The sequence below is a fragment of the Macaca mulatta genome, chromosome 19 (assembly GCF_049350105.2).
Source record: "Macaca mulatta isolate MMU2019108-1 chromosome 19, T2T-MMU8v2.0, whole genome shotgun sequence".
In the NCBI taxonomy this organism is placed as follows: domain Eukaryota; kingdom Metazoa; phylum Chordata; class Mammalia; order Primates; family Cercopithecidae; genus Macaca; species Macaca mulatta.
In genome coordinates, this window is record NC_133424.1 from 54,004,785 (window position 1) to 54,148,963 (window position 144,179).

At 41.2% G+C, this 144,179-nt stretch overlaps 1 long non-coding RNA gene and 2 pseudogenes across 2 annotated transcripts; 1 reads left to right on the forward strand and 2 right to left on the reverse strand.

Annotated features, from left to right (window-relative positions):
• The first annotated feature begins 6,210 nt into the window (after positions 1 to 6,210).
• On the forward strand, positions 6,211 to 117,584 carry LOC144337536 (uncharacterized). Its single transcript, XR_013410739.1, has 5 exons — positions 6,211 to 6,266; positions 18,778 to 18,913; positions 108,070 to 108,273; positions 110,851 to 111,040; positions 116,949 to 117,584. It is a non-coding gene; the product is annotated as an uncharacterized LOC144337536 (long non-coding RNA).
• On the reverse strand, positions 28,114 to 47,584 carry LOC114674020 (pregnancy-specific beta-1-glycoprotein 7-like; annotated as a pseudogene). Its single transcript, XR_013410718.1, has 6 exons — positions 47,521 to 47,584; positions 45,935 to 46,294; positions 40,017 to 40,295; positions 37,006 to 37,284; positions 36,356 to 36,609; positions 28,114 to 32,973 (listed from the first exon to the last, which is right to left on the reverse strand). The product of XR_013410718.1 is annotated as a pregnancy-specific beta-1-glycoprotein 7-like (transcript).
• Positions 86,684 to 102,900, reverse strand: LOC144337520 (pregnancy-specific beta-1-glycoprotein 3-like; annotated as a pseudogene).
• Positions 117,585 to 144,179: the final 26,595 nt, after the last annotated feature.

Sequence of the window (144,179 nt, forward strand, 5' to 3'; positions counted from 1 at the left end):
AGGTTACCTTATATCTACACAATAGAATATGATGCAGCTGCATTAAAAAGTATAGAAACTTTCAGCTATTCATATGGAAACACCTCCATGTTCTATTTTAATTATAGCATGTAAACATCACAGAATGATATGCAGTTTTTGTACTAGATCTGACCTTAGAACATTATTTTTACTGGTTTTTTGGGTTTAATTTAAAAACAGAGTGTCTCACTCTCATACGCAGGCTGAAGTGCAGTGGCGAAATCATAATTGACTGCAGCCTCAACCTTGTGAGATCCTGCCTCAGTCTCCTGAGTAGCTGGAATCACAGGCAGGTGCCATCATGCCTGGTTAATTTTTTGTGTTTATTTCTGTAGAGATGGAGTTTCACCCAGGCTGGTGAAATCCCAGGCTGGTCTGAAACTTTTGGGCTCAAGTGATCTGCCCACTTTCACTCCCTAAATGGTGGAATTACAAGCAAGTGTCATCACACCTGCCTTTTTTTTTTTTTTTTTAAATTGGACTGTCGTCTACTCACTCATCTCTTTCCCCGTCAGATGATTTCTATTTTTCTTCTATTTCTCTGCCATATGTCCATGCCAAAATCTAGATGTATTTGCTTTTGTTTAGAATTAGATTTTTTTTTTTTTTGAAAGAGAAGCCTTAGGAATGGTCTCCTAGCTGATTTTCAGGATTCTAATCTTCACTGTCTAAGCCATAGGTTTCCAATTCCAGATACTGATTAGAGTCACTTGCAGGGCATTTAAAGCCTAACAATGCCTGTACCATCCCTCAAGCTTATCTGATTTGGCTGATGTGTGATGTGGTCCAGGGATTGGTTGTTTAAAAATGCTTTCAAGGAAAAGGGTTATTTTGCAGTGGAGGAACTTTAGCCCAGTGATCAAAATTGACATCCCCAGTAATCAGAGTTAATGAAATCTTAGGGCATTCTAATATAATGCATGGAGAAGGTGCAGTATCATCCCTGTGGTATTCTTGTACAAAGTGTATAACCTGAGTTTAATCATGAGAAAATAATAGAAAAGTCCAAACTGAAGGTCATTCTACAAAATAAATGACGTATACTCTTCAAAAATGTGAAGGTCTTAAAGGTAAATCCTAACTTTCCCAGATTAAAGGAGACTGAGAGAACAGTACAATGAAGAGCAATATGTAATACTAGATGGGATCCTGGTCTAGATAAAGGACATTAGTCAGAAGATAGAGGGGGTTTGGGTAAGGTCTCTACAGGCATTCATTTTACAGTGTTAACAATCATTTATAGATTTTGATTATTAGGTACATATATATAATGTTAATATTTGGGGAAGTTGAATGAAAAGCATATGAGGACTTTGCCTAATTTTGGAACATTTTTGAGAGTCTGATATTATTTCAAAATTAAAAATAAAGAGCAAGGAAAAGAAATAGAGATCTTTTAGATATTTCTATTAAGTTGCCAAAGTTGAAGGTCATTTCCCAACTTATCTTGCTTGATACTGGTCAGAGTAATCTTCCTGGAAATGCTGTTTGTCATGTTTGTGACCTTCTCGAAGCTTTCCAGTGACCTCTCTTATCTGTAGGATGAAGTTTCCATTACGTAGTCTGCCATTCAGTGTCCTCATAGCATGGCCCTAATCTCCCTTTTTTTTCATCTGTGTTGAAAGACCTGACCAACATTTTACTTTCTTATGGCCAAACTTGTTCTAATTTTTTCTTATATGATGCCCTTCCCTGTCTTCTCAACTGTGGGACTTCAGTCAAGGTGGTGGGAAATATTTTAGAAGAAAAATTATAAAGATAGTTATAGGAAATAGTCACAAACCTTCTTGAAAGTCTGGGGAGTTGCATAGCTTCAGTAAAAGGTTTGGCTGAAGGCAGCTGAATTATCGTAAAAGCTTAAGGCATAGATACACAGCAATGTAGAGGAGTTTATCTAAATAGCTTGTTTACTCAGGCCATCCTAAAACCAACATTTAATTTTATGCTGGGGAAACTACTCTCAGGGAGGTCCGCAATGTCAATTTCCTTCTAGTGGTGTTTACTCAAGGCCTTTGTCTTTTAATCCGTACTAAATAATGCGAACTTCACTGGCTGATCAGGACCTCTGCTGTTAACTCTTTACAGGACCCTTCTTGGTATCAGTGAGTGACAGGGCCACCTAGCCTGCTGTTTCACTGGATATTTGTGTCTGAGTGTATTTGTTGATCCATTGCTGCATCAGGGTCTGCCGGTCGGACCCAGAGAGTTGGTGCCCCATGTGAGGACCTGGCATGTTGGTGCCCAGGTCTGAGGTATAGCTGCAAATAATTGCGACAGAACCCTCAAAAACTAAGGTGAAGACTGTGTGGTTGGTAAGCCAGTAAGTGGATAAGTCAGTAAGTCAGTAGGTCATCGGTACCCGCTTGGGATCTTCAAGTTCCAGGGAGTTGTTCAAGGTAGGGTTTTATCACGGGACAACAGTTATCAGCACAACAGAAACAGTATTTAAAAGTATTCAAACAGCCGCTTAAAGCCACTGGATCCTCAGTTTTGCAGGCTCAATTAAGGGACCTAATGCAAATTGTATCACTTAACCCATAGTTCCTGGAAGAAGGTAAGCTAGACGTAGAGCTTTGGGAACAAGTGGGAATAAATCTTTTTGTTGTTGTTGTTGTTTTCTTTCTTCCTTTCTTTTTTTGAGTCTCACTCTGTCACCCAGGCTGGAGTGCAGTGGCCCGATCTCGGCTCACTGCAAGCTCCGTCTCCTGAGTTCACGCCATTCTCCTGCCTCAGCCTGCTGAGTAGCGGGGACTACGGGCGCCTGCCTCCACGCTTCGCTGATTTTTTTGTATTTTTAGTAGAGACGTGGTTTCACCTTATTAGCCAGGATGATCTCGATCTTCTGACCTTATGCGCAAGAGCAACGGGTCCCAGTATAATCTTTAATGCTATGGGCTTTAGTGAGGGTGAATCTGGTCCCATTATACACAGAAGATACTAAAAAGGGAAAGGAGAAAGAAACGTCACCTACTTTACCACCCCTGAGTCCCCCAGCCCCACTATCACCGGGTCAAAATAACAAAGAGGAAAGGGAGGTTTTGCCTAAGCCCCCTCCTCCAATAAACAAAAGAAAAGACAAGGCATACACTACAGCTATGGGACCCTGTCTTAAGCAAGCGGCATTAGAAGGGGAGCTTTTAGCCTGCCCAGTGATGCAAAATCAATAAGGCAATCAGGTATATGTTTATAAAGAGATAAGAAAAGGTATTAGAAGCCGAAGCTGTGCAGCCAAACGGGCGGCGTGCGTTAGGAAAGGCTCAGCGGGAAAAAAGCCGGCAGTGCCCAAGCTGACAGGGTTCATCCAGGCAGGCAGCCTCAGCCCAGCGGTGGGAAGAGTGCAGACAAAAAATGCCGCCTATGCAAGCCCAGTGGGACTGCTGCCCAGGACTTGAGTCATTGCCCTCAGGCTGCAGGGGCGGCCCACTGTAAAATTTCATGTGTTCCTTGTATACAAGGAACATCCCAAATTATAATTCTCTGTTAAAATTTAAGTTAAATTTAAATTTAAATTAAATTATAATTATGGCCACTATTTTTCCTCCACTACCCCTGATGTGGCTCTCCCAAAATCTTAATTGGGTAGAACAGTGACCTCTGAAGGGAGAGAAATTACAAAAAGCCCATGAATGCGTTGAGGAACAATTAAAGCCGGCCATATAGAACCAGCTAACAGCCCTTGGAATTTGCCCATTTCTTCATTCCCAAAACTGTCAAATGGAAACTTTTGCATGACTTCCATGCTATTAATGCTAATCTACAGCCTATGGGACCCCTTCCCCGTGGCGATTCCTCAAGATTGGCCTATAATTGTGATTGACTTAAAAGACTGTTTTTATACTATTCCTTTCACAGAACAGAATAGAGAAAAATTTGTGTTTACATTATCAGCTATGAATAATGAAAGGCCAACTTGCTGATTTCATTGGAAAGTGCTCCCTCAGGGAATACTGAATAGTCCTACCATGTATTAGTAGCAGGTAGATCAGGCTTTGCTCCCCAGTAGAAAAGAATTTTCTAATTGCAAGATTATTCATTTTATGGGTGATATGTTACTGGCAGCCCCAAGAGAGCCAGCACTTTTAAGTTTGTATGCCTCTATCATAAAGAATACACAGTTGGCCAGGCGCGGTGCCTCACACCTGTAATTCTAACACTTTGGGAGGCGGAGGCGGGTGGATCATGAGGTCAGGAGATGGAGACCATCCTGGCCAACATGGTGAAACCCTGTGTCTACTAAAATACAAAAATTAGCCAGGCATGGTGGCATGTACCTGTAGTACCAGCTACTCAGGAGGCTGAGGCAGGGGAATCACTTGATCTCAGGAGGAGGAGGTTGCAGTGAGCCGAGATCACACCACTGCACTCCAGCCTGGTGAGAGAGCAAGACTCCATCTCAAAAACCAAAACAAAACAAACAAACAATCAAAAAACAGTTAAGAGATTTAATCATAGCACCTGAAAAAGTACAAATGTCCTCTCATTGGAAATATCTGGGGTATATATACTAACTTCCCCTTCAGTAAGACCTCAAAAGGTTAAATTAAATACTAGCAACTTACATACCTCAAATGATTATCAGAAATTTCTGGGTGATGTAAACTAACTTTGCCCTGTCTTGGGCATAACGACTTATCAATTGCAAAACCTGTTTTCTATCTTAAAGGGCAATACAGCCCTAGATTCTCCCAGATATTTAACACCTGCAGCAAAAAGGGAGATTGATGAAATAGAACAAGCCATCTCTCACAGGCAACTAGATCGCATGGCTCTGCTCTATTCTGTTCAGTTGTCTGTTTTTCCCAATAAACACTCCCCTACAAAGTTAAGAGGACTGATGCCCCTGGGACTGTGCTTTCTAGAAATGGATTTTTGCTCACATACCAGGACTAAAACACTATCTCCCTATATCCAGTTAATAAGTAAAGTCATGTATTTTGGCTACAGACGATGCAATGAGTTGCTAGGTTATGATCCTTGTATCATCAGGATTACTTTAAGTAAAAAACAATTCGAAGCAGTTTTGCCTCTAAAAGGGAAAGAATGATTAAGAGAAAGACTAGAAGAGACAGATAAGAAACAGAAACAAAAAGTAAGACAAAGAGAGAAGACACAAGCCCTGGACATTACTTGGGGGATGCTGAAGAAGACAACTCAGGAGGCTAAATGAATCCTGCTCTGGATACAGATACCATTTACTCCAGATAATTTGTTCCTGGCTATGCTCTCTGTTGTACATTGCAACTCATGTAGGGTATTGATCGTTTTTATACTCTCGCTTTGTCTGCAACCTGTACCTGCTACACTCTATTGGGCTCATATCTTAGATCCACCTTTCTTTCGCCCTGTCACCTGGGCAGATACTCCCTTCCCAGCCTCAAAGGATGGGATTGCTTGGCTAGAAATGATTAGCATATCCCCAGGGGGGTTTCTCAGTAATGGCATACGTGAACTGAGGTGTCAAGTAACACTAGGGGTCACTCCTTGATTAGAAAAGAATGTTGCTAATTATGTTTGTCTCATGTGATTTGCTAATTCTAGGATGCATAGCTGGAATAAGAGCAATGACCATCTCAACTGACAAACCTATTGCTGCACACACCTGTGCTCTTCAATCAACAAAGCCTGATACAAGAAACAGAAAAAGGGGAGATGTGGGAGTTCAGTCAGGGTGGTGGGAAAAATTTTAGAGGAAAAATTATAAAGATAGTTATAGCAAATAGTCACAAACCTTGGAAGGTGGGGAGTTTGCATAGCTTCAGTAAAAGATTTGGCTGAAAGCAGGTGAATTCTCTTCACAGGTGTAGCTACATAGGATTGTATAAGAGTTTACTCAGGTGATCTTAAGAACAACCTTTGATTATCTGCAGATGCAGGATAGCTCTCTACTTGGGAGGTCGGTAATATCAATTACCCTCTGGTGGTGTTTACTCAAGACCTTTGTCATTTAATCTGTACTAAATAAATGCAAACTTAGCTGGCTGATTGGGGTCACTGCTGCTAACTATTTTCCTGAACTTTCTTGGTGTTGGTGAGTGGCTTGGCAGCCCAGTCTGCTCTTTCACTGGATATTTGTGTCTGAGTATATTTGTTTTTCTGTCACTGGGTCAGGGTCTGCCGGTCAGACTCAGACAATCAAGCTCCTTAATTGTTTTTGTCCTAAGGCCCATTTCAGACCCTGTCTCTTCATTGATGTCTGTATGGTTATTTCTGTTAGAGGCAGCCAACTTTCCTTTCTTTGGATTCTGGTAGGTACAATTGTGTAGAATGAAATACAAGTTTTAGTTTATTACTCTTTTAGAAAAAAGAAACTAATTCATTCTGCTCATTAAAAGTTTTCTTTCAAAACAAATCTTAAAATCTTGATTGGAGAAGGATTAGAGATTAAACTGTTGATGTTTGAAATTCATCGTGGCTTTAAAAAATGCTTATTTTAGTTTCAGGGGTACACGTGTAGGTCTGTTATATAGGTAAATCCATGTCACGGGGGTTTGATGTACAGATTATATCATCAATTAGGTACTAAGCCTAACACTCAATAGTTATTTCTTTCTTCTGTTGTTTTGCCTCCCACCCTCCACAAGTAGGCCCTGGTGTGTGCTGCTCCCATTGTGTCCATGTGTTCTCATTATTTAGTGCCCACTTATACATGCAATATTTCATTTTCTGGTTCCTGCATTAGTTTGCTAAGGATGTTATCCTCTAGCTTCATTTATGTTCCTGCAGTAGACAAAATCTCATTCTTTTTTTTTATGGATGCATAGTATTCCATGGCATATATGTACCACATTAAAAAAATCCAGGTTCCATTGATTGGCATTTAGGTTGATTCCATGTCTTTTCCATAGCAAATAGTGCTGCAATGAAATTTGTGTGCATGTGTCTTTATGGTAGAATGATTTATATTCCTCTGGGTATATAAGCAGTAATGAGATTGCTGGGTCAAATGGTAGTTCTGTTTTTAGCCCTTTGAGGAATTGTCACACTGCTTTCCACAATGGTTGAACGAATTGACACTGCCACCAACAGTGTGTAAGCATTCCCTTTTCTCTGCAGCTTTGCCAGCATGAGCTCTTTTATTTTCTGATACTAGCCATTCTGATTGGTGTGAGATGGTGTCTTGTTGTGGTTTTGATTTGTATTTCTCTAATGATCAGTGATGCTGAGCTTTTTTATGTGCTCTTGGCCACATGTATTACTTATTTTAAAAAGTGTCTCTCCATATCCTTTGCCCACTTTTTGTTTTTTTTTCTTGTAAATTTATTTAAGTTTCGTATAGATGCTGGATATCAGACCTTTGTGAAATACATAGTTTCTAAATATTTTCTCTCATTTTTTAGCTTGTCTATTCACTCTGTTGATTGTTTCTTTTGCTGGAAGCATGAGTTTTAGATTCAGAAATATGTGAGTCTGCATCCTGATTCCTCCTTTAATGGGCTCTGAGATAAGGGACAAGTTCATTGATGTTTTGGGATAGAGGGGTAATAGTAACTGATTAAAGGGTCATTGTGAACATTAAATGAAGTGCAAACATAAAGGTTCCCAGTGCATAGCAGGTTTTTTCCTCTTCATTTTCATCTTCATCTTAAGATGTATATTGTCTCATAAAACAAAGTCCCAGCAATTGTAACTTTAGGTGTGCAATCTAAGTTTAATTCCTAAAACTGAAGTCTCTTAGATTTTACACTGATGATGCTTTTTCTTTCTATGTACAGAATAAAGACAAGATGAGAACGAATATTCTTCCCCTTACTTGTCTCTTCCAACCTGTCTTCCCTGTTTTAAGAATATGTATAAATGCCAGGCCTCCTGAAAACCTCCTCAAAGATATAAGAAGCCACAGAGTGTTTCTACAATTTGTTTTTTTCCAGGGCATGCCCTCAAGCTCTGGTCCAATAAACCTCAATTGATTCAGAAACTTGAATTGGGCACTCAATTTAGTTTACATTTTGCCAACCATGAAGGGGTCCTGTTAATGGAGTTTAGAACCTTTGACCTGCAGTGCTTCTTCTATTGTTCATGCTCAGTACCAACTATAGAGCTTTAGTTCTGACCAATTGTGTGACTTTCAGGGAATTGGATCCTACTTTCTCTTGAGGTCCCTGCTGTCTTAGATTTTTTTTGTTTGAGATCTGAGTTTTGTTTTTTCATGGAACTCCTCTCCTCATGGAGCCTTGCTCACTTCCTAAAAGGAACATGAGTTTCCTGCTCCTGTGACAATGGAGATCAGATTACAGCTAGCTCCCTGCTCAACTGAGGAGCTGGTTTGGGGTTTTGTTTTAGAATTTGCTAGCTGCAGGATAAGGCTTTTTACTACTTCATTCTATTTGTTTTTTTGTTTTTGTTTTTGTTTTTTTTTTTTTTTTGAGACGGAGTCTCGCTCTGTCGCACAGGCTAGAGTGCAGTGGCGCGATCTCGGCTCACTGCAAGCTCCGCCTCCCGGGTTCACGCCATTCTCCTGCCTCAGCCTCCCGAGTAGCTGGGACTACAGGTGCCCACAACCGCGCCCGGCTAATTTTTTGTATTTTTTTTAGTAGAGACGGGGTTTCACCGTGGTCTCGATCTCCTGACCTTGTGATCCGTCCGCCTCGGCCTCCCAAAGTGCTGGGATTACAGGCGTGAGCCACCGCGCCCGGCCTTACTACTTCATTCTAACCTCTCCTTATGCTTACAGTGTTTAACAGTATGTAAATAGTACAATCAGTATTTGTGGTTTTGGTTTTTATCATTCTTCTTTTGGATTTGACCAACTCTTCACCCTGTCTAATGTCCAAAACCCTTTCACTTGGTCAAATCCAAATCTAACAGGAGCTCTAAATTATGGTGATGCAGGCCTTGAAATTGGCTAAAGTTCTGTAACTGCAGAACATCCAATTCCACCTCTAGAAACACCTGTTGGTTGAAGAAAATAAAAATATTTTTAACCCACGATATATTTCTTTGACAAATTTTGATGTGTCTCTCAGAAGGCCAGCAAATAGAAGTGGCCCTGCACAGTTGCCTTTTGTGGAAAAACATCAACATCATAGAGAATCATTATTAATGCAGGCATGTCTTCCCTTATCTGGATCTGGGAGAAATGGACTGAATCTCACACCTTAAAGATAAAAAAATTTAGCATTGGTTTTCTCTAAGGGCTGCTACCTGCAAGGTTTCACTGACACAAGACCAACTTTGCTGACTGAACTTCCTTTCTTTCTCACATGAGCTGTATTACCATTAAAATCTGTTTTACTGCCATAACATCGTTTTGGACATGCAGAAATGCAGAACAATAATCAGCCAGCTAAAGGGTAAAAATGTATTAGTCTCAAGTTTCCTGGCTTCTCTCTGTGCATTCTTTCCAATTGGATGGTAAAAATCACTGTTTCCTCCACCAAATTTTGATTAATGGGAGAAGATATGTGTTGGACTAGTCTTGGTGTAGTAATTCTGGTGTACTTTTAAGTGATGCTGGGGTATGAATATTTTGATTGCTTAATCCATTTCCTCCCAGAAATAGTCTTTTCCTTTACCTCTTTCCTTCAGTGTTGTTCATAAAGAGAGGTACTGGATAAAATTTTATCTCACCTTGTCATATGTCCTTGAGGGCTTGATTTGTGACCAAGTCAGAGCACTCACTCTTGGTCTCCACCATCAGGGGGAGGAATCATTTTTGAGTCACATTAGTTGACCAGCCTTAACATGGCTGAGTGCCTGAGGTTTTTTATTTTTTCTTTTGTTTTCTAAATGTGTTAAGCTCCCAGGAGGGCTTGTCATTAGAAATCCCATCCATCATGGACTTTTGGCATCCCAAGTCTTGCCTGGATAGGGCTGTAGCAACACGAGTCTTTTGCTTTCCTAAGCCTATTCCTGAGAGTACATAACTTATTTTGTTGCGGTGGGGGAAAAGATCATTGGGATTGGTTTTTCACTGAAGAGGCTGTTGGATTGAGTCACTTAGAATCAATACACCACTGGAAATTCTCATAGTCCATGGCCAGAAGATGGATTCTTTAAATTGGGACTTGTAATTTAAAAAATATTTTAGAGCTCTGTTATTCCAAACGGTTGATCAGAGGATTGAATGTCAAGGAAAGACACCTAATAGTTTTATGGGTAGCCTTAAAATTTCTTTTGACTAAATTACAGAGCAACAATCTGACCTAAAACAAAGTTAAGCTTTTTTTGTAAACTCAAACTGCTTCCCTTAGATCCTCTGAGAAAATAAGAATAAAAGCCACTTTACCTTGTCATCGAATAGTTAAAAATTTTATGCTTTTACTGCTGCATCCTGGATTTAATTTCGGATGAGGGATCCAACCTTATTTGTTTTGATATTTGTGTGATTTTTGAGTTTTTGAGTTGCTCCTTCACCTCTTTGGAGATGTCTCATACATGCTTGGCTAAGCCATAATCTTGGTTAAGACTTATTCGTTTCATTTGGGAGAATACTTTTGGTTAAAAAAAAAAAAAACAAAAACAAAACTCAAAGGCCAGAAACATCAGCTGTTTGTCCTACCTAAAATCTGACAATAAGAAATCTGAGGCTGGGCGCAGTGGCTCATGCCTGTAATCCCAGCACTTTGGGAGGCGTAGGCGTGAGGATCACGAGGTCAGGAGATCCAGACCATCCTGGCTAACGCGGTGAAACCCCGTCTCTAGTAAATATACAAAAAATTAGCCAGGCGTGGTGGCGGGCACCTGTAGTCCCAGCTATTCTGGAGGCTGAGGCAGGAGAATGGTGTGAACTTGGGAGGCGGATGTTGCAGGGAGCTGAGATCGCGCTACTGCACTCCAGCCTGGGTGATAGAGCGAGACTCTGTCTAAAAAAAAAAAAAAAAAAAAAAAAAAAGGACAATCTGACAGTAGGTAGCTGGTCAGATGTAAGCCAGGCAGGAGAGCTCCTTTCACCTCCCCACACTAGAAATGTCAAGTGATCATCACCAGGTGATGGTCAAGTCAGGTGGTTGTTAATATCTCTCTAAAGAAATAACTGGTTGCAGGTAGTGCCAGGGAGATATAGTCTCACAAGAGATAGAAAACACCTGAAACAAGTGATCAGCAGCTTTCTGATAACTTCTGAGAAGTCGAGCAAGTGGGCTCAAAGATACGCATTAAGAGGCAACATAATAGAATTTTCTGGTATATGATGGTCAGGACTTTTTTTTTTTTTTTTTTTTTTTTACATTTTAGAAGAATTTATAACAACTATGTTTTCAAATTTTTACCATTTTATTTTATTTTTAAATCTTTTATTTCCATAGGTTTTTGGGGATTTGGTATTTAATTACATAAGTTCTCCAGTGGTGATTTGTGAGATTTTGGTGCACCCATCACCCCAGCCGTATACACTGAACTCAATTTGTAGTCTTTTGTCCCTCACCCCTTTGCCACCCTTTTCCCTAAGTCTATTGTATCATTGTTATGCCTTTGCATCCTCATAGCTTAGCTCCCACTTATGAGTGAGAACATCCAGTGTTTGGTTTTCATTCCTGAGTTACTTCACTTAGAATAATAGTCTCCAGTTTCTTCCAGGTTGCTGCGAATGCCATTAATTCCTTCCTTTTATGGCTGAGTAGTATTCATTCATATATATATGAATATATATTCATATGTGTGTATATATATATATATATATATATATATATATATACATACACCACAATTTCTTTATCCACTCATTTATAGTTTGCATTCCTACCAACAGGGTAGATGTGTTCCCTTTTCACCGCTTCCACATCAACATCCATTATTTTTATTTATTTATTTTTGAGATCATGGAGTCTTACTCTTTCACCCAAGTTGGAGTGCAGTGGCATAATCTTGGCTCACTGTAACTTTTGCCTCCCAGGTTCCAGCCGTTCTTCTGCCTCAGACTCTGGAGTTGCTGGGATTACAGGCATATGCCACCACACCTAGGTAATTTTTTTGTATTTGTAGTAGAGACAGAGTTTCACCATGTTGTACATGCTGGTGTCAAACCCCTGACCTTAAGTTGTCCACCCATTTCGGCCTCCCAAAGTGTTGGGATTACAGGTGTAAGCCATCGTGCCTGGCCAACAACTATTATTTTTTCATTTTTTGATTATGAACATTCTTGCAGGAGTAAGATGGTATCACATTGTGGTTTTGATTTGCATTTCCCTGATCATTAGTGAAATTGAGCATTTTTTCATATGTTTGTTAGCCATTTGTTTATCTTGTTTGGAGAATTGTTTATTCATGTACTTAGCTCACTTTTTAATGGGATTGTTGTTTGTCAATTTGTTTTGAGTTTCTTGTAGTTTCTGGATATTGGTTATCTTTCAGATGTATAGATTGTGAAGATTTTCTTTCACTCTCTGGGTTATATGTTTAGTCTGCTGACTGTTGCTTCGTTGTTCAGAAGCTCTTCAGTTTAATTAGTCTCACCTACTTATTTTTGCTTTTGTTGCATTTGCTTTTGGGCTCTTGGTCATGAACTTTTCGCTTAAGCGAAAGTCCAGAAGGATTTTTCCAATGTCATCTTCTAGAATTTTTATAGTTTCAGGTCTTAGATTTAAGTCCTTGATTCATCTTGAGTTGATTTTTGTATAAGGTGAGAAATGAAGATCCAGTTTTATTCTCCTCCATTCGACTTGCCAATTATTTCAGCACCATTTGTTGAATAAGGTGTCCTTTACCCAATTTATGTTTTTGTTTGCTTTGTCAAAGATAAGTTGGCTGTAAGTATTTAGGTTTATTTCTGGGATCTTTATTCTGTTCCATTGGTCTATGTGCCTATTTTTATACCAGCACCATGCTGTTTTGGTGACTATGGACTTAGAGCATTGTTTGAAGTCAGGTGATGTGACACCACCAGATTTGTTCTTTTGCTGAGTCTTGCTTTGGGTATGTTGGGTCTTGTTTGGTTCCACACAAATTTTTGAATTGTTTTCTCTAGTTCTGTGAAGAATGATGGTGGCATTTTAATGGGTATTGCATTGAATTTGTAGATTGCTTTTGTCAGTGTGTCCATTTTCACAACAATGATTCTATTCATCCATGAGCAAGGGGTGCATTTTCATATTTTGCGTCATCTACGATTTCTTTCAGCAGTGTTTTGTAGTTTTTCTTGAGGTCTTTCACCTCCTTGTTTAGATATATTCCTAGTTATTATTTCTTCATAACTGCTGTCATAAAAGTTGTTCAATTCTTGATTTGATTCTCTGCTTGGTCACTTGGAGGGGTCTTTAGGGTCTTCTAGGTATAGGATTATATTATCAGCAAGCAGCGACAGTTTTACTTCCTCTCTACCAATTTGGATGCCCTTTATTTATTTCCCTTGTTTGATTGATTTGGCTAGGACTTTCAGTACTCTGTTGAATGAAAGTGGTGAGAGCGGCATCTCCTTGTGTTGTTCCCCTGCTGAGAGTGAATGCTTTCAACTTTTTCTCATTCAGTGTTATGTTGGCTGTGGGTTTGTGTGCCAATTTTGCTGAGAGTTTTAATCATAAAACGATGCTGGATGTTGTCAAATACCTTTTCAGTGTCTATTGAGAGGATCATGTGAGTTTTAAATTCTGTTTATGCGGTGTACTATATTTATTGACTTGTGTATGTGGAACGATTCCTGCTTCCCTATTATGAAACCTACTTGATCATGGTGGATCATGTTTTTGATGTGCTGTTGGATTCAGTTAGCTAGTATTTTGTTAAGAATTTCTGCATCTGTGTGCATCAGGGATATTGATCAGTAGTTTTCTTTGTTATATCCTTTTCTGGGTTTGGTATTAGGGTGATACCGGCTTCATAGAATGATTTAGGGAGAATTCCATCTTTCTCTAGCATGTGGAATAGTCCTGGAATTTGTTTTGTTTTGTTGTTAATTTTTAAATTATCCTTTCAATCTTGCTGCTTTTTGTTGGCCTGTTCAGGGTTTCTAATTCTTTCTAATTTAATCTAGGAGGGTTTTATATTTCTAGGAATTTATTCATCCCCTCTAGGTTTTCTAGTCTATGCACATAAATGTGTTTGTAGCACCTGTGAATGATCTTTTGTATTTCTGTGGCGTTGGTGGTTATAGCTCCCATTTCATTTCTAAATGAGCTTATTTGGCCCTTCTCTCTTCTTTTCTTGGTTGTTCTTGCCTATGGTCTATCAATTTTATTTATTTTTCCAAAAGCCAGCTTTACATTTAATTTATATTTGGTATTATTTTGTTTCAACTTCATTTGATTCTGCTCTGATCTTGGTTAATTTTGTTCTTTTATTGGGTTTGGGTTTGGTGTGTTCTTGTTTCTTGAATTTCTAGAAATGTAACCTTAGATTTTCTATTGGTGCTCTTTCAGTCATTTTGATGTAGACATTTAAGGCTATGAACTTTTAGCACACTCTTTGCATAATTCCAGATGTTTTGATAGGATGCATCATTATTGTTCATTTCAAAGAATTTTTAAATTTCCATCTTGATTTCTTATTTGACCCAATGATCATTCAGGAGCAAGTTATTTAATTTCTGTGTGTTTTCATGGTTTTTAAGGTTCCTTCTGGAGTTGATTTCCAGTTTTATTCTACTGCTGTCTGAGAGAGTACTTCACAGAATTTCAATTTTCTTAAATTTATTGAGACTTGTTTTGTGGCCTATCATATGGTCTATCTTGAAGAAAATTCCATGTGCTGATGAATAGAATGTACATTCTGGGTTATCGGGTTGAACATTCTGTAAATATTTCTTAAGTCGATTTGCTCTAGGGCATAGTTTAAATCCATTGTTTCTGTCTTGACTTTCTGTCTTGATGACCTGTCTAGTGCTGTCAGTGGAGTACTGAAGTCCCTCACTATTATTGTGTTACTGTCTATCTCAATTCTTAGGTCTCGTAGTAATAGTTATATAAATTTGGGAGCTCCAGTGTTAGGTGCATATGTATTTAGGATTGTGATATTTTTCTGTTGGACAAGTCCTTTTATTGTTATATAATGTCCCTCTTTGTCTTTTTTAACTGCTGTTGCTTTAAAGTTAGTTTTTTCTGATAGAAGAATAGTTACTCCTGCTCATGTTTGTGGCCATTTGCATGGGGTATCTTTTCCTATGCTTTTACCTTAAGTTTATACAACGCTTTATGGTTATTGGAGTCTCTTGAGGGCAGCAGATACTTGCTTGGTGCATTATTATCAATTCTGCAATTCTGTATCTTTTAAGTGCTGCTTTTAGACCACTTACATTCAATGTTAATATTGAAACTGAGGTCCTGTTCCATTCATCCTGATATTTGCTGCCTGAATACCTTGGTTTCATTCATTTATTGATTGTATTTTTGTTTTATAGGTCCTGTGAGATTCATGCTTAAAGAGGTTCTGTGTTGATGTGTTTCCAGGATTTGTTTCAATGTTTGGAGCTCCTTTTAGCAGTTATTGTAGTGCTGGCTTGGTAGTGGCAAATTCTCTCAGCATTTGTTTGTCTGAAAATGACTGTTATCATTCCTTTATTTATGAGCTTTAGTTTTGCTGAATATAAAATTCTTGGCTGATAATTTTTTTAAGGAGGCTGCAGATAGGTATGTATGCTCATTTGAGGCATTCTTCTATTATTGAAGATTACTAATATCACATGTGTTGGAAAGCATTTGAGATTATTTTCTTAATTGATGAGTACTCTTATTTTTATATTAATTTGATACCATGTATAAACAATATATAAACATAGGTACTGACATATACATATATGTGATACCACATAGAACATATATATGTGCACATAAAGATAGAGGGAGACAGAAATACTTTAGGTTTTTGATTTTAAAACTTTCTGCATGGAACCCATAAAACTCACTATTAAATAAAACAGTTGGATTTAAATAGTGCTTTTGTAAATAGAAAAAGTTAGCATTTATCTGAGGAAGCCCTGGCTGAGTTTTAGAGAAAGTAGGTAGTAAATTAACATCTCAAAGCAGAGAGAGAGAGAGAGAGAGAGAGAGAGAGAGAGAAGGAATTTGGGTGTGTTCAAGGAAGATTAAAAATAGATGCCAAGGTATCACAAAAATGATAGAAATTTATAACAGGATTTTATAACTAGACCAATTTTATTTACATATATAACTTTTATTTTGGTCTCTGTTTTCCAACTGTACTCCAGGAAACACACTACACAGGGTCCCTTCTTAAGTGTTAGTGGGCCACTTCATATGCAGACAGCCCACTTTAAGGGAAGAATCAGGGGAGAAGAGATGCAGACCCCAGAATTATGCCAATATTCAAAACCCTAAGTCAAAGGTCAAACCACACACGTGAAATCTCATCACCTGTTTGGCCCTGTTTTCAGTGTACTTTACTTTCTTTAATTTCTGCTCTAACGCCATTAAATAAACTTTCAATCTTGGTGTAAAACTTGCCTCAGTCTCTTCTTCTGTCTTATGACACTTAGTTGAATTCTTTCTTTTGAAAATAAAGAATTGAGGCTGCTGCAGACTTGCACAGATTTGTGGCCATTAATATATTTTAGCACCATTCTACATGGTAGAATATATATATATATATATTCATATATATAAAACATATGTATTCATAGAGGCCTTGAATCTATATTCTTGCTGCACTTTATATAAACAATCCAGGTGTAAGACTAAAACTTATTTTGGAAATTCATTTGTCACAAATGATTTCTATTTCATAAAATGGGGAACAGGAGGGGGAAAATTATTTTTCAGAGGAAAACAGCAGAACAACAGTTATTAAATTTTAGATGTGTTCATTTAAAAAAAATTTTTGTTATTTACCTACAATTTGGACTGAATCATACATTTTTTCCTGGCCAGAATTTTCAAAACTAATGGTTTCAGAATTTTCTTCCATTTTTCTTCCATTTTGGCATATTATAAATTTAAGCTGTGCTTTTCAATTTTGTATCATTTTTTTAAAATTACACTTTTAAGTTCTGGGATACATGTGCAGAACCTGCAGGTTTGTTACATAGGTATACACGTGCCATGCTGTTTTGTTGCACCCATTAACCCATCATCTACATTAGATATTTCTCCTAATGCTATTCCTCCCCTAGCCCCCCACACCCCAACAGGCCCCAGTGTATGATGTTCCCTTCCCTTTGTCCATGTGTTCTCATTGTCCAACTCCCACTTATGAATGAGAACATGCAGTGTTTGGTTTTCTATTCCTGTGTTAATTTGCTGAGAATGGTGATTTCCAGCTTCATCCATGTCCCTGAAAAGGACATGAACTCATCGTTTATTATGGCTGCATCGAATTCCATGGTGTAGATGTACCACATTATCTTTATATAGTCTCTCATTGATAGGCATTTGGGTTGGTTCCAAGTCTTTGCTATTGTGAATAGTGCCACAATAAACATATCTGTGCATGTGTCTCTATAGTAGAATGATCTATAATCCTTTGGGTATATACCCAGTAGTGGGATTACTGGGTCAAATGTTATTTCTTATTTTAGATCCTTGAGGAATCGCCACACTGTCTTCCACAAAGGTTGAACTAATTTACACTCCCACCAACAGTGTAAAAGCATTCCTATTACCCCACATTGTCTCCAGTATCTGTTGTTTCCTGAGCTTCCTCCAGCATCTGTTTTTTCCTGACCAACATTCTAACTGGCGTGAGATGGTATCACATTGTGGTTTTGATTTGCATGTCCCTAATGAGCAGTAATAATGAGCTTTTTTTCATATGTTTGTTGGTCACATAAATGTCTTATCTTGAGAAGTGTCTGTTCATGTGCTTTGCCCACTTTTTGGTCGGGTTGTTTGTTTGTTTTTTTCTTGTAAATTTAAGTTTCTTGTAGATTCTGGATATTACCCTTTTGTCAGATGGGCAGATTAAATGTTGCAAGCTGAAACTAGACAACTTATGTAAACTTCTGGAGAAATCATAGCAACTTATATATAAACAACCTTTATGCCTGCTGATGAGTAGACAACACAAAACATACACGTGAACACTGGATTCAGACTGCAATTCAGAGAATTGTGTCAGATTGCCATGGCAATTGGAAGATGCTTCAGAAACTCTAGAAAACCTAGTCTGTAGACTGCTGCAGACATTACAGGTGAACCAACATACAACTGAAAATGTTAGAGCGATGTTTGCCAAACAAATTCCTCTCATTGAAGCAGCATTTGTGTGACTTATTAAGGTTCCAGGATTATACTATCCCTTTGTTGCTGTGATTTCCCTTTGCCCTTTTCTGATTTGTCTTCATACCCTTTTCCGTGGGATGTGACTTCTTAAGAATGAGCCTTCCTAGTCACGTAGGATCAGATGAAATATACAGCCACAGGGGTCTTCTACAATGTTTTCTCTGAGAGCTTTTGAAGAATTGTGGGGCCAGGTGTGCTGGCACAGGCCTGCAATCCCAGCCCTTTGAGAGTCCAAGGCAGGAGGATCACTTGAATCCAGGAGTTTAAGACCAGCCTAAAGAAAAAAGGGAGACCAACAGAAAAGCCAAAGATCTCTGGCATCTCCGGATGATTGCCTGAACAAGTTGTTTTTTTTTGGCTTCAAAACCTTTCAAGATGTATATTTGTTTTTAAAAGACAGACATGTCGATTATAACTTTAGGTGAGCAATCAAAATCTAGCTCCTAAAACTAAAGTACTTTTACTCTCATTCTGATAATATTTATTTTCTGAGGTACAGAAGAAAAACAAGATTAGATCTATTGCTTTTCTGCCCACTGCGTCTCCTCCTACCTGCCTTCTCTCCTTTAATTAAATGTATAAATACTAAGCCTCCAGAAACCTCTTCAGAGAGAACACAAGCCACAGAGGTTTTTTGCAACTCATATTTTTCCAGGTTGCACCGTCAAGCTCTGGCTCAATAAAACTCAATTGGTCAAGACTCTTGCCTCAGTCTTTCATCCTGGAAAACAACCATGAGTCCTGCAAAGCCCTTCAGTAATCTACTGCCTGCCTAGGTGATGTGTACCTCGGTGAGTCATATCTTCATGAGTCAAACACTCTTTTTCCTTTTATGCCTTTCCCAACCCTACCACTCAGTACTATGTGCTCTGATTTGACCCCAGCTCCCAGGTTGTTTGTGTTGGTCTAAGAAAGCAAGACCAGGAAGGGCAGGTTGAGAAGGAATTAAGAGGCCAAGAGCCATGGAACGTGGCAGGTGGGGCTGTCATTGCTCAAAGTCACACTCCCTGGGTGCATTTTATGAATTTTTCTGGATTTGGAATCTTTTCCCTGTGTGTCTTTCTAGAAACTCACCCTCCTACTTTCTTCTCATTACACTTTCTGTTTCTAGTGTACTTGGTTATGTCCAGAGAATGGCCATGCAAACAGTTGACAATAGAATAGAAAAAGACTTTTTGTGAGACTTGGAACCTGGCCTTTCTTTTTTCCAAAAAGATTGAGGGCAGTTGTGAGTGTAGTGTTAGGGAACAGGTGCATAAGTGAAGGATGAGACAGAAAACAAAATGCTGGCTGTCAAATCCTGAAAGTAAATGGGACAAAAATTATTTTTGAAGGTGGATGTCATTCAGGAGACCTTGTAAATCTTAGCATGTCCTCTTACCAGATGAAGTGGAGGATGAGGTTAAGTTATGGAGTTAGGTGACAGTGGGCACATACTTCTCCGCCACAGTTCTTTTTTTCTTAGTCTGTAAAAATGGTGATGGTGACCCTTAGGATTTTTGTCATGACTGTAGCTACATGAAAAGCACTTAGGATGTGCCTGTTGCATAGTTATTATGCTAACTCAGGTAGACTGGAATCGACTTCTTACAGAAAAATATGATCTGTTTTGAGAGCTATCTGCTTCCTTAAAATTTCAGTGATAGTATATAACATTTGTCATGTATGGCTCTATTTTGGAGTGTCTGTACTCTCACTTAGGTGAGAATATGAACAAAACTTAAAGCATTAGCTTTAGTCTCAATAACTGTAATTTTGGGCTTCTAACAATTCCTTCCTTTTCTTTTTTTTTAAATTTTCTTTGTCTTAAAAAAATTTTTTTTTATACTTTATGTTCTAGGGCAGATGTGCACAATGTGAAGATTTGTTACATTTGTATACATGTGCCATACTGGTGTGCTGCACCCATTAACTCATCATTTACATTAAGTGTGTCTCGTCATGCTATCCCTCTCCCCTTCCACCACCCCACAACAACCTTGGTGTGTGATGTTCCCCTTCCTGTGTCCAAGTGTTCTCATTGTTCAATTCCCACCTATGAGTGAGAACATGCTGTTTTTGTTTTTCTTTTCTTGTGATAGTTTGCTGAGAATGATGGTTTCCAGTTGCATCCATGTCCCTACAAAGGACATGCACTCATCCTTTTTTATGACTGCATAGTATTCCATGGTGTATATTTGCCACATTTTCTTAATCCAATCTGTCAATGATGGACATTTGGGTTGATTCCAAGTCTTTGCTATTATGAATAGTGCCGCAATAAATATACGTGTGCATGTGTCTTTATAGCAGCATGATTTAGAATCCTTTTGGTATATACCCAGTAATGGGATGGCTGGGTCAAATGGTATTTCTAGTTCTAGATTCTTGAGGAATCGCCACGCTGTCTTCCACAATGGTTGAACTAGTTTACAGTCCCACCAACAGTGTGAAAGTGTTCCTATTTCTCCACATCCTCTCCAGCACCTGTTGTTTCCTGACTTTTTTATGATCGCCATTATAACTGGCGTGAGATGGTATCTCATTATGGTTTTGATTTGCATTTCTCTGATGGCTAGTGATGAACATTTTTTCATGTGTCTGTTGGCTGTATAAATGTCTTCTTTTGAGAAGTGTCTGTTCATATCCTTGCCCACTTTTCGATGGGGTTTTTTTTTTTCTTGTGAATCTGTGTGAGTTCTTTTCTGGATATTAGCCCTTTGTCAGATGAGTGGTTTGCAAAAATGTTCTCGCATTCTGTAGGTTGCCTATTGACTCTGATGGTAGTTTCTTTAGCTGTGCATAAGCTCTAGTTTAATTAGATCCCATTTGTCCATTTTGGCTTTTGTTCCCTTTGCTTTTGGTGTTTTAGATATGAAATCCTTGCCCATGCCTATGTCCTGAATGGTATTGCCTAGGTTTTCTTCTAGGGTTTTTATGGTTTTATGTCTAACATTTAAGTCTTTAATCCATCTTGCATTAATTTTTGTATAAGCTGTAAGGTAGGGATCCAGTTTCAGCTTTCTACTTATGGCTAGCCAGTTTTCCCAGCACCATTTGTTAAATAGGGAATCCTTTCCCCATTTTTTGCTTTTGTTAGGTTTGTCAAAGATCAGATGGTTATAGATGTGTGGTATTATTTCTGAGGGCTTTGTTCTGTTCCATTGATGTATATCTCTGTTTTGGTACCAGTACCATGCTGTTTTGGTTACAGTAGCCTTGTAGTATAGTTTGAAGTCAAGTAGCGTGATACCTGCTGTTTTCTTCTTTTGGCTAAAGATAGTCTTGGTTTCCTGGGCTCTTTTTTGGTTCCCTATGAACTTTAACGTATTTTTTTCCAATTCAGTGAAGAAAGTCATTAGTAGCTTAATAGGGATGGCATTGAATCTATAAATTACCTTGGGCAGTATGGCCATTTTCATATTATTGATTCTTCCTATTCGTGAGCATGAAATTTTCTTCCGTTTGTTTGTGTCCTCTTTTATTTCATTGAGCAGTGGTTTGTAGTTCTCCTTGAAGGGTTCCTTCACTTCCCTTGTAAGTTCGATTCCTAGGTATTTTGTTCTCTTTGAAGCAATTCTGAATGGGAGTTCATTCATGTTTTGGCTCTCTGTTAGTCTGTTATTGATGTACAGAAATGCTTGTGATTTTGGCATATTAATTTTGTACTGTGCTGAAGTTGCTTATCAGCTTAAGTAGATTTTGTGCTGAGATGATGGAGTTTTCTAAATATACAATCATGTCATCTGCAAACAGGGACAATTTGACTTCTTCTTCTCCTAATTGAATACCCTTTATTTCTTTCTCTTGACTGATTGCCCTGGCCGGATCTTCCAACACTATGTTGAATAGGAGTGGTGAGAGAGGGCATCCCTGTCTTGTTCCAGTTTTCAATGGGAATGCTTCTAGTTTTTGCCCATTCAGTATGATATTATCTGTGGGTTTGTCATAAATAGCTCCTATTATTTTGAGATACATTCCATCAATCCCGAATTTATTGAGAGTTTTTAGCATGAAGGGCTGTTGAATTTTGTCAAAGGCTTTTTCTGTATCTATTGAGATAATCATGTGGTGTTTGTCTTTAGTTCTGTTTATATGCTGGATTACATTTATTAATTTGCGTATGTTGAACCAGCTTGCATCCCAGGGATGAAGCCCACTTGATCATGGTGAATAAGCTTTTTTATGTGCTGCTGGATTTTGTTTGCCAGTATGTTGTTGAGGATTTTTCCATCGATGTTCATCAGTGGTATTGGTCTAAAATTCTCTGTTTTTGTTATGTCTCTGCCAGGCTTTGGTATAAGGATGATGTTGGCCTCATAAAATGAGTTAGGGAGGATTCCTTCTTTTTCTATTGATTGGAATATTTTCAGAAGGAATGGTACCAGCTCCTCCTTGTACCTCCGGTGGAATTCGGCTGTGAATCCGTCTTGTCCTGGACTTTTTTTTTGGTTGGTAAGCTATGAATTACTGCCTCAATTTCAGAGCCTGTTATTAGTCTATTCAGGGATTCAACTTCTTCCTGGTTTAGTCTTGTGAGAGTGTAAGTGTCCAGGAAATTATCCATTTCTTCTAGGTTTTCTGGTTTATTTGCATAGAGGTGTTTATAGTATTCTCTGATGGTAGTTTGTATTTCTGTGGGGTCGTTGTTTATATGTCTTTTATCAATTTTTATTGGTTCTATTTGATTCTTCTCTCTTTTCTTCTTTATTAGTCTTGCTAGCGGTCTATCAATTTTGTTGATCTTTTCAAAAAACCAGCTCCTGGATTCATAGATTTTTTTGGAGGGTTTTTGTGTCTCTATCTCCTTCAGGTCTGCTCTGATCTTTGTTACTGATTGCCTTCTGCTAGCTTTTGAATGTGTTTGCTCTTGTTTCTCTAGTTCTTTTAATTGTGATGTGATGTTAGGGTGTCAATTTTCTATGTTTCCTGCTTTCTCTTGTGGGCATTTAGTGCTATACATTTCTCTTTATACACTGCTTTAAATGTGTCCCAGAGATTCTGGTATAGTGACTTTGTTATCATTGGTTTCTAGGAACATCTTTATTTCTGCCTTCATTTCGTTATGTACCCAGTAGTCATTCAGGAGCAGGTTGTTCAGTTTCCATGTAGTTGTGTGTTTTCATTGAGTTTCTTAATCCTGAGTTCTAGTTTGATTGCACTGTGGTCTGAGAGACAGTTTGTTATAATTTCTGTTCTTTTGTATTTGCTGAGGAGTGCTTTACTTCCAACTCTGTGGTCAATTTTGGAATAAGAGTGATGTGGTGCTGTGAAGACTGTATATTCTGTTGATTTGGGGTGGAGAGTTCTGTAGATGTCTATTAGGTCCGCTTGGTGCAGAGCTGAATTCAATTCCTGAATATCCTTGTTAACTTTCTGTCTAGTTGATCTGTCTAATGTTGACAGTGGAGTGTTAAAGTCTCCCATTATTATTGTGTGGAAGTCTAAGTCTCTTTGTAAGTCTCCAAGGGCTTGCTTTATGAATCTGGGTGCTCCTGTATTGGGTGCATATATATTTAGGATAGCTAGCTCTTCTTCTTTAATTGATCCCTTTACCATTATGTAGTGGCCTTCTTTGTGTCTTTTGATCTTTGGTGGTTTAAAGTCTGTTTTATCAGAGACTAGGACTGCAACCCCTGCCTTTTTTGTTTTCCATTTGCTTGGTACATCTTCCTCCATCCCTTTATTTCGAGCCTATGTGTGTCTTTGCACGTGAGATGGGTCTCCTGAATATAGCGTGCTGATGAGTCTTCACTCTTTATCCAATTTCCCAGTCTGTTTCTTTTAATTGGACCATTTAGTCCACTTACCTTAAGGTTCATATTATAATTTGTGATCTTGATCCTGTCATTATGATCTTAGCTAGTTATTTTGCTCGTTAGTTGATGCAGTTTCTTTCTAGCATCGATGATCTTTACATTTTGGCATGTTTTTGCAGTGGCTGGTACCGGTTGTTCCTTTCCATGTTTAGTGCTTCCTTCAGGAGCTCTTGTAGGGCAGGCCTGGTGGTAACAAAATCTCTCAGCATTTGCTTGTCTGTAAAGGGTTTTATTTCTCCTTCACTTATGAAGCTTAGTTTGGCTGGATATGAAATTCTGGGATGAAAATTCTTTTCTTTAAGAATGTTGAATATTGGCCCATACTCTCTTCTGACTTGTAGTGTTTCTGCTGAGAGATCCACTCTTAGTCTGATGGGCTTCCCTTTGTGAGTAACCCATCCTTTCTCTCTGTCTGCCCTTAATATTTTTTCCTATATTTCAACTTTGGTTAATCTGACAATTATGTGTCTTGGAGTTGCTCTTCTCGAGGAGTATCTTTTCGGCATTCTCTGTATTTCCTGAATTTGAATGTTGGCCTGCCTTGCTAGGTTAGGGATGTTCTCATGGATAATATCCTGCAGAGTGTTTTCCATCTTGGTTCCATCCTCCCCGTCACTTTCACATACACCAATCATACATAGATTTTGTCTTTTCACATAGTCCCATATTTCTTGGAGGCTTTGTTGATTTCTTTTTACTCTTTTTTCTCTAAACTTCTCTTGCTTCATTTCATTTATTTGATCTTCAATGACTGATACCCTTTCTTCCAGTTGATCGAGTCGGTGACTGAAACTTGTGCATTTGTCACGTAGTTCTTGTGTCATGGTTTTCATCTCTATCAGGTCATTTAAGGGCTTGTCTACTTTGGTTATTCTAGTTAGTCATTTGTCAAAGATTTTTTCAAGGTTTTTAGTTTCTTGGCGCTGGATTCCCACTTCCTCCATTAGCTAGGAGAAATTTGATTGTCTGAAGCCTTCTTCTCTCAACTTGTCAAAATCATTCTCCATCCAGCTTTGTTCCGTTGCTGGTGAGGAGCTGCATTCCTTTGGAGGTTGAGAGGTGCTCCGATTTTTAGAATTTTCAGCTTTTCTGCACTGCTTTTTGCCCATCTTTGTGCTTTTATCTACCTTTGGTCTTTGATGATGGTGACCTACAGATGGGATTTTAGTGTGGATGTCCTTTCTGTTTGTTAGTTTTCCTTCTAACAGTCAGGACCCTCAGCTGCAGGTCTGTTGGAGTTTGTTTGAGGTCCACTCCAGACACTGTATGGCTGGGTATCAGCAGTGGAGGCTGCAGAAGAGTGAATATTGCTGAACAGCCAATGCTGTGGGGGATATCTCCAAGTTAGGCTACTCAGGGTCAGGGACCCACTTGAGCAGGCAGTCTGTCCATTCTTTGAAAAAAATTCCACGCTGGGAGAACCACTACTGTCTCCAAATCTGTCAGACAGGGACATTTACATCTGCAGAGGTTTCTGCTGCCTTTTGTTTGGCTATGCCCTGTCCCCAGAGGTGGAGTCTACAGAGGCAGGCAGGCCTCCTTGAGTGGCGGTGGGCTCCACCCACTTCAAGCTTCCTGGCTGCTTTGTTTACCTCCTTAAACCTCAGCAATGGTGGCGCCCCTCCCCCAGCCTTGCTGCTGCCTTGCAGTTAGATATCAGACTGCTGTGCTCACAATGAGCGAGGCTCCCTGGGTGTGGGACCCTCCAAGCCAGGCACGGGATATAATCTCCTGGTGTGCCATTTGTTGAGACTCTTGGTAAAGCACAGTATTGGGTGGGAGTGACCCAATTTTCCAGGTGTTGTGTGTCACGGTTTCCCTTTGCTAGGAAAGGGAATTCCCATCCCCCTTGTGCTTCCTGGGTGAGGTAGTGCCTCACTCTGCTTCGGCTCTCATTCATTGGGCTGCACCCACTGTCTTACACCCACTGTCTGAGACAACCCAGTGAGATGAACCTGGTAGCTCAGTTGAAAATGCAGAAATCACCTATCTTCTGTGCTGCTCATGCTGGGAGCTGGAGGCTGGTGGTGTTCCTATTGACCATCTTGACACCACCCCCTCTTCTTTTTTTTTTTTTGTTTTGTTGGAGTCTCACTCTGTCGCTGAGGCTGAAGTGCAGTGGCACGATCTTAGCTCACTGCAACCTCTGCCTCCCTGGTTCAAGCAATTCTCCTGCCTCAGCATCCCAAGTAGCTGGGATTATATTGTAGGATCTGGCCAGCAGCCCACAATGCAACAGGGCTCTTTCTTTGTTCCCAGGTGGATAGGCAGGTCAAGAAGTAAAAGACACACACAAGATAGTGAAAGCTGAGTCCAGGGGTGGTGATTACGTTTTGGTCCTGTGGTGCCGCCAACGCACTGGATATACCAGCATTTATTATTAAGTTTAGTGAGGGCAGGGGTAGGTTAGTGAGGGAGTTAGGGGGGTTTGATTCTGAAGTGAGATGGTCACATTGCGATGAAGTAATTCTTTAACATAACATCGGCATGCAGAAGTAGAGTATACAGAGATAAGAATTTACAACATGGTGTGTGCATCAGCATTTTCTAACAGAGCCTTAAAACAGAAACACAGTCTATCCATAACCTATGATTAGCAAGATATTAATCAGCAGTGACAGTTGCAGTCAAAGCTGGTTGCAAACAATCAGTAGAAACAGGAAGTGAAGCTAGACAACTGGCGAAACCAAAAAATTATCAGAAGGGAGTATGCCTTAACTCTAAAGAGACCTAGAAGAGCCGTGGCAAGATAAGGGCATTTATAACCCTATCTTATCCATATGAACAGGCGCCCCTCATGTGTCCATTTATAGGCTCTCCACAGGGTTGCATTCCATTCCCAGAGCTATGACCATCTGCTTTTCTGGGATAGGAATCTTGGTGGTGTGAAATCTCCCTGAGTACACATTCATTAATAGGCTCTCTGCATGGGGAAGCCAATCACGCACTGTTGGTTCATTGTGGCAGCACAACCTGGCATTGTCTTTACACAATCCTGCATGCAATTTTGTATTTACAATAATCAGGAGCATTTCATCTTTTATTCCATAGCAATGGTTTCAGGGGGTCTCCCTGCAGGACTACAGGTGTGCAGCACCACACTAGGCTAATTTTTGTAATTTTAGTAGAGACAAGGTTTCACTATATTGACCAGGCTGTTCTCGGACTCCTGACCTTGTGATCTGCCTGCCTTTTCCTCCCAAAGTGCTGGGATTACAGATGTGAGCCACTGCCTCTGGCCCATAAACCACACATTTCTTTGAGTTTTTGAATTCCAGCCCCAGAGAAACAATTTGATATTTGAAGGATGGCTGATCACAAATATTTGCACCGAAGTAAAAATGTTCGTAGATTGCACCACATGAGGGAGACTACCAGTATGACTATCAGGACGAAGATATCAAGAGTTTGGAGTATGCACCTTAAGCAAGATGCAAACCAACTACAACAGAATAAAGAAGAAGCCAGAAGAGTCTAGTCATTTTAACCAGGCAGCACATTTGTTGATTTTTACAACTGAGTCTCTATTAGAACCCGATGTATTTATCCATGTGCAACAAGAAGTTTCAGAAACTGCACAGGCTCCCCCCTGTTAAGCTGGTAGAGAGCAATTCTATTTTCTAGTATTGCATGTCTATGTTAAATTAAAACAGAGAGTGAGAAGAATAGGCAAGTATAGAAGTGGAAGCCTAAAAAAAAACTCGATACATTTGAGAAAAAAGTTGTGTTAAAGATGCTGCTAATGTCAGCTTTGGGGTAGACTAAAGGATCTCTTGTTATGTAAAAATGTGTGGACCAGGTGTAGTGGCTCATGCCTGTAATCCCAGCACCTTAGGAGGCCGAGGCGTGCGGATCACCTGAGGTTGGGCATTCAAAACCAGCCTGACCAACATGGAGAAACCCCGTCTACTAAAATTACAATATTAGCCAAGTGTGGTGGTGCATGCCTGTAATCCCAGCTACTAGGGAGGCTGAAGAAGGAGAATCACTTGAACCCAGGAGGCGGAGGTTGTGGTGAGCCAAGATTGTGCCATTGCGCTCCAGCATGGGCAACAAGAGAGAAACTCCATCTTAGAAATAAAAAAAAAGCTTGGTTGATGTGATATATCTGACACTGTTAAGTTACTCTCAGAAGCTACTTCTTGTGAAATCCTAAGTACAGCATTATTCTGGGAAGCAAAGTAGACAGGCATAAGCAAGGACAAATTAAGAGAGGTAAGAGTCTCATCATGATTGATAATCTTGTTCTGACATCTTGAGAAAAGCTGTCCACAATGTAAAGTCATCAGCTTGTTGTCGTGGTTTGCAGTTTAAGTTTCTCTAAGTTATGGTCTTGAATATTTGGTGAGCTCTGGGTGGCCCACTCCTCAGACATGAGGGTTTTCCCATGAAATTTACATTGAGTTGTCCACCTCCAGATTATATGGCTTCAGAAACAGAGCTGTTCTTGTTCTTAATGATTGAATTGGAAGAACTAAAAGAATTCAGGGTACAGTCCAGTCTACCAGTGGATTAAAAATAGTCAAAGATAATGAACAGTGGTTCAGTCTGGTAACAGGTGTACTACAGTTTTTCTTTCCAACATAATTTTTCTCTATATAGGAGTCTCTATTTTTACCCAAGGTAATTGCAGTAGGATGAATTTATTTGCAAAATAGGTTGAGTCTCACCGAACTTGCCTAGACTTTTTACCTAAGTGCAGCAAGAGTATCAATGGACCATAGAGGATCTTTTTATACTTTGCTTTGCTAGAAGTTTTATAGGACTCTCAGATTAAACTTTCAAAAACCTCTTGAGACTAGGAAGCCAAACCAAGGCCAACTTCAGAATTTGCCTGCATTCCTTATGGGTTTACTCTATGTATATTCTCAAATAGAGCATCCCAGTCAAAACCTTGGTAATATAAGCAATGTTTTCAAATTTGTCCTGTTATAAAGAGAGTAGATTCTTACTGAACTTGTGCAAATAGCTTTATTGCCATAAGCATATGAATACTCATGAGTAGTTTCCCAATTCTGGGGCACTCAGATAGGGAGCCAAAGTAAATATTTCAATTTTTGTTTACAAAAGTGTACTTTACCAAATTGCTGTAAAGTATAAATAGCTTAAAAGAGAAAGTTCATAAATCTGGAGAATAAAACATTCAAAGAATCAGCACATTTTCAAATAAAAAATTATGAAAACATTATCCTTTTAATTATTTATTCCAATGAAATTGAGATTTTTTTTTTCTTCTTTGTCTTGAATTTCATGAAGGTATCAGCCTGTTCATTAAAATTTCAACAGCTCTCAGAGAGTCCAGTGGTATGATCTTGAAATTATCAGAAACTTGCATTCAAGAGTCGTTGTCAGAGTCTTTTCCATATATCTCCTTGAAGAAAAAGCAATTTTGGACTGTAGCTGATTGTAAATACTTCGAGGAAGAGTCAAACCAACTGTCTGGGAGTGACAAATATTTAAAATCACTGTGGTTAAAAATCTAATTTGATTTTCATTAGGTTTATTATGGTAAAGACACAGCTCACATAGAAATCTAGTTACTTCTGTGGCACATGACACTATTACTGATAACATATTCGATTTCCAGAAATTTCATATAGTTTTTAGAATACTCATTTTTTAAAATGTATTTATTTATTTTTTTTGAGACAGAGTCTTGCTTGCTGCCCAGGCTGGAGAGCAGTGGCACGATCTCGGCTCACTGGAAGCTCCACCTACTGGGTTCATGCCATTCTCCTGCCTCAGCCTCCCGAGTAGCTGGGAGTACAGGCACCTGCCACCACGCCCGACTAAGTTTGTTTTTGTATTTTTAGTAGAGATGGGGTTTCACCGTGTTAGCCAGGATGGTCTCGATCTCCTGACCTCATGATCTGCCCGCCTCAGCCTCCCAAAGTGCTGGGATTACAGGTGTGCGCCACCGCGCCCAGCCTAGAATACTCATATTATTAACATTCCCATAAATATTATTTAGAGAAGGTTTAGCATCACTTATCACTCATTTAAAAATGCTTTATATATATATTAACATATCAAATAAGGTGGCTTTTCCATCCAGCTTCTGTTTCCCAACTGGATTACTGAGTTCTTGGTGTAGCCCATTAATAATTAGGGCCAAAAAAGTATAGTCTTATGTATGTTGAAAAAGGTCCTTAGGTAATACCGGTACTTCTAGCTGAAAATCATTGATTTAGTTTTAAGTTCTACCTATTACAACAAGAGTTCTCCATCCTCGTTACATGTTTGTAGTGTCAGGGAAGACTTAAAAATTACCAGTGCCTGGGTCCCTCACCAGACCTTTAAACTGGAACTCATGGGTGGGGCTTGAGCATCCACTTTTAAAAATGTTTTCCAGTGATTCCAATGTGTAGCTATATTTCCCATCAGATTTCTCTGATTTCTTGTGGCCTTCACTTTTTTTCTATTTTGGTATTATGATTATTTTCAGGTTTCATTTCCTGTCTTAGGCTTTATGTCACCTGGGGTAGGGACCTTGCCTACTTCATTTCTGTATCTTTTTGTAACACATGAATTGGTCACCAGGAAAAGGTCTCAACCTCACATAGGTTGTGTCCTGACTCTCAGGTTCACAGACTATTCATAAAGTCTTTGTTCTCCACCAGGTTGGAGATTGTTTGTGATGAAGGGTGTGGTTAAGTCTGTAGTGCAGATGGTGGAGGGGAGTTCACCCTGTTTTTAGGCATTGCATTGGGACTAAGAATTTTATGTATATATGGGTGAAGCGACAGGGATGTGTAGGAGGACAGTTCTAATTAGGATGGAGGAATTATACTAGGAAATAGAGGTAAAGGAAGTGAGAAGGATTAGTAAATAGAGAACTGTGAACTTACCAAATAGGCTAGAGTAAACCCTTGGGGATTCTTGATTAAGTGAATTAACTAGATTTTAGAAAGGTAATGAGGCAGTCATATGCAAGGAAGGTTTCAAAGTCTGGAGACAAGAAGTCAAGCAACACTTTGAGAAGTGGTTGAGCTTTATGGGAATGGATAGAACTACACTATTGAGAGATGTGAAAAATAATGAAGAGGGTTTCACAATGTGAAATTGTGTTTCTCATGTGAATCTGAGAAACAAATGAGCAGAGGCTGGAGATAATTATGTCTAAAAGACATTGGGGTAGAGGGAGCATAAAGGCCAGGGAGAAAGGGAACTGCAGGAATTAGTGCTGAGAAGCAGGAGTTTAGTGGAAGAAGGAGGAGATCCAGCCCCAGATACAGGCCAATAAGTCTTTTCCTGCTCCCAAGCATGGCAGTCAGCCTTGCAGGAAACAGGACAGGAGAAAAGGCCATCATACCTGCCAGTCTTCCCGAAATACAGAAATGACATCACGGCTGATATATGGGATTAAGGCCAGGAATATGTCCTCTTCCTGAAGGAGCTGTCATGGAAAGAAATGAAAAGGAATGGAGATGATGTTATTTTACAGGGAAGAGCCTCAGGAACAAACATGTAACATGAGGTACTCTATAATTGTTTCTTCAAGGAATGCACTATTTCTGTTGGAAAATTGATGGGAGATGGTTATATTCTTGCAGTTTTTTTCCCTCTCACCATGTTTCTAGGTTGGTGATCAGTCCTCTGTCAATTCTCTACTGCACTCAGATATTTCAGAAAGCTTTCAGATGGGAGAAAGGCTGATTGCTATTTTCTATGTCATTAGAACTTTCCACCTTTCCACCTTTTCATGGTTGCATCTTTTTCCCAGTGTCTCTGTGTGGCAGCCATGAATGAGACCCTGCCAGGTCTCCGTGGCAGGGAACTGATTGACAGAAGGCCCAGGTCAGTGTATTTCAAGTTCACCACCTCCCTTGCACAGAAAAATTCCTTCTAACAGGTTCCCAGCAAGGGCGTGAAAGCAAGCCTATTTCTCTGAGGCTCTCTTTAACGTTCATTGGTGACTGATTGGAAGACTCCCTATCAGCCTTGCAAAAAGTCTCTTAGAACTGAATTGATACCTAAAAATTCTTTTTCTTTCTTTTTCATAGGAGTCAGCTTTGCATAGTGGTCTGTGGGTTCTCCCATACTACCTTCATGCCTGCCCCACATTCCCTCAGAGGTGTCTTCCCTGATAAATTATCTTAAATGTCTAATCCCATCCTGGATGCATCTCAGTTGGTAAAAACTAACACACCAGGCTTGATTCTTTGTACTTAGCTTTTTCCCTTTCTCTCCCACAAGCAGTCAGTCACCATGTCCTAGTGTTTTACGTGGTACCTCTTTTTCTATATGTATATGGAAATAGGTACTGTTGAGGGGCACGTCCTATGTGCCAGGACCTGTGCTAAATACTTTACCTGTACCTCATTTAATTCACACAGTAACCCTGTCAGGTAGACATTATTTCCATTTTGCCAATGAAAAGACAGAGGCTTAGAGTAGTGTAAAAACTTTCCTGGTGTCATATGGCTAGTAATAGGTGTATCTGACATTTGATTCTAGGACTATTTGACCTCAAAGCTAATGACGATGGTATTAATATAGCAGGTGACATTGGTTACTCTGTGTGTGGCATCTTGTTTCATTGACTACATTAAACCTTTAAAAGAATGGTATGAAGCAAGCTCTCTCATTGCAATTTTCAGGTGAGGAACCAGAGGTTCAGAGAAGTTAAGAGTCTTGTGCAAGAAATTTATAACTGTAAACTGTTACTTTAAAAAAGGAAGAAAGATCTCAGATCAGCAACCTACTTTAATACTTCGTGATATGAAAGAAGAACAAACTAAACCCAAGCACAGTGAATGAAGGTAACAATAAGGATTAGAGTAGATAAAATAAAATGGAGAATAGAAAAAGAATAGAGTAATTAATGAAATGAAAGTTGATTCTTCAAAATGAAATCAACAAAATTGATGACCATTAACTAGACTGACTAAGAAAAAAAGAGAGAAGATTAAAATTACTAAAATCAGATATGAAAATGGAGTCTGAGCATGGTGGGTCATATTTTAATCCTAGCACTTTGGGAGGTCACAATGGGAGGATTGCTTGAGGCCAGGTGTTTGGACGAGCATAGGTAACCCGGGGAGACCCTCTCTCTACAAAAAAAAGTTAAAAGCCGATTAGCTGGGCATGGTGGCATGTATGTGTAACCCAAGTATCTTGGGGGACTGAAGAAGGAGAATTGCTTAAGCCCAGGAGGTTGAGGCTGCAGTGATCCCTAATCACACCACTGTATTTCAGCCTGGGCTGGCCTACAGAGTGAGAGCCTGTCTCTCTCTCTCCAAAGAAAAAAATAAAAAAATAAAAAACAAGTGAAAAGAAAAAATAAAATGAAGTGATTACTAGCAATTATAATAAAATAATGGTTATGAAAGTACTGTAAATAATTGTATGTTAAAAAATTTGATAACTAGATGAAATAGACAAATTCCTAGAAAAACACAAAAACATGATGCGAACTATAGTCGGTAATAAGAATTAATCAATAAAAGCATTTGATGAAATTCCATATTTTTTCATAATGAAAACATTCTAACTAAGAATGCAAGGAAATGACCTCAACATAAAGTCAATATGTGAAAAACTCAATGCTAACATCATACTCAACAGACAAAGACTGAAACTTTCCCTGTATGGGCAGGAACAAGACAAGAATGCTGCTTTTGACACTTCTATTCAATGTAGTATTGAAAGGTCTAGTCAGAAAAATTAGGCAAGAATTTAAAAAAAGATACTCAAATTGAAAGAAAGGAGTAAAATTATTTCTGTTCACAGATAACTTGAATTCATATGTAGAAAATCCTAAAGATGGAACAAACCTATTAGAATGAATAAATGAATTCGGTAATGTTGCACAATACAAAATCAACAAACATCAATTGTATTTCAATACATTACCCATGAACAATCTAAAGGGAAATTTTAAAAAATTTAATTTGTATTAATATCAAAAAGAATAAAAGAGTTAGGAATAAGTTTATCCAAAGAGGTGAAATGATTTTACCTGAAATCTATAAAATATTGCTTAAAGATGACATCAATAAAATGAAAGACACTTTGTTTCATGAATTAGAAGGCTCAATATTGTAAGGAGGACAATGCTACGCAAAGTGAGCTGCAGATTCAATACAATTCCTATCAGAAACTCAGTGACATTTTTGCAGAAAAAGAAAAATGGGTCCTAAAATTTATATTGAATCTCATGACTCTAAATAGACAAACAACTTTGAAGAGGAAGAATGAAGCTGGAGAACTCACACTTCCTGATTTCAGCATTTACTACAAAGTCCCAGTAATCAATACAGTGTGGTACTGGCATAAAGGAGGACATAGAAATTAATGAAACAGAACAGAGAGCCCAGATAGAAATATTTGCATATATGGCCAAATGATTTTCATCGAGTGTGCCAAGATCATTCAATGTTGAAAGGACAGTGTTCTCAGCAAAAGATATTGGGAAAGCTCAATATCTAGGGTCAAGAATGAGTGGAACCTTTACCTAACATCATATACAAAAATTAACCCACAATAAATCAAAGATCTAAATGTAAGAGCAGAACTACACAACTCTTAGAAGAAAACATAGGAGAAAAGCTTCATGATATTGGATTTCACAATGATTTTTTGGTTGTAACATCAAAAGCACAGGCAACAAATAAAATTTATAAATTGGACTTCATAAAAATCAAAACCTTTCATATATCAAAGAACATTATCAAGAGAGTAAAAAGGCAACCCATGAAATGAGAAAAACATTTGCAAATTAAAAGTGTGATAAGAAATTAATTTCCAGAATACATGAAAAACTACAAGTCAACAACAGCAAACATCCAAAAACCCAATTAAAAAATGAACGAAGGATGAAAATAGAGTTTTCTCCAAGGAAGATATACAAATATCCAATAAGCCCATGCAAAGTTCCTCAATGTCATGAATACTTAGAGATATGCAAATCAAAACCACAATGTGACACCACCTCACACACTTTAGGATGGCTTTGATAAACAACAACAACGACAGCAACACAAAGCATCAAATGTTTTCAAATAGATGGAAAAATTGGAGCTCTAGTGCATTGCTGACGGGAATGGGAACTGTTATAGCCACTGTAAAGGGTGGTATGGCTGTTTCTCAAAAAATTAAACAATAAATTACCATTTGATCCAGCAATTCCACTTCTGGACATACTCCCAATAGAACTGAAAGAAATTTGAAGAAAGATTTGCACATTGATGTTCAGAGAAGCATTACTCACAATAGCCAAAAAAGGAAACAATGGAAAAGTCCATTGAAAGATAAGTGGGTAGGCAAATGAGGTATATCTATACATCAAAATGTTATTCAACCTTAACAAGGAATAAAATTCCAATACATCATGCAAAATGGATGAACCTTGAAGACATTATGCTAACTGAAATAAGCCAGACACGAAAGGATAATTATTATATAATTCTATATATGAAAGATAGAATAGCCAGTTACGTAGAGACAGAAAGTAGAATGATGGGTGCTAGGGGTTAGGGGGAGAAGGAGTGAGAGTTACTGTTTATGGTAATGAAGTTTAATACGGTAAAAGGAAAAAGATTTGGAAATAGTGTGATTATTATACAACACTAAATTACACAATTAGAAATAGTTAATGATATATTAGACATATATAAAGTGTCTGGCAGTCTTACCCTCTCTATAAATACACACTTTTTGGCGTTGCCCCTTTCCTGCCATGCAGAGCCTGAGAGGTGATTCTCACTATTTCTCCAAGTGTGCATCACTCACTGTCCTCTGTGCTGTGTCCCACGTGCTGTGCCCACAGCCTCATACAGCTGGTGACTTCAGAACCAGGACACAGCTCAAGGGTCTGCCCCGAGGCTCCCTCTCTTCTTATTTCCCTGCAGCCTAGGCTTCACTTCAACTGGCAGCTCAATTTAGCCGAATTCAGGACAGGCCACCAGGACTCTTTCTTCACACATGCTGGTCCCACCCCAGGTGGAGTCAGGCAGGGCCAGTCACCGGAGAACCCTGGAGCAGAGCAGGGAGCGGTTGGGGCTGCCCCTCTCTCATCCAAGGGGCTTCCTCCTCTCATTTAGGGGAAAAATGTGAGCTTGTTTCATAGCCTCAGATGTTCATTGTAGCTCATGGAGTAGGTAAAAGAAAACAAAGACGTAGCGGAAAGGGATGTGTTGCTGACAGCAAGAAGCAACTTGATCTTGAGGACTCTCCTTGTCCCTCTGTGAAGCCTCTTCCACCACATAGGGCTCAGGGCTGACAAAGCCCGACACAAGGTCAGCCAAGAAAAACAGAAGAACAAGCAGAAGAGAGTCTGTAGAGACAAATTGGGAGGGTTCAGGAGGAGAAATTAGGATTTGCTTCTGCCCATGGGGCACAGACTGGGAATAAAAATGTTTTCCTGACTCTTCTCTGAAGGCCAGATAGACTCCACCTAAAACCCTATTGCCAATGATGCAGGGATCCACTTACCAGAGACTTTGATCGTCTTGAATGTGGAACGTTCCCTGCCAGTGACTGAGTTACGAACAGGCAACCATAGCGCCCGCTATGCGTTGTAGTAATTTGGGGGATAGAGAGTATTTGTCCTGATTGCAGAAACTTCCCATTAATCGTCCAAGTATACTCTGCCGGTGGGTTAGAGTCCGCGTAGCAGTACAAGTAGAGGTTTTCTCCTGAATGGTAATAGGTGAATGAAGGGAAAATCCTGGGGAAGTCTGGACCATCTGGAGTAAAGACAATAAAGTCACAGGTGATGTCATCCGAGGGAAGGGTATACTCCTGGTCTCTTAAAGGGACACAGTGTCCCTCTGAACCAAGACACACCCTCAGGTCCCAGCCAAACCCCTTCTGTGTTCACTGAGCTGAGGCCTGAGGTATTCACCTGTTTCTGCCATCAGAGACTGTAGATCCCAAGTCTCCCATGACAAGGGCATCCCCTCCCCTTATATCCTTGGTTAAGGCTGTGCCTGCCCAGGTTTTCCCAGGGCAGGGAGTCATGGCCAGCTCGGGTGTCCAGAAATGAAAGTGTCTGTACTTTGACCTGAGAGAGACTGAGATGCCTGGCCTCTGTTTGTTTGAATTTAAGCTGGTGACTTGGCCCACAGAGGAACCAAAGATACAGAGGACATCCAGGGTGATGGGGTCACTGTGCATGCTACCAACTCGGTCCCGTATTTCACATTCATAGGGTCCTGTGTCACTTCTTGAGACATTGGGTAGAATGAGGAACCTGTTTTTACCGGGTTGCTTTAGCCTGGGACTGACCGGGAGGCTCTGACCATTTACTCACCACACGTAGGTGTAGTTCTGAGTCTTAGGTTCACAGGTTAAGGCTACAACATTCTCATTCTCCATGGGGTTGAAGTTGTTGCTGGTGATGTAAGGCTTGGGCAGCTCCGCTGTGTGGATAACAGAGAGAAGTTTGTCCCGTGTGGCAGCTTTGATTCTTCCACAGGCATCCTTCAATCAGAGTTGGCATCTCCCACCTCTCAGCCCACCCGAGTCCTTGAAAACCAATAGCTGGTGCGTGTGTCACAAGATAGATGCATGACGACCTAAGGGCTCAAAGACTGTGAGGCCGCCTGCTCTGTCTTATGGAAGCACAGACTTTCTCAAGTGTGAATTGAGCAGCAGTGCTGGGTCATGGACAGACACGTCAGTGGGAGTGAGAGCACCTGGTACCCCTCCCAGTCCCTCTTTAATCAGCTGTCTGGCTGGCTCACCTTGGGTTCCTTACCTGGAATGTGCAACTGCTAGGCCCCTTCCAAATTCCATCCTACTTTGACCCCTAGATGTGATTTCTCTGCAGCTTCCATTTCCAAAGACATTTTAGAGATGAGTAATAATGGGACTTCCCATTGTCCTGAAACCCTGAAGATACTGAGCAGCATGGCCTGGGACTGGATATTTCAGCAGAAATAAAATAGGGGAGACCAGAGTCAAGCCTGGAGGTCAGTTCAGTCATCAGGCAGTGGAGGCACAAGGTGGAGCAGTTTTCTGCAAGTGTTTCATGATGACTTACTTGTTCCAGTGACCTCCAAAGATAGAGCAGAGTGCAAGGAATGATCTAGAAAGAGTGAAGGGGACAGGCAAGAGCTGGTGGCTTTGGAGCAGAACCATGTTCCCTGTTCTGAGTTCTTTAAGTTTCCTCTCCTTCTGCAAAGGGCAGGTGAGGACTATGTGGATCTTTCCAGAAATACATATGGACATTTGCAAATGCAGAACTGAGTGGTGGAAAGGGTGGGAATGAACTGCTGGAAATCTGGTCCTCATTGGACCATGTGTGTTTGATGGATATGAGACAAATGTGGGGGGAAATTTTGCAAATATTTTCTTTCACTGGACACTCTACTCTCCGATTCTATGGGTTTGACTACTCGAGGGACCTCATGTTAGTGGATTCCAGAGTGAATCTGAGAAGAGACTGCTGGTTTCCAGGAGCTGGGATTGGGGAGGATCAGAAGTTGTTCATGTGTGTGCAGTTTCAGTTATGCAAGATGGGGAGGTCCTAGAGATCTGCTGTACAGCTCGATGCCTATAGTTCACACAGATTGAGTGTTTCTTATGCATAAGACTTAGGAAAAAATGTGTTTTGGGTTTCTGATTTTTTTTTGATTCTTAAATATTTGTCATATACTTACTGGTTTAGCATCCCAAATCTGAAAGATTCAAAATCTAAAATGCTCCAGGTAGCATTCCTTTTCAGCATCAGATTAGTACACCAAAGTGGTAGGTGATTATCCAAATACATTCTTCCACCCCCCTTTTTTTTCTCTCACCACGTTTCTAGCTTGGTGATTAGTTTTTGGTCAGTTCCATACTGGCCATGCTGCACTAGTATATTTTTGAAGGCTTTGGGATGTGAGAAAGGCTGATTGGTATTTTCTACGTCATCAAAAAGTTTCCACCTTTTCATGGTTGCATCTTTTTTTCAGTGTCTCTGTTGTGGCAGTCATCAATAAGAGCCTGTAAGGTCAGATTTAGGACAGATTTTTGTAATTCTGCAAAAAATGTTACTGGGATTCTGGTAGGGGTTGCGTTGAATCTGCAGCTCACTTTGGGTAGTATTGTCTTCCTAACAATATTGATTCTTCCAATCCGTGAAAATGAAATGCTTTTCCACATATTGATGTCATCTTTAATTTCTTTCAGTAATGTTTTGTAGTTTTCAGGATATAACCCTACAACCTTTTGGTTAAACTTATTCCAAAATATTTTATTCCTTTTGCTGTTAATGTGAGTTGAAATTGTTTTCTTAATTTCCTTTCAGATTGTTCATTGTTAGTGTATAGTCTAAAGAATGATCTAGAAAGAGTGAAGGGGACAGGCGAAAGCTGGTGGTTTGGATCAGAAACATATTCCCTGTCCTGTGTTTTTGATTTTCCCTCTCTCTTTGCAGAGGGCAGGTGGTTCTTTCCTGATAGCCAGATAGACTTCACTGGAAAACATATTGCCAATGCTCCAGGGATCCACCTACCAGGGACTATGATCCTCTTGATTATGAGATTTCTTCCACCAGTGACTGAGTTATGGATGAAACAGACATAGACCCCTGTATATGTTTTAGTGACTTGGGAGATAAAGAACACTTGTGCTGATTGCTGGAGCTTCCCATCAATCAGCCAACAATGCTCTGCCAGTAGGTGAGAGTCTGTGAGGCAGGAGAGCTTGGGGACTCCCCTGTATGGTAATAGGTGTATGAAGAAGAAATGGTGGGTGCATCCAGACCATCTGGAACAAAGAGAATAAAGTCACAGGTGATGATGTCAGAGGGAAGGGAAAATCCTGGTCTGTGGAAGGACCAGAGTGACCCTGTGAGCTAAGTCACAACACTGAAGTTCTAGCCAAATCCCTGCTGTGTTCACTGATCTGGACCCTGAGACATTTACCTGTTTCTCCCATCATAATCTGTGGACCCTGAATCTCCCATGACAGGAGTAGCCTTTTCTCTCCAATTTTTGTTCAAGCCTAAGCCTACTCTGTTTTGCCTGGGGCAGAAAATCATGGCCAGCTTTGATGTCCAGAGGTAAAGGTCTCTGTACTTGCACCTGAGAAGGACTGAGAGGCCTGGCCTCTGGGCATGTGTATTTGGGATGGCAGCCTGCCTCACAGAGAATTAGAAGATACTCACGGAGGAGATTCAGGGTGACTGGGTCACTGCGGCTGGAACTCACTGGGTTCTTCATTTCACATTCATAGGGTCCTGCAGTATCCTTTGTGACACCAAATATAACGAGGGTCCTGTTGATTTTGGACAGCTTCAACTTGCGACTGATAGGGAGGCTCTGACCATTTATCCACCACCGGTAGCTTACGTCCTGAGTGTCAGGATCACAGGATAAGATCACAGTCTCCACGGCCTCCCTGGGGTGTAAATTACTGCTGGAGATGGATGGCTTGGGAGTCTCCACTGTGGAGATAACAGAGAGAAGATTGCCTTGTGTGGCACATTTGATTCCTCCTAAGACATTTTTCAATCAGTGTTGGCATTTCCCACCTCTCAGCCCACACAAGTCCTTAAAAGCCCATGGTAGGTGTATGTGTTACAAGAGAGATGCATGGCAATCTGAGGGCTCAGAGATTGTGAGGCTTCCTGCTTTGTGTGGGAGAAGCACAGACTTTTTCAAGTGTGAATTGAGCAGCAGTATTAGGTCATGGAAAGACACAGGACCAGCAGTCACAGCTCCTGGTGCCTCTCTGAGTCCCTCCCTCTCCAACTGCCTGCCTGGCCCACCCCGTGGTCCTCACCTGGAGCATGCAGTACTGGAATCTTCTTAGTTTCAGTCTTACTTTGTCCCCCAAGGTATGTTTTCTCTGCGGCTTCCCTTTCCAAGGACATCCTAGAGATGGATGATGGAACTTCCCATTGTGCTTAAACCCTTTGGGTACTGGGAAGCCTGGCTTGGGACTCAGCACTTCAGCATAAATAGCACAGGGGAGACCAGAGTCAAGCCTGGAGGTCTGTTCAGTGATCAGGCAGTGGAGCCAAAAGGTATTGCAGTTTTCCCAGCTGTCTCATAGTGACTGACTTGAGCCAGTGACCTCTAAAGATAGAGCAGAGTCCAAGGAATGAAGAGTGAAGGCAACAGGCAAGAGCTGATAGCTTTGGACCAAGACCATATTCCCTGCTCCGTGTCCATGATGTTCCCATCCCCCTGTAGAGGGCAGGTGAGGACCATGTGGATGTTTCTAGAAATACATGTGGATATTTGCAAGTGCAGAACTAACTGGTGGAAAGGGCAAACATGAACTGATGATGGAAGTCTGGCCCTCATGGACCCTATGTATTTGGTGGCTATTAGACCAATATTTGGGAAGAAGTGTTGCAGATACTTTCTCTCATTAGACATTCTACTCTCTGATTCTATGAGTTTGTCTACTCTATGTACCTCATCTCAGTGGATTCCAGAGTGAATCAGAGAGTAGAATAGTAGTTTCCAGTAGCTGCGATCGTGGGAATAGGGCATTGTTCCATGTGTGTGCGGTTTCAGTTATGCAGGATGAGGAGATTCTAGAGACCTTCTGTAGAGCTTCATGCTTATAGTTCATACAGATAAAGTGTTCCTTATGCAAAAAGCTTAAAGCGAAGTGTTTTGGAGTTCTAACTTTTTTTATTTTGGAACATTTGCAGTAGATGTACTGGTTTAGCATCCCAAATCTGAAAAATTTAAAATCCAAAATGCTCCTGTGAGCACTTCTTTTTAGCACCACATCAGTGGTCAGAAGTGTTGGATTTTGGAGCATTTCAGATATTGGATTCTGGATTTGGGATATTCAGTTTGTAATACAGCAATTTTCCCATAAAAAGTTGTCAGGAGTTTAGACCTCATGTTATGTTCTAGTAACAAAACAAAAAAATATTTGGGGGAAACATTAAAATGTTGTCATAAGTGGAAATTTTTTACTGATAGTCCAAACATCTAAGATCAATTTCCGGTAGCAGTATTTCTCTTGATACCCAATTCAGGTTTAGATGTGGGGTGAATTCCATCAGGATCACATTAGGCTCAAAGAAAGATGCCAAAGGTGATTTGAAATTAGCAAGTCCTTAAGTAGAGAGAGTCCCGTTAAAAGGACAGAACTGGCCAGTGTGTCTATTACATAAAGGGAGGAATGATGCCGAATTAAAAGAAGGGATGTGTGTTATGTTAGTAAATATAGAAAGAACTCCTTGTTTCTATTTTCTGTGTAGAGTTAGGAAAAATGGGGAGGAGCCCAAAGCAGGTATGTGAAATGCTTTCTTCATTTTCTCTTAACCTCAGGAAATACAACTAGAGTTTCAGTTTGTGTGAATTAGGAAGAGTCTAAGTGAGATGCCAATGGCTCATGTGTCCCCCACACGAAGAACCCCACCTTATGAAAATGGCATCATCATGAGGAAACAATTGTGTGTGGCACAGGCAGTGAAACCATCAGATAACACCCACCTGACCACTTCCAACAACTCCCGGCATCCACCAGTATTTCCATTACATGTATATTACATCCTTGGCGTTGTCCCACAACTACAACATTTAGAAATTGCTATTGTCAATACAAAGTATTCAATATGAAGTTGAATGTGTTGTTCCACATTTCTCCCCCTACTCTTTTTGAACTTTCCTGTTTCAGTTTTGGAAGTTTCTATTCACACATCCTCAAGCCAGGGATTCTTTCCTCAGCGGTGTGCAGTCTACCAGTAAGCATCAAAAACATTTTTCATTTCTCTAACAGCACTTTTTTTTTTTTCCTGAGACAGAGTCTCGCTCTGTTGCCCAGGCTGGAGTGCAGTGGCACGATCTTGGCTCAAGCAAGCTCTGCCTCCCAGTTTCATGCCATTCTCCTGCCTCAGCCTCCCGAGTAGCTGGGACTACGGTTGCCCACCTCCACGCCCGGCTAATTTGTTGTATTTTTAGTAGATATGGGGTTTCATCGTGTTAGCCAGGATGGTCTCTATCTCCTCACCTCATTATCCACCCACCTCAGCCTCCCAAACTGCTGGGATTACAGGTGTGAGCCACTGTGCCTGGCCATCTCTGAGAGATTTTAACAAGTTGTTGACTTTTCAGTTTGTTCAGGTTTTTACTTACTGCTAGAACCAAGTGACAAATTTCAAGATCGTTATATGCCTGACAGGAAACCAGAAATCTCCAGGAAGTGACTGGAGAATGTGAGCTCCACAGTAGGCTGAGGTTGGAGTCACGAGTGAAATGGGTGAAATCAGCCCATGGGCTTTGGAGACTGCAGACCTGTCCAGCCTCTGACACCCTGGTGATTCAGTGCAAAGATTACAACAGTGACAGCAAACTAGCATGGCTGACTCCATCTGGCATCTAGTCTCAGGCTGGCTGTCCTCACTCATTCCTGGACATAGGCCAGGCTAACCATGGGAGGAATTTAATTTGTGGCTTAACTTTGAAGCAAGAATGATAATAGTTCCTCCATAAAACGAATACCCTTACTTTGCCCAGGGATTGCCTTTGTAAAACTGGTGAAAGACCATGAGAGTAAGATTATAGGAGGGAACTGAGTTCTGCTAAAATGTAGGCACAGTTTCTATAATCCCTTACTGCTCAAATGTCATTTGACCAGATTTTACAAAATTTGTAACTGATTGCTTCTATAGGTAACATCACTATTGTAGAACCTGAGATTGGTCTTTTGAGATGTTTCTCATTCCTTGCATTCTGGCAACCGGCTGACCTCATCCATACCCATGACTAATGGCTCAGTCAGTCACCTGGTCCCCGCCTAGAGGCAGATTCAAGCACAAGCAAATCATTTCCCTCTGCCCTCATGATTCCATCCCCAAACAATCAGCAGTAGCCATTTTTCAGTTCTGTGCCCCTGAAACTATCCTTGAAAATCTCTAACCCCTGATCCACTAAGGAGGATGATTTGAGTAGTAATAAACCTCTGTCCTCCTGTTTGGCAGACTTGGAGTCATTAAAATCTTTCTTTACTGCAAATCATCATCAGGATAAATTGGTTTGGTTTGTGCAGGAGGCCAGAAGAACTTGTCTGGGAATTATAAGAGTGGATGGAGGAGCTGCTTATCCCTGTCCCATGGTCTTGTCCACAGAACAGCCTCACAAAGGGACAGAGCCCTGGGTGGGGATACAGTGGAAGCTTATTCTCTTAGTGACCTCAGGTCATTGGCTCGAGATGAAGCCTGGCAGGAGTGACAACTCCAGGTGATTTCTATGCCTTTCCCATTTCCTGGGAGGTGGGCCAGGCAACAGTGTTAGCAGGAAGGGAACAGAACCGTCAGCCTAGTTAGAGGGATTGTCTGGGGAAGGCCTAGGGGTGGAGGAAGAAGCTGTGCAGGACAGGGCTTGCCAGGTAGAATGAAATGGGGCAAGATGAGGGACACAGAGAAGCAGAGAGAGGCAGAGACAGTGTGGCAGTGAACAGCAGGGGCCACAGTGACTTCAGAAACCCCAGGGACCAGGTGCCCCCAGTTCCACCGTCCAAGATCAGGGAGCCCTCAAAAACCCTCCAGACGCCAAGGAGATTCAGAGTTACACACGAGGTGGGGTGGCTTTAGGGGCAAGAGGTAGTGGGGGGGATGAAACATGGGTGTCAGCCTCTGAAGGAGAAGGGACAGGTGTGACTAGAACTTCCTAGGTTTCTGCATCCAAGATCCAGTCTCTAAAGAGGTTATGGGTCATTCCTTTCTTCATTCAATTCCTTCATTTGTTATGTGAGAGCTCCTGAGTGTGTGTCTCTCACTGGGCCTGTGCTGGTGCGGGGTGTGAGTGGGGAATGAAAACAAGGTCCTCTCTTTTATCCTGTCATACCAGTGACATGGGCACTTTGAGAAACACAGGATTTCAGGTTCAGTGATAGGGGTTAAGATATGCGGGGGAGGCCTGGACATTTTTTGCACTGACTCTGACAGTTGAGGCAGGTGATTTAGTTCTGGAGAACAGACTAATCAGCTGACCCTTTGCTCTCACTCCTCTGATGTTTGGATGCCTAAGAAGAGAGGATTTGAACCAATAAATGACTATGGGGTCCTTGGAACCCAATGATTCGTCACTTCTGGTGGAGGAGAGGATGGGCCTGTGGCTGCAGACAGACCTCATGTGACCCTGATCTGCCTTTTGTGTTTGTGTGACTCTGGTTCAGTGACTGTGCCTTCCTGTGCCTCAGTTTTCACTCAGTCAAATAAGCTAAATGGCAAATGGACTGTGGCTTTTCATACTATCTGTGAATAAACTGAAAATTCTTCACAGTCACGCGACCTAATGCTTGGCACAGTGGAGGTGTTCACACAAACAGCATTTATTATCATTCACTTCCATGAGAGAGCACCTTTAGGTCAGATCCCTGTGGACAAACTGCTGCCAGGTACATTTTCTCTCTTCTGTTTCCACTTCTGGGGATATTAGAGTTTCTATGGAGTGTCCTAAGCCTCACAAGGCAGTTGGCTAATGGTCTACAAAGCTTGTTTTTCTGTCCTCTCCACTCTGAGTGTCGGGTGAAGAAAACTCTGTCCTTGCCCAGATGAGGCTCTGAGGGCTGAGCCCTGGCTGGTGAGCAGCTCCAGGAGACACAGTCCTCAGACAGCTGGTAAATCCTTGGTCCCAGTAAGCCCTGCCACAACCGAGCCCTGGCACAGGCTCCTCAGCTTTATCTGGAGTAAGGATTTAGGGACAGGGGTCTGAGGTTGAGGCTTCTTGGGCTGAGCTTCTCTGAGAGTATCTCAGGGGTCCTCTTTGGCAAAGCCCTACTCACTTCTCCAGGGTCTTTCTCATTGTCAAATTTATGAAGAGGGCATGAGGTGCTTGGCTGAGGCTGATCTCCTCTTGCTGAGCTGATCTCCTCCCCCCACCCCATCAGACTGTCCTTCCTGTGCAGCAAGTGTCTGCAGGGTCTGGAGGCAGGAAAGGAATTCTGATCTGTTGTAATTTGTCTCTGTGTGTGTCCTGCACTAAATGCCAAAACCGCAACATGGGACATAATGCAGAGAGGGACACAGGCACAGTCCAGGCCTGACCATCCTGTGTGTGCAAAGTAGAAGTGACCCCGCCCCCCAACACCCAGGGATCATGTGGAATCACTCACGGTGTAAGGTGAAATGTCCAGTTACTCCTTTAGTCTTATCACCTCGCTGTATGATTTGTATGGTGTAGGATCCTGTGTCCTTCTGGGTGACATTCTGGATCAGCAGGGATGCATTGGAATATACTGTTTCTCGTCCACTGTATGCAGGCCCAAATATAATTGTTTCAGCATCTATTACATATGCTGTAATGTAATGTTGGAGGTCCATTATTTGCCCTTTGTACCAGATGCAGGCAGCAAGATTCTGGGGCAAATTGTGGACAAGTAGAAGAACATCCTTCCCCTCAGAAACTTTGGCTGGCTGGGCTTCAATTGTGACTTGAGCAGTGGTGGGCGGGTTCCAGAAGATTAAAAGTGATGCTAGGAGGTGGAGAGAGCATCAGTCAATATTGAGACCTATGTATTGGGGTGAAAAGATGGGGCCCTGCGTCCTGAGAGGATCTCTTCAGTCATCAGCCTTGAAAACACACACACACACTCACAAACACACACATTCACCTTTTGTGTGTGTGTGTTTGTGAGTGTGTGTGTGTGTCCTACTGTCCTACTGGGTCAAGGTCAGCAGCACGACCCCCATTCCTTCAACACTTCCGACCTTGGCATTTTTCTGTTTGGAATCCTCTTCCCCAGGGGTCTGCACAGCTCTCTCCACACTGCCTTCAGGTCCTGCTCGCATCAGGGCATCCTTAGACTTCTTTCCTGACACTTCCTTTGGATACCCTGGGTCTTCCCTTTCTGGCCTTTCCCTGCTCTGCTCCCTTCAGAGCTCTTGTCAACACCTGACCTCACATTCTAGATCTCTTTGCATGTCTGTCTTCCTCCCCATGACAGCATGAGTTCCATAAGGACAGGGACTTTTGATCTTGGTTGCACACCAGTGCCTTGGAGAGGCTGTAGATTCCTGTACATGTGAGAGTTCCCCGGGTCCTCCCTGCCCAGGGTTTTTTTATTTGTCTTTCTCCAATTGTTGATGTTTTTTTGCTGAGGACAGTGTTTCATGCCCTGTTTATATTTTCATTTAAAGTGTCATCTGACAATAGTTATTATTATCATTTTTCAAAATGTGGTGTCCAGTGATGATTAACCAGCAAAAAAGAACACTTGAGATTTTCCTACCTCTTACCAATTCCAGTGCAATGTGATTTTCCTCTTTTGACCCGTGTCCCTCTCTGGTATATATTCCCCTATCCAGGCTCCAACAGAGCCTTCTTTCCTGTATTTTTTTTTTTTTTCCTTTTTGAGACTGAGTCTCGTACTTTCGCCCAGGCTGGCATGCAGTGGCGCCATTTCGGCTCACTGCAACCTCTGCCTCCCAGGTTCATGCAATTCTCCTGCCTCAGCCTCCCGAGTAGCTAGGATTACAGGAGCACACCACCACACCTGGTTAAGTTTTTGTAGTTTTAGTAGAGAGGAGACTTCACTATGTTGACCAGACTGGTCTTGATCTCCTGACCTCATGATCCACCCACCTCAGCCTCCCAAAGTGCTGACTTCTTTTATTTTTTAGAACCGCATCCTGTCCAGGAAATCCCATCCAATCATTCTGCTTCCTCCTCCTGTCCTCTCCCAGGAAGTTCTCTCCTCACCTGTGAGTAGAAGCTCCTTCCAGGTGATGTGTAGTGTGTAGGGAGGGGCTGAGAGGGGCCCCATGGCCTGTGCTGCCTGCATGTTCTCCTCTGTGGAGATGATCCTGGGATCCAGAAACTTTCTGAGCACGGCTGTCAGTTGTGCTGTCCTTCCTCTTTCTGTGCTGAACCTCTTCCCGGGGCAGGAGCACTTCTCAGGCTCATGGGTGGGGTCTGTGCCCAGGACACCCCTCTGTCCCCTCCCGTCTCTGTCCAGCCTCCTTGTCCCTCCTTCTCTTTTTCCTTTTGTCTGTGTGTCAGGTCCCTGGGAATTGTGGAGGCCTCTGCCTTTTTCAGCAGTGATTCTGTCACCAATCCTCAACACACACTATGTGCAGAAACACAAACGCACACACAAAAGAGACACACACAGACACACACAGTCACACACATACCCTGTAGGTTGGGCAAGTACAGTCCTGGGCCTCAGCCTCCTGCTGTCCCAATGGCTCTGGTTTGGGGTGCACATTCATGCCCTTTGCCCTCTTTCATCCCCATCTGACTCTCCCCTTCAGTGCAGGAGGTTGGAGCTGCACCAGGTCCCTGTCACAGGGACACCCCATTGTGCTGTGGGTGAGTTGTGTGTCGCCTGGTGACAGGAACCCTTCCTTTCTCTAATTGTGTCTAGCTTGACTGCAGCTTCCAAGGATGGATATTCAGGACCTGGGTGTCCCAGAGGAAAGTGTCCTTCCTGGAGGTGTGCAGGGTGAATCTCTCGTGCCCCTTGGGAGGAGAGGCCTGTGCTGGTTGCTCAGTGGGGGCTGTGAGTCCCATAGTCAAAGGGACCGTTCTCAGTCACTATTGCTCCCTGGGGTCTGGTAGCTGAGCTGGGGCTGAGGGTTTCTCATTTCTTCCTGACCATCTTTGGTGTCCTCTCTTCTCTGCCCATCTGATTGTCCTGTGGACACCACACCTTCCCCATGGTGGTGCAGGAGGAAGTGGGGAGTTACCCAGGAACCCTGTGGAACATGGCTTGTTGAGATGCAGGAACAGGAGCCTGGGACAGAGCAGGGGTTCAGAGCTGCAGTGATTCATCCCGACTTACTCCGTGGTCGTGATGGGCTCAGTCCTCCATGTGCTGACATACCCAGGGGTCTGTCCTGAGGCTTTTGACCTGGCCAAGCTACTCTCTGTAGAAGAGGAACAGGCAGTTGCCAGAAAGCCTGTCTGGAGGGACATTGCTCACACCTGAGAGGGCACATGGGGGTGAGTTGTGTTCTGGGAGCAAAGAGCAATAATACCCCCTTCTCCCGGCAGGCACACTGGAGAGGTCTGTCTTCCCAAGGGACAGGCGGGGATAGGTGGCCACATCCTGGATGGTGCCTGTGTGTGACCATCACACGCGCTCTGAGCCCCCCGGGGGGCAGCAGGCAGACAGGTCATAGGGTGCCTGACTGATTCCCAGGGAGGCTGTGGGCCCTCAGGCAGGCACTGGTCTGTGTCAGCACTAGGCTTGGCCTGGGATGCCCCAGAGAACAGGACAGATGGAGCATGGGCGGACATTTAGGGAGCAGTGACAGAAAGATTTGATGAGGATGGAGGGAGGTAATGAGGGGAAAGCGCCCAATGTGGCGTCGCGTGCACCATGGCTGCCCTGGGAGATGTCTTTTTAGCTGATCCCAGGGAAGGAGCAGGTGTGTGGGGCAGGAGCTGCCGGCAGAGGGAGTGGTGTCAGGTTGGCGGCCGCCAGGTCAGGGAGGAGCTGACAGAGTCCGTGTGGGGAGCGCTGAGGACGTTGAGGACTTGAGCCGAGGTGACCCTGGTGAGGGTGGACCCTTCTCGGCTATCGTTTCAGATGAGGGAGGTCGGCATCCCGTGGGAAGGCTCCAGGCTGGAGGGACTCTGCCGCCCACTGGTGGACTGGAAGGGAAGTGTGGGTGGCCCTAGTCCCAGGCCAGGCTGTGTGTTTTATTCCACAAGGATCTGCACATTTCACACGAGGTCACACATATGTTATGTTACAGCTCCATCACCTTCCAGCCCCATGAGTCCCAGTCTCTGTAGCTCTATGTTCACTGTTCTCCCTCTTTCACAATCGGGAGTCCCAAACGCAGATTTTTGTCACCTTCTGTGGGTTTGTGTTTGTGTGCCGTAGGTGGCACTGTGTATACCCTTGGGACAGTGATGTCTGGGGCTGAGCACTGCACATGGGCTTGGGAGCAGAAGAGGGAGCAGCAGGGCGGGAGGATCAATGCCACGGGAGCAGGGACAAGTCATTTTCATTTTCTGATGCCCAGGGACCAGAACCCAGGATTCTGACTCCAGGGCACAGTACCACACCCTGCTGGTGTCCCTGGATGTCATGAGTGCTTATAGTGTCATGCTGCCTTGGCATTCATTTTTTAAGGTGTAAATTTATTTGCCTCACATCAGAGGCAGGCCTTGGTCACCCTGGCAGTTTTCAATACTCTATCTGGTTCAAGTGGCTCTAGTTGGTGGCCAGAGATAAAATCTTAGAGGCATCTCTTCTGCTTGGTGTGCTGGGCTCCCCTCTCTCCAGCTGCTTTCTTTAAACTGATAAATCCGATATTTGCCCTCACATTTAAAGTGACCACTTCTCAGTCACAGCATGATCTCCTGGTCCCAGTGTTTGCTGCTTGCTTTAAACACATCCATTAAAGTTCCCTGCTGGAAACCTGTCAGATAACACCTGGACTTACTAAAGCCATCGGCTTACCGGGCTCTTCTCTCCTCCCTGCCTGGGCTCACTGACCTCTGTATCTGTGGTCTCCAGGTGTGCCGAGTGCTCCCCAGTGTCTGTAAGTAGTAAAAACACTTACACTTTCATGCCGTGGTTGTATAACTATAGCCTCACATGCCATCCAGGGCCTGACATCGAGGCTGCCCTGTGGGATCTTTGCTGGTTGAACCCCTGCTGGAGCTCTTGTTTTGGGACCTCTGGTTATTCTGGGGACAGGAGTTTCCAGCTAACTTGATTGAAAACCTGATACATTTCATTGAAAGCACTGGGTTAGATGATGTATTCATGGACTTCAGCTGCCAAAACAGACACATTAGCCTGGATGAATTAAATAATAGAAATCGATTTTGCACAGTTCTGTGAATAATGTGCTGTTTTAACCACTTTCAAATGTGCAATCAAATGGAATTAATAACATACACAGTGTTCAGTTACCATCACCACTATTTTTCCTAGAAAATTTTTATCATTTTAAACTGAAACTTTGTATCTTTTAAACAATAATAACTCCCTGTATTTTCCATCCTAGACATTGATCATCTCTGCTCTGTCTCTCTGAATTTGCCTATTCTTGATGTTTCATATAAATGGAATTATACATATATTTTATTTTGTTTCTGACATATTTCACTTAGCATAAGATTTCCAAAGTCCACGCATGTTCCAGCGGATGTCAGAGCCTCATTCCTCTTTATGGTAGATAAACATTCCATTGTATGTGTCACCACATTTGTTTATTCATGTGTTGATGAACACTTGGATTGTTTTACATTCTATCTTTTGTGAGTAATGCTGCAATCAACATTCCCATGCGAGTACCTGTTTGAGTCCCTGGATTCAATTCTTTGGGTATATACCTAGGAACGGATGCTGTTTCATATGAGAATTCTATGATTAGCTTCTTGAGGAACAGCACAACTGTTTCTCCTAGTGGCTGTACATTTTTATAATCTCACCAGCAATGTATGAGGATTCCAAATTCTACATAAGGCTTTCACTTGTTATTTAACATTTTAAAAGAATGTTAGCCATATTTGTAGGTGTAGTGTGGGATCTCATTGTGGCTTTGACTTTGTATTTTCCTGATGACTAATGATGTTGAGTTTCTTTTCATGTCCCTCTTGATGATTTGCATATCTTCTTTGAAGAAATGTTCATTTGAGTCCTTTGCCCATTTATATAAATTGGGTGGTTTGTCTTTGTGTTGTTGAGTTGTAGCCGTTCTTTATACATTCTGGGCATGAAACCATTGTCTATGTGATTTGCAACTATTATGTGTCATTCTGTGTTTGGTCTTTTTATTTTCTTGATAATATCCTTTGATGCACAAAAGGCTTACATCTTTAGCTCAATTTATCTATTTTTCCTTTTTGTTTCTCATGCATTTGGGTCATACCTGAGAATCCATTGCACATTTGAGGTCATTAAGTTTTACCCCTATGTCTTTTTCTAAGATGTTTTTATGGTTATAGATCTTATAATTAACTCACTGATCCATTTTTAGATAATTGTTTGATATGGTTGGAAGCATAGTTCTTTAAGTTTATTGTTTTGCACGTGGTTATCTAGTTGTTTGTGCACCGTTATTTGAGAGGATGATTGTTGCTCCATTAAATTATCTTGACACCCTTATGCGAGAGCAATGAGCTATAAGGGTGAGGGTTTATTTCTGGACTCTCGATTCTATCCCTTTGGTCACTATTTGTATTCTTATGCCAGCAGCCACTGTTTTTAACAGTTGTAATGTCTTGTGAGAGTTCAAATAAGAAAGTTCAAGTTCTGCAATTTATTTTGGCAAAATTGTTTTGGCTATTTCAAGGGTACTTTTTTGAAAAGTAGGAGGCCCATGTTTTGAAATTGGAAAGTCTTTTCTGTCTTCCTTCGTAGGGAAATTTTGCAGTGTAGGGATGTTTTCAGGAACTTTATCAAAGTAGGTAAATTGTCACCACTTCCTTTGCTGAGGTACTCTGTTAAAATGTGTGTTGCCTCCCGTTGAGGAATTGAGAGATCCTGGAAGCACTTACCCATGTGGTGAGGGACAGTGAGCTCCTTAATGAGGGGCACAGAAGACATTGTTTTGGGACTCAATGTTGTCAGGGATGGTGTGTGCATCTCTACTTCTTTATTTTTTTGTACAGGTTGCATCTCTGCTGGACATACTAGATATTGAAATCTTTGTTCATTCTCTTGGTTCTGGGTTGGCTGACCTGTCAGCTGGAGCTGGAGGACATGCGTGGCAGGGGAGTGACCCCCATGGGAAAGAGCAGGGCTCAGCAGAGTGAAAGCAGCTGGGACCCAGAGAAGCCAGGGAGGTCTGACTCTTAGAAGCCAAAGACCAGCAGGTGGGTGTCCTCAGGTGCAAATGGACTGCACTGGTACTCATTGCAGTTGACTGGAAAAAGGTTAGAGGCTTTGGATATTCCATTTTCTCTCTCAGCTCTTCAGCAGGAGACTTGGGTCCTGGGCTGGTACTGTCGTGCAGCAGGGGCAAGGTAGACAGGAATGGCTGCATATGAGGCCTAAGTCCATGTCATCCTCTCAGGCATTGCCACTGAAGATGGAGAATTTTGTTCAGAGACCCAGCCTGGGCACATGGGAGGAGCCACCTTATTAAAATTAATTTAAGAAAATAGTATGCATGCTTTATTCTTCTAGAATAATTATTAATGTCATGTTTTACAATGTATCTCTTAAAGGAATGGTGAGAATCATCTACGTAAAGTATGTTTTAGTTGGTCTTTTGTATAATTGCAGCTTTCACTCATTCTTATAGAAACCATTTCCTTTGGGAACACACAGGCAGTATCTCTGTGTTCATTTCTACTGGGAAATCTTTATGCAGGGTGGAGAGGGTCACATTTCCTAATGAACCCTCATAAGAGATGGAAAGCATCTGACTACCAGAAAAAGTGTCCAAATGCTGCTGGTAATGATCATGGGGCTGCAGGTAGAGGTCAGTTTAAGGAGGTGTCAGGGAAAGTAATTTTGAGAGTCTTTTTTTTTTTTTTTTTTTTTTTTTAACAAAATCATGGGCAGAAGCCACCACCTGGACCCACCACATATTGGAATGGATGAGGGACAGAAATAGAGCTCAGTAAATTAATAATGAAATCCTGGAGTGGGCAAGAGGTTTGAGAGGATGACGGGTGTGTGAGGTGAATGGGTGAATGTTGAGAATGTTCAAAACATCTTCTTCTCCATAATAAGAGAGGGTTTAGGCCCCTGAGTCAGACAGTGTCCGGGCCAGGGGGAGCAGGATGTTGTCAGCTCTCCTGGCCAAAAGTGAGACTCCAGCAGTGTCGTTACTTGGTCCAGTTTGGGATTTATTTATATTTTAAAAATGATCCAACAGTATACAATTTTGAAAATATACAAAAATCCTTATGCTACCATTCATAGATAGCCAAGATGGCTTTTTACCTTCTCCTTCCATCAATCTCTACCACTTACTCACCTCAGCTTGCTCCTTGGACCTTAATTCCCTCCACTTGAACTTGCCCTTAGTTTAAGTCAAGTAATCTCTTGACTTCCTTGGCCCCTTTCTGATCCTTAGCAGGTTGTCCTCTAGAGGGCACCCTCACCTTTCCTGTAGCTTCTCAGGATCCAGATGCCCCTGCCTTGTGTGGGCACCAGGGATATGGCCCTGTGCCTGTGTCCCTGAAGGTCCTGTCACTCAGGACCTTTGTGTGAGAGCAGCTGAGGTGATATTACCCTCCCCTACTTTTCTGGGAACATAAAAATTTGTACAAACCTTGTAGAGTAAAATTTCTTAATGCATGTGAAAATTAAAAAAATATATATTTTTGCCTCCCAAACTTTACTGGGAAAAATTTATTACAGTCCCAGTCATAAAAAATGACACATAATCAGGGTTATTCACTGTATTGTTTGTTTAACAGCAAAATATTGGGAACAACCTAGACTTTCACTGGCACAATGCTAATTAAACAGGTTACCTTATATCTACACAACAGAATATGATGCAGCTGCATAAAAAGTATAGACTCTTTCAGCTATTCATACAGAAACACCTCCATGTTCTGTTTTAATTATTGCATGTAAACATCACAGAATAAGATGCAGTTTTTGTACTACATCTGACCTTAGAACATTACTTTACTTTTTTTTTTTAATTTAAAGGAGAGGGTCTCACTCTCATACCCAGGCTGAAGCGCAGTGGCAAGATCCTAATTGACTGCAGCGTCAACCTCTGAGCTCAATTGATCCTCCTGTCTCAGTCTCCTGAGTAGCTGGAATCACAAGCACATGCCAGCCTGCCTAGCTCATTTTTTGTGTTTGTTTCTGTAGAGATGGGGTTTCACCCAGGCTGGTGAAATCCCAGGCTGGTCTGAAACTTTTGGGCTAAAGTGATCTGCCCACTTTCACTCCCAAAATGCTGGAATTACAAGCAAGTGTCATCACACTTGATTCTGCTTTTTTTTTTTTTTTTTTTTTTTTTTAATTGGACTGCAGTCTACTCACTCATCTGTTTCCCCATCAGGTGATTTCTATTTTTCCTCAATTTCTCTATCATATGTCCATGCCAAAATCCAGATGTATTTGCTTTTGTTTAGAATTAGATTTTTTTTCTTAAAAGAGAAGCCGTAGGAATATTCTCCTAGCTGATTTTCAGGATTCTAATCTTCACTGTCTAAGTCAAAGGTTTCCAATTCCGGATACTGATTAGAGTCACTTGTAGGTCATTTAAAGCCTACCAATGCCTGTACCATCCCGCTAGTGTATCTGATTTGGCTGATGTGTGCTGTGGTCCAGGTATTGGTTGTTTAAAAATGCTTTCAAGGAAAAGGGTCATTTTGCAGTGGAGGAACTTTAGCCCAGTGATTAAAGTTGACATCCCCAGTAATCAGAGATAATGACATCTTAGGGCCTTGTAATATAATGGATGGAGAAGGTGCAGCATCATCCCTGTGGTATTCTTGTACAAAGTGTATAACCTGAGTTTAATCATGAGAAAATATTAGAAAAGTCCAAACTGAGGGTCATTCTACAAAATAAGTAACCAATACTCTTCAAAAATGTGAAGGTCTTAAAGGTAAATCCTAACTCTCCCAGATTAAAGCAGACTGAGAGAACAGTACAATGAAGAGCCATACATGATATTAGATTGGATCCTCATCCAGTAAAAGGACATTAGTCAGAAGATAGAGGGGATTTGGATAAGGTCTGTACAGGCATTCATTTTACAATGTTAATAATCATTTATTGATTTTGATTATTAGGTGCTTATCTTTAATGTTAATATTTGGGGAAGTTGAATGAAAAGCATGTGAGGACTTTGCCTAGTTTTGGAACATTTTTGAAAGTCTGAAATTATTTCAAAATTAAACATGAAAAGGAAAGAAAAGAAATATAGATCTTTTAGATATTTCTATTAAGTGTCCAAAGTTGAAGATCATTTCCCAACTTATCTTGCCTAATACTGATCAGAGTAATCTTCCTGGAAATGCTGTTTGTCATGTTTGTGACCTTCTCAAAGCTTTCCAGTGACTTCTCTTATCTGTGGGATGAAGTTCCCATTACGTAGTCTGCCATGCAGTGTCCTCATAGCATGGCCCTAATCTCCTTTTTTTTTTTTAATCTGTGTTGAAAGACCTGACCAACATTTTACTTTCTTATGGCCAAACTTGTTCTAATTTTTTCTTGCTTGTCTGATGCCCTTCCCTGTCTTCTCAACTGTGGGACTTTAGTCAAGGTAGTGGGAAATATTTTAGAAGAAAAATTATAAAGATAGTTATAGGAAATAGTCACAAACCTTCTTGGAAGTCTGGGGGTTTGCATAGCTTCAGTAAAAGGTTTGGCTGAAGGCAGCTGAATAATCTTAAAAGCTTAGGACATAGATACACAGGAATGTAGAGGAGTTTATCTAAATATCTTGTTTACTCAGGTGGTCCTAAAACCAACATTTAATCTTTTTTTTTTTTTTTTTTTTTTTTTTTTTTTTTGAGACGGAGTCTCGCTCTGCCGCCCAGGCTGGAGTGCAGTGGCCGGATCTCAGCTCACTGCAAGCTCCGCCTCCCGGGTTCACGCCATTCTCCTGCCTCAGCCTCCCGAGTAGTTGGGACTACAGGCGCCCGCCACCGCGCCAGGCTAGTTTTTTGTATTTTTTAGTAGAGACGGGGTTTCACCGTGTTAGCCAGAATGGTCTGGATCTCCTGACCTCGTGATCCGCCCATCTCGGCCTCCCAAAGTGCTGGGATTACAGGGTTGAGCCACCGCGCCCAACCTAACATGCTGGGGGAACTACTCTCCAGGAGGTTGGCAATGTCAATTACCTTGTAGTGGTGTTTACTCAAGACCTTTGTCATTTAATCTGTACTAAATAAATGCGAACTTCCCTGGCTGATCAGGGCCTCTGCTGTTAACTCTTTACAGCACCCTTCTTGGTACCAGTGAGTGACAGGGCCACCTAGCCTGCTCTTTCACTGGATATTTGTGTCTGAGTGTATTTGTTCATCCATTGCTGGGTCAGGGTCTGCTGGTCGGGCCCAGAAAGTAGGTGCCCCATGTGAGGACCTGGCATGTTGGTGTCCAGGTCTGAGGTATAGCTGCAAATAATTGCGACAGAACCCTCGAAAACGAAGGTGAAGACTGTGCAGTTGGTAAGCCAGTAAGCCGATAAGTCAGTAGGTCAGTAGGTCATCGGTGCCCACTTGCGATCTCCAAGTTCGAGGGAATTGTTCAGGGTAGGGTTTTATCTCGGGACAACAGTTATCAGCATAACAGAAGCAGTATCTAAAAGCATTCAAACAGCTGCTTAAAGCCACTGAAGCCTCGGTTTTGCAGGCTCAATTAAGGGACCTAATGCAAATTGTATCACTTAACCCATGATTCCCGAAAGAAGGTAACCTAGACGTAGAGGTTTGGGAAGAATTGGGAGGAAATTTTTTTTTTTTTTTTTGAGACAGAGTTTCACTCTGTCACCCAGGCTGGAGTGCAGTGGCGCGATATCGGCTCACTGCAAGCTCCGTCTCCTGGGTTCACGCCATTCTCTTCCCTCAGCCCCCTGAGTCGCTGGGACTACAAGCACCCGCCACCATGCCTGGCTAATTTTTTTTGTATTTTTGGTAGAGACGGGGTTTCACCATGTTAGCCAGGATGATCTCAATCTCCTGACCTCATATGCAAGAGCAACAGGTCCCAGTATAATCTTTAATGCTATGGGCTTTAGTGAGGGCGATTCTGGTCCTATTATACACAGAAGAGCCTAAAAAGGGGAAGGAGAGAGAACCATCACCTACTTTACCACCCCTGAGTGCCTGAGGTTTTTTATATTTTCTTTTGTTTTCCAAATGTGTTAAGCTCCCAGGAGGGCTTGTCATCCATCATGGACTTTTGCCACCCCAAGTCTTGTTGGTTCGATAGGACTGTGGCAAGAAGAGTCTTTTGCTATCGAAAGCCTGTTCCTGAGAGTACATATTTTATTTTGTTGGGGTGGGGGAAAAGATCACTGGGATTGGTTTTTCACTGAAGAGGCTGTTGGATTGAGTCACTTAGAATCAATACATCACTGGAAATTCTAATAGTCCATGGCCAGAAGATGGATTTTTAAATTGAGACCTCTAAGTTAAAAAATATTTTAGAGCTCTCTTATTCCAAGTGGTTGATCAGAGGATTGAATTTCAAATAAAGACACCCAATAGTGTTATGGCTAGCTTTAAAATTTCTTTTGAGTAAATTGCAGAGAAAAAATCTGACCTAAAACAAAGTTAAGCTTTTTTTGTAAGCTCAAACTGCTTGCCTTAGATCCTCTGAGAAAATAAGAATAAAAGCCACTTTACCTTGTCATGGAAGAGTTAAAAATTTTATGCTTTTACTGCTGCATTCTGGATTTAATTTCTGATGAGGGGACCAGCCTTATTTGTTTTGATGTTTGTGTGATTTTTGAGTTTTTGTATTGCTCCTTCACATCTTTGGAGATGTCTCATACATGCTTGGGTAAGCCATAATGTTGGTTAAGGCTTATTAGTTTCATTTGGGGGGATACTTTTGGTAAAAAAAAAAAAAATCAAAAAAAATCAAAAGCCAGAAACATCAGCTGTTTGTCCTACTTTAAATCTGACAATAAGAAATCTGAAGCCGGGCACAGTGGCTCACGCCTGTAATCCCAGCACTTTGGGAGGCTGAGGCGGGCGAATCACGAGGTCAGGAGATCGAAACCATCCTGGGTAACACGGTGAAACCCCTTCTCTACTAAAAATACAAACAATTAGCTGGGCTTGGTGGCGGGCGCCTGTAGTCCCAGCTACTCCGGAGGCTGAGGCAGGGGAATGGTGTGAACTCGGGAGGCAGAGGCTGCAGTGAGCTGAGTTTGCACCACTGCACTCCGGCCTGGGTGATAGAGCGAGACTCCGTCTTAAAAAAAATAATAAAATAAAAAGAAAGAAAATCTGAAAGTGTTAGAGTAGGTAGCTGGTCAGATGTGTGCAGGGCAGGAGAGATCCTTCCACTTCCCCACACTAGAGATGTCAAGTGAACATCACCAGGTGATGGTCAAGTCAGGTGGTTGTTAACTGTCTCTCTCTAAAGTAGTAATTGGTTGCAGGTAGTGCCAGGGAAATACAGTCTTACAATAGATAGAAAACACCTGCAACAGGTGATCAGCAGCTTCCTGATAAGTTCTCAGAAGTTGAGCAAGTCGGCTCATATATACGCATTAAGAGGTAACATAATAGAGTTTCTGATACATGACCTTCAGGAACATTTTTTTTTTTTTCCATTTTAGAAGAATTTTTTAGGAACTATGTTTTTAAATGTTTATAATTTTATTGTATTTTAAAATCTTTTATTTTCATAGGTTTTTGTGGATTTGGTATTTAATTACGTAAGTTCTCTAGTGGTGATTTGTGAGATTTTGGTGCACCCATCACCCGAGCAGTATACAATGAACTCAATTTGTAGTCTTTTATCCCTCACCCCTTTGCCACCCTTTTCCCTAAGTCTATTGTATCATTGTTATGCCTTTGCATCCTCATAGCTTAGCTCCTAACTTATGAGTGAGAACATCCAGTGTTTGGTTTTCATTCCTGAGTTACTTCACTTAGAATAATAGTCTCCAGTTTCTTCCAGGTTGCTGCGAATGCCATTAATTCCTTCCTTTTATGGCTGAGTAGTATTCAATCATATATATACCACAATTTCTTTATCCACTCATTTATAGTTAACATTCCCACCAGCAGTGTAGACATATTCCCTTTTCTTTTTTTTTTTTGTAAATTTATTTATTATTATTATACTTTAAGTTGTAGGGTACATGTGCATAATGTGCAGGTTTGTTACATATGTATACTTGTGCCATGTTGGTGTGCTGCACCCATCAACTCATCATTTACATCAGGTATAACTCCCAATGCAATCCGTTCCCCCTCCCCCCTCCCCATGATAGGCCCCTGTGTGTGATGTTCCCCTTCCTGAGTCCAAGTGATCTTATTGTTCAGTTCCCACCTATGAGTGAGAACATGCGGTGTTTGGTTTTCTGTTCTTGTGATAGTTTGCTAAGAATGATGGTTTCCAGCTGCATCCATGTCCCTACAAAGGACACAAACTCATCCTTTTTGATGGCTGCATAGTATTCCATGGTGTATATGTGCCACATTTTCTTAATCCAATCTGTCACTGACGGACATTTGGGTTGATTCCAAGTCTTTGCTATTGTGAATAGTGCTGCAATCAACATACGTGTGCATGTGTCTTTATAGCAGCATAATTTATAATCCTTTGGGTATATACCCAGTAATGGGATGGTTGGGTCATATGGTACATCTAGTTCTAGATCCTTGAGGAATCGCCATACTGTTTTCCATAATGGTTGAACTAGTTTACAATCCCACCAACAGTGTAAAAGTGTTCCTATTTCTCCACATCCTCTCCAGCACCTGTTGTTTCCTGACTTTTTAATGATCGCCATTCTAACTGGTGTGAGATGGTATCTCATTGTGGTTTTGATTTGCATTTCTCTGATGGCCAGTGATGATGAGCATTTTTTCATGTGTCTGTTGGCTGTATGAATGTCTTCTTTTGAGAAATGTCTGTTCATATCCTTTGCCCACTTTTTGATGGGGTTGTTTGTTTTTTTTCTTGTAAATTTGTTTGAGTTCTTTGTAGGTTCTGGATATTAGCCCTTTGTCAGATGAGTAGATTGCAAAAATGTTCTCCCATTCTGCCATTGCTTTTGGTGTTTTAGACATGAAGTCTTTGCCCATGCCTGTGTCCTGAATGGTACTACCTAGGTTTTCCTCTAGGGTTTTTATGGTATTAGGTCTAACATTTAAGTCTCTAATCCATCTTGAATTAATTTTCGTATAAGGAGTAAGGAAAGGATCCAGTTTCAGCTTTCTACTTATGGCTAGCCAATTTTCCCAGCACCATTTATTAAATAGGGAATCCTTTCCCCATTTCTTGTTTCTCTCAGGTTTGTCAAAGATCAGATGGCTGTAGATGTGTGGTATTATTTCTGAGGACTCTGTTCTCTTCCATTGGTCTATATCTCTGTTTTGGTACCAGTACCATGCTGTTTTGGTTACTGTAGCCTTGTAGTATAGTTTGAAGTCAGGTAGCGTGATGCCTCCAGCTTTGTTCTTTTGACTTAGGATTGTCTTGGAGATGCGGGCTCTTTTTTGGTTCCATATGAACTTTAAAGCAGTTTTTTCCAATTCTGTGAAGAAACTCATTGGTAGCTTGATGGGGATGGCATTGAATCTATAAATAACCTTGGGCAGTATGGCCATTTTCACGATATTGATTCTTCCTATCCATGAGCATGGTATGTTCTTCCATTTGTTTGTGTCCTCTTTGATTTCACTGAGCAGTGGTTTGTAGTTCTCCTTGAAGAGGTCCTTTACATCCCTTGTAAGTTGGATTCCTAGGTATTTGATTCTCTTTGAAGCAATTGTGAATGGAAGTTCATTCCTGATTTGGCTCTCTGTTTGTCTGTTACTGGTGTATAAGAATGCTTGTGATTTTTGCACATTCATTTTGTATCCTGAGACTGCTGAAGTTGCTTATCAGCTTAAGGAGATTTTGGGCTGAGACGATGGGGTTTTCTAAATATACAATCATGTCATCTGCAAACAGGGACAGTTTGACTTCTTCTTTTCCTAACTGAATACCCTTGATTTCTTTCTCTTGCCTAATTGCCCTAGCCAGAACTTCCAACACTATGTTGAATAGGAGTGGTGAGAGAGGGCATCCCTGTCTTGTGCCAGTTTTCAAAGGGAATTTTTCCAGTTTTTGCCCATTCAGTATGATATTGGCTGTGGGTTTGTCATAAATAGCTCTTATTATTTTGAGGTACATTGCATCAATACCGAATTTATTAAGCGTTTTTAGCATGAAGGGCTGTTGAATTTTGTCAAAAGCCTTTTCTGCATCTATTGAGATAATCATGTGGTTCTTGTCTTTGCTTCTGTTTATATGCTGGATTATGTTTATTGATTTGTGAATGTTGAACCATCCTTGCATCCCAGGGATGAAGCCCACTTGATCATGGTGGATAAGCTTTTTGATGTGTTGCTGAATCCGGTTTGCCAGTATTTTATTGAAGATTTTTGCATCGATGTTCATCAGGGATATTGGTCTAAAATTCTCTTTTTTTGTTGTGTCTCTGCCAGGCTTTGGTATCAGGATGATGTTGGCCTCATCAAATGAGTTAGGGAGGATTCCCTCTTTTTCTATTGATAGGAATAGTTTCAGAAGGAATGGTACCAACTCCTCCTTGTACCTCTGGTAGAATTCAGCTGTGAATCCATCTGGTCCTGGACTTTTTTTGGTTGGTAGGGTATTAATTATTGCCTCAATTTCAGAGCCTGATATTGGTCTATTCAGGGATTCAGTGTCTTCCTGGTTTAGTCTTGGGAGAGTGTAAGTGTACAGGAAATTATCCATTTCTTCTAGATTTTCCAGTTTATTTGCGTAGAGGTGTTTATAGTATTCTCTGATGGTAGTTTGTATTTCTGTGGGGTCGGTGGTGATATTCCCTTTATCATTTTTAATTGCGTCAATTTGATTCTTCTCTCTTTTCTTCTTTATTAGTCTTGCTAGTGGTCTGTCAATTTTGTTGATCTTTTCAAAAAACCAACTCCTGGATTCATTGATTTTTTGGAGAGTTTTTTGTGTCTCTATCTCCTTCAGTTCTGCTCTGATCTTAGTTATTTCTAGCCTTCTGCTAGCTTTCGAATGTGTTTGCTCTTGCTTCTCTAGTTCTTTTAATTGTGATGTTAGAGTGTCAATTTTAGATCTTTCCTGCTTTCTCTTGTGGGCATTTAGTGCTATAAATTTCCCTCTACACACTGCTTTAAATGTGTCCCAGAGATTCTGGTATGTTGTATCTTTGTTCTCATTGGTTTCAAAGAACATCTTTATTTCTGCCTTCATTTCATTATGTACCCAGTAGTCATTCAGGAGCAGGTTGTTCAGTTTCCATGTAGTTGAGCGGTTTTCATTGAGTTTCTTAGTCCTGAGTTCTAGTTTGATTGCACTGTGGTCTGAGAGACAGTTTGTTATAATTTCTGTTCTTGCACATTTGCTGAGGAGTGCTTTACTTCCAAGTACGTGGTCGATTTTGGAGTAAGTACGATGTGGTGCTGAGAAGAATGTATATTCTGTTGATTTGGGGTGGAGAGTTCTATAGATGTCTATTAGGTCTGCTTGCTGCAGAGATGAGTTCAATTCCTGGATATCCTTGTCAACTTTCTGTCTCGTTGATCTGTCTAATGTTGACAGTGGAGTGTTGAAGTCTCCCATTATTATTGTATGGGAGTCTAAGTCTCTTTGTAAGTCTCTAAGGACTTGCTTTATGAATCTGGGTGCTCCTGTATTGGGTGCATATATATTTAGGATAGTTAGCTCTTCCTGTTGAATTGATCCCTTTACCATTATGTAATGGCCTTCTTTGTCTCTTTTGATCTTTGATGGTTTAAAGTCTGTTTTATCAGAGACTAGTATTGCAACCCCCGCTTTTTTTTGTTCTCCATTTGCTTGGTAAATCTTCCTCCATCCCTTTATTTTGAGCCTATGTATGTCTCTGCGTGTGAGATGGGTCTCCTGAATACAGCAGACTGATGGGTCTTGACTCTTTATCCAGTTTGCCAGTCTGTGTCTTTTAATTGGAGCATTTAGTCCATTTACATTTAAGGTTAAGATTGTTATGTGTGAACTTGATCCTGCCATTATGATATTATCTGGTTATTTTGCTCGTTAGTTGATGCAGTTTCTTCCTAGCCTCGATGGTCTTTACATTTTGGCATGTTTTTGCAATGGCTGGTACCGGTTGTTCCTTTCCATGTTTAGTGCTTCCTTCAGGGTCTCTTGTAAGGCAGGTCTAGTGGTGACAAAATCTCTAAGCATTTGCTTATCTGTAAAGGATTTTATTTTCCTTCACTTATGAAACTTAATTTGGCTGGATATGAAATTCTGGGTTTAAAATTCTTTTCTTTAAGAATGTTGAATATTGGCCCCCACTCTCTTCTGGCTTGGAGAGTTTCTGCCGAGAGATCTGCTGTTAGTCTGATGGGCTTCCCTTTGTGGGTAACCCGACCTTTCTCTCTGGCTGCCCTTAAGATTTTTTCCTTCATTTCAACTTTGGTGAATCTGGCAATTATGTGTCTTGGAGTTGCTCTTCTCGAGGAGTATCTTTGTGGCATTCTCTGTATTTCCTGGATTTGAATGTTGGCCTGCCCTACTAGGTTGGGAAAGTTCTCCTGGATGATATCCTGAAGAGTGTTTTCCAACTTGGTTCCATTTTCCCCCTCACTTTCAGGCACCCCAATCAGACGTAGATTTGGTCTTTTTACATAATCCCATACTTCTTGCAGGCTTTGTTCATTTCTTTTTCTTCTTTTTTCTTTTGGTTTCTCTTCTCGCTTCATTTCATTCATTTGATCCTCAATCACAGATACTCTTTCTTCCAGTTGATCGAGTTGGTTACTGAAGCTTGTGCATTTGTCACGTATTTCTTGTGTCATGGTTTTCATCTCTTTCATTTCGTTTATGACCTTCTCTGCATTAATTACTCTAGCCATCAATTCTTCCACTTTTTTTTCAAGATTTGTAGTTTCTTTGCGCTGGGTACATAATTCCTCCTTTAGCTCTGAGAAATTTGATGGACTGAAGCCTTCTTCTCTCATCTCATCAAAGTCATTCTCCATCCAGCTTTGATCCGTTGCTGGCGATGAGCTGCGCTCCTTTGCCGGGGGAGATGTGCTCTTATTTTTTGAATTTCCAGCTTTTCTGCCCTGCTTTTTCCCCATCTTTGTGGTTTTATCTGCCTCTGGTCTTTGATGATGGTGATGTACTGATGGGGTTTTGGTTTAGGTGTCCTTCCTGTTTGATAGTTTTCCTTCTAACAGTCAGGACCCTCAGCTGTAGGTCTGTTGGAGATTGCTTGAGGTCCACTCCAGATCCTGTTTGCCTGGGTATCAGCAGCAGAGGCTGCAGAAGATAGAATATTTCTGAACAGCGAGTGTACCTGTCTGATTCTTGCTTTGGAAGCTTCCTCTCAGGGGTGTACTCCATGCTGTGAGGTGTGGGCTGTCAGACTGCCCCTAGTAGGGGATGTCTCCCAGTTAGGCTACTCAGGGGTCAGGGACCCACTTGAGCAGGGAGTCTGTTCCTTCTCAGATCTCAACCTCCGTGTTGGGAGATCCACTGCTCTCTTCAAAGCTGTCAGACAGAGTCGTTTGCGTCTGCAGAGGTTTCGGCTGTGTTTGTTATTGCCCTGTCCCCAGAGGTGGAGTCTGTAGAGACAGGCAGGTTTCCTTGAGCTGCTGTGAGCTCCACCCAGCTCGAGCTTCCCAGCAGCTTTGTTTACCTACTTAAGCCTCAGCAATGGCGGGCGCCCCTCCCCCAGCCTCGCTGCTGCCTTGCCCGTAGATCACAGACTGCTGTGCTAGCAATGAGGGAGGCTCCGTGGGTGTGGGACCCTCCCGGCCAGGTGTGGGATATGATCTCCTGGTGTGCCTGTTTGCTTAAAGCGCAGTATTGGGGTGGGAGTTACCCGATTTTCCAGGTGTTGTGTGTCTCAGTTCTCCTGGCTAGGAAAAGGGATTCCCTTCCCCCTTGCGCTTCCCAGGTGAGGCAATGCCTCGCCCTGCTTCAGCTCTCGCTGGTCGGGCTGCAGCAGCTGACCAGCACCGATTGTCCGGCACTCCCCAGTGAGATGAACCCAGTACCTCAGTTGAAAATGCAGAAATCACCGGTCTTCTGTGTCACTCGCGCTGGGAGTTGGAGACTGGAGCTGTTCCTATTCGGCCATCTTGCTCCGCCCACCGACATATTCCCTTTTCACCGCTTCCATATCAACATCTATTATTTTTATTTATTTATTTTTGAGATGGATGGAGTCTTGCTCTTTCACCCAGGTTGGAGTGCAGTGGCATGATCTTGGCTCACTGTAACTTCTGCCTCCCTGGTTCAAGCCATTCTTCTGCCTCAGCCACTGGAGTAGCTGGGATTACAGGCATGTGCCACCTCACCTAGGCAATTTTTTTGCATTTTTAGTAGAGATAGGGTTTCACCATGTTGTACATGCTGGTGTCAAACCCCGGACCTTAAGTGATCTGCCTAACGTGCCCTCCCGAAGTGTTGGGATTACAGGTGTAAGCCATCATGCCTTGCCAACAACTATTATTTTTTTGTTTTTTGATTATGAACATTCTTGCAGGAGTAAGATGGTATCACATTGTGGTTTTGGTTTGCATTTCCCTGATCATTAGTGAAACTGAGCATTTTTTCATATGTTTGTCAGCCATTTGTTTATCTTGTTTTGAGAATTGTTTATTCATGTACGTAGCCCACTTTTTAATGGGATTGTTTGCCAATTTGTTTTGAGTTTCTTGTGGTTTCTGGATATGGTTATCTTTCAGATATATAGATTGTGAAGATTTTCTTTCACTCTGTGGGTTATATGTTTAGTCTGCTGACTGTTGCTTTGCTGTGCAGAAGGTCTTCAGTTTAATTAGTCTCACCTATTTATTTTTGCTTTTGTTGCATTTGCTTTTGGGTTCTTGGTCATGAACTTTTTGCCTAAGCGAATATCCAGAATGGTTTTTCCAATGTCATTTTCTAGAATTTTTATAGTTTCAGGTCTTAGATTTAAGTCCTATATTTATCTTGAGTTGATTTTTATATACAGTGAGAGATGGGGATCCAGTTTTATTCTACATTCGGCTTGCCAATTATTTCAGCACCGTTTGTTGGATAAGGTGTCCTTTACCCATTTTATGTGTTTGTTTGCTTTGTCAAAGATAAGTTGGCTGTAAGTATTTAGGTTTATTTCTGGGATCTGTATTCTGTTCTATTGGTCTATGTGCCTATTTTTATACCAGCACCATGCTGTTTTGGTGACTATGGACTTAGAGTATTGTTTGAAGTCAGGTGATGTGACACCATCAGATTTGTTCTTTTGCTTAGTCTTGCTTTGGGTATGTTGGCTCTTGTTTGGTTCCATACGAATTTTTGAATTGTTTTTTCTAGCTCTGTGAAGAATGATGGTGGCATTTTAATGGGAATTGAATTGAGTTTGTAGATTGCTTTTGTCAGTGTGGTCATCATCACAACAATGATTCTATTCATCGATGAGCAAGGGGTGCATTTTCATATTTTGCATCATGTATCATTTCTTTCAGCAGTGTTTTGTAGTTTTTCTTGAGGTCTTTCACCTCCTTGTTTAGATATATCCCTAGTTATTATTTCTTTAAAACTGCTGTTGTAAAAGGGGTTCAGTTCTTGATTTGATTCTCTGCTTGGTCACTTGGAGGGGTCTTTAGCGTCTTCTAGGTATACGATTATATTATCAGCAAACAGCGACTGTTTTACTTCCTCTTTAGCAATTTGGATGCCCTTTATTTATTTCCCTTGTTTGATTGTTTTGGCTAGGACTTTCAGTACTCTGTTGAATGAAATTGGTGAGAGCGGCCATCCTTGTGTTGTTCCCCTGCTGAGAGTGAATGCTTTCAACTTTTTCTCATTCAGTATTATGTTGGCTGTGGGTTTGTGTGCCAATTTTGCTGAGAGTTTTAATCATAAAGTGATGCTGCATGTTGTCAAGTACCTTTTCAGTGTCTATTGAGAGGATCATGTGATTTTTAAATTCTGTTTATGTGTTGTACCACATTTATTGACTTGTGTATGTAGAACCGTTCCTGCATCCCTAATATGAAGCCTACTTGATCATGGTGGATTATGTTTTTGATGTGCTGTTGGATTCAGTTAGCTAGTATTTTGTAAAGAATTTCTGCATCTGTGTGCATCAGGGATATTGGTTTGTAGTTTTCTTTGTTATTTCCTTTTCTGGTTTTGTTATTAGGGTGATACTGGCTTCATAGAATGATTTAGGGAGAATTCCATCTTTTTCTAGCATGTGGAATAGTGTCAAATGAATTGGTACCAACTCTTCTTTGAATGTCTGGTAGAATTCAGCTGTGAATCTTTCTGGTCCTGGAATTTGTTTTGTTGTAAATTTTTAAATTGTCTTTTCCATCTTGCTGCTTTTTGTTGGTCTGTTCAGGGTTTCTAATTCTTTCTGATTTAATCGAGGAGGGTTTTATGTTTCCAGGAATGTATTCATCCCCTCTAGGTTTTCTAGTTTATGCACATAAATGTGTTCATAGTACCTTTGAATAATCTTTTGTATTTCTGTTGCGTGGTGGTAATAACCCCCATTTCATTTCTAAATGAGCTTATTTGGCTCTTCTCTCTTCTTTTCTTGGTTAATCTTGTCAATGGTCTTTGTTTATATTTGTATTACTTTGTTTCAATTTCATTTAGTTCTGCTCTGATCTTGGTTATTTTCTCTCTTCTGCTGGGTTTGGCTTTGGTGTGTTCTTGTTTCTTGAATTTCTAAAAATAACCTTAGGTTGTCTATTTGTGCTCTTTCAGTCTTTTTGATGTAGACATTTAAAGCTATGGACTTTTATCCCGGCCCGCGGGATAGTCAGAGCAGGCCCTGGAGGAGGGGGTGGGAATTTGGGGAACAAGAGACACGAGAAATGGAGACAAGACAGTTCTCTGATCAAGTCTCGTTTAATGGCGGTAATGCACTGCCTTATATACACTTGGAAGGGAAGGGGTTGGGCTAAGGCGGAAATGATCTCATTGCTGAGGGCGTGGCCAGGTTAGTTTCGGTTTCTCCGGTCGGATGTCATGTTGCGCTTGCGCTACTAAGTAACAATTTTCCCGGGCGCGGGAAAAGTGAGTGAAGAAGAAGCAGGAAGAGCGCCATCTTTAATGAGGTATTAGTACAGGAGAAAAAAGGCAAATCTAGGGAGAAGGTGTGGGGTGGAAATGAATATAGCTCAGGCGTTTAATCCTCAATTATTATTCGCTATGGCCGGGGCGTGCAGCTCCGGACAGACTTTCAGCACACTCCTTGCATTATTCCAGATGTTTTGATAGGATGCATCACTACTGTTCAGTTCAAAGAATTTTAAAATTTCCATCTTGATTTCGTATTTGACCCAGTGATCATTCACGAACAAGTTATTTAATTTCCATGTGTTTGCATGGTTTTGAAGGTTTCTTTTGGAGTTGCTTTCCAGTTTTATTCTACTGTTGTCTGAGAGAGCACTTCATATAATTTCAATTTTCTTAAATTTATTGAGACTTGTTTTGTGGTCTATCATATGGCCTATCTTGAAGAAAGTTCCTTGTGCTGATGAATAGAATGTATATCCTATGGTTGTTGGGCAGAATATTCTGTAAATATGTCTTACGTCTATTTGCTCTAGGGCATAGTTTAAATCCATTGTTTCTTTCTTGATTTTCTGTCTTGACCTGTCTAGTGCTGTCAGTGGAGTACTGAAGTCCCTCACTATTATTATGTTACTGTCTATCTCATTTCTTAGGTCTAATAGTAATAGTTATATAAATTTGGGTACTGCAGTGTTAGGTGCATGTATATTTAGTATTGTGATATTTTCCTGTTGGACAAATCCTTTTATTATTATATAATGTCCCTCTTTGTCTGTTTTAACTGCTGTTGCTTTAAAGTTAGTTTTTTCTGATTTAAGAATAGTTACTCCTGCTCACTTTTGTGGCCATTTGCATGGGGTATCTTCTTCTACCCTTTTACCTTAAGTTTATATGACCCTTTATGGTTAGGGGAGTCTCTTGAGGGCAGCAGATACTTGCTGGTGCATTATTATCAATTCTGCAATTCTATATCTTTTAAGTGGAGCATTTAGACCACTTACATTCAATGTTAGTATTGAGATGTGAGGTACTTTCCATTCATCCTGCTATTTGTTGCCTGAATACCTTGGTTTTATTCATTTATTTACTGTATTTTTGTTTTATAGGTCCTGTGAGATTCATGCTTAAACAGGTTCTGTGTTGATATGTTTCCAGGATTTATTTCAAGATTTGGAGTTCCTTTTAGCAGTTATTATAGTGGTGGCTTGGTAGTGGCAAATTCTCTCAGCATTTGTCTGAAAAAGTCTGTTATCTTTCATTTATTTATGACCTTTAGTTTTGCTGGATATAAAATTCTTGGCTGATAATTTTTTTTAGGAGGCTGCAGATAGATATGCATGCTCATTTGAGGTGTTCTTCCATTATTGAAGATTACTAAAATCACATGTGTTGAAAAGCATTTGGGATTATTTACTTAATTGATGAGTACTCATTTATTTTTGTATTAATTTGATACCATGTATAAACAATATATAAACATAGGTTTGAACATATACATACATGTCATACAACATAGATCATATACATGTGCACATAAAGATAGAGGGAGACAGAAATACTTTACATTTTTGATTTTAAAACTTTAAGCATGGAACCCATATAACTCACTATTAAAAATCAGTTTGATTTAAATTGTGCTTTTGAAAATAGAAAAGTTAGCATTTATCTGAGGAAGCCCTTGCTGAGTTTTAGAGAAAGTAGGTAGTAAATTTACATCTCAAAGCAGAGAGAGAGAGAGAGAGAGAGAGAGAGAGAGAGAGAGAGAGAGAGAGAAATTTGGGTGTGTTCAAGGAAGATTAAAAATAGATGCCAAGGTAACAGAACAATGATAGTAATTTATAACAGGCTTTTATAAGGAGACCAATTTTATCGACATACATAGTTTTTATTTTGGTCTCTGTTTTCCAACTGTACTCCAGGAAACACACTACACAGGCTTCCTTAGGTGCTGGTGGGCCACTGCACATGCAGACAGCCCACTTTAAGGGAAGAATCAGGGGAGAAGAGATGCAGACCCCAGAATTATGCCAACATACAAAAGCCTAAGTCCAAGGTCAAACTACACACCTGAAATCTCATCACCTGTTTGACCCTGTTTTAAGTGTACTTTACTTTCTTTAATTTCTGCTCTAAAGCTTTTAAATAAGCTTTCACTCTTGCTGTAAAACTTGCCTCAGTCTCTTCTTCTGCCTTATGACCCTTAGTTGAATTCTTTCTTCTGAAGAAACAAGAATTGAGGCTGCTGCAGACTTGTACAGATTTGCTGCCATTAATATACTTTAGTGCCATTCTACATGATAGAATATATATATTTTCTTACATTTATCTATATATATATATATATATATATATATATATATATATATATATATATATATGAAACACATATATGTATTCATAGCGGCCTTGAATCTACATTCTTGCTGCACTTTATGTAAACAATCCAGGTATAAGACTCAAACTTATTTTGGGAATACACTGATCCCATATGATTTCTATTTCATAAAAATAGGAAACAGGAGGGGGAAAATTATTTTTCAGAAGAGAACAACAGAACAACAGTTATTAAATTTTAGATGTGTTCATTTTTTTGAATTTTTTATTCACCTTCAATTTGGACTAAATGCTAAACTTTTTCCTGTCTACAAGTTTCAAAACTAAGGGTTTCAGAATTTTCTTCCATTTTAATTCCATTTTGGTATATTATAAATAAAAACTGTGCTTTTATAATTTGTATCATTTTTTAAAATTACACTTTTAAGTTCTGGGATACATGTGCAGAACCTGCAGGTTTTTTACATAGGTATACATGTGCCATGGTGTTTTGCTGCACCCACTAACCCATCATCTACATTAGGTATTTCTCCTAATGCTATCCCTCCCCTAGGCCCCCACCCCCCAACAGACCCCAGTGTATGATGTTCCCCTCCCTGTGTCCATGTGTTCTCATTGTTCAACTCCCAATTATGAGTGAGAACATACAGTGTTTGGTTTTCTGTTCTTGTGTTAGTTTGTTTAGAATGGTGGTTTCCAGCTTCATCCATGTCCCTGAAAAGGACATGAACTTGTCCTTTATTATGGCTGCATCAAATTCCATGGTGTATATGTACCACATTTTCTTTATCCAGTCTATCATTGATAGGCGCTTGGGTTAGTTCCAAGTCTTTGCTATTGTGAATAGTGCCGCAATAAACATATGTGTGCATGTGTCTTTATAGTAGAATGATCTATAATCCTTTGGGTATATACCCAGTAATGGGATTACTGGGTCAAATGGTATTTTTTGTTCTAGATCCTTGAGGAATCGCCACACTGTCTTCCAAAATGGTTGAACTAATTTACACGCCCACCAACAGTGTAAAAGTGTTCCTATTTCCCCACATCCTCTCCAGCCTCTGTTGTTTCCTGACCTTTTAGTGATTACCATTCTAACTGGCGTGAGATGGTATTTCATTGTGGTTTTGATTTGCATGTCTCTAATGACCAATAATGTTGAGCTTTTTTTCATATGTTTATTGGTCACATAAATGTCTTATTTTGAGAAGTGTCTGTTCATGTGCTTCACCCACGTTTTGATGAGGTTGTTCATTTTTTTTTCTCGTAAATTTGTTTAAGTTTCTTGTAGATTTTGGAGATTAGCCTTTTGTCAGATGGATAGATTAAAAGATGGATAGATTAAAAAGATTTGCAAGCTGAAACTAGATGACTTAAGGAAACTTCTGGAGAAATCATAGCAACTTTTATATAAACAATTTTTATGCCTGCTGATGTGTAGACTACACAAAAGGTGCACATGAACACGGGATTCAGACTGTAATTCAGAGAATTGTGTCAGATTGACATTGCAATTGGAAGATGCTTCAGAAACTCTAGAAAACCTAGTCTATAGACTGCTCCAGACATTACAAGTGAGCCAACATACAACTGAAAGTGTTAGAGCGATATTTGACAAACAAATTCCTCTAATTGAAGCAGTTGTGTGACTTTAATAAGGTTCCAGGATTATACTGTCCCTTTGCTGCTGTGACTTCCCTTTCCTCTTTTCTGATTGTCTTCATCCCCTTTTTCCATGGGATGTGACTTCTTAAGAATGAGCCTTCCTAGTCATGTAAGATCAGATGAAACATACAGCCACAGGGGTCTTCTACAATGCTTTCTCTGAGAGCTTTTGAAGAATTGGGGGCCAGGTGTGCTGGAACAGGCCTGTAATCCCAGCACTTTGAGAGTCCAAGGCAGGAGGATCACTTGAAACCAGGAGTTTAAGACCAGCCTAAGCAACAAACGGAGATCACATCCTTACTAAAAACATAAATCAAATTAGCCAGGTGCAGTGGTACATGCCTATGGTCTCAGATACTTGGGAGGCTAAGGTGGGAGGACAGCTTCAATCCAGGAGTTCAAGGCTGCAGTGAGTACTCTCTAGTCTAGGTGACAGAGCAAGGTTGTTTCTCTTAAGACAGAAAGAAAAGAAAAAGAATGGGGTAAACAGGAAAGCCAAAGATCTCAGGCATCTCTGGATGATTGCTTGAACAGATTGTTTTTTCTTGGCTTCAAAACCTTTCAAGATGTATATTTCTTCATAAAAGAAAGACATGCTGATTGTAACTTTAGGTGAGCAATCAAAATCTAGCTCCTAAAACTGAAGTATTTTAACTCTCATTCTGATAATATTTATTTTCTGAGGCACAGAAGAAAGACAAGATTAGATCAATTGTTTTTCTGCCCACTCCATCTCTTCCTACCTGCCTTCTCCCCTTTAATCAAATGTATAAATACTAAGCCTCCTGAAACCTCTTCAGAGAGAACACAAGCCACTGAGGTTTTTTGCAACTCATGTTTTCCCTGGGTGCACCTTCAACCTCTGGCTCTATAATACTCAATTGGTCAAGACCCTTGCCTCAGTCAGTCACTCTGGATAACCACCATGAGTCCTGCAAAGCCCTTCAGGAATCTATTGCCTGCCTAGGTGATATGTACCTAGGTGAGTGAGTTCTTCATGAGTCAAACACTCTTCTTCCTTTTCTGCCTTTCCCAACCCTACCACTCAGTGCTGTGTGCTCTCATCTGACCCCAGCTCTCAGGTTGTTTGTACTGGTCTAAGAAAGCAAGACCAGGAAGGGCAGATTGACAAGGAAGTAAGAGGCCTACAGCTGTGGAACATGGCAGGTGGGGCTGTCATTGCTCAAAGTCACACTCCCTGGGTGCATTTTATGAATTTTTCTGGATTTGGAATCTTTTCCCTGTGTGTCTATCTAGAAACTCACCCTCCTCCTACTTTCTTCTCATTACACTTTCTGTTTCTAGTGCACTTGTTTATGGCCAGAGAATGGCCATGCAAATAGCTGACAATAGAATAAAGTATGACTTTTGTGAGACTTGGAACCTGGCCTTTCTTTTTTCCAAAAAAGATTGAAGTTTCTAAAAGCTAGCTTTTATGCAGGGCTTTGCAGTTGTGAGTGTAGTGTTAGGGAACAGGAGCATAGGTGAAGCATGAGACAGAAAATGAAATGCTGGCTGTGAAATCCTGAAAGGAAATGTGACAAAAATCATTTTTGAAGGTGGATGTCATTCAGCAGACCTTGTTAATTTTAGAGTGTCATCTTAGCAGATGAAGTGGAGGATGAGGTTAAATTATGGAGTTAGGTGACAGTGGGCATATACTTCTCAGCCACAGTTTTTTTTTTTTTTTTTTTTTTATCTGTAAAAATGGTGATGGTGGCACTTAGGATTTTTTTGTCAGGACTGTAGCTACATGAAAAGCTCTTAGGATAGTGCCTGGTGCATAGTGAGTGCTGCTTCAGTGTGTAAGCTATTATCATTATGGGAATAGGCAAAAGTGCCACCCTAGCCATCCAGAGTGGGGAGGTACTTTCCAGTCAGAGTCCATTCAGGCCAGCTGGAGATGAAGCCGGTTAGTGGGGAAGCTTAAATTCCAGGAGTAGAAGAATTTAGGAGAAGTAACTGATGCACAACATTCTGTAAACATTCCCTTACCCAACAGTAGGAATTCTCAGAGTGAGTGTGGCTTCTGTGGCAATCATTATCTCCTGGGAATCTAAGAATGTGTCCTAGAGTGGAATGGCTTTGACGTAAGCCAAACCCAGAAATGGGCTTCAGGACTGTCTTGCAGATAGCATTGATCTTGAAAAAGAAAGCATTCATCTTGCTAAAGAATACCCTCTTCCGGCCCAGGCCAATTTTTTCTGTTTTTGTACTCTCCTAATTTTTAAGGTGTAAGGAGAAAGACTGAAAAATAAAATAATGAAGTACATGTATGAAATAACAGGGTAGAGTTGAGACTGGTATGTGTAAGTTAAGAGAAATCGTGTATAAATTTTGTGTGAACATAAAAATGATTTGTTGTTGCAAACAGACCTCTCCATATAAATAATACCCATTGCCTTGAGTGAATAGCAGACTCTATCACAAGAACACACCATCAGAGTCATGAGAGAATGGTTATTGTGGCTTCTTTAATTGGCAGGTTAGACTGAGAAAGTTCCTGAAGAGAAGGGAGTTGAAGGAGAAGATGGGTGAGAGCAAGAAAAATGGGATGGTGAAAGGAAAAGATGGAAAGGAATGTTTACTGAGGGCTCATCAGGGACCAGGCTCTGTGACTAATGTCTTACACATGTTAATTTACTCTTCCACTGTCATTTTCTGATGCAGTAAGAGTCAGCCTTACACTGCAGATGAGGAAAGAGCCTGAGGGAGGTCAAATGAGTTTCCTAGGGTCATCCAGCCACTTCATAGCAGAGCTAGTATGTTTCACTGTGGTTTGTGCAGACAGAAAAATGAGACATGTAAGGAAGGCAAAACGTATTTTTGTTGTGGGTACTGTTTATGAAAGTGACCTGTATGACACAGAATAATGGCCTCTTAAAAATCCGGGTTGGGTGCGGTGGCTCACGCCTGTAATCCCAGCACTTTGGGAGGTGGAGACCGGCAAACACGAGGTCAGGAGTTCAAGACCAGCCTTGCCAATATGGTGAAACCCTGTTTCTACTAATAATGCAAAAATTAGCTGGGCGTGGTGGCGGGCACCTGTAGTCCCAGCTACTTGGGAGGCTGAGGCAGGAGAATCATTTGAACCTGGGATGTGGAGGTTGCAGTGAACTGAGACCACCCCACTGCATTCCAGTCAGGGTAACATAAGTGAAATTCTGTCACAAAAAAAAAAAAAAAAAAAAAAAAAAAAAAAAAAAGAAAAAAAATCCACATCCTAACTCTTTGAACACATGCATTTACTTTTCTTGGCAAAAACACTGTTGAACAGTGGTGAAGTTGAGTATCTTGAGATGGAAAGCTTATTCTGGATTATCTGGGTGGCTCCCAGTTTCATCCTAGAGGTCCTTGTAAGTGAAAGAGAGAGGCAGGAGGGTCAGGGTGAGAATGATGCAGCCTGAGAGACTCCTCTGGCCATTGCTTGCTGTGAACATGTGTGACAAGACAAAATTACAACTAATTTAGTTATAGATGTAATTGGGTTTTATCTGTGATTTATGATTTGGTGCAGCTCTCCCTCTACAGATACAGTGATGACTCCCCCTGGGCAATGCAATAACAAAACAGTGGGTTTTGTCTAATGCGGATCAGTAAACAAAGCCGTAGAAATAAATTGATTGGTTAACATCAGAGTGCTTCAGGTCACTTTTTTTGGTAAAAGTTAAAGCAGAGGGGACTTCTTTATTATGCTCACTCAGGTAGACTAGAATCTTCTTTCTACAGAAAAATATGATTTGTTTTGAGAGCTATCTGCTTTGTTAAAATTTCAGTGGGAGTATACAGCATCCAGCCTGTGTGGCTCTATTTTGGAGTGTCTGTACTCTCACTTAGGTGAGAATATGATCAATACTTAATGAATGAGCATTAGTCTCAATAACCGTAATTTTGGGCTTCCATCATTTCTTTTTTTTTAAATTTCCTTTGTCTTTAAAATTTTTTTTTTATACTTTATGTTCTAGGGTACATGTGCACAACGTGTAGGTTTTGTACATATGTATACATGTGCCATGTTGGTGTGCTGCATTCGTTAACTCGTCATTTACTTTAGGTATATCTCCTAATGTTATCCCTCCCCCCTTCCCCTACCCCACAATAGACCCTAGTGTGTGATGTTCCCCTTCCTGTGTCCAAGTGTTCTCATTGTTCAGTTTCCACCTATGAGTGAGAACATGCAGTGTTTGATTTTCTTTTCTTGCGATAGTTTGCTGAGAATGATGGTTTCCAGCTGCATCCATGTCCCTACAAACACATTAACTCATCCTTTTTTATGGCTGCATAGTATTCCATGGTGTATATGGGCCACATTTTCTTAATCCAGTCTGTCATTGATGGACATTTGGGTTAGTTCCACGTATTTGCTATTGTGCTGTTTTGGTTACTGTAGCCTTGTGGTATAGTTTGAAGTCAGGTAGCGTGATGACTCCAGCTTTGTTCTTTTGCCTTAGGATAGTCTTTGCAATGCAGGCTCTTTTTTGGTTCCATATGAACTTTAAAGTAGTTTTTTTTTTTTTTTTCCCAATTCTGTGAAGAAAGTCATTGATATTCTTAATGGGGATGGCATTGAATCTATAAATTACCTTGGGAAGTATGGCCATTATCATGGTATTGATTCTTCCAATCCGTGAGCATGCAATGTTCTTCCATTTGTTTGTGTCCTCTTTTATTTCATTGAGTCGTGGTTTGTAGTTCTCCTTGAAGAGGTCCTTCACGTCCGTTGTAAGTTGAATTCCTAGGTATTTTATTCTCTTTGAATCAATTGTGAGTGGTTGTTCATTCATGATTTGGCTCTCTGTTTGTCTGTTATTGGTGTATAAGAATGCTTGTGATTTTGGCACATTGATTTTGTAACCTGAGAATCTGCTGAAATTGCTTATCAGCTTAAGGAGATTTTGGGCTGAGACGATGGGGTTTTCTAAATATACAATCATGTCATCTGCAAAGAGGGACAATTTGACTTCCTCTTCTCCAAATTGAATACCCTTTATTTCTTTCTCTTGCCTGATTGCCCTGACCAGAACTTCCAACCCTATGTTGAATAGGAGTGGTGAGAGAGGGCATCCCTGTCTTGTTCCAGTTTTCAAGGGGAATGCTTCCAGTTTCTGCCCATTCAATATGATATTGGCTGTTGGTTTGTCATAAATATCTCTTATTATGTTGAGATACGTTCCATCAATACCGAATTTATTGAGAGTTTTTAGCATGATGGGCTGTTGAATTTTGTCAAAGGCCTTTTTGCATCTCTTGAGATAATCATGTGGTTTTTGTCTTTGGTTCCGTTTATATGCTGGATTACATTTATTGATTTGCATCTGTTGAACCAGCCTTGCATCCCAGCGATGAAGCCCACTTGATCATGGTGGATAAGGTTTTTGATGTGCTGCTGGATTTGGTTTGCCAGTATTTTATTGAGGATTTTTGCATCAATGTTCATCAGGAATATTGCTCAAAAATTCTCTTTTTTGTTGTGTCTCTGCCAGGCTTTGGTATCAGGATGATGTTGGCCTCATAAATTGAGTTGGGGAGGATTCCCTCTTTTTCTATTGATTAGAATAGTTTCGGAAGTAATGGTACCAGCTCCTCCTTGTACCTCTGGTAGAATTCAGCTGTGAATTCGTCTGGTCCTGTACTTGTTTTGTTAGTAGGCTACGAATTATTGCCTCAATTTCAGAGCCTGTTATTGGTCTATTCAGGGATTCAACTTCTTCATGGTTTACTCTTGGGAGAGTGTATGTGTCCAGGAATTTATCCATTTCTTCTTGTTTTTCTAGTTTATTTGCATAGAGGTGTTTATTGTATTCTCTGATGGTCATTTGTATTTCTGTGGGATTGGTGGTGATATCCCCCTTATCATTTTTTATTGTGTCTATTTGATTCTTCTCTTTTCTCCTTTATTAGTCTTGCTAGCAGTCAATCAATTTTGTTGATCTTTTCATAAAACCAACTCCTGGATTCATTGATTTTTTGAAGGGATTTTTTGTGTCTCTATCTCCTTCAGTTCTGTTCTGATCTTAGTTATTTCTTGCCTTCTGCTAGCTTTGAATGAGTTTGCTCTTGTTTCTCTAGTTCTTTTAATTGTGATGTGATGTTAGGGCATAAATTTTGGATCTTTCCTGCTTTCTCTTATGGGCATTTAGTGCTATAAATTTCCCTCTCACACGGCTTTAAATGTGTCGCAGAGATTCTGGTATGTCATGTCTTTGTTCTCATTGGTTTCCAAGAACATCTTTATTTCTGCCTTCATTTCGTTATGTACCCAGTAGTCATTCAGGAGCAGGTTATTCAGTTTCCATGTAGTTTTGTGGTTTTGAGTGAGTTTCTTAATCCTGAGTTCTAGTTTGATTGCACTGTGGTCTGAGAGACAGTTTGTTATAATTTCTGTTCTTTTACATGTGCTGAGGAATGCTTTACTTCCAACTATGTGGTCAATTTTCAAATGAGTGTGATGTGGTGCTGAGAAGAATGTATATTCTGTTGATTTGGGGTGGAGAGTTCTGTCGATGTCTATTAGGTCCACTTGGTGCAGAGTTGAGTTCAATTCCTAGATATCCTTGTTAACTTTCTGTCTCATTGATCTGTCTAATGTTGACAGTGGGGTGATAAAATCTCTCATTATTATTGTGTGGGAGTCTAAGTCTCTTTGCAAGTCTCTAAGGGCGTGCTTTATGAATCTGGGTGCTCCTGTATTGGGTGCATATATATTTAGGATAGTTAGCTCTTCTTGTTGAATTGATCCCTTTACCATTATGTAATGGCCTTCTTTGTCTCTTTTGATCTTTGTTGGTTTAAAGTCTGTTTTATCAGAGACTAGGATTGCAACCCCTGCTTTTTTTTTGCTTTCCATTTGCTTGGTAGATCTTCCTCCATCCCTTTATTTTGAGCCTATGTGTGTCTCTGTATGTGAGATGGGTCTCCTGAATATAGCACGCGGATGGGTCTTGACTCTTTATCCAATTTGTCAGTCTGTGTCTTTTAATGGGAGCATTTAGCCCATTTCCATTTAAGGTTAATATTGTTATGTGTGAACTTGATCCTGTCATTATGATGCTAGCTGGTTATTTTGCTCAGTTGTTCCAGTTTCTTGCTAGCATCGATGGTCTTTACATTTTGGCATGTTTTTGCAGTGGCTGGTACCAGTTTTTCCTTTCCATGTTTAGTGCTTCCTTCAGGATCTCTTGTAGGGCTGGCCTGTTGGTGACAAAATCTCTCAGCATTTGCTTGTCTGTAAAGGATTTTTTCTCCTTCACTTTTGAAGCTTAGTTTGGCTAGATATGAAATTCTGGGATGAAAATTCTTTTCTTTAAGAGTGTTGAATATTGGCCCCCAGTCTCTTCTGGCTTGTAGATTTTCTGCCGACAGATCCACTGTTAGTCTGATGGCTTCCCTTCATGGGTAAGCCGATCTTTCTATCTGGCTGCCCTTAACATTTTTTCCTTCATTTCAACTTTGGTGAATCTGACAATTATGTGTCTTGTAGTTGCTCTTCTCGAGGAGTATCTTTGTGGCATTCTCTGTATTTCGTGAATTTGAATGTTGGCCTGCCTTTCTAGGTTGTTCTGTCTTGCTAGGCTTGTCTTGCTAGGATGTTCTCCTGGATAATATCCTGCGGAGTGTTTTCCCACTTGGTTCCATTCTCCCCATCACTTTCAGGTACACAAATCAGATGTAGATTTAGTCGTTTCACATACTCCCATGTTTTTTGGAGGCTTTGTTCATTTCTTTTTACTCTTTTTTCTCTAAACTTCTCTTCTCACTTCATTTCATTCATTTGATCTTCAATCACTCATATCCTTTCTTCCAGTTGATCGAGTTGGTTACTGAAGCTTGTGCATTTATCACGTAGTTCTCTTTTCATAGTTTTCATTTCTATCAGGTCGTTTAAGGACTTCTCTACATTGGTTATTCTAGTTAGTCATTCGTCAAATCTTTTTTCATGGTTTTTAGTTTCTTTGCGCTGGGTTCGTACTTCCTCCTTTAGCTCAGGGAAGTTTGATTGTCTGAAGCCTTCTTCTCTCAACTTGTCAAAGTCATTCTCTGTCCAGTTTTGTTCCGTTGCTGGCGAGGAGCTGTGTTCCTTTGGAGGGGGAGAGGCACTCTGATTTTTAGAATTTTTAACTTTTCTGCACTACTCTTTCCCCATCTTTGTGGTTTTATGTACCTTTGATCTTTGATGATGGTGACATACAGAGGGGGTTTTCGTTTTGGTCCTTTCTGTTTGTTAGCTTTCCTTCTAACAGTTGGGACCCTCAGCTGCAGCTCTGTTGGAGTTTGCTTGAGGTCCACTCCGACCCTTTTTCCCTGGATATCAGCAGCAGAGACTGCAGAATAGTGAATATTGCTGAACAGCCAATGTTGCTGCCTGATCATTCCTCTGGAAACTTCATCTCAGAGGTGTATCCAGCTGTGTGTGGTGTGAGGTGTCAGTCTGCCTCTAGTTTGTATGTCTCCCAGTTTAGCTATTCAGGGGTCAGGGACCCACTTGAGCAGGCAGTGTGTCCATTCTCAGATCCCAAACTCCATGCTGGGAGAGCCCCTACTCTCTTCAAAGCTGTCAGACAGGGACATTTACATCAGCAGAGGTTTCTGCTGCCTTTTGTTTGGCTATGCCCTGTCCCCAGAGGTGGAGTCTACAGAGGCAGGCAGGCCTCCTTGAGCTGTGGTGGGCTCCACCCACTTCAAGCTTCCTGGCTGCTTTGTTTACCTACTTAAGCCTCAGCAATTGCAGGCACCCCTCCCCTAGTCTCACTGCTGCCTTGCAGTTAGATCTCAGACTGCTGTCCTAGCAATGAGGGAGGCTCTGTGGGCCTGGGACACTCTGAGCCAGGGGCGGGATACAATCTCCTGGTGTGCCATTTGCTAAAACTCCTGGTAAAGTGCAGTATTATGGTGAGAGTGACCTGATTTTCCAGGTGTTGTGTGCCACGGTTTCCCTAGGCTAGGAATGGGAATTCCCTTACTCCTTGTGCTTCCTGGGTGAGGTGATGCCTCGCCCTGCTTCAGCTCTCACTTGCTGGGCTGCACTCACTGTCCTGTACCTACTGTCTGACATGCCCCAGTGAGAGGAACCCCGTACCTTAGTTGGAAATGCAGAAATCACCCGTCTGCTGTGTTGCTCATGCTGGAATATGGAGGCTGGTGGTGCTCCTACTCGGCCATCTTGGCGCCATACCCCCACCTTTTTTTTTTTTTAAGATGGAGTCTTGCTCTGTGGCCCAGACTGGAGTTCAGTGGCATGCTCTCGGCTCACCACAGCCTCCACCTTCTGGGTTCAAGTGATTCTCCCGCCTCAGCATCCCAAGTCGCTGGGATTGTATTGTGGGATCTGGCCAGCAACCCACAATGCAACAGGGCTCTTTCTTTGTTCCCAGGCAGATTGGCAGGTCAAGAAATAAAAGACGCACAGAAGATATTGAAAGCTGGGTCCAGCGGTGTCATTGCCTTATGGTCCTGTGATGCCGCCAATGCACTGGATATACCAGCATTTATTATTAAGTTTAGTGAGGGCGGGGTTAGGTTAGTGAGGGATTTAGGGTCGTTTGATTCTGAGGTGAGATGGTCACATGGGGATGAAGTAATTCTTTAGCATAACATCGGTATGCAGAAGTACAGAATACAGAGATAAGAATTTGCAACATAGTATGTGCATCAGCAGTTTCTAACAGAGCCTTAAAACAGAAACACAGTCTATCCATATCATATGATTAGCAAGATACTAATCAGCAGTAACAGTTGCAGGAAAAGCTGGTTGCAAACAATCAATAGAAACAGGAAGTGAAGCTAGAGAAATGGTTACACTAAAAAATTCTCAGAAGGGAGTATGCCTTAACCCTAAAGAGACCTATAAGAGCCATGGCAAGATAAGGGTGTTTATAACCTTATCTTATCCGTATGAACAGGCGCCCCTCATGTGTCCATTTATAGGGTCTCCACAAGGGTTGCATTCCATTCCCAGTGCTATGAACATCTGCCTTTCTGGGATAGGAATCTTGGTGATGTGAAACCTTCCTGACTACAGGTCCATTTATAGGCTCTCTGCAGGGGGAAGCACATCACGCGCTGTTCGCTCATTGTGGCAGCCCGACCTGGCATTGTCTTTACACAATCCTGCATGCAATTTTGTATTTACAATAATCAGGAGCATTTCATCTTTTATTCCATAGCAATGGTTTCAGGGGGTCTCCCTACGGGACTGCAGGTGGGCGCCACCACTCCTGGCTAATTTTTATATTTTTAGTAGAGACAGGGTTTCACCATATGGACCAGGCTGATCTCGAACTCCTAACCTTGTGATCCGCCCACCTTTGCCCCCCAAATTGCTGGGATTACAGATGTGAGCTACTGCCCCTGGCTCATAAACGACACATTTCTTTGAGTTTTTGAATTGCAGCCCAAGAGAAACAATTTGATACTTGAAGAATGGCTGCACACAAATAAAAATGTTCGTAGATTGCACCACATGAGAGAGACTACCAGTATGACTGTCAGGATGAAAACATCAAGAGTTTGGAATGTGCACCTTAGGCAAGATACAAACCAACTACAATAGAATAGATCAAAGAAGAAGCCAGAAGAGTCTAGTCATTTTAACCAGGCAACACATTTGTTGATTTTTACAACTGAGTATCTATAATACCCGATGTATTTATCCATGTGCAACAAGAAGTGTCAGAAACTGTACAGGCTCCCCCGTTAAGCTGGTAGACAGCAATTCTATTTTCTAGCATTGCATGCCTATGTTAAATTAAAACAGGGTCTGAGAAGAATAGGCAAGTATAGAAGTGGAAGCCTAAAAAAAACTCCATACATTTGAAGAAAATGTTGTGTTAAAGATGCAGCTAATGTCAGCCTTTGGGTGGACTAAAGGATCTCTTGTTATGTAAAAATGTGTGGGCCAGTTGTGGTGGCTCACGCCTGTAATCCCAGCACTTGGGGAAGCCAAGGTGTGTGGATCACTTGAGGTTGGGAGTTCGAGACCAGCCTGTCCAACATGTAGAAACCCTGTCTCTACTAAAAATACAAAATTATCCGGGTGTGGTGGCGCATGCCTGTAATCCCAACTACTAGGGAGGCTGAAGCAAGAGAATCACTTCAACCCTGGAGACGGAGGTTGTGGTGAGCCAAGATTGTGCCATTGCACTCCAGCATGGGAAACAAGAGAGAAACTGCATCTTTAAAAAAAAAAAGTGTGGTTGATGTGATATATCTGACGCTATTAACTTACTCTCAAAAACTACTTCTTATGAAATCCTAAGTACAGCATTATTCTAGGAAGCAAAGGAGACAGGCATAAGCAAGGACAAATTAAGAGAGGTAAGAGTCTCATCATGATTGAGTCTTGTTCTGACATCTTGAGGAAAGCTATCCGCAGTGTAAAGTCATCAACGTGTTGTCGTGGTTTGCAGTTTAAGTGTCTCTATGTCATGGCGTTGAACATTTGGTGAGCTCTGAATGGCCCACACCTCTGACAGGAGCATTTCTCATGAAATTTACATTGAGTTGTCCACCTCCAACTTATATGGCTTCAAAAGTAGAGCTGCTCTTGTTCTTAATGATTTCATTGGAGAAAATTGAATTGGAAGAACTAAAAGAATTCAAGATCCAGTCCATTCTACCAGTGGATTATAAATACTCAAAGATAATGAACAGTGATTCAATATCGTAACAGGTGTACTATAGTTTTTCTTTTCAACATAATTTTTCTCTATATAGGAGTCTATTTTACCAAAGATAATTCCGGTAGGATGAATTTGTTTGCAAATAGGTTGAGTCTCACCAAACTTGCCTAGATTATTTTCCTAAGTGCAGCAAGAGTAGTAATGGACCATAGAGGCTCTTTTTAAAGTTTGCTTGATAGAAGTTTTATAAGAATCTCAGATCAAACTTTTAAAAACCTCTTGAGGCTAGGAAGCCAAACCAAGGCCAACTTTAGACTTTGCCTGCATTCCCTATGGGTTTATTCTATGTGTATTGTCAAATAGAACTTCCCAGTCAAAGCCTTGGTAATATAACCAATGTTTTCATATGTGTCCTGTTATAAAGAGGGTAGATTCTTACTGAACTTGTGCAAATAGCTTTATTACCATAAGCATATGAATATTCATGCATAGGTTCCCAATTCTGGGGCACTCAGATAGGGAGCAAAAGCAAATGTTTCAATTTTTGTTTTCAAAAGTATACTTTACCAAATTGCTGTAAATTATAAATAGCTTCAAAGAGAAATCTCATAAATCTGGAGAATAAAACATTCAAAGAATCAGTACATTTTCAAATAAAAAATTATGAAAACATTATCCTTTTGATGATTCAGTCCAATAAAATTGAGGTTTTTTTCTTCTTTGTCTTGAATTTCATGAAGGTATCAGCCTGTTCATTAAAATTTTGAAAGTTCTCAGAGAGTCCAGTGGTATGATCTTGAAGTTATCAGAAACTTGTATTCAAGAGTTGTCATCAGAGTCTTTTCCATATATCTTCTTTAAGTAAAAACAATTTTGGACTGTAGCTGATTGTAAATACTTCAAAGAAGAATCAAAGCAGCAGTCCTGGAATGACAAAGATTTAAAATGACTATGGTGAAAAATCTAATGAGATTTTTATTAGGTTTATTATGGTAAAGACACAGCTCACATAGAAATCTAGTAATCTAGTTACTTCTGTGCATATGACACTATGACTGATAACATACTCGATTTCCAGAAATTTCATATAGTTTTTTTAGAATACTCATTTTAAAATTTATTTTTATTTTTATTATTATATTTTATTTTTGCTTTTGAGACAGAACCTTGCTCTGTCGCCTAGCCTGGAGTGCAGTGGCACGATCTCAGCTCACTGCACGCTCCGACTCCCGGGTTCATGCCTCAGCCTGAAGCGTAGCTGGGACTATAGGCGCCTGCCACCTCGCCCAGCTAATTTTCTTTTTATATTTGTAGTAGAGATAGGGTTTCACCTTGTTAGCCGGGATAGTCTTGATCTCCTGACTTCATGATCTACCCGCCTTGGCCTCCCAAAGTGCTGGGATTACAGGTGTGAGCCACCTCGCCCAGCGTAGAATACTCATAGTATTAACATTCCCATAAATATTATTTAGAGAAGGTTTAGCATCACTCATCACTCATTTGAAAATGCTTTATATATATTTTAACATATCAAATAAGGTGGCTTTTCCATTTAGCTTCTGTTTCCCAACTGGATTACTGAGTTCTTGGTGTAGCCCATTAATACTTAGGGCCAAAAAAGTATAGTCTTATGTATGCTGGAAAAGGTCCTTAGGTAATTCCAGTACTTCTAGCTGAAAATCATTGATTTAGCTTTAAGTTCTACCTATTACAACAAGAATTCTCCATCCTCGTTGCATGTTTGTAGTGTCAGGGAAGACTTAAAAATTACCAATGCCTGGGTCCCTCTCTAGACCTTTAAACTGGAACTCATGGGTGAGGGTTGAGTATCCACTTTTAAAATGTATTCTAGTGATTCCAATGTGTGGTTTTATTTCCCATCATATTTCTCTGATTTCTTGTGGCCTTCACTTTTTTCTATTTAGTATCATGATTATTTTCAGGTCTCATTTCCTGTCCTAGGCTTTATGTCCCCTGGGGTACGGACCTTGCCTTCTTCATTTCTGTATCTTTTTGGAACACATGAATTGGTCATCAGGAAAAGGTCTCAACCACACATAGGTTGTGCTGTGAGTCTCGGGTTCACAGGTTAATCCTAATTTCTTTGTTCTCCACGAGGTCAGAGATTGCTTGTGATGAAGGGAGTGGTTAAGTCTGTAGTGCAGATGGTGGAGGGGAGTTCACCCTGTTTTTTGGCATAGCATTGGAACTAAGAGTTTTATATCTATATGGGTGAAAGGGTAGGGTGGTGTAGGAAGACAGTTCTAATTAGGATGGAGGAATTATACTAGGAAGTAGAGGTAAAGGAAGTGAGAAGGATTAGTAAATAGAAGAAATGTGAACTTACCAAATAGGCTAGAGTAGACTCCTGGAGATTCTTGATTAAGTGAATTAACTAGATTTTAGAAAGGTAATGAGGCAGTCATTTGCAAGGAACGTTTCAAAGTCTGGAGACAAGAAGTCAAGCAACACTTTGAGAAGTGTTTGAGCTTTGTGGGAATGGAGAGAATTACACTATTGAGAGATGTGAAAAATAATGAAGAGGGTTTCACAATGTGATACTGTGTTTCTCATTTGAATCTGAGAAACAAACGAGCAGAGGCTGGAGATAACTATGTCTAAAAGACAGTGGGGTACAGGGAGCAGGCAGTCGGCCCTGCACAAAAAAGGACAAGAGAAAGGCCATCATACCTACCAGTCTTCCTGAAATACAGAAATGACGTCATGGCTGCTATATCGGATTAAGCCCAGGATAGATGTCCTATTCCTGAAGGAGCTGTCATGGAAAGAAAAGAGAAGATGGAATGGAGGTGATGTTATTTTACAGGGGGGAGCCTCAGGAACAAGGATGTAACATGAGGTACTCTATAATTGTTTTTTAAAGGAATACATCATTTCTGTTGGAAAGTTGATGGGAGATGATTATATTCTTGCAGTTTTTTTCCCCCGCTCACCATGTTTCTAGGTTGGTGATCAGTCCTCTGCCAATTCTCTACTGCACTCAGATAGTTCAGAAAACTTTCAGATGTGAGAAAGGCTGATTGCTACTTTCTATGTCGTTAGAACTTTCTGCCTTTCCACCTTTTCATGGTTGCATCTTTTTCTCAGTGTCTCTCTTGTGGCAGCCATGAATAAGCCCCTGCCAGGTCTTATTCATTGGAACTAAGAGTTTTATATCTATATGGATGAAAGGGACCTGATTGACAGAAGGCCCAGGTCAGTGCATTTCAAATTCACCACCTCCTTTGTACAGAAATCTTCCTTCCCACAGGCTCCCAGCAAGAGTGTGAAATCAAGCCTAGTTCTCTGAGGCTCTCTTTAACTCTAATGAGTGGCTGGTTGGAGGACTCCCTATCAGCCTTGCAAAAAGTCTCTTAGAACTGCATTGTAACCTAAAATTTCTTTCTGTTTCTTTTTCAGAGGAGTCAGCTTTGCATAGCTGTCTGTGGGTTCTCCCACACTACCTTCCTGCCTGCCCCACATTCCTTCACAAGTGCCTTCCCTGATAAATTATCTTGTATGTCTAATCCCATCCTGGATTCATGTCAGTTGGTAAAAACTAACATAGCAGGCTTGATTCTTTGCACTTAGCTTTTTTCCTTTCTTTCCCACAAGCAGTCAGTCACCATGTCCTAGTGTTTTATGTGTTACCTCTTTTTCTGTATGTATATGGAAACAGTTAGCTACTGTTGAGGGGCATGTCCTGTGTGCCAGGCCGTGTGCTAAATACTTTACTTGTACCTCATTTAATTCACACAATAATCCTGTTAGGTAGACATTATTTCCATTTTGCCAATGAAAAGACAGAAGCTTAGAGTAGTGTGAAAACTTTCCTGGTGTCATATGGCTAGTAATAGGTGGATCTGACATTTGATTCTAGGACTATTTGACCTCAAGGCTAATGATGATGGCAGTAATATAGCAGCTGACATTGGTTTGTCTGTGTGTGTCATCTTGTTTCACTGACTGCCTTAAACATTTAAAAGAATGGTATGAAGCAAGCTCTCTCGTTGCAATTTTCAGGTGAGGAATCAGAGATTCAGAGAAGTTAAGAGTCTTGTGCAAGAAATTTATAACTGTAAACTCTTACATTAAAAAAGAAGAAAGATATCAGATCAACAACCTACATTAGTACTTCAGGATATGAAAGAAAAACAAACTAAACCCAAGCACAGTGAATGAAGGAAACAATAAGGATTAGAGTGGACAAAAATAAAATGGAGAATGGAAAAAGAATAGAGGAAATTAATGAAACCAAAAGTTGATTCTTCAAAATGAAATCAACAAAACTGACGACCATTAACTAGACTGACTAAGAAAAAAAGAGAGAAGATTAAAATTACTAAAATCAGACATGAAAATGCAGTCTGACCATGGTGCATCATGCTTTAATCCTAGCACTTTGGGAGGTCACAATGGGAGGATTTCTTGAGGCCTGGTGTTTGGACCAGCATAGGTAACCTGGGGAGACCCTGTCTCTACAAAAAAAAAAAAAAAAAAAAAAAAAAAAACAAAAACCAACGAGCTGGGCATGGTGGCATGCATCTGTAGTCCTAGTATCTTGGGAGGCTTAAGAAGGAGGAGAATTGCTTGAGCCAGGGGGTTGAGGCTGCAGTGAGCCATAATCACACCACTGTATTTCAGCCTGAACTGGCCTACAGAGTGAGAGCCTCTGTTCCAAAAAACAAAACAAAACAAAAACAAAAAACAAAAAAACAAAAAGAAAATGAAGCAATTACTACCAATTCTAATAAAATAATGATTATGAAAGTAATATAAGTAATTGTATGCCAATAAATTGGATAACCTCGATGAAATAGACAAATTCCTAGAAAAACACAAAAATATGAATAGAACTATAATCAGTAATGAGATTGAATCAATAAAAGCATTTGATGAAATTCAGTATTTTTTCATAATAAAAACATTCTAACTAAGAATAGAAGGAAACCACCACAACATAAAGACAATATGTGAAAAACCCAATGCTAACATCATATGCAACGGAGAAAGACTGAAAGGTTTCCCTGTATGAGCAGGAACAAGACAAGGATGCTGCTTTTGACATTTCTATTCAACGTAGTAATGAAAGGTCTAGTCAGAAAAATTAGGCAAGTATTTAAAAAAAGATATTCAATTTGGAAGAAAGGAGTTAAATTATTTCTGTTCGCAGATAACTTGAACTTATATGTAGAAAATCCTAAAGATGGAACAAACCTATTAGAATTAATAAATGAATTCAGTAATGTTGCACCATACAAAATCAACATTCAAACATAAGTCATATTTCAATACACTAACCATGAACAATCTGAAGGGAAATTAAGACAAAAATTTAATTTCTATTAATATCAAAAAGAATAAAATATTTAGGAATAAGTTTAACCAAAGAGGTGAAATGATTATACCTGAAATCCACAAAATATTACTGAAAGAAATTAAAGATGACATCAGTAAATTGAAAGACATTTTATTTTCATGAATTAGAAGACTCAATATTTTATTTTCAGGAGGACAATGCTACCCAAAGTGAGCTGCAGATTCAATAGAATACCTATCAGAATCTCAGTGTCATTTTTGCAGTGAAAGAAAAATCTGTCCTAAAATTTATATTCAATCTCATGACTCTAAATAGACAAACAACTTTGAAGAGGAAGAATGAAGCTGGAGGACTCACACTTCCGAATTTCAGCATTTACTACAAAGCCCCAGTAACGAATACAGTGTGGTACTGGCATAGAGGAGGACATAGAAATTAATGAAATAGAACAGAGAGCCCAGAAAGAAATACTTGCATATATGGCCGAATGATTTTCATCGAGTGTGCCAAGATCATTCAATGGGGGAAAGGACAGTGTTCTGACGAAATGATATTGGGCAAGCTGTATATCCAAGGGCAAGAATGAGTGGAACCTTTACCTAACACCATATACAAAAATTAACCCACAATAGATCAAAGATCTAAATGTAAGAGCAAAAACTCTACAACTCTTAGAAGAAAACATAGGAGAAAATCTTCATGATATTGGATTTCACAATGATTTCTTGGTTGTAACAACAAAAGCATAGGCAACAAATAAAATGGATAAATTGGATTTCATAAAAATCAAAACCTTTTATATACCGAATAACATCAAGAGAGCAAAAAGGCAACCCATGAAATGAGAAAAATATTTGCAAATTATAAGTGTGCTAAGAAATTAATTTCCAGAATACATGAAAACTACAAGTGAAAAACAGCAAACATTCAATAACCCAATTAAAAAATGATCAAAGAATTAAAATAGTTTTCTCCAAGGAGGATATACAAATATATAGTAAGTCCATGCAAAGTTCCTCAGCGTCACGAATACTTAGAGATATGCAAATCAAAACCACTATGTGACACCACCTCACACATTTTAGGATGGCTTTGATAAGCAACAATGACAGCAACACAAAGCAACAAGTGTTTTCAAATAGGTGGAAAAATTGGAGCTCTAGTGCATTGCTGGTGGGAATGGGAAATGTTATAGCCACTGTAAAAGATGGTGTGGCTTTTTCTCAAAAAATTAAACAATAAATTACCATTTGATCCAGCAATTCCACTTCTGGACATGCTCCGTATAGAATTGAAGGAAATTTGAACAAATATTTGCACATTGATGTTCAGAGAAGCATTACCCACAGTAGTCAAAAAATGGAAACAACGGAAAAGTCCATTGAAAGATAAGTGGGTAAGCAAATGAGGTATGTCTATACATCGAAATATTATTCAACCATAAAAAGGAATAAAATTCCAATACATCGTGCCAAAAGGATGAACCTTCAAGATATGCTAACTGAAATAAGTCAGACACAAAAGGATAATAAATATATAATTCCATTTATAAAAGATAGAATAGCCAGTTACATAGAGACAGAAAGTAGAATGCTGGGTTCTAAGGGTTATGGGGAGAAGGAGTGAGAGTTACTGTTTATTGGGTACAGAGGTTTAATATGGTAAAAGGAAAAAGTTCTGGAAATGGATAGTGTGATGGTTACACAACACTAAATTGCACGCTTAGAAATAGTTAATGATAAGTCTTATATTAGATACATATGAAGTGTTCAGTAGTCTTACCCTCTCTATAAATATACACTTTTTGGCATTGCCCCTTTCCTGCCATGCAGCGCCCCAGAGGTGAATCTCCCTATTTCTCCAAGTGTGCATCACTCACTGTCCTCTGTGCTGTGTCCCACGTGCTATGCCCACAACCTCATACAGCCAGTGATTTCAGAGCCAGGACACAGCTCAAGAGTCTGCCCCAAGGCTCCCTCTGTTCTTATTTCCCTGCAGCCTAGGCTTCACTTCAACTGGCAGCTCGATTTAGCCGAATTCAGGACAGGCCACCAGGGCTCTTTCTCCATCATGCTGGTCCCAACCCAGGTGGAGTCAGGCAGGGCGTCACCAGAGGAGCCCGGAGCAAAGCAGGGAGCAGTCTGAGTTGCTCCTCCCTCATGCAAGGGCCTTCCTCCTCTTATTTGGAGGAAAAATGTGAGCTTGTTTCAAAGCCTCAGGTGTTCCTTTTTGGCTCAGGGAGTAGGTAAAAGAAAACAAAGATGTGGCAGAAAGGGATGTGTCGGTGACAGCGAGAAGCAACTTGATCTTGAGGACTCTCCTTCTTGTCCCTCTTTGAAGCCTCTTCCACCACATAGGGCTCAGGGCTGACAAAGCCCCCTCCCAACCTTTCTCAGGCTGGACACAAGGTCAACCATGAGAAAACAGTAAAACAAGGAGAAGATAGTCTGTAGAGACAAATTGGGAGGGTTCAGGAGGAGAATTTAGGATTTGCTTCTGCCCATGGGACACAGGCTGGGAATAAAAATGTTTTCCTGACTCTTCTCTGAAAGCCAGATAGACTCCACCTAAAACCCTATTGCCAATGATGCAGGATCCACTTACCAGAGACTTTGATTTTCTTGAATGTGGAAATTTCCCTGCCAGTGGCTGAGTTACGAGCAGAGCAACCATAGAGCCCGCTATGCTCTGTAGTAATTTGGAGGATAGAGAGCTTATGTCCTGATTGCTGAAGCTTCCCATCAATCGTCCAAGAATACTGTGCCGGTGGGTTAGAGTCCGCGAGGCAGTACAAGGTGAGGTTTTCTCCTGAATGGTAATAGGTGCACGGAGGGAAAATGCTGGGGAAGTCTGGACCATCTGGAGTAAAGAGAATAAAGCCACTGGTGATGTCATCCGAGGGAAGGGGATGCTCCTGGTCTCTTAAAGGGATACAGTGTCCCTCTGAGCCAAGACACACCCTCAAGTCCCAGGCAAACCCCCTCTCTGTTCACTGAGATGAGGCCTAAGGTTCTCAGGCTTAGACCCATCACAGGCTGTAGACCCCAAGTCTCCCATGACAGGAGCATCCCCTCCCCTTATATTCTTGGTTAAGTCTGTGCCTACCCAGGTTTTCCCAGGGCAGGGAGTCATGGCCAGCTCAGGTGTCCAGAAATAAAAGTGTCTGTACTTGGACCTGAGAGAGACTGAGATGCCTGGCCTCTGGTTGTTTGTATTTAAGCTCGTGACCTGACCACAGAGGAACCAAAGGTACTCACAGAGAACATTCAGGGTGACTGGGTCACTGAAGATGCTACCAAATCGGTCCCATAATTCACATTCATAGGGTCCTGTGTCATTTCTTGTGACATTGGCTAGAATGAGGATCCTGTTTTCACCGGGTTGCTTTAGCCTGGAACTGACCGGGAGGCTCTGACCATTTACCCACCACACATAGGTATAGTTCTGGGTCTTAGGTTCACAGGTTAAGACTACAACATTCTTATTCTCCATGGGGTTGAAGTTGTTGCTGGTGATGTAGGGCTTGGGCAGCTCCGCTGTGTGGATAACAGAGAGAAGATTGTCCTGTGTGGCACCTTTGATTCCTCCACAGACATCCTTCAATCAGAGTTGGCATCTCCCACCTCTCAGCCCTCCTGAGTCCTTGAAAGTCAACAGCTGGCGCGTGTGTCACGAGACAGATGCATGATGACCTAAGGGCTCAAAGACTGTGAGGCCACCTGCTCTGTCTTAGGGAAGCACAGACTTTCTCAAGTGTGAATTGAGCAGCAGTGTTGGGTCATGGACAGACACGTGAGTGGGAGTCACAGCCCCTGGTACCCCTCCCAGTCCCTCTCTAATCAACTGACTGGCTGGCTCACCTTGGGTTCCTTACCTGGAATGTGTAACTGCTGGATCTCTTCCAAATTCCATCCTACTTTGCCCCGCTAGATGTGATTTCTCTGCAGCTTCCATTTCCAAGGACATTCTAGAGATGAGTAATAATGGGACTTCCCATTGTCCCGAAACCCTGAAGATACTGAGCAGCCTGGCCTGGGACTGGATGTTTCAGCAGAAATAAGACAGGGGAGACCAGAGTCAAGCCTGGAGGTCAGTTCAGTCATCAGGCAGTGGAGGCACAAGGTGGGGCAGTTTTCTACAGGTGTTTCATGATGACTTACTTGAGCCAGTGACCTCCAAAGATAGAGCAGAGTGCAAGGAATGATCTAGAAAGAGTGAAGTAGACAGGCAAGAGCTGGTGGCTTTGGAGTAGAACCATGTTCCCTGTTCTGGGTTCTTTAAGTTTCCCCTCCTTCTGCAGAGGACAGGTGAGGACTATGTGGATCTTTCCAGAAATACATGTGGATATTTGCAAATGCAGAACTGACTGGCGGAAAGGGTGGCAATAACTTCTGGAAATCTGGTCCTCATGGACCATGTGTGTTTGATGGATATGAGACAAATTTGGGGAGAAGTTTTGCAAATATTTTCTTCCATTGGACACTCTACTCTCTGATTCCATGAGTTTGACTACTCTAGGGACTTCATGGAAGTGGATTCCAGAGTGAATTTGAGAAGAGACTGCTGGTTTTCAGAAACTGGGAGTGGGGAGAATTAGAAGTTGTTCATGTGTATGCAGTTTCAGTTATGCAAGATGGGGAGGTTCTAGAGATCTGCTGTACAGTTTGATGCCTACAGTTCACACAGATTGAGTATTTCTTATGCATAAGACTTAGGACAAAAAGTGATTTTTTTGATTCTGAAATATTTGTCATATACTTACTAGTTGAGCATCTGAAATCTGAAAGATTCAAAATCTAAAATGCTCCAGTGAGCATTTCTTTTCAGCATCAGATTAGTATGCAAAAATGGGAGGTGATAAGCCAAATATATTCTTGCCCTTTTTTTTTCTCACACCACATTTCTAGCTTGGTGATTAGTTTTAGGTCAATTCCATACTGGCCATGCTGCACTAGTATATTTTTGAAGGCTTTGGGATGTGAGAAAGGCTGATTGCTATTTTCTACGTCATCAAATCTTTCCACCTTTTCATGGTTGCATCTTTTTCTCAGTGTCTCTGTAATGGCAGTCATTAATAAGAGCCTGTCCTGTGAGATTTAGGACAGATTTTTGCAATTGTGCAAAAAATGTTACTGGGATTCTGGTAGGGGTTGCATTGAATGTGCAGATCACTTTGGGTAGTATTGTCTTCCTAACAGTATTGATTCTTCCAATCCATGAAAATGAAATGTATTTCCATATATTGATGTCATCTTTCTTTCAGTAATGTTTTGGAGTTTTCAGGGTATAACCCTTTGAACTTTTGGGTTTAACTTATTCCAAAATATTTTATTCCTTTTGATGTTAACGTAAATTGAAATTCTTTTCTTAATTTCCTTTCACATTGTTCATTGTTAGTATGTAGTCTAAAGAATGATCTAGAAAGAGCAAAGCGACAGGAAGAGCCGGTGGTTTTGGAGCAGAAACATATTCCCTGTCCTGGGTTTTTGATTTTCCCTCTCCCTTTGCAGAGGGAAGATGGCTTTTTTCTGACAGCCAGAATAGCCAGATAGACTTCACTGGAAAACATATTGCCAGTGCTCCAGGGATCCACTTACCAGGGACTATGATCTTCTTGATTATGAGATTTGTTCCACCAGTGACTGAGTTATGGATGAAACAGACATAGACCCCTGTATATGTTTTAGTGATTTGGGGGATAAAGAACACTTGTGCTGATTGCTGGAACTTCCCATCAATTAGCCAAGAATGCTCTGCCAGAGAGTCTGTGAGACAGGAGAGCTTGGGGAGTTCCCCTGTATGGTAATAGGTGTATGAATAAGAAAAGGTGGGGGCATCCAGGCCATCTGGAGCAAAGAGAATAAAGGCACAGCTGATGTTGTCAGAGGGAAGGGAAAATCTTGGTCTATGGAAGGGCCACAGTGACCCTATGAGCTAAGTCACAACACTGAAGTCCCAGCCAAATCCCTGCTGTGTTCACTGATCTGTATCCTGAGACATTCCCCTGTTTCTCCCATCATAAGCTGTGGACCCTGAGTCTCCCATGACAGGAGCAGCCTCTTCTCTCCCATTGTTGATCAAGCCTAAGCCTACTCTTAGTAGTCATGGCCAGCTTTGATGTCCAGGGGTAAAGGTCTCCGTACTTGCACCTGAGAGGGACTGAGGGGCCTGGCCTCTGGCCATGTGTATTTGGGATGGCAACCTGACACACAGAGGAACAGAAAATACTCACGGAGGAGATTCAGGGTGACTGGGTCACTGCGGCTGGAACTCACTGGGTTCTTCATTTCACATTCATAGGGTCCTGCAGTATCGTTTGTAACACCAGATATAATGAGGGTCCTGTTGTTTTTGGACAGCTTCAACTTGTGACTGATAGGGAGGCTCTGACCACTTATCCACCACAGGTAGCTTACATCCCGAGTGTGAGGATCACAGGATAAGATGACAGTCTCCACGGCCTCCCTGGGGCTTAAGTTGCTGCTGGAGATGTAGGGCTTGGGAGTCTCCACTATGCAGATAACAGAGAGAAGATTGCCCTGTATGGCACCTTTGATTCCTCCAAAGACATTTTTAAATCGGAGATGGCATTTCCCACCTCTCAGCGCACCCCACTCCTTAAAAGCCCATGGCAGGTGTGTGTGTGTGTTACATGACAGATGCATGGCAATCTGAGGGCTCAGAGATTGTGAGGCTGCCTGCTTTATGTGTGAGAAGCACAGACTTTCTCAAGTGTGTATTGAGCAGCAGCATTGGGTCATGGCAAGACACAGGACCAGCAGTCACAGCCCCTGGTGACTCTGAGTCCCTCCCTCTCCAACTGCCTGCCTGGCCACCCTGTGGTCCTCACCTGGAGCATGTGGTGCTGGAATCGTCTTAGTTTCAGTCTTACTTTGCCCCCCAAGGTATGTTTTCTCTGCAGCTTCCCTTTCCAAGGACATCCTAGATATAGATGATGGAACTTCCCATTGTCCTTAAGCCCTTTGAGTACTGTGAAGCCTGGCCTGGGACTGCGTACTTCAGTAGAAATAACACTGGGGAGACCAGAGTCAAGCTTGGAGGTCAGTTCAGTCATCAGGTAGTGGAGCCACAAGGTGGGGCAGTTTTCCCAGCTGTCTCATAGTGACTGACTTTAGCCAGTGACCTCTAAAGATAGAGCAGAGTCCAAGGAATGACCTACAAAGAGTGAAGGGGACAGGCAAGAGCTGATAACTTTGGACCAAGACCATGTTCCCTGTTCTGGGTCCATGATGTTCCCTTCCCCCTGTAGAGGGCAGGTGAGGACCATGTGGATCTTTCTAGAAATACATGTGGATGTTTGCAAATGCAGAACTGACTGATGGAGAGGGCGAACATGAACTGATGATGGAAGTCTGGCCCTCATGGACCATTTGTGTTTGGTGACTATTAGACCAATATTTGGGAAGAAGTCTTGCAGGTACTTTCTCTCATTAGACATTCTACTCTCTGATTATATGAGTTTGACTACTCTATGTACCAAATAGCAGTGGATTCCAGAGTGAGTAAGAGAGTAGAATAGTAGTTTCCAGGAGCTGGGGTTGGGGGACTAGGGCATTGTTCTGTGGGTGTGCAGTTTCAGTTATGCAGGATGAGGAGGTTCTAGAGATCTCCTGTACAGCTTCATGCCTATAGTTCATGCAGATAAAGTGTTCCTTATGCAGAAAGCTTAAAACCAAGTGTTTTGGATTTCTAACTTTCTTTTTATTTTGGAATATTTGCAGTAGATGTAATGGTTTAGCATCCCAAATCTGAAAAATTTAAAATCCAAAATGCTCCAGTGTGCACTTCTTTTTAGCACCACATCAGTGGTCAGAAGTGTTGGATTTTGAAGCATTTCAGATTTGGATTTCTGCATTTGGGACGCTCAATTTGTGATACTGTAATTTTCCCATAAAATGTCAGGAGTTTAGACCTCATGTTATGTTCTGACTCTAGTAACAAAACATTAAAAAGTTTGGAGGAAACATTAAAATGTTGTCATAAGTGGAAATTTTTACTGATGGTCCAAATATCTAAGATCAATTGCTGGTAGTAGTATTTCTCTTGATACCCAATTAAGGTTTAGGTGTGGGGTGAATTCCAGCAGGATCACATTATGCTCAAAAAAGATGCCAAAGGTGATTTGAAATTAGCAAGTCCTTAAGTAGAGGGAGTCCCGTTAAAAGGACAGAACTGGCCAGTGTGTCTATTACATAAAGGGAGGAATGATGCCGAATTAAAAGAAGGGATGTGTGTTATGTTAGTAAATATAAAAAGAGCTCCCTGTTTCTAATTTCTGTGCAGTTTGGAAAAATGGGGAGGAGCCCAAAACAGATATGTGAAATTATTTCTTCATTTTCTCTTAACTCAGGAAATACAACTGGAGGTTAAGTTTGTGTGAATTAGGAAGAGTCTAAGTGTGATGCCAACGGCTCATGTGTCGCCCACACGAAGAATCCCAACTTGTGAAAATGGCATCATCATGAGGAAACAATCGTATGTGGCACAGGCAGTAAAATCATCAGATAGCACACACCTGGCCAACTTCAACAGGTCCCCGAAACCACCAGTATTCCCATTACGTGTATGTTACAGCCTTGGTAGTTGTCCCACAACTACAATATTTAAAAATTGCTATTGTCAATACGAAGTATTAAATATGAAGTTGAATATATTGTTCCACTTTCTTTCCCCCTCTTTTTTGAAGTTTCCTGTTTCATTTTTGGAAGTTTCTATTGACACATCCTCAAGCTAAAAGATTTTTTCCTCAGCTGTGTGCAATCCACCAGTAATCATCTAAAGCATTCTACATTTCTCTAACAGCCCCTTTTTTTCTTTTTTTTTTATCTGAGACGGAGTCTTGTTCTGTTGCTCCGGCTGGAGTGCAGTGGCACGACCGTGGCTCAAGCAAGCTCTGCCTCCTGAGTTCACGCCATTCTCCTTCCTCAGTCTCCCGAGTAGCTGGGACTACAGGTGCCCGTCACCACACCTGGCTAATTTGTTTGTATTTTTAGTAGAGACGGGGTTTCAACATGTTAGCCAGGATGGTCTCAATCTCCTGACCTCGTGATCCACCCACCTCAGCCTTCCAAAGTGCAGGGATTACAGGCGTGAGCCACTGTGACTGGCCATCTCTGAGCGATTTTAATGAGTTGTTGACTTTTGAGTTTGTTCAGCTTTTTACTTACTGTTAGAACCGAGTGACAAATTTCAAGTTTGTTATATGCCTGACAGGAAACCAGAAGTCTCTAGGAAGTGACTGGAGAATGTGAGCTCCACAGTAGGTTGAGGATGGAGTCACTAGTGAAATGGGTGAAATCAGTCCATGGGCTTTGGAGACTGCAGACCTGTCCAGCCTCTGACACCCTGGTGATTCAGTGCAAAGATTACAACAGTGACAGCAAACTAGCATGGCTGACTCCATCTGGCATCTAGTCTCAGGCTGGCTGTCCTCACTCATTCCTGGACATAGGCCAGGCTAATCATGGGTGGAATGTAGTTTATGGTTTAACTTTGAAGCAAGAATGATAATAGTTCCTCCATAACACTAATACCCTTCTTTTGCCCAGGGATTGCCTTTGTAAAACTGGTGAAAGACCATGAGAGTAAGATTACAGGAGGAAACTGAATTCTGCTAAAATGTAGGCATAGTTTCTATAATCCCTTACTTCTCAAATGTCATTTGGCCAGAGTTTACAAAACTTGTAACTAATTGCTCCTATAGATAACATCACTATTGTAGAACCTGAGATTGGTCTTTTGAGATGTTTCTCATTCTTTGCATTCTGGCAACGGCTGACCTCATTCATACCCATGACTAATGGTTCAGCCAGTCCCGTGGTCCCCACCTAGAGGTGGATTCAAGCACAAACAGATCATTTCCCTCCACCCCCATGATTCCATCCCCCAAACAATCAGCAGTACCCTTTTTTTAGTCCTGTGCCCCTGAAACTATCCTTGAAAATCTCTAACCCCTGATCCACTAGGGAGGCTGATTTGAGTAATAATAGAACAGTCAGCCTAGTTAGAGGGAGTGTCTGGGGAAGGCCTAGGGGTGGAGGAAGAAGCTGTGCAGGACAGGGCTTGCCAGTTAGAATGAAGTGGGAGGAAGATGAGGGACACAGAGAAGCAGAGAGAGGCAGAGACAGCCTGGCAGTGAACAATGGGGGCTACAGTGACTTCAGAGGCCCCAGGGACCAGGTGCCCCCATTTCCACAGTCGAGGACCAGGGAGCCCTGAAAACCCTCCCGTGCCCAAAGAGCTTCAGAGTTACATGAGATGGGGTGTCTTTAGGGGCAAGAGGTAGTGGGGGGATGAAACATGGGTGTCAGCCTCTGAAGGACAAGAAAGAGGTGTGACTAGACCTCCTAGGATCCTGCGTCTGAGGTCCACTCTGTAAAGCAGTTATGGACCATTCATTTCTTCATTCAATTCCTTCATTTGTTATGCAAGAGCTCCTGAGTGTGTGTCTCTCACTGGGCCTGTGCTGGTGCGGGGTGTGAGTGGGGAAAGAAAACAAGATTCTCTCCTTTATCCTGTCATGCCAGTGACATGGACACTTTGGGAAACAGGATTTCAGGTTCAGTGATAGGGCTGAAGATCTGAGGGGGAGGCCTGGACATTTTTTGCACTGACTCTGACAGTTGAGGCAGCTGATTTAATTCTGGAGAACAAACTAATCAGCTGACCATTTGCTCTCACTCCTCTGAGGTTTGGATGCCTAAGAAGAGACGATTTGAGACAATAATTGACTATGGGGTCCTTGGAACCGAATGATTCGTCACTTCTGGTGGAGGAGAGGATGGGCCTGTGGCTGCAGACGACCTCATGTGACCCTGATCTGCCTTTTGTGTTTGTGTGACTCTGGTTCAGTGACTGTGCCTTCCTGTGCCTCAGTTTTCTCTCAGTCAAATAAGCTAAACGGCAAATGGACTGTGGCTTTTCATACTATCTGTGAATAAATTGTGAATTATTCAGTCACGTGACCTAATGCTTGGCACAGTGGGGGTGTTCACACAAACAGCATTTATTATTATTCACTTCCATGAGAGAGCACCTTTAGGTCAGATCCCTGTGGACAAACTGCTGCCAGGTACATTTTCTCTCTTCTGTTTCTTCTTCTGGGGACATTAGAGTTTCTATTGAGTGTCTTAAGCCTTGCAAGGCAGTTGGCTGATGGCCTACAAAGCTTGTCTTTCTGTCCTCTCCACTCTGAGTCTCAGGTGAAGAAAGCTCTGTCCTTGCCCAGGTGAGGCTCTGAGGGCTGAGCCCTGGCTGGTGAGCAGCTCCAGGAGACACAGTCCTCAGACAGCTGGTAAATCCTTGGTCCCAGTAAGCCCTGCCACAACTGAGCCCTGGCACAGGCTCCTCAGCTTTTTCTGGAGTAAGGATTAAGGGACAGGGGTCTGGGGTTGAAGCTTCTAGAGCTGAGCTTCTTTGAGAGTATCTTTGCCCCCTAGGCAAAGCCCTACTCAGTTCTCCAGGGTGTTTCTCAGGGTAAGGTTTATGAAGAGGGCATGAGGTGCTTGGCTGAGGCTGATCTCCTCGTGCTGAGCACCTCCCATCAGACTGTCCTTCTTGTGCAACAAGTGTCTGCAGGGTCTGGAGGCAGGAAAGGAATTCTGATCTGTTGAAGTTTGTCTCCTCTGTGTGTGTCCTGCACTAAATACCAAAACCCCAACATGGGACATAATGCAGAGAGGGACACAGGCACAGTCCAGGCCTGACAATCCTGTGTGTGCAAAGTAGAAGTGACACCCACCCCCCCAACACCCAGGGATCATGTGGAATCACTCACGATATAAGGTGAAATGTGCAGTTTCTCCTTCAGTCCTATCACCTCGCTTTGTGATTTGTATGGTGTAGGAACCTGTGTCCTTCTGGGTGACATTCTGGATCAGCAGGGATGCATTGGAATATACTGTTTCTCGTCCACTGTATGCAGGCCCAGCTATAACTGTTTCAGTATCTTTTACATATGATGTAACGTAAAGGTGGAGGTCCGTTTTTTGCCCTTTGTACCAGATGTAGCCAGTAAGATTCTGGGGCAAATTGTGGACAAGTAGAAGAACATCCTTCCCCTCAGAAACTTTGGCTGGCTGGGCTTCAATTGTGACTTGAGCAGTGGTGGGCGGGTTCCAGAAGATTAAAAGTGATGCTAGGAGGTGGAGAGAGCATCAGTCAATATTGAGATCTATGTATGGGGGTGAAAACATTGGGCCCTGGGTCCTGAGAAGATCTCTTCAATCATCAGCCTTGAAGATACACACACACACATACAAACACACACACACACCCCAGTAGGACAGTAGGACACACACACACACCCCTTTTGTGTATGTGTTTGTGTGTGTGTGTGTGTGTGTGTCCTACTGTCCTACTGGGTGAAGGTCAGCAGCATGACCTCCGTTCCTTCAACCCTTCTGACCTTGGCATTTTTCTGTTTGGAATCCTCTTCCCCAGGGATCTTCATGGCTCCCTGCACACCACCCTCAGGTTCTGCTCACATCAGGGCGTCCTTCGACTTCTTTCCTGATACGTCCTTTAGAGACCCTGGGTCTTCCCTTTCTGACCTTTCCCTGCTCTGCTCCCTCTGGAGCTCTTGTCAACACTTGACCTCACATTCTAGATCTCTTTGCATGTCTGTCTTCCTTCCCATGACAGCGTGAGCTCCATGAGGACAGGGACTTTTGTGATCTTGGTTGTACCCCAGTGTCTGAGACAGGCTGCAGACTTCTGTAGATGTGAGAGTTCCCAGGGCCCTCCATGCCTGGGTTGTTTCTTTTATTCTTTCCCCAATTGTTGAGGTTTTTTGCTGAGGACAGTGTTTCATGCCACACTTATATTTTCATTTGAAGTGTCATCTGATAATAGTTATTATTGTCATTTTTCAAAATGTGGTGTCCAGTGATGATTAACCAGGAAAACAGAACACTTGAGATTTTCCTACCTCTTACCAATTCTGGTTCAATGTGATTTTCCTGTTTTGACCCATGTCCCTCTCTGGTGTATTTTCCCCTATCCAGGCTCCAACAGAGCCTTCTTTTCTGTTTTTTGTTTTTTCTTTCTTCTTTTTTTTTTTTTTTTTTTTTGAGGTGGAGTCTTATACTGTCACCCAGGCTGGCATGAAGTGTCAAGATCTTGGCTCACTGCAACCTTTGCCTCCCAGGTTCATGCCAGTCTGTTACCTAAGCCTTCCAAGTAGCTAGGATTACAGGAGTACACCACCACAGCTGGTTAATTTTTTGTATTTTTCATAGAGACAGGGCTTCACTGTGTTGACCAGACTGGTCTTGAACTGACGTCATGATCCGCCCACCTCAGCCTCCCAAAGTGCTGGTTTCTTTTATTTCTTAGAACCCCATCCTCTCCAGGAAACCTCATCCAATCATTCTGCTTCCTCCTCCTGTCCTCTCCCAGGAAGTTCTCTCCTCACCTGTGAGCAGAAGCTCCTTCCAGGTGATGTGCAGTGTGCAGGCAGGCGCTGAGAGGGGCCCCATGGCCTGTGCTGCCTGCGTGTTCTCTCTGGAGATGAGCCTGGGATCCAGAAACTTTCTGAGCACGGCTGTCAGCTGTGCTGTCCTTCCTCCTTCTGTGCTGAGCCTCTTCCCGGGGCAGGAGCACTTCTCAGGCTCATGGGCGGGGTCTGTGCCCAGGACACTTCTCTGTCCCTTCCCCTCTCAGTCCTGCCTCCTTGTCCCTCCTTCTCTTTTTCCTTTTGTCTGTGTGTCAGGTCCCTGGGAATTGTGGAGGCCTCTGCCTTTTTCAGCAGTGATTCTGTCACCAAACCTCAACACACACTGTGTGCAGAAACACACACACACACACAAAAGAGACACACACAGTCACACACATACCCTGTAGGTTGGGCAAGCACAGTCCTGGGCCTCAGCCTCCTGCTGTCCCCATGGGTCTGGGTCGGGTGCACATTCACGCCCTTTGCCTTCTTTCCTCCCCATCTGGCTCTCCCCTTCAGTGCAGGAGGCTGGAGCTGCACCAGGTCCCTGTCACAGGGACACCCCATTGTGCTGTGGGTGAGCTGTGTGTTGGCTGATGACAGGAACCCTTCCTTTCTCTAATTGTGTCTAACTTGGCTGCAGCTTCCAAGGATGGATATTCAGGACCTGGGTGTCCCAGAGAAAAGTGTCCTTCCTGGAGGTGTGCAGGGTGAATCTTTCATGCCTCTTGGGAGGAGAGGCCTGTGCTGGTTGCTCAGTGGGGGCTGTGAGTTCCATGGTCAAAGGACAGTTCTTAGTCACTCTATTGCTCCCTGGGGACTGGTGGCTGAGCTGGGGCTCAGGGTTTCTCCTTTCTTCCTGACCATTTTTGGTGTCCTCTCGTCTCTGCCCATCTGAGTGTCCTGTAATTACCACACCTTCCCCATGGTGGTGCAGGAGGAAGTGGGGAGTTACCCAGGAACCCCGTGGAACATGGCTCATTGAGACGCAGGAAGGGGAGCTTGGGACAGAGCAGGGTTTCAGAGCTGGAGAGATCATCCCAACTTACTCCGTGGTCATGATGGGCTCAGCCCTCCATGTGCTGACATACCCAGGAGTCTGTCCTGAGGGTTTTGACATAGCCAAGCTGCTCTCTGTAGAGAAGGAACAGGCAGTCGCCAGAGATCCTGTTTGGAGGGACATTGCTCACCCCTGAGAGGGTGGCTGGGTGTGAGTTGTGTACTGGGAGCAAAGAGCAATAATACCTCCTTCTCCCAGCAGGGACACAGGAGAGGTCTGTCTTCCCAAGGGACAGCCGGGGGTAGGTGGCCACATCCTGGATGGCGCCTGTGCGTGACCATCACACGCGCTCTGCGCCCCACGGGGTGCAGCGGGCAGACAGGTCACAGGGTGCCTGATTGATTCCCAGGGAGGCTGTGGGTCCTCAGGCAGCCGCTGTTCTGTAGCAGCGCTAGGGTTGGCCTGGGATGCCCCAGAGAACAGGACAGTTGGAGCACGGGCGGGCATTTTGGGAGCAGTGACAGAAAGAGTTGATGAGGATGGAGGGAGGTAATGAGGGGAAAGCGCCCAATGTGGCGTCACGTGCACCATCGCTGCCCTGGGAGATGTCTTTTTAGCTGATCCCAGGGAAGGAGCAGGTGTGTGGGGCAGGAGCCGCCGGCAGAGGGAGTGGTGTCAGGTTGGCGGCCGCCAGGTCAGGGAGGAGCTGACAGAGTCCGTGTTGGGAGCGTGGAGGGCCTAGGTGACCCTGGTGAGGGTGGACCCTTCTCCGCTTTGGGTTCTGCTGAGGGAGGTCGGCATCCCCTGGGAAGGCTCCAGGCTGGGAGTGCCTCTGCCGCCCCCTGGTGGACTGGAAGGGAAGTGTGGGTGGCCGAAGTCCCAGGCCAGGCTGCGTGTTTTATTCCACAAGGATCTGCACATTTCACATGAGGTCACCCGTATGTTATTTTACAGCTCCATCACGTTCCAGCCCCGTGAGTCCCAGTCTCTGTGACTCTACGTTCACTGTTCTCCCGTTTTCACAATCGGATGTCCCAAAGGCAGATTTTTGTCACCTTCTGTGAGTTTGTGTTTCTAGGCGGCACTGTGTATGCCCTGGTGGTAGTGACGTCTGGGGCTGAGCACTGCACATGGGCTTTGGAGCAGAAGAGGGAGCAGCAGGGCGGGAGGATCAATGGAAGGGGAGCAGGGTCTTACAGTTTCATGTTGCGGTTGTATCACTGTAGCCTCACATGCCATCCATAGCCTGACATCGAGGCTGCCCTATGGGACCTGTGCTGGTTGAGCCCCTGCTGGAGCTCTTGTTTTGGGACCTCTGGTTCTGCTGGGCACAGGAGCTTTTGAAGGGGTAGCCTGCCCCTCCACACCTGTGGGCGTTTCTCGTTAGGTGGAACGAGAGACTTGAGAAAAGAAACGAGACACAGAGATGAAGTATAGCGAAAGAAAAAGTGGGCCCAGGGGACTGGCACTCAGCATACAGAGGACCCGCGGTGGCACTGATCTCTGAGTTCCCTCAGTATTTATTGATTATTATCTTTACCATCTTAGAGAAAGGGATGTCGCAGGATAATAGGATTATTTTAGGGAGAAGGTCAGCAGTAAGACATGTGAATAAAGATCTCAGTGACATAAGTTTAAGGAAAAGTTCTGTGCCTTGATATGCATATGTAAACATCTCCATAAACCTTTTTAGTGCATAAAGAGCAGCATTGCGCTAGCAAGGCCCCCCTTTTTCCCTAAGGCCGTTTTCTCCTTTCTCAGTAAACAGAACATACAATCGGGTTTTACACCGAGATGTTCCATTGCCCAGGGATGGGCAGGAGACAGATGCTTTTCTCTTTCTCAAGCGCCAACAACCGCCAAGAGGCCTTCTTCCCTCTTAACACCAGTCTTCCTCAGCGCAGACCCTTCACGGGTCAGGCTGGGTGACGATCAGGTCTTTCTCTTCCCACGAAGCCATATTTCAGACTATCACATGGGGAGAAACCTTGGACAATATCTAGCTTTCCTAGGCAGAGGTTCCTGCAACCTTTGGCAGTGTACGTGTCCCTGGGTACTTGAGATTAAGAGAATGCTGATGACTTTTAACCAGCATACTGCCTTCAGGCACTTGTTTAACAAAGCACATCCTGCATAGCCCCAAATCCCTTAAACCTTGAGTCACCATAGCACATGTCTCTTGCAAGGACAAGGCTGGAGATAGGGTCACAGATTAACAGCATCTCAAATACAGAACAAAATGGAGTCTCTTATGTCTACTTCTTTCTATATAGACACAGTAACAGTCTGATCTTTCTTTTCCCCACAGCTTCCAGTTAACTTGATTGAAAAACTGATACGATTCATGGAAAACACTGGGTCAGATGATGTATTCATGGGCTTCAGCTGCCATAACAAACACCTTAGCCTGGGTGAATTAAATAATAGAAATTGATTTTTCACAGTTCTGTGAATAATTTGCTATTTTAATCACTTTAAAATGTGCACTCAAGTGGAATTAACTACATGCAGAGTGTTCAGTTACCATCACCACTATTTTTCCTAGAAAATTGTTATCATTTTAAACTGAAACTTTGTATCTTTTAAAAAATAATAACTCCCTGTATTTTCCACCCTAGACCTTGATCACCTCTACTCTGTCTCTATGAATTTGCCTATTCTTGATGTTTCATATAAATGGAATTATACATATATGTTATTTTGTTCCTGACATATTTCACTTAGCATAAGATTTCCAAAGTCCATGCATGTTCCAGCGGATGTCAGAGCTTCATTCCTCTTTATGGCAGATTAACGTTCAGTTGTATGTGTGACCACATCTGTTTATTCATGTGTTGATGAACACTTGGATTGTTTTCATATTTTATCTTTTGTGAGTAATGCTGCAATCAGCATTCCTATGTAAGTACCTGTTTGAGTCTTTGGGTACATATCCAGGAATGGATGCTGTTTCACATGAGAATTCTATGATTAGCTTCTTGAGGAACAGCACAACTGTTTCTCCTGGTGGCTGTACCTTCTTATAACCTCACCAGCAATGTATGAGGATTCCAAATTCTACATAAGGCTTTCACTTGTTATTTAACATTTTAAAATAATGGTAGCCATATTTGTAGGTGTAGTGTGGTATCTCATTGTGACATTGAATTTGTATTTTCCTAATAACTAGTGATGTTGAGTTTCCTTTCATGTCCCTCTTGATGATTTGCATATCTTCTTTGTAGAAATGTCTATTTGAGTCCTTTGCCCATTTATATAAATTGGGGGGTTTGTCTTTGTGTTATTGAGTTGTAGCCGTTCTTTATATATTCTGGGCATGAAACCATTGTCTGAGTGATTTGCAATTATTATGTCTCATTCTGTGTTTGCTCTTTTTATTTTCTTGATAATACTTTTGATGCATAAAAGGCTTACATCTTTAGCCCAATTTATCTATTTTTCCTTTTTGTTTCTCATACATTTGAGTCATACCTGAGAATCCATGGCACATTTGAGGTCATTAAGTTTTACCCCTATATCTTTTTCTAAGATTTTTTATGGTTATAGAACTTATAATTAACTCACTGATCCATATTTAGATAATTGCTTGATGTGGTTGGAAGTATAGTTCTGTAAGTTTATTGTTTTGCATATGGTTATCTAGTTCTTTCTGCACCGATATTTGAGAGGAGGATTGTTCCTCCATTAAATTATCTTAACACCCTTATGCAAGAGCAATGAACTATAAGGGTGAGGGTTTATTTCTGGACTCTCAATTCTATCCCTTTGGTTTCTATTTGTATTCTTATGCCAGCAGCTTCTGTTTTTAATAGTTGTAATGTTTTGTGAGATTTCAAAAAAGAAAGTTCAATTTCTGCAATTTATTTTGGCAAAATTGCTTTGACTCTTTCAAGGGTACTTTTTTGAAGAGCAAGGAGGCCAATGTTTTGCAATTGGGAAAGCGTTTTCTGTCTTCTTTCGGAGAAAAATTTTGTAGTCTAGAGATCTTTTCAGTAACTTTATCAAAGTAGGTAAATTATCACCACTTCCATTGCTGAGATACTGTGTTAAAATGTGTGTTGCCTCCCGTTAGGAATTGAGAGACCCTGGAAGCACTTGCCCATGTGGTGAGGGACAGTGAGCTTCTTAATGAGGGGCACAGAAGACATTGCTTTGGGACAAAATGTTGTCAAGGGAGTTGTGTGCATCTCTACTTCTTTATTTTTTGTACAGGTTACATCTCTGCTGGACATACTAGATATTGAAATCTTTGTTCCTTCTCTTGGTTCTGGGTTGGCTGACCTATCAGCTGGAGCTGGAGGACATGCCTGACAGGAGAGTGACCCCCATGGGAAAGAGCAGGGCTCAGCAGAGTGAAAGCAGCCAGGACACAGAGAAGCCAATGAGGTCTGACTCTTAGAAGCCAAAGACCAGCAGGTGAGTGTCCTCAGGGGCAAATGGACTACACTGTTACCCATTGCAGTGGACTGGAAAAAGGTAAGAGGCTTTGGATATTCCATTTTCTCTCTCAGCTCTTCAGCAGGAGATGTGGGCCCTGAACTGATACTGTCCTGCATCAGGGTCAGGGTAGACAGGAATGGTTGCATATCAGGCCTAAGTCCATGTCATCCTCTCAGACATTGCCACTGAAGATGGAGAATTTTGTTCAGAGGCCCAGCCTGGGCACATGGGAGGAACCACCTTATTAAAATTAATTTAAGAAAACAGTATGCTTGCTTTATTCTTCTCAAATAATTATTAATGTCATGTTTTGCAATGTATCTCTTAAAGGAATGGTGAGAATCATCTATGTAAAGTATGTTTTAGGTGGTCTTTTCTATAATTGCAGCTTTCACATGTTCTTAGAGAAATCATTTTCTTCGGGAACACACAGGCAGTATCTCTGTGTTGATTTCTACTGGGAAATCTTTATGCAGGGTGGAGAGAGTCACATTTCCTAATGAGAGATGGAAAGCATCTGACTACCAGAAAAAGTGTCCAAATGCTGCTGGTATGATCATGGGGCTGCAGGTAGAGGTCAGTTCAAGGAGGTATCAGGGAAAGTCATTTCGAGAGTCTTTTTTTTTTTTTTTTTTTTTTTACAAAATCGTGGGCAGAAGCCACCAGCTGAACCCACCACATATTGGAACGCACAAGGGACATGAATAGAGTTCAGTAAATTTAGAATGAAATCCAAGAGTGGGCAAGAGGTTTGAGAGGTCGACAGGTGTGAGAGGTGAATGTGTGAATGGTGAGAATATTCAAAACATCCTCTTTCTCCATAATAAGAGAGCATTTAAGTCCCTGAGTCAGACAGTGTCCAGGCCAGGGGGAGCAGGATGTTGTCAGCTCTCCTGGCCAAAAGTGAGACTCCAGCAGTGTCCAGTTACTTGGTCCAGTTTGGGATTTATTCCTATTTTAAAAATGGTCCAACAGTATACAATTTTGAAAATATACAAAAATCCCTATGCTACCATTCATAGATAGATAGCCAAGATAGCCCTAAGATAGTGAGAGAATCAGAATGGGGTTTGGGTTTATGTTGTGTATTTTTTCCTCCCAATATCTACAGAATTCCCTACATCCTACTTTTTAATGTAACCCAGTGGGTGTCATTCCCTTTCGTAGTTACAGATCTTTCCGGTTCACGGTTACAGACCCTTGGAAAACCCATACCCTTTCTGCTGTGAGGTACAGGCCGCCATGCGGCATCACCTCTAAACATGCCTTCTGGGACATCAAATTTCTGAATAAGTGAAAGTCATTTCAGTAGATATTGAAGACCTCCGTTTTACCCCTCTCACACTTGTAATTCTTCTACCAAGAGGTGATGGATTTTAGTGGTGATTTGCTTTTATAGATTAGTGAAGATTAATGCTTCTGCCAGGGGCAATTTTTTCATTGGGAAAAGCATTTGGCAAAGTCTGGAGGCATTGCTGGTTGTCAGAGCTGGGGGAGGGAGTCCTGCTGGCCTTGAGTGGGTAGAGTCCCCAGAGAGTGCTGAACATTCTAGAGCTCACAGAGCCCCACCAGCATGACCACTACAAAGTTCAATGCTGAGGAGGAGTGGAGAGCCCTGATATGCTTCCCCTAGCTTCCCTGGAGGTTTTTACTTTCTCCTTTAATCAGTCTCTACCACTTTCTCACCTCAGGTTGCTCCTGGAACTTTAATGCCCTCCTGTTGAACTTGCCCGTAGTTTAAGACATGCTGTAATCTCTTGATTTCCTTGGCCCCTTTCTGATCCTTAGCAGCGTGTCCTCTAGAGGGCACCCTCATCTTTCCAGGAGCTTCCCAGGATCCAGATGCCCCTGCCCTGTGTGGGCACCAGAGATATGGCCCTGTGCCTGTGTCCCTAAAGGTCCTGTCACTCAGGACCTTTGTGTGAGAGCAACTGAGGTGATATTACCCTCCCCTACTTTTTTTGGAACATAAAAATATGTACAAACCTGTAGAGTAAAATTTCTTAATGCATGTGAAAATTTAAAAAATACATTTTTTTGCCTCCCAAACTTTACTGGGAAAAATTTATTACAGTCCCAGTCATAAAAAATGACACCTAATCAGGGTTATTCACTGTATTGTTTGTTTAACAGCAAAATATGGGGAATAACCTAGACTTTCACCAGCACAATGCTATTTAAAGAGGTTACCTTATATCTACACAATAGAATATGATGCAGCTACATAAAAAGTATAGAATCTTTCAGCTATTCATATGGAAACACCTCCATATTGTATTTTAATTATAGCATCTAAACATCACAGAATGATATGCAGTTTTTGTACTAGATCTGACGTTAGATCATTACTTTTACTGTTTTTTTTTTTTTTTTTTAAATTTAAAAAGAGTGTCTCACTCTCATACCCAGGCTGAAGTACAGTGGCAAGATCATAATTGACTGCAGCCTCAACCTTGTGAGCTCAAGCGATCCTCCTGCTTCAGCCTCCTGAGTAGCTGGAATCACAGGCACGTGCTACCATGCCTAACTAAGTTTGTGTGTTTCTTTCCGTAGCGTTGGGGTTTCACCCAGGCTGGTGAAATCCCAGGCTGGTCTGAAACTTTTGGGCTCAAGTGATCTGTCCACTTTCAATCCCTAAATGCTGGAATTACAAGCAAGTGTCATCACACCTGATTCTGCCTTTTTTGTTTGCTTGTTTGTTTAATTGGACTGCAGTCTACTCACTCATCTCTTTCCCCATCAGGTGATTTCTATTTTTCCTCTATTTCTCTACCATATGTCCATGCCAAAATCTAGATGTATTTGCTTTTGTTTAGCATTAGATTTTTTATTTTATTTTATTTTAAAGAGAAGCCTTAGGAATGGTCTCCTAGCTGATTTTCAGGATTCTAATCTTCACTGTCTAAGCCATAATTTTGCAATTCTGGATACTGATTAGAGTTACTTGTAGGGCATTTAAAGCCTACCAATGCCTGTACCATCCCTCAAGCATATCTGATTTGACTGATGTATGGTATGGCCCATACATCAGTCAAATGCTTTCAAGGAAAAGGGTTATTTTGCAGTGGAGGAACTTTAGCCCAGTGATCAATGTTAACATCCCTAGTAATCAGAGATAACTACATCTTAGGGCATTCTAATATAATGGATGGAGAAGGTGCAGCACCATCCTTGTGGTATTCTTGTACAAAGTGTATAATCTGAGGTTAATCATGAGAAAATATTAGAAAAGTCCAAACTGAGGGTCATTCTACAAAATAAGTAACCAATACTCTTCAAAAATGTGAAGGTCTTAAAGGTAAATCCTAACTTTCCCAGATTAAAGGAGATGAGAGAACAGTACAATGAAGAGCAATACGTGATGCTAGATTGGATCCTGGTTCAGAAAAAGGACATTAGTCAGAAGATAGAGGGGATTTGGATAAGGTCTGTACAGGCATTCATTTTATAGCGTTAATAATCATTTATTGATTTTGATTATTAGGTGCATATCTTTAATGTTAATATTTGGGGAAGTTGAATGAAAAGCATATGAGGACTTTGCCTAATTTTGGAACATTTTTGAAAGTCTGAAATTATTTCAAAATTAAACATGAAAAGTAAAGAAAAGAAACATAGACCATTTAGATATTTCTATTAAGTTTCCAAAGTTGAAGATCATTTCCCAACTTATCTTGCCTAATACTGGTCAGAGTAATCTTCCTGGAAATGCTGTTTGTCATGTTTGTGACCTTCTTAAAGCTTTCCAGTGACTCCTCTTATCTGTAGGATGATGTTCCCATTATGTGGTCTGCCATTCAATGTCCTCATAGCATGGCCCTAATCTCCTTTTATTTTGATCTGTGTTGAAAGACCTGACCAACATTTTACTTTCTTTCTTCTTTTTCTTTCTTTCTTTCTTTCTTCTTCTTTTTTAAAATTATGCTTTAAATTCTAGGGTACATGTGCACAACGTGCATGTTTGTTACATATGTATACTTGTGCCATGTTGGTGGGCTGCACCCATGAACTCGTCAGCACCCATGAACTTGTCATTTACATCAGTTATAACTCCCAATGCCATCCCTCCTCCCTTCCCATAATAGACCCTGGTGTGTGATGTTCTCCTTCCAGATTCCAAGTGATCTCATTGTTCAATTTCCACCTATGAGTGAGAACATGTGGTATTTGGTTTTCTGTTCTTGTGATAGTTTGCTGACAATGATCGTTTCCAGCTGCATCCATGTCCCTACAAAGGACATGAATTCATCCTTTTTTATGGCTGCATAGTATTCCATGGTGTATATGTGCCACATTTTCTTAGTCCAGTCTGTCACTGATGGACATTTGGGTAGATTCCAAGTCTTTACTATTGTGAATAGTGCCGCAATAAACTTATGTGTGAATGTGTCTTTATAGCAGCATGATTTATAATCCTTTGGGTATATAACCAGTAATGGGATGGCTGGGTCATATGGTATTTCTAGTTCTAGATCCTTGAGGAATCACCATACTGTTTTCCACAATGGTTGAACCAGTTTACCATCCCACCAACAGTGTAAAAGTGTTCCTATTTCTCCACATCCTCTCCAGCACCTGTTGTTTCCTGACTTTTTAATGATTGCCATTCTAACTGGTGTGAGATGGTATCTCACTGTGGTTTTGATTTGCATTTCTCTGATGGCCACGGATGATGAGCATTTTTTCATGTGCCTGTTGGCTGTATGCATGTCTTCTTTTGAGAAGTGTCTGTGCATATCCTTTGCCCACTTTTTGATGGGGTTATTTGCTTTCTTCTCGTAAATTTTTGAGTTCTTTGTAGGTTCTGCACATTAGCCCTTTGTCGGATGAGTAGATTGCAAAAATTTTCTCCCATTCTGTAGGTTGCCTGTTCACTCTGATGGTAGTTTCTTTTGCTGTGCAGAAGCTCTTTAGTTTAATTAAATCCCATATGTCAATTTTGGCTTTTGTTGCCATTGCTTTTGGTGTTTTAGACATGAAGTCCTTGCCCATGTCTATGTCCTGAATGGTATTACCTAGGTTTTCTTCTAGGGTTTTTATGTTTTTAGGTCTAACATTTACGTCTGTAATCCATCTTGAATTAATTTTCGTATAAGGAGTAAGGAAAGGATCCAGTTTCAGCTTTCTACTTATGGCTAGCCAATTTTCCCAGCACCATTTGTTAAATAGGAATCCTTTCCCCCTTCTTGTTTTTGTCAGGTTTGTTGAAGATCAGATGGCTGTAGATGTGTGGTATTATTTCTGAGGGCTGTGTTCTGTTCCATTGGTCTACATCTCTGTTTTGGTACCAGTACCATGCTGTTTTGGTTACTGTAGCCTTGTAATACAGTCTGAAGTCAGGTAGCGTGATGCCTCCAGCTTTGTTCTTTTGACTTAGGATTGTCTTGGCAATGCGGGCTCTTTTTTGGTTCCATATGAACTTTAAAGCAGTTTTTTCCAATTCTGTGAAGAAAGTCATTGGTAGCTTGATGGGGATGGCATTGAATCTATAAATTACCTTGGGCAATATGGCCATTTTCATGATATTGATTCTTCCTTTCCATCAGCATGGTATGTTCTTCCATTTGTTTGTGTCCTCTTTTATTTCACTGAGTAGTGGTTTGTAGTTCTCCTTGAAGAGGTCCTTTACATCCCTTGTAAGTTCGATTCCTAGGTATTTTATTCTCTTTGAAGCAATTGTGAATGGAAGTTCATTCATGATTTGGCTCTCTGTTTGTCTGTTACTGGTGTATAAGAATGCTTGTGATTTTTGCACATTGATTTTGTATCCTGAGGCTGTCAAAGTTGCTTATCTGCTTAAGGAGATTTTGGGCTGAGATGATGGAATTTTGTAAATATACAATCATGTCATCTGCAAAGAGGGACAATTTGACTTCTTCTTTTCCTAACTGAATACCCTTGATTTCTTTCTCTTGCCTGATTGCCCTAGCCAGAACTTCCAACACTATGTTGAATAGGAGTGGTGAGAGAGGGTATCCCTGTCTTGTGCCAGTTTTCAAAGGGAATGCTTCCAGTATTTGCCCATTCAGTATGATATTGGCTGTGGGTTTGTCATAAATAGCTCTTATCATTTTGAGATACGTTCCATCAAAACTGAATTATTGGGAGTTTTTAGCATGAAGGGCTGTTGAATTTTGTCAAAGGCCTTTTCTGCATCTATTAAGATAATCATGTGGTTTTTGTCTTTGGTTCTGTTTATATGTTGGATTACGTTTATTGATTTGTGTATGTTGTACCAGCCTTGCATCCCAGGGATGAAGCCCACTTGATCATTGTGGATAAGCTTTTTGATGTGCTGCTGGATTCGGTTTGCCAGTATTTTATTGAGGATTTTTGCATCGATGTTCATAAGGGATATTAGTCTAATATTCTCTTTTTTTGTTGTGTCTCTGCCAGGTTTTTGTATCAGGATGATGTTGGCCTCATAAAATGAGTTAGGGGGGAATCCCTCTTTTTCTATTGATTGGACGCCATTATGTAATGGCCTTCTTTGTCTCTTTTGATCTTTGATGGTTTAAAGTCTGTTTTATCAGAGACTAGGATTGCAATCCTGCTTTTTTTTTGTTCTCCATTTGCTTGGTAGATCTTCCTCCATTCCTGTATTTTGAGCCTATTCGTGTCTCTGCATGTGATATGAGTCTCCTGAATACAGCAAACTGATGGGTCTTGACTCTTTATCCAATTTGCCAGTCTGTCTCTTTTAATTGGACCATCTAGTCCATTTACATTTAAGGTCAATAATGCTATGTGTATCCTGTCATTGTGATATTAGCTGATTATTTTGCTCCTTAGTTGACGCAGTTTCTTCCTAGCATCGATGGTCTTTACATTTTGGCATGTTTCTGCAATGGCTGGTACCAGCTGTTCCTTTCCATGTTTAGTGCTTCATTCAGGATCTCTTGTAAGGCAGGCCTGGTGGTGACAAAATCTCTAAGCATTTGCTTGTCTGTAAAGGATTTTATTTCTCCTTCACTTATGAAACATAGTTTGGCTGGATATGAAATTCTGGAATGAAAATTCCTTTCTTTTAGAATGTTGAATATTGGCCCCTCTCTCTTCTGACTTAGAGAGTTTCTGCTGAGAGATCCACTGTTAGTCTGATCGACTTCTCTTTGTGTATAACCCGACTTTTCTCTCTGGCTTCCCTTAACATTTTTTCCTTCATTTCAACTTTGGGGAATCAGACAATTATGTGTCTTGGAGTTGCTCTTCTCGAGGAGTATCTTTGTGGCATTCTCTGTATTTCCTGAAGTTGAATGTTGGCCTGCCTTACTAGGTTGGGGAAGTTCTCCTGGATGATATCCTGCAGAATATTTTCCAACTTGGTTCCATTTTCCCCATCACTTTCAGGCACACCAATCAGACGTAGATTTGGTCTTTTCACATAATCCCATACTTCTTGTAGGCTTCTTCATTTTTTTTTACTCTTTTTTCTCCACTCTTCTCTTCTCACTTCATTTCATTCCTTTGATCTCCAATCGCTGATATTCTTTCTTCCACTTGATCTAGTGGGTTACTGAAGCTTGTGCATTTGTCATGTATTTCTTGTGTTATGGTTTTCATCTCTATCAGTTCTTTTAAGGTCTTCTCTGCATTGATTATTCTAGTTATCCGTTCATCCATTCTTTTTTCAAGGTTTTTAGTTTCTTTGCGCTGGTTATGTACTTCCTCCTTTAGTTCTGAGAAGTTTGATCGACTGAAGCCTTCTTCTCTCAACTGGTCAAAGTCATTCTCTGTCCAGCTTTTGTCCATTGCTGGCAATGAGATGCATTCCTTTGGAGAGGGAGATGCACTCTGATTTTTTGAATTTCCAGCTTTTCTGCACTGCTTTTTCCCCATCTTTGTGGTTTTATCTGCCTTTGGTCTTTGATGATGGTGAGGTACTTATGGGGTTTTGGTGTGGGTGTCCTTTCTGTTTGTTAGTTTTCCTTCTAACAGTCAGGACCCTCAGCTGCAGATCTGCTGGAGTTTGCTTGAGGTCCATTCAGACCTTGTTTGCCTGGGTTTCAGCAGCGGAGGCTGCAGAAGATAGAATATTGCTGAACAGCGATTGCTGCTGTCTGATTCTTGCTCTGGAAGCTTTGTCTCAGGGCTGTATCCTGCCATGTGAGGTGTGAGGTGTTGGTCTGCACCTAGTGGGGGATGTCCCCCAGTGAGGCTACTCTAGGGTTAGGGACCCACTTGAGCAGGCAGTTTGTCCATTCTCAGATCTCAACCTCTGTGCTGGGAGAGCCACTGCTCTCTTCAAAGCTGTCAGACAGGGTCATTAACATCTGCAGATGTTTCTGCTGCATTTTTTTTAGCTATGCCCTGTCTGCAGAGGTGAAGTCTACAGAGACAGGCAGGCCTCCTTGAGCTGTGGTGGGCTCCACCCAGTTCAAGGTTCCCAGAGGCTTTGTTTACCTACTTAAGTTTCAGCAATGGCGGGTGCTCCTCCCCCAGCCTCGCTGCTGACTTGCAGTTAGATCTCAGACTTCTGTGCTATCAATGAGGGAGGCTCCATGGGCATGGGACCCTCCCACCATGTGGGATATAATCTCCTGGTGTGCCGTTTGCTAAGACCCTTGGTAAAATACAGTATTAGGGTGGGAGTTACCTGATTTTTCAGGTGTTGTGTGTCTCAGTTTCTAAAGGGATTCCCTTCTCCCTAGCACTTCCCAGGTGAGGTGATTCCTCGAACTTCTTCAGCCCTCACTGGTTGGGCTGCACCAGCTGACCAGCACCAATCGCCCGAAACTCCCCAGTGAGATGAACCCAGTACCTCAGTTGAAAATGCAGAAATCACCTGTCTTTTGTGTCACTTGTGCTGGGAGCTGGAGGCTGGAGCTGTTCCTATTCAGCCATCTTGCTCCGGGGCCATTTTACTTTCTTATGGCCAAATTTGTTCTAATTTATTCTTGCTTATATAATGCCCTTCCTTGTCTTCTCAGCTGTAGCACTTCAGTCAAGGTTGTGGGAAATATTTTAGAAGAAAAATTGTAAAGATAGTTATAGGAAATAATCACAAACCTTCCTGGAAGTCTGGGGATTTGCATGGCTTCAGTAAAATGTTTGGCTGAAGGTAGCTGAATTATCTTAAAAGCTTAGGGCATAGATATACAGGAATGTAGAGGTGTTTATCTAAATAGCTTGTTTACTCAGGCCGTCCTAAAACCAACATTTAATCTTCTGCTGGGGGAACTATTCTCCTGGAAGTCAGCAATGTCAATTACCTTCTAATTGTGTTTACTCAAGATTTTTGTCACTTAATCTGTACTAAATAAATGCAAACTTCACTGGCTGATCAAGGCTGCTGCTGTTAACTCTTTACTGGACACTTCTTGGTATTGGGGAGTGACTCGGCCACCTAGCCTGCTCTTTCACTGGATATTTGTGTCTGAGTGTATTTGTTCATCCATTGCTGGGTCAGGGTCTGCCAGTCAGACCCAGACAGTTGGTGCCCCATGTGAGGACCTGGCAAGTTGGTGCCCAGGTCTGAGGTATAGCTGCAAACAATCACGACAGAACCCTCGAAAATGAAGGTGAAGACTGTGCGGTTGGTAAGCCAGTAAGTCGATAAGTCAGTAGGTCAGTAGGTCATCGGTGCCTGCTTGAGATCTCCAAGTTCGAGGGAATTGTTCAGGGCAGGGTTTTATCTCGGGACAACAGTTATCAGCACAACAGAAGCAGAATCTAAAAGTATTCAAACAGCTGCTTAAAGTCACTGGAGCCTCGGATTTGCAGGCTCAATTAAGGGACCTAATGCAAATTGTATCACTTAACCCATGGTTCCTGAAAGAAGGTAAGCTAGACTTAGAGCTTTGGGATCAAGTGGGAAGAAATCTTTTTGTTGTTGTTGTTGTTTTCTTTCTTTCCTTCTTTTTTTTTTTCTTTTTTTTGAGACAGAGTCTCGCTCTGTCACCCAGGCTGGAGTGCAGTGGCGCGATTTCGGCTCACTGCAAGCTCCGTCTCCTGGGTTCACACCATTCTCTTCCCTCAGCTCCCTGAGTTGCTGGGACTACCGGCACCTGCCACCACACCTAGCTAATTTTTTTGTATTTTCAGTAGAGATGGGGTTTCACCGTGTTAGCCAGGATGGTCTTGATCCCCTCACCTCAAGCGCAAGAGCAACGGGTCCCAGTATAATCTTTAATGCTATGGGCTTTAGTGAGGGTGACTCTGGTCCCATTATACACAGAAGAGCCTAAAAAGGGGAAGGAGAAAGGACCATCACCTACTTTACCACCCCTGAGTCCCTCAGGCCCACTATTACCTGGCCAAAATAACAAAGACGAAAGGGAGGTTTTGCCTGAGCCGCCTCCTCCAATAAACAAGAAAAAAGACAAGGCATACACTACAGCTATGGGACCCTGTCTTAAGCAAGCGGCATTGGAAGGGGAGCTTTTAGCCTGCCCAGTGATGCAAAATCAAAAAGGCAACCAGGTGTACGTTTATAAAGAAATAAGAAAAGGCATTAGAAGCCGAAGCTGCGCAGCCAACCAGGCGGCGGGCGTAAGAAAAGGCTCAGTGTGAGAAAAACCAGCAGTGCCCAAGCTGACAAGGTCCATCCAGGCAGGCAGCCTCCGCCCAGCGGTGGGAGGAGGGATGGGTGCAGACAAAAAACGCTGCCTATGCAAGCACAGTGGGACCCCTGCCCAGGACCTGCCTCGCTGCCCTGCTGCTCCCAGGCGGCCCATGGTAAAATCTCACGTGTTCCTTGTATACAAGGAACATCCCAAATTATAATTCTCTGTTAAAATTTAAGTTATATTTAAATTATAGTCATTGCCACTGTTTTTCCTCCACTACCCCTGATGTGGCTTTCTCAAAATCTTATTTGGGTAGAACAGTGACCTCTGAAGGGAGAGAAATTACAAAGAGCCCATGAATTAGTTGGGGAACAATTAAAAGCTGGTCATATAGAACCATCTAACAGCCCTTGGAATTCACCCATTTCGTCATTCTCAACAGTCTGGCAAATGGAAACTTTTGCATGACTTCCGTGCTATTAATGTTAATCTACAGCCTATGGGACCCCTTCCCCCGTGGTGATTCCTCAAGATTGGCCTCTAATTGTGATTGACTTAAAAGAGAGTTTTTATACTATTCCTCTCATAGAACAGAACAGACAAAAATTTGTGTTTATATTACTAGCTATTAATAATGAAAGGTCAGCTTGCTGATTTCATTGGAAAGTGCTTCCTCAGGGAATGCTGAATAGTCCTACCATGTGTTAGTAACACATAGATCAGGCTTTGCTCCCCAGTAGAAAATAATTTTCTAATTGCAAGATTATTTGTTTTATGGATGATATATTACTGGCAGCCCCAAGAGAGCCAACACTTTTAAGTTTCTATGCCTCCGTCATAAAAAATACACAGTTGGCCAGGCACGGTGGCTCACGCCTGAAATTCCAGCACTTTAGGAGGCTGAGGCGGATCACGAGGTCAGGAGATGGAGACCATCCTGGCCAACATGGTGAAATCCTGCCTCTACTAAAATACAAAAATTAGCCGGGCATGGTGGCATGCACCTCTAGTTTCAGCTACTCGGGGTGCTGAAGCAGGGGAATCACTTGAACCCGGGAGGCAGAGGTTGCGGTGAGCCAAGATCACACCACTGCACTGCAGCCTGGTGAGAGAGCAAGACTCCGTCTCAAAAACAAAAACAAAGAAACAAACAAAAAACAGTTAAGAGGTTTAATCATAGCACCTGAAGAAGTACAAATGTCCTCTCCTTGGAAATATCTGAGGTACATACTAACTTCCCCGTCAGTAAGACCTCAAAACGTTTAATTAAATACTAGCAACTTACATACCTCAAATGATTATCAGAAATTTCTGGGCGATTTAAACTGACTTTGCCCTGTCTTGGGCATAACGACTTATCAGTTGCAAAACCTGTTTTCTATCTTAAAGGGCAATACAACCTTAGATTCTCTCAGATATTTAACCCCTGCAGCAAAAAGGGAGATTGAGGAAATAGAACAAGCCATTTTTCACAGGCAACTAGATGGCATAGCTCTGCTCTGTTCTGTTCAGTTGTCTGTTTTTCCCACCAAACACTCCCCTACAAGGTTAACAGGACCGATGACCCTGGGACTGTGCTTTCTAGAAATGAATTTTTACTCACATACCAGGACAAAAACACTATCTCCCTATATCCAGTTAATAAGTAAAGTCATGTATTTGGGCCACAGACGATGCAATCAGTTGTTAGGTTATGATCCTTGTATCATCAGGATTCCTTTAAGTAAAAAGCAATTCGAAGCAGTTTTGCCTCTAAAAGGGAAAGAATGATTAAGAGAAAGACTAGAAGAGACAGATGAGAAAGAGACACATAAAGTAAGACATAGAGTGATAAAGTAGGAAGAAGAGAAAGAAATATTAAGAAAGTTATAAGAATGCACCTTTAGTAAGGAAGGTTATAAAACAAAGTCAGAAAGTTAAGGCATGTCAAAGATTGTGAAAGCCATGAAAAATATTATAAAAAGGAATTTATGCAAGAAATATATAATTTTTATTTTGAAGGTGTAAATGAGTTTTAAAACATTAATTGTAAAAGAAATTCTGTGTGTAAACATATTGGCTAAAGAAGTATCCTCCAGTTTTTCTGTAAACTGGACATTAAAATAAAGCACAACAGGTTTTTCTTCAAGCACTAACCTGCTCTTTAACAAAGATTATAAAGGATCTCTTAGCACAGGCACCACGCCTAGAATTTCCAGTACACCAGCACCAGCCTGGAGACTACGTCCTCATCAAAGGATGAAAAGCTTGAGCCAGCCTAGGAGAGACCCTACAGGACCTGCAGCCGAGGAAGATATGACGTCCACAGAGGACACAAGCCCCAGACATTACTTGGGGGATGCTGAAGAAGACAACTCAGGAGGCTGAATGAATCCTGCTCTGGACACAGACACCGTTTACTCCAGATTATTTGTTCCTGGCTATGCTCTCTGTTGTACATTACAACTCGTGTAGGGTATTGATCGTTTTTATGCTCTCGCTTTGTCTGCAACCTGTACCTGCTACACTCTATTGGGCTCATATCTTAGATCCGCCTTTCTTTCGCCCTGTCACGTGGGCAGACACAACCTTCGCAGCCTCAAAGGATGGCACTGTTTGGTTAGAAAGGTTTCTCAGTAATGGCATACAGTGAACTGAGGTGCCAAGTAACACTACAGGTCACTCCTTGATTGGAAAAGTATGTTGCTAATTATGTTTGTCTCATGTGATTTGCTAATTCTAGGATGCAAAGCCAGAATAAGAGCAATGACCATCTCAACTGACAAACCTATTGCTGCACACACCTGTGCTCTTCAATGAACAAAGCCTGATACCAGAAACAGAAAAGGGGGCGACGTGGGGGTTCAGTCAGTGTGGTGGGAAAGATTTTAGAGGAAAAATTATAAAGATGGTTATAGGAAATAGTCACAAACCTTCTTGGAAGGCGGGGGTTTGCATAGCTTCAGTAAAATATTTGGCTGAAGACAGGTGAATTCTCTTCAAAGGTGTAGCTACATAGGATTGTAGAGGAGTTTACTCAGGTGGTCTTAAAAACAACCTTTGATTATCTGCAGGTGCATGATTGCTCTCTACTCGGGAGGTCGGTAATATCAATTACCCTCTAGCGGTGTTTACTCAAGATGTTTGTCATTTAATCTGTACTAAATAAATGCAAACTTAGCTGGCTGATTGGGGTCACTGCTGCTATTTTCCTGAACTTTCTTGGTATTGGTGAGTGGCTTGGCAGCCCTGCCCGCTCTTTCACTGGATATTTGTGTCTGAGTATATTTGTTTTTCCGTCACTGGGTCAGGGTCTGCCGGTGGGACTCAGACAATCAAGCTCCTTAATTGTTTTTGTCCTAAGGCCCATTTCAGACCCTGTCTCTTCATTGATGTCTGCATGGTTATTTCTGTTAGAGGCAGCCAACTTTCCTTTCTTTGAATTCTGGTAGGTACAATTGTGTAGAGTGAAATGTGAGTTTTAGTTTATTATTCTTTTAGAAAAAAGAAACTAATTCATTCTGCTCATTAAAAGTTTTCTTTTCAAAACAAATCTTAAAATCTTGATTGGAGAAGGATTAGAGATTAAACTGTTGATGTTTGAAATTCATTGTGGCTTTAAAAAATGCTTATTTTAGTTTCAGGGTACAGGTATAGGTCTGTTATGTAGGTAAACCCATGTCACGGGGGTTTGATGTACAGATTATATCATCAGTTAGGTACTAAGCCTAACACTCAATAATTATTTTTTTCTTCTGTTGTTTTGCCTCCCACCCTCCACCCTGAAGTAGACCCTGGTGTGTGTTGCTCCCATTGTGTCCATGTGTTCTCATTATTTAGTGCCCACTTATACATGCAATATTTCATTTTCTAGTCTGCATTAGTTTGCTAAGGAAGTTATCCTCTAGCCTCATTTATGTTCCTGTAATAGACAAGATCTCATTCTTTTTTTTATGGACGCATAGTGTTCCATGGCGTGTATGTACCACATTAAAAAAATTCAGGTTCCATTGATTGGCATTTAGGTTGATTCCATGTCTTTTCTATAGCAAATAATGCTGCAATGAAAATTTGTGTGCATGTGTCTTTATGGTAGAATGGTTTATATTCCTCTGGGTATATAACCAATAATGAGATTGCTGGGTCAAATGGTAGTTCTGTTTTTAGCTCTGAGGAATTGTCACACTGCTTTTCACAATGGTTGAACGAATTGACACTGCCACAAACAGTGTATAAGCATTCCTTTTTCTCTGCAACTTTGCCAGCATGTTATCTTTTATTTTTTGACGCTAGTCATTCTGATTAGTGTGAGATGGTGTCTTATTGTGGTTTTGATTTATGTTTCTCTAATGATCAGTGATACTGAGCTTTTTTATGTGCTCTTGGCCACATGTATAACTTGTTTTAAAAAGTGTCTCTCCATGTCCTTTGCCCACTTTTTAATGTTTTTTTTTTTTGTAAATTTATTTAAGTTTCGTATAGATGCTGGATATCAGACCTTTGTGAAATACATAGTTTCTAAATATTCTCTCTCACTTTTTAGCTTGTCTATTCACTCTGTTGATTGTTTCTTTTGCTGGAAGCATGAGTTTTAGATTCAGAAATATGTGAGTCTGAGTCCTGGTTCCACCTTTAATGGGCTCTGAGATAAGGGACAAGTTCATTGATGTTTTGGGATAGAGGGATAATAGTAACTGATTAAAGGGTCATTGTGAGCATTATATGAAGTGCAAACATAAAGATTCCCGGTGCATAGCAGGTTTTTTCCTCTTCATTTTCATCTTCATCTTAAGATGTATATTCTCCATAAAACAAGGTCCCAGCTTTTGTAACTTTAGGTGTGCAATCCGTCTCGCTCCTAAAACTAAAGTCTGTTAGATTTTACACTGATAATGCTTTTTCTTTCTACATACAGAATAAAGACAAGATGAGACCAAATATTCCTCCCCCTACTTGTCCCTTCCTACCTGTCTTCCCTGCTTTAAGAACATGTATAAATGCCAGGCCTCCTGAAAACCTCCTCAAAGACATAACAAGCCACAGAGGGTTTCTACAACTTGTGTTTTTCCAGGGTATGCCCTCAAGCTCTGGTCCAATAAACTTCAATTGATTCAGAAACTTGAATGGGGCACTCAATTTAATTTACATTTTGCCAACCATGAAGGGGTGATCTTAATGGCGTTTAGAACCTTTGACCTGCAGTGCTTCTTCTATTGTTCATGCTCAGTACCAACTATAGAGCTTTAGTTCTGACCAATCGTGTGACTTTCAGGGAATTGGATCCTACTTTCTCTTGAGGTCCCTGCTTTCTCAGATTTTTTTTTGTTTGAGATCTGAGTTTTGTTTTTTCATGGAACTCCTCTCCTCATGGAGCCTTGCTCACTTCCTAAAAGGAACATGAGTTTCCTGCTCCTGTGACAATGGAGAGCAGACTACAGCTAGCTCCCTGCTCAACTGAGCAGCTGGTTTAGGGTTTTGTTTTAGAATTTGCTAGCTGCAGGATAAGGCTTTTTACTACTTCATTCTAACCTCTCTTTATGCTTACAGTGTTTAACAGTATGTAAATAGTGCAATCGCTATTTGTGGTTTTGGGTTTTATCATTCTTCCTTTGGATTTGACCAACTCTTCACCCTGTCTAACGTCCAAAACCCTTTCACTTGGTCAAATACAAATCTATCAGGAGCTCTACATTTTGGTGAAACAGGCCTTTAAATTGGCTAAAGTTCTGTAACTGGAGAACATCCAATTCCACCTCTAGAAACACCTGTTAGTTGAAGAAAATAAAAATATTTTTAACCCACGACATATTTCTTTGACAAATTTTGTTGTGTCTCCCAGAGGGCCAGCAAATAGAAATGGCCCTGCACAGTTGCCTTTTGTGGAAAAAGATCTACGTAATAGAGAATCATTATTAATGCAGGCATGTCTTCCCTTATCTGGATCTGGGAGGAATGGACTGAATCTGATACCTTAAAGGTAAAAAAATTTAGCATTGATTTTCTCTGAGGGCTGCTACCTGCAAGGTTTCACTGACACAAGACCAGCTTTGCTAACTGAACTTCCTTTCTTTCTCCCATGACCTGTATTACCACTAAAACCTGTTTTCCTGCCATAACATCATTTTGGACATACAGAAATGCAGAAAAATAATCAGCCAGCTAAAGGATAAAAATGTATTAGTCTCAAGTTTCCTGGCTTCTCTCTGTGCATTCTTTCCAATTGGATGGTAAAAATCACTGTTTCCTCCACCAAATTTTGATTAATGGGAGAAGATTTGTGTTGGTCTAGTCTTGGTGTAGTAATTCTGGTGTACTTTTAAGTGATGCTGGGGTATGAATATTTTGATTGCTTAATCCATTTCCTCCCAGAAATAGTCTTTTCCTTTACCTCTTTCCTTCAGTGTTGTTCATAAAGGGAGGTACTGGATAAAATTTTTTCTCACCTTGTCACATATCCTTGAGGGCTTGATTTGTTACCAAGTCAGAAGCTCCCAGGAGGGCTTGTCATAAGAAGTCCCATCCATCATGTACTTCTGTCATCCCAAGTCTTGTTGCTTGAATAGGGCTGTGGCAACAAGAGTCTTTTGCTTTCCTAAGCCTATTCCTGAGAGTACATATTTTATTTTGTTGGGGTGGAGGAAAAGATCACTGGGATTGTTTTTTCACTGAAGAGGCTGTTGGATTGAGTCACTTAGAATCAATACACCACTGGAAATTCTAATAGTCCTTGGCCAGAAGATGGATTCTTTAAATTGAGACTTCTAAGTTAAAAAATATTTTACAACTCTCTTATTCCAAACGGTTGATCAGAGGATTGAATGTCAAGGAAAGACACCTAATAGTGTTATGGCTAGCCTTAAAGTCTCTTTTGACTAAATTACAACAATCTGATGTAAAACAAAGTTAAACTTTTTTTGTAAGCTCAAACTGCTTGCCTTAGATCCTCTGAGAAAATAAGAATAAAAGCCACTTTACCTTGTCATTGAATAGTTAAAAATTTTATGCTTTTACTGCTGCATCCTCGATTTTATTTCGGATGAGGGAAGCAGCCGTATTTGTTTTGATATTTGTGTGATTTTTGAGTTTTTGAGTTGCTCCTTCACCTCTTTGGAGATGTCTCATACATGCTTAGCTAAGCCATAATCGTGGTTAATGCTTAATAGTTTCATTTGGGAGGATACTTTTGGTTAAAAAAAAAAAAATCAAAGGCCAGAAAAATCAGCTGTTTGTCCTACCTAAAATCTGACAATAAGAAATCTGAGGCCGGTCACAGTGGCTCACGCCTGTAATCCCAGCACTTTGGGAGGCCGAGGCGGGCTGGATCAGGAGATCTAGACCATCCTGGCTAACAGGGTGAAACCCCGTCTCTACTAAAAATACAAAAAATCAGCCAGGCGTGGTGGCGGGCGCCTGTAGTCCCAGCTACTCTGGAGGGTGAGGCAGGAAAATGGTGTGAACTCAGGAGGCGGATGTTGCAGTGAGCTGAGATCGCGCCACTACACTCTAGCCTAGGTGATAGAGCGAGACTCCGTCTAAAAAAAAAAAAAAAAAAAAAAAAGAAACCTGAAAGTGTTACAGTAGGTAGCTGGTCAGATATGAGGCGGGCAGGAGAGATCCTTACACCTCCCCACACTAGAAATGTCTAGTGGTCATCACCACGTGATGGTCAAGTCAGGTGGTTGTTAACATCTCTCTAAAGAAATAATTGGTTGCAGGTAGTGCCAGGGAGATATAGTCTCACAATAGATAGAAAACACCTGACACAGGTGATCAGCAGCTTCCCGATAAGTTCTCAGAAGTTGAGCCAGTGGGTTCAAATATATGCATTAAGAGGCAACATAATAGAGTTTCTGGTATATGACGTTCAGGACCTTTTGTTTTTTAATTTTTTTTTTACATTTTAGAAGAATTTTTCAGGAACTATGTTTTTAAAGTTTTATCATTTTATTTGATTTTATTTTTAAATCTTTTATTTCCATAGGTTTTTGGGGATTTGATATTTAATTACATAAGTTCTCCTGTGGTGATTTGTGAGATTTTGATGCACCCATCACCCGAGCCGTATACTCTGAACTCAATTTGTACTCTTTTATCCTTCACCCCTTTCCCACCCTTTTTCCTAAGTCTATTGTATCATTGTTATGCCTTTGCATCCTCATAGCTTAGCTCCCACTGATGAATGAGAATATCCAGTGTTTGGTTTTCATTCCTGGGTTACTTCACTTAGAATAATAGTCTCCAGTTTCTTCCAGGTTGCTGCGAATGCCATTAATTTCTTCCTTTTATGGCTGAGTAGTATTCAATCATATATATACCACAATTTCTTTATCCACTCATTTATAGTTTACATTCCCACCAGCAGGGTAGACGTTTTTCCTTTTCACTGCTTCCACATCAACATCTATTATTTTTATTTATTTTTGAGATGGATAGAGTCTTGCTCTTTCACCCAGGTTGGAGTGCAGTGGCATGATCTTGGCTCACTGTAACTTCTGTCTCCCAGGTTCCAGCCATTCTTCTGCCTCAGCCTCTGGAGTAGCTGAGATTACAGGCATATGCCACCTCACCTGGGTAATTTTTTTGTATTTGTAGTAGAGACAGAATTTCACCATGTTTTACACGCTGGTTTCACACCCCTGACCTTAAGTGATCCACCCATCTTGGCCTCCCAAAGTGTTGGGATTACAAGTGTAAGTCATCATGCCTGGCCAACAAGTATTATTTTTTCATTTTTGATTATGAACATTCTTGCAGGAGTAAGATGGTATCACATTGTGGTTTTGATTTGCATTTCTCTGATCATTAGTGAAACTGAGCATTTTTTCATATGTTTGTTAGCCATTTGTTTATCTTGTTTTGAGAATTGTTTATTCATGTACTTAGCCCACTTTTTATCGGGGTGGTTGTTTGTCCATTTGTTTTGAGTTTCTTGGAGTTTCTGTATGTTGGTTATCTTTCAGATGTATAGATTATGAAGATTTCCTTTCACTCTGTGGGTTATATGTTTAGTCTGCTGACTGTTGCTTTGCTGTTCAGAAGCTTTTTAGTTTAATTAGTCTCACCTATTTATTTTTGCTTTTGTTGCATTTGCTTTTGGGTTCTTGGTCATGAACATTTCGCCTAAGCCAAAGTCCAGAAGGATTTTTCCAATGTCATCTTCTAGAATTTTTATAGTTTCAGGTCTTAGATTTAAGTCCTTGATTCATCTTGAGTTGATTTTTGTGTAAGGTGAAAAATGGGGATCTAGTTTGATTCTCCTACATTCGCCTTGCCAATTATTTCAGCACCATTTGTTGAATAAGGTGTTCTTTACCCAATTTATATTTTTGTTTGCTTTGTAAAAGATAAGTTGGCTGTAAGTATTTAGGTTTATTTCTGGGATCTGTATTCTGTTCTATTGGTCGATGTGCCTATTTTTATACCAGCACCATGCTGTTTTGGTGACTATGGACTTAGAGTATTGTTTGAAGTCAGGTGATGACACCACCAGATTTGTTCTTTTGCTTAGCCTTGCTTTGGGTATGCTGGGTCTTGTTTGGTTCCATACGAATTTTTGAATTGTTTTCTCTAGTTCTGTGAAGAATGATGGTGGCATTTTAATGGGTATTGCGTTGAATTTGTAGATTGCTTTTGTCAGTGTGGTCATTTTCACAACAATGATTCTATTCATCAATGAGCAAGGGGTGCATTTTCATATTTTGCATGATGTATCATTTCTTTCAGCAGTGTGTTGTAGTTTTTCTTGAGGTCTTTCACCTCCTTGTTTAGATATATTCCTAGTTATTATTTCTTCATAACTGCTGTTATAAAAGTTGTTCAATTCTTGATTTGATTCTCTGCTTGGTCACTTGGAGGGGTCTTTAGGGTCTTCTAGGTATACGATTATATTATCAGCAAACAGCGACTGTTTTACTTCCTCTCTACCAATTTGGATGCCCTTTATTTACTTCCCATGTTTGATTGATTTGGCTAGGACTTTCAGTACTCTGTTGAATAAAAGTGTTGAGAGCGGCCATCCTTGTCTTGTTCCCCTGCTGAGAGTGATGCTTTCAACTTTTTCTCATTCAGTATTATGTTGGCTGTGGGTTTTTGTGTCAATTTTTCTGAGAGTTTTAATAATAAACGATGCTGGATGTTGTCAAGTACCTTTTCAGTGTCTATTGAGAGGATCATGTGATTTTAAAATTCTGTTTATGTGGTGTACCAGATTTATTGACTTGTGTATGTAGAACCCTTCCTGCATCCCTATTATGAAACCTACTTGATCATGGTGGATTATGTTTTTGATGTGCTGTTGGATTCAGTTAGCTAGTATTTTGTTGAGAATTTCTGCATCTGTGTGCATCAGGGATATTGATCTGTAGTTTTCTTTGTTGTATCCTTTTCTGGGTTTGGTATTAGGGTGATACTGGCTTCATAGAATGATTTAGGGAGAATTCCATCTTTCTCTAGCATGTGGAATAGTCCTGGAATTTGTTTTGTTTTGTTGTTAATTTTTAAATTATCCTTTCAATCTTGCTGCTTTTTGTTGGCCTGTTCAGGGTTTCTAACTCTCTCTAATTTAATCTAGGAGGGTTTTATATTTCCAGGAATTTATTCATCCCCTCTAGGTTTTCTAGTTTATGCACATAAATGTGTTTGCAGTACCTTTGAATGATCTTTTGTATTTCTGTGGCGTTGATGGTAATAGCTCCCATTTCATTTCTAAATGAGCTTATTTGGCTCTTCTCTCTTCTTTTCTTGGTTAATCTTGCCAATGGTCTATCAATTTTATTTATTTTTCCAAAAAGCCTGCTTTACATTTAATTTATATTTGGTACTATTTTGTTTCAACTTCATTTTATTCTGCTCTGATCTTCGTTAATTTCATTCTTCTGTTGGGTTTGGGTTTGGTGTGTTCTTGTTTCTTGAATTTCTAGAAATGTAACCTTAGATTGTCTATTTGTGCTCTTTCAGTCATTTTGATTTAGGCATTTAAGGCTATGAACTTTTCGCACAGTCTTTGCATAATTCCAGATGTTTTGATAGAATGCATCATTATTGTTCAGTTCAAATTTTTTAAATTTCCTTCTTGATTTCTTATTTGACCCAATGATCATTCAGGAGCAAGTTATTTAATTTCTGTGTGTTTTCATGGTTTTGAAGGTTCCTTTTGGAGTTGATTTCCAGTTTTATTCTACTGTTGTCTGAGAGAATACTTCATATAATTTCAATTTTCTTAAATTTATTGAGACTTGTTTTGTGGCCTATCATATGGTCTATCTTGAAGAAAGTTCCATGTGCTGATGAATAGAATGTACATTCTGGGTTGTCAGGTTGAACATTCTGTAAATATTTCTTAAGTCGATTTGCTCTAGGGCATAGTTTAAATCCATTGTTTCTGTCCTGACGACCTGTCTAGTGCTGTCAGTGGAGTACTGAAGTCCCTCACTATTATTTTTTTACTGTCTATCTCATTTCTTAGGTCTAGTAGTAATAGTTATATAAATTTGGGAGCTCCAGTGTTAGGTGCATATGTATTTAGGATTGTGATATTTTTCTGTTGGAAAAGTCCTTTTATTGTTATATAATGTCCCTCTTTGTCTTTTTAAACTGCTGTTGATTTAAAGTTAGTTTTTTTCTGTTAGGAGAATAGTTACTCCTGCTCACGTTTGTGGCCATTTGCATGGGATATCTTCTTCTACCCATTTACCTTAAGTTTATATGACCCTTTATGGTTACAGGAGTCTCTTGAGGGCAGCAGATACTTGCTTGGTGCATTATTATCAATTCTGCAGTTCTGTATCTTTTAAGTGGTGCATTTAGACCACTTACATTCAATGTTAGTATTGAAACGTGAGGTCCTGTTCCATTCATCCTGGTATTTGCTGCCTGAATACCTTGGTTTCTTTCATTTATTGATTGTATTTTTGTTTTATAGGTCCTGTGAGATTCGTGCTTAAAGAGGTTCTGTGTTGATGTATTTCCAGGATGTGTTTCAATGTTTGGAGCTCCTTTTAGCAGTTATTGTAGTGCTGGCTTGGTAGTGGCAAATTCTCTCAGCATTTGTTTGTCTGAAAAAGACTGTTATCATTCCTTTATTTATGAACTTTAGTTTTGCTGAATATAAAATTCTTGGCTGATAATATTTTTAAGGAGGCTGCAGATAGGCATGCATGCTCATTTGAGGCGTTCTTCTGTTATTGAAGATTACTAATATCACATGTGTTGGAAAGCATTTGAGATTATTTTCTTAATTGATGAGTACTCATTTATTTTTATATTAATTTGATACCATGTATAAACAATATATAAACATAGGTGCTGACTTATACATATATGTGATACCACATAGAACATATACATGTGCACATAAAGATAGAGAGAGACAGAAATACTTTAGATTTTTGATTTTAAAACTTTCTGAATGGAACCCATAAAACTCACTATTGAAAAAAAACAGTTGGATTTAAATGGTGCTTTTGTAAATAGAAAAAGTTAGCATTAATCTGAGGAAGGCCTTGCTGAATTTTAGAGAAAGTAGGTAGTAAATTTATATCTCAAAGCAGAGAGAGAGAGAGAAAGAAAAGGAATTTGGGTATGTTCAGGGAAGATTAAAAATAGATGCCAAGGTAACACAAAAATGATAGAAATTTATAACAGGATTTTATAACTAGACCAATTTTATTTACATACATAACTTTTATTCCGGTCTGCATTTTCCAACTGTACTCCAGGAAACACACTATGGAGTCTCCCTTCTTAAGTGCTGGTGGTCCGCTGCACATGCAGACAGCCCACTTTAAGGGAAGAATCAGGGGAGAAGAGATGCAGACCCCAGAATTATCTAACATACAAAAGCCTAAGTCAAAGGTCAAACCACACACGTGAAATCTCATCACCTGTTTGGCCGTGTTTTCAGTGTACTTTACTTTCTTTAATTTCTGCTCTAAAGCCATTAAATAAACTTTCAATCTTGCTGTAAAACTTGCCTCAGTCTCTTCTTCTGTCTTACGACCCGTAGTTGAATTCTTTCTTCTGAAGAAACAAGAATTGAGGCTGCTGCAGACTTGTACAGATTTGTGGCCATTAATATACTTTAGTGCCATTCTACATGGTAGAACATATATATATATATATATATGTATTCATAGAGGCCTTGAATCTACATTCTTGCTGCACTTTATGTAAACAATCCAGGTATAAGACTAAAACTTAGTTTGGAATTACATTGGTCCCAAATGATTTCTATTTCATAAAATTGGGAAGAAGATGGGGAAAATTATTTTCAGAGGAAAACAACAGAACAACAGTTATTAAATTTTAGATGTGTTCATTTTTTAAAAAAATTTTGTTATTTACCTACAATTTGGACTGAATCGTACCTTTTTTCCTGGCCAGAAGTTTCAAAACTAATGTTCTCAGAATTTTCTTCCGTTTTTCCTCCATTTTGGCATATTATAAATTTAAGCTGTGCTTTTCAATTTTGTATCATTTTTTAAAATTACACTTTTAAGTTCTGGGATACATACGCAGAACCTGCAGGTTTGTTACATAGGTGTACATGTGCCATGGTGTTTTGTTGCACCCATTAACCCATCATGTACATTAGGTGTTTCTCCTAATGCTATCCCTCCCCTAGTCCCCACCCCCCTACAGGCTCCAGTGTACAATGTTCCCCTCCCTCTGTCCATGTGTTCTCATTGTCCAACTCCCACTTATGAGTGAGAACATGCAGTGTTAGGTTTTCAGTTCCTCTGTTAGTTTGCTGAGAATGGTGGTTTCCAGCTTCATCCATGTCCCTGAAAAGGACATGAGCTCATCCTTTATTATGGCTGCATCGAATTCCATGGTGTAGATGTACCACATTTTCTTTATCTACTCTGTCATTGATAGGCATTTAGGTTGGTTCCAAGTCTTTGCTATTGTGAATAGTGCCACAATAAACATATGTGTGCATGTGTGTTTATAGTAGAATGATCTATAATCCTTTGGGTATATATCCAGTAATGGGATTACTGGGTCAAATATTATTTCTTATTCTAGATCCTTGAGGAATCGCCACACTGTCTTCCACAATGGTTGAACTAATTTACACTCCTGTCAACAGTGTAAAAGCATTGCTATTTCTCCACATTCTCTCCAGTGTCTGTTGTTTGCTGACCTTTTATGATCACCATTCTAACTGGCGTGAGATGGTATCTCATTGTGGTTTTGATTTGCATGTCCCTAATGACCATGATAATGAGCTTTTTTTCATGTTTGTTGGTCACATAAATTTCTTGTTTTGAGAGGTGTCTGTTCATGTGCTTCACCTACTTTTTGATGTTTTTTTTTTCCTTGTAAATTTGTTTAAGTTTCTTGTAGAATCTGGATATTAGCCTTTTGTCAGATGGGCAGATTAAACCTTGCAAGCTGAAACTAGATGAGTTATGTAAACTTCTGGAGAAATCATAGCAACTTATATATAAACACCCTTTGTGTCTGCTGATGAGTAGACTAGACAAAAGGTACACATGAACACTGGATTCAGACTGCAATTCATAGACTTGTGTCAGATTGCCATTGCAATTGGAAGATGCTTCAGAAACTCTATAATACCTAGTCTATAGACTGCTCCAGACATTACAAGTGAGCCAACATACAACTGAAAGTGTTAGATCGATGTTTGCCAAACACATTGCTCTAATTGAAGCAGAATTTTTGTGACTTTAATAAGGTTCCAGGATTATACTGTCCCTTTGTTGCTGTGACTTTCCTTTGCCCTTTTCTGATTTGTCTTCATCCCATTTTCCACGGGACATGACTTCTTAAGAATGAGCCTTCCTAGTCATGTAGGATCAGATGAAACATACAGCCACAGGGGTCTTCTACAATGCTTTCTCTGAGAGCTTTTGAAGAATTGTGGGGCCAGGTGTGCTGGCACAGGCCTGCAATCCCAGCACTTTGAGAGTCCAAGGCAGACGGATCACTTGAAACCAGGAGCTTAAGACCAGCCTAAGCAACACAGGGCGACTACGTCCTTACTAAACAAAATATATCAAATTAGCCAGGTGCAGTGTTGCATGTCTGTAGTCTCAGACACTGGGAAGGCTAAGGTGGGAGGACCACTTCAGCCCAGGAGTTGAAGGCTTAAGTGAGTATACTCTAGTCTATGTGACAGAGCAAGATTGTGTCTCTTAAAAAAAAAAGAAAGAAAGAAGAGAAAAAGAATGGGGTAAACAGGAAAGCCAAAGATCTCAGGCATCTCCGGATGATTGCCTGAATAAATTGTTTTTTCTTGGCTTCGGACTCTCAAGATGTATATTTCTTTGTAAAAGAAAGACATGCTGATTGTAACTTTAGGTGAGCAATCAAAATCTAGCTCCTAAAACTGAAGTATTTTTACTCTCATTCTGATAATATTTATTTTCTGAGGCACAGAAGAAAGACAAGATTAGATCAATTGTTTTTCTGCCCACCCCATCTCTTCCTACCTGCCTTCTCCCCTTTAATCAAATGTATAAATACTAAGCCTCCTGAAACCTCTTCAGAGAGAACACAAGCCACAGGGGTTTTTTGAAACTCATGTTTTCCCAGGTTGCACCGTCAAGTTCTTGCTCAATAAAACTCAATTGGTCAAGAATCTTGCCTCAGTCTTTCATTCTGGAAAACAACCGTGAGTCCTGCAAAACCTTTCAGTACTGTATTGCCTGCCTAGGTGGTGTGTACCTCGGTGGGTCATGTCTTCATAAGTCAAACACTCTTCTTCCTTTTCTGCCTTTCCCAACCCTACCACTCAGTGCTGTGTCTCTGATCTGACCCCAGCTCCCAGGTTGTTTGTACTGGTTTAAGAAAGCAAAACCAGGAAGGGCCGGTTGAGAAGGAAGTAAGAGGCCAACAGCTGTGGAACGTGGCAGGTGGGGCTGTCATTGCTCAAAGCCACACTCCCTGGGTGCATTTCATGAATTTTTCTGGATTTGGAATCTTTTCCCTGTGTGTCTATCTGGAAACTCACCCTCCTCCTACTTTCTTCTCATTACACTTTCTGTTTCTAGTGCACTTGCTTATGTCCAGAGAGTGGCCATGCAAATAGTTGACAATAGAATAAAAAATGATCTTTTGTGAGACTTGGAACCTGGCCTTTCTTTTTTCCAAAAAAGATTGAGGTTTCTTAAAGCCAACTTTTATGCAGGGCTGTGCAGTTGTGAGTGTAGTGTTAGGGAACAGGTGGATAAGTGAGGGAAGAGACAGAAAACAAAATGCTGGCTGTGAAATCCTGAAAGGAAATGGGACAAAAATCATTTTTGAAGGTGCATGTCATTCAGGAGACCTTGTAAATCTTAGCATGTCCTCTTACCAGATGAAGTGGAGGATGAGGTTAAATTATGGAGTTAGTTGACAGTGGGCACATGTTTCTCTGCCACAGTTTTTTTTTCTTAATCTGTAAAAGTGGGGATGGTGACACTTAGGATTTTTTGTCACGACTGTAGCTACATGAAAGGCACTTAGGATGTGCCTGTTGCATAGTGAGTGCTGCATCATTGTGAGCTATTATAAACATGGCAATAGATAAAGCTGCCACCGTGGACATCCAGAGTGGGGAGGTACTTTCCAGTCACGGTCTAGTCAGGCCAGCTGTACATGAAGCTGGTTAGTGGGGAAACTTAACTCGCGGGAGTAGAAAAATTTAGGTGGAGTAACTCATGCACAACATTCTGTAAACATTCCTTTACCCAACAGTAGGAATGCTCAGAGTGGGTGTGGTTTCCGTGACAATCATTATCTCCTGGGAATCTAAGAATGTGTCCTAGAGTGGAATGGCTTTGATGTAAGCCAAACCCAGACAAGAGGTGGCTTGCAGATAGCATTCATCTTGAAAAATTAAAGCATTCATCTTGCTAAAGAAATACCCTCTTCTGGCCCAGGCCACTATTTTTGTTTTTGTGCTATCCTAATTTTTAAGGTGTAAGGAGAAAGACTGAAGAATAAAATAATGAAGTGCATGTATGAAATAACAGGGGAGAATTGAAACTGGTATGTATAAATTAAGAGAAACCATGTATAAGTTTTGTGTGAACAAAAGAAGGATTTCTTGTTGCAAACAGACCTCTTCATATAAATAATACCCATAGCCTTGAGTAGATAGCAGACTCTATCGCAAGAACACACCATCAGAATCATGAGAGAATGTGTAGTGTGGCTTCTTTAATTGGCAGGTTAGACTGAGTAAGTTACTGAAGAGAAAGGAGTTGAAGGAGAAGATGGTTGAGGGCAAGAAAAATGGGATGGTGAAAGAAAAGGACTGAAAGGAATGTTTACCCAGGGCTCCTCAGGCACCAGACTCTGTGACTAATGTCTTACACATGTTAATTTACTCTTCCACTGTCATTTTCTGATGCAGTAAGAGTCAGCCTTACATGGCAGATAAGGAAAGAGGCTGAGGGAGGTCAAAGGAGTGGCCTACGGTCATCCAGCCCCTTTAGAGCAGAGCTAGTATGTTTCACTGTGGTTTGTGCAGACAGAAAAGTGAGACATGGTAGGAAGGCAAAACATATTTTTGTTGTGGGTAATGTTTATGAAAGTGACCTGTATGAGGCAGAATAATGACTTCTTAAATATGTCCACATCTGGGCTGGGTGCGGTGGCTCACGCCTATGATCCCAGCACTTTGGGAGGTCGAGACGGGCAAATCACGAGTTCAGGAGTTTGAGACCAGCCTGATCAACATGGTGAAACCCTGTTTCTACTAAAAATGCAAAAGTTAGCTGGGCATGGTGGCGGGCACCTGTAATCCCAGCTACTTGGGAGGCTGAGGAAGGAGAATCATTTGAACCTGGGAGGTGAAGGTTGCAGTGAGCCGAGATCACCCCACTGCACTCCAGCCAGGGCAACATCAGTGAAACTCTGTCGCAAAAAATAAAATAAATAAAAATAATCCACATCCTAACTCTTGGAAAACATACATTTACTTTTCTTAGCAAAAACACTATTCAACGGTGATGAAGTTGAGTATCTTGAGATGGAAAGCTTATTCTGAGAGACTCCACTGGCTATTGCTTGCTGTGAACATGTTTGACAAGACAAAATTACAACCAATTTCATTATAGACGTAATCGTGTTTTATTTGTGCTTTATGAGTTGGGGCAGCTCTCCCTCTGTAGATACAGTGATAACTTCTACTCGGCAATACAAGTACAAAACAGTGGGTTTTGTTAAATGCGAGTCAGTAAACAAGGCCCTAGAAATAAATTGATTGGTTAACATCTGGGTACTTCAGGTCACTTTTTTTGGTAGAAGTTAAAGCAGAGGGGACTTCCTTATTATGCTCACTCAGGTAGACTGGAATCGTCTTTTTACAGAAAAATATGATCTGTTTTGAGAGCTATCTGCTTCCTTAAAATTTCAGTGGGAGTATATAACATTTATCATGTGTGGCTCTATTTTGGAGTGTCTGTACTCTCACTTAGGTGAGAATATGAACAAAACTTAAAGCATTAGCATTAGCTTCAATAACCATAATTTTGGGCTTCCATCAATTGTTTTCTTTTCTTTTTTTAAAAAATTTTCTTTGTCTTAAAAAAATTTTGTTTTATAGTTTACGTTCTAGGGTACATGTGTACAATGTGCAGGTTTGTTACATTTGTATACATGTGCCATATTGGTGTGCTGTACCCGTTAACTCATCATTTACATTAAGTGTATCTCCTAATGCTATCCCTCCCGCCTTCCACCACCCCACAACAGACCCCGGTGTGTGATGTTCCCCTTCCTGTGTCCAAGTGTTCTCATTGTTCAATTCCCACCTATGAGTGAGAACATGCTGTTTTTGGTTTCCTATTCTTGTGATAGTTTGCTGAGAATGATGGTTTCCAGCTGTATCCATGTCCCTACAAAGGACATGAACTCATCCTTTTTTATGACTGCATAGTATTCCATGGTGTATATGTGCCACATTTTCTTAATCCAGTCTGTCACTGATGGACTTTTGGGTTGATTCCAAGTCTTTGCTATTGTGAATAGTGCCGCAATAAACATACATGTGCATGTGTCTTTATAACAGCATGATTTATAATCCTTTCGGTATATACCCAGTAATGAGATGATTGGGTGAAATGATATTTCTAGTTCTAGATCCTTGAGGAATCGCCACACTGTCTTCCACAATGGTTGAGCTAGTTTACAGTCCCACCAACAGTGTAAAAGTGTTCTTATTTCTCCACATCCTCCCCAGCACCTGTTGTTTCCTGACTTTTTTATGATCACCATTCTAACTTGTCCCGTCCCACGGGATCATCAATGTAGGCCCTAGAAGAGGGAGTGGGAACTCGGGGGGACAAGAGACACGAGAAATGGAGACAAGGCAGTATCCTGATCAAGTCTCGTTTATTGGTGGCAGTGTAATGCCTTATATAGACCAGCAGGGGCGGAGGTTGGGCCAGGGCGATGATGGTGTCCCTGCGGTGTGCGTGGCCAGGTAGGTCTCGGTTTCTTCGGTCGGACGTCATGTTGCGCCTGCGCCGTCGGTTGGTAATTTTCCCGGGCGCGGGATGGCGCCTGCGCTGTAAGTTGATCATTTTCCCGGGCGCGGAAAAATGGGTGATGAAGAACCAGGAAGAGCGCCATTTTGTACTGGCATATGAGACAGCAGAACAGGGAAGAAAGTAAATCTAGGGAGGAGGCATAAAGTGGAAATGTATAGAGCTCAGGCATCAGTCGTCAGTTATAATCGCTATGGCCGGGCCATGCAGCTCTGGACAGGTCCCCCTTTTTTATTATGTCATGATGAGAGATAGCCCCTCGGGAACTGCGCCTGTCTTAGGTTGGGTCAACTCATCCCCACCTTTTAAGCCCGTCATGGGATTAGGCAGCAGCAAGGGTGGCCCTCCTGTCTTAGGCTCAATTGGGGGTGGTGTCCTCTTACCCGTCATTGACTGTCCAGTTCAGCTCACAGGGGAGGTGGTCTTATAAGGGCAGATAAGACTCATCATGTTCAGACATCTCAAGGCGATGATAATGGACCTGTATAGGCTTGGCCTGGAAGGCCTCAATTTGTCGTCTGACGAATGCCGTAAGCTTATTAAGGATTATAGGCCCAAGAGTGAGAAAGAGTAGAAGGGTAAGTAAAGGACCCAAAAATGGTAGGATATAAGGGAGAAGTCCGTGGAGTCCAGTCCAAAGCGGATTGGCAGCCAGGTCTTTTCTGCGTTTTTCTAGCTCTTCTTGTAAGGTCTTTATTTTATCTCTAATGATCCCGGATTTGTTAGCATAAAAACAGCATCTTTCCTGTAGAGCCAAACAGATCCCTCCCTGTTCTGCTGTTAGTAAGTCTAGACCTCTTCTATTTTGGAGAACTACTTCAGCTAATGAGTCTACCTGATCTTGTAGATCTTGTACAGTACTGGATAAGGTTTGTACATCTGAAATTAATTGATTGGATAATTTAGTATATCGGGTTAGTGAGACTCCTAGGCCTGTAGCTCCTGTTGTAAATGCAGTGGTGATTCCTAGTCCAGCCAACAAGGGAATAAATTGTATGGCCCGTTTTGGTCTATATATAAAATGCTTAATAGCGGGGATGGGGATAGGTTCATCTCCAGGGATGATATCAATGTCGGGGAGAAGAGTGGCTAGAACACAAAGCCCTGTCCAATTTGTGGGTAGATAAGTATATGCCATGTTGTTTCCACAGAGGAAAACCGAGCCATTTATAGCACACAAGGGGCTGGTGACATTGATTATGGAGGTACAGTTGTTGAATACAACGTAGCCTAGATCGATTTCTTCAGTGCTATTGTAAGAGGGTGAAAAGAGGCAAGAGGAGTTAGAAAACTTCATTGGTTGAACTAAGAGGGGAGAAATAATTGGACAAGGGTTACTGACCAAGGAGTCACCCGTGCAATTGACCTAGGATAATGAAAAGTTAGGTATAGTGAGAGGAGTAGGGGGACCCATTTTTAGACAAAGCGAACAATCGTGGGCAAGGCTTGTATTGGACATTTGGAGTAAGTTGTAAGTGGCATTAAGGATATCAAAGGTTTGAGCATCGATCATAAGGTTATCTCTAACCTTAGGCAGTGCCAAAGGGTGATATTGAATTTCAGGATACAGGGCTTAATGAATTTCTTCTAGTTTTTTCTGAACAGTTTTAATTCTTGTGGTGTCTAATGGACCTCCCCCATCAGAGATGTGGATAGGGGCTGTAGTGCTCCAGCAAACAGGCTGTCCTTTTTGACCGTTACAAGGAGATTGTACAAGTTTATTGGTGGATCCTAATACTTGTACGTCACTGGTACCTCCAGTTTGTGTTTTTAGTAACGTAGCCGTATAGTATGTTTTATTGCCTGATCTGCATTGTTGATATGAGGTGTAGCAAGAACTATGTACAGAGGACTGGAAAGAACTGCAGGGGCATTCTTGGAGCGGCCCACTAGGGGAGGTGTCTCTTGGGGTTGACTTACATTTCCATAGCTGGTTTGGCATTAAATAAGCTGTCTTGCCCGAGCAAGTCACTTGGAAGATTCTGTCTGACGGAGGTTCAGATACTTGTCCCCCGCTGCAGTCACAAGGCTGGCCGTGTTGCTTTCGTATTAGTTCTATTGCTTTACGAGGGTCATCAAAACCTGCATAGACTGTCACTATGTTATATAAAATGATTATTTTCCAAAAGAATCTCATGTTGGGCTTCATTTTCTGAAAAACAAAAGGGAAGAAACTTCTCAGGGAGGATTGTTTTCCCTGGATTGACAATGGTTATGATTCATTTGTCTTACCAATCTTTCGGGCAGCCATCTGGCTGCATCATTTTTTTTGTGAGAAAATACATACTGAGCCTCTTCCCCAAATTAAAACTGGGTCAGGGCTATGCCATGAATTATCGAGTGGATCTTTCCATTTTACCATTGCGAACTGTTTTTGAGATTCAGAATGCCAGAAACGCTCGGCAGCAGATTTTCCGTGACTGTCCAAATTTAAAAAATTAAGGATAAAGAGGGCTTGATTAAGTATGTTTCTGGGGGTACCCTTCACGGAGTACCAGCTCCCCCCTTTTATTTTTTCGATAGTGGTTTTTAATGACAGATGAGCCCTTTCTACTATACCTTGTCCTTGGGGATTGTAGGGAATGCCTGTGATATGTTTAATTTGTAGGGTGTTGCAGAATTGTAAGAAAGTTTTGGCTATGTAACCAGGACCGTTATCTGTCTTAATTTGTTTGGGTATACCTAAGACGGAAAAGCAATGTAATAAATGAGTTATGACATGTTTGGTGGCCTCTCCTGTCTGGAGAGTTGCAATAATGAACCCACTATAGGTGTCTATGCATACATGAATATATTTTAGTTGGCCAAATTCTGAGTGATGCGTAACGTCCATTTGCCAAATTTCATTGGGGATGAGTCCTCGAGGGTTAACTCCTAGATGAGGAACGGGTAAATAAGTTATGCAGTTGGCACATTGTTTAACTATTTGTCGGGCTTGTTCTCTAGTAATTTTAAACATAAGTCTTAAGGTCTGGGCGTTTAAATGATGTAGGGCATGTGCTTTTTGTGCTTGTTGTAAATTGTCTGTAGTGACTGTGGCTATGGTTTTTGTTGCCATGTCAGCTGTTGAATTACCTTGTGCTAAAGGTCCCGGTAATCCTGAATGTGCTCTAATATGTCCAAGGAAAAAGGGAGTAGTCCTTTTTTGAATAAGTTGTTGACATTGTAGAAATAGGTTAGCTGTGTCTGAAATATGTTTAATTTGAGGCACGGTCTCTAAGAGGGGTATTGAATGAGCCAGGTAGGCGCTGTCTGTGTAAATATTAAGTGGCTGACAAGGGAAAGCTGATAATGCTGCAATTATGGCTTGTAATTCGACTAGTTGAGCTGATGTATAAGTGGTTTGGAATTTGACAATTGTATTACTGTAGGTGTAAGCAGCGAGTCCTGTGGAAGATCCATCAGTGAAAATTAGTAATGCGTCATTGAGAGGTTCCTTACTGGTAATATGAGGAAATACAAACGCATGAAGTTTGCAAAATTGAATGAGTTTGTTAGGTGGGTAATGGTTGTCAATTGTGCCAGTGTAAGAAGCGCAAGCAATTGGCCAGGCTTCTGTATTTTGTAACAGCCAATGGATGTGTGATTGAGTGTAGGGCTGTATAATGGTAGAGGGTTCTATTCCAAAGTATTTTCTACTGTTTTCTCTTCCCAGGATAATTAGATCAGCTATGGCATCATAATAAGGCAACAAAACCTTTTTGGGGGAGGAGGGCAGGTGTACCCACATAATGGGATTGTTTTGCCAGAATAAACCAGTAGGGGTTATTGCTGTGTTAAAAATAAGGAATATTAATGGCTGAGAATAATCAATACTGGTAACAAATTGTGTTGTAATGGCATTTTCTACCCATTGGAGTGCCATTAATGCTTCTTTTGAAATGGACCTGGGGGATTTCGGATTAGAGTCTCCTTTTAATATATCAAAAAGAGGTTTTAACTCTCCTGTGGTAAGTTTTAAGTATGGTCGAAGCCAATTTATGTCTCCCAGTAATTTTTGGAAATCATTTAAAGTTTTTAGATGGTCACGACGTATAATGGCCTTTTGATTAATGATTTTGGGTCCATTAATTTGAAAACCAAGATAGGTATGTGGATTTTGTAGTTATATTTTTTCTGGGGCTATTTGCAGTCCGGCTGTTGTCAACTCTTGTTTGAGTTGGGCAAAGCACTGTAAGACTTGGTCACCAATTTGTCCTGCTATTAAAATATCATCCATATAATGTATAATATACATTTGTGTCCATATTTTTCCGACTGGTTCTATAGCAGCGGCTACATATTTTTGACATAAGGTAGGACTATTGGCCATACCCTGAGGTAAGACTCTCCATTGGTAACGTTTCATTGGCTGCCTAAAATTTGTAGATGGAAGACAAAAGGCAAACCTTTTCTGATCAGCAGGATGAAGGGGGATTGTAAAGAAGCAATCTTTAAGGTCAATAATGATTTTAAAATATTTTTGAGGAATCGCAACTGGTGAGGGCAGTCCCGGTTGTAAGGCACCCATAAGGACCATAGTGATATTTACTGCTCTTAAATCTTGTAAGAGTCTCCATTTGCCAGACTTTTTCTTAATGACAAAGATAGGTGTATTCCAAGGGGAATTACTTTCTGTAATATGTCCTGCTAGCAGTTGTTCCTGCACTAACTGTTGGGCAGCACTTAGCTTATCATTAAGTAAAGGCCACTGATCAACCCAAACGGGCTCATCTGACTTCCAAGTAATGGGGTCAGCGTACTTTTGGGGTGCAGGTATGTCAGTGGCCTAGGCAAAAAATTTCCAAACCCTTTTTTATCAAGTTGTCCTGAGACCGGTATAGGCTGTGGAATACCGTTTTCCTTTTTTCCAAGACCTTTACCAGGGGTGTATCCCTGAGTTAGCATTTGTGCAGTAACTATATCATTTGGGCTGCACATTATAATTTTCATTTGGGAGAGCAGGTCTCGTCCCCAAAGATTAACAGGTAAGTGAGGGATGATAAATGGCTTAATGAGGCCTGAATTGTTTTCTTTATCTGTCCATGTTAGGTATTTAGAACTTTGTTTAGGATTACTGCTTTGTCCAATTCCTCTCAGGTGAGTTAAAGTCTCTGTGGTAGGCCAATGAGAGGGCCAATCTTCTTGTTTAATGATGGTTACATCGGCCCCTGTGTCTATTAGCCCAGTAAATGCCTTACCATCTAACCATAAGGTTAGAGAGGGTTTTTGATTTGTAATTGGTTGCACCCAATATATATTTGACGATCCAAAACCTTTTGTATTCCTGTTAGAGTGTTGGATATTATTATCTGTTTTAACTAAGGGTAGCAAAACTAACTGTGCTATTCTAACCCCTTGAGGGACAGTAATAATGTTGTTAATAGCTCTGGCCATGATTTTAATTTCTCCTTCATAATCATTATCGATAACTCCAGGGAGGACTTGTAAACCTTTCATGGTGACACTACTTCTTCCCAAGAGTAGCCCAAAAGTGTCAGGTGGTAAAAAGCCCATATATTCCTGTATTTAAGGTTTGTGGTCCCATCTCAGGTGTTAATACTGTGTGGGAGGTGGAACTGAGGTCCAGTCCTGCACTTCCTGGGGTTGCTCTACTAAGTTTTGAAATGTATTGTTGCTGCTGGCTGGAACAAAGCTGACCGCCCCATATGCTTGTTTTGGGGCCTGGGGCTGGCCCCTCACCCCATTTCCCTGCTGAGACGATAAAGGATTTCCTTGACTATCAGTTTTAGATTTACATTCGTTGGCCCAGTGCCTTCCTCTTTTACACCTTGGGCAAAGGTCTGGAATTTTTGTTTCTGGATTTTTATTTTGGTTTTCATGGCAACCTTTTGCAAAGTGTCCTTTTTTTACCGCATTTAAAGCATCCCCCTTTATCTTTACCTTTGTTATTGAG